This window comes from Marmota monax, unplaced genomic scaffold (assembly GCF_021218885.2).
Source record: "Marmota monax isolate L192 unplaced genomic scaffold, Marmota_monax_Labrador192_F-V1.1 WCK01_AAM20220418_F8-fsc00002, whole genome shotgun sequence".
Lineage (NCBI taxonomy): Eukaryota > Metazoa > Chordata > Mammalia > Rodentia > Sciuridae > Marmota > Marmota monax.
Window position 1 is genome coordinate 34,619,475 of NW_026693571.1, and position 144,179 is coordinate 34,763,653.

At 35.1% G+C, this 144,179-nt stretch overlaps 1 pseudogene; it reads left to right on the top strand.

Annotated features, from left to right (window-relative positions):
• Positions 1–9,563: 9,563 nt before the first annotated feature.
• Positions 9,564–114,067, top strand: LOC124102722 (large ribosomal subunit protein eL32-like; annotated as a pseudogene).
• Positions 114,068–144,179: the final 30,112 nt, after the last annotated feature.

A 144,179-nucleotide genomic window follows, 5' to 3' on the forward strand; every position in this document is an offset into this window, starting at 1 on the left:
GTGGAAAGACAGAAGGATCTTTTAGACTATTTTGATTGAAACTGTACTTTTTGCCTGTCCAATTTTGCCTTCAGTAGCCCACACTTCAGGGTTTATATTACATTCTAATAAAGGCAAATATAATGGTCCTCGTGGTCCCAAATTCATTGTAATGGATGTCTGAAGTTTTGAAAGTAAGTTTCTTCCCAATAAAGGGGTAGTGTTGAGAGCCACAGCCTGAGGGGCCCCAGCAAACTTCCAGCTGCCAGCAAACTTCCAGCTGCCGGCTGATGATTGGCTCACAGCAGCCCCAGCAACATCTAGCTGATTGGCTCCTCGGCCCCAGCAACATCTAGCTGATTGGCTCCTCTGCGGTGATGCTCATTGGACTGTTTCCCTGCCCTTTCAGACCACGGAGCTGCTCATTGGGGGACTTTTTTGGCTCCGCCCACGTGACCCAGCCAATCGGCCTCTAGAGCAGGAGGATTGTGGGAGGTGGGGAGAAGCTTGGGTGGGGGAGAGAGAGGCTTGTGGAAAGCCGGTGGTGGCAGTTGAGGCTCTGAGGGTTTTTCCTGAGAGACTATTTTGTTTGTCGTGTGTGGTTCTAAAAATAAAGTTAGTTTCTTTTGACAAGTGGCTCCTGATTGTGCCCAGCCAGACTGCGGCATTTGGTGGCTCGCACGGGGAGCGACTGAGGGTAAGTGAAACTGCTCGCCCCTGAGGGCAGGGCGAGAGGATGGGTAGCCATTTTAAGATTCTTCTTTTGTTATTTTGTTTCACTTTTGTTTTAAGTTGCCTGTCCCTGGAGATGAGTGAGACGGAAGAAAAACCGCTCACATCTGAGGAAAAACTATTTACGTCTGAGGAACAGATAGGGAGAAAGGACGGATGCCCATGTCAGGAGCATAGAAAGGCTATAATGACTTTTTGTTGTTCCCTTTTTATTTCATTCTGTCTCGGTTTTGTTTGGCGTCATCTTGTTGGGTTGTATTATAGTAGAAATACGGGATCAGAAATTAGTAAAAAACAAACTGAAAGAGTGTTAAGTAAATTGTTAGAGGAAGGAGGCATCTCAGTAAAATCAAGAACAATCAGGGCATACGTTGATACAATACAAAAATGTAGCCCATGGCTTTTTAAGGAGGAGTTGTTAAATATATCACAATGGAACCATCATGGTGAAGATTTAAAAAGAATAGAAAAGAAAAGCCCAGGGACTCTGCCAGTTGGCACATTGCCATTGTGGACATTCGTATCTTGTTTGCTTAGTCCAAAGCCTTCAGTTCAGACAATGGTAGAGGAAGGAGAAGACATAATGATTCAAGTAAAAGAGAAGGTCTCTCAAGTTAGTCAGACAGAGGAAAAGATTCAAGTAAAAGAGAAGGCCTCTCAAGCTAGTCAGACAGAGAAAGAAAGTGTAAAACAGAAAAAGCCATCAGGGGGAAAGTTACAACAGGAGACTGCTACTAACACCTTTCTATCACCAGAGGGTGTAAGTGTCCAACCAACAGCACCACCTCTACAGGAGACTGCTACTAACACCTTTCTATCACCAGAGGGCGTAAGTGTCCAACCAACAGCGCCACCTCCATATGCTGGGAGGCCCCCAACCCCCGCAGTTGATAGTTGGGATCCTGAGACAAGGTCTCAAATATTAACATGCCCTGTATTTGAGGCAGGAGGGCAGCGATTTTACCAAGTTTTAAATTTCAAAACAGTGAAGCAGCTAAAAGAGGCTGTAACAACCTATGGTCCTCAAGCACCCTTCACTGTAAGCTTGGTCGAATCCATTAACAACTTGAACATGACGCCAGCAGATTGGGCTAATATGTGTAAAGCTGTGCTAAATGGAGGACAATACCTGTTATGGAAGGTTGCCAATGAGGAATTTTGCAAGGAGACGGCTAGGCGAAATGCAGCAGCTGGTTATCCTCAGAGAAATCTAGATATGTTGTTAGGAAAGGGACCTTATGAGGATCAGCAGCAACAAATTGCATATGATCCTGGCGTATACGCACAAATTGCTGCAGATGCAATTAAGGCATGGAAGACTTTACAAGGACATGGAGGTTTACAAGGTCAATTATCTAAGGTAATACAAGGAGCTAATGAACCTTATGCTGAATTTGTAGATAGGCTTATTCAAACAGCTACCAGAGTTTTTGGGAATACAGAACAAGCAATGCCATTACTAAAACACCTGGCTTATGAGCAAGCGAATCGTTGGTGCAGAGATATCATTAGACCATGGAAACATGAAGATTTAAACACATATATTAAATTATGTAGAGACATTAATGAACAAGAGCAAGTCGTGGCAGCTGCAGTAAAACAGGCTTTAGATGCCAGAGACATTAATGAACAAGGGCAAATTGTGGCAGCTGCAGTAAAACAGGCTTTAGATGCCAGGCCAAGAACATGCTACAATTGTGAACAAACAGGACATTTTAAAAGGAATTGCCCCATTGGAGGAGGGTTTAACAAAACTAGGTATCAAAGGAGTAGAATACCAGGTATTTGCCCACGATGCCGTAGAGGGAGACATTGGGCTAATGAATGCCGTTCTCAAACCACCATAGAGGGTACTCCATTATCAAAAAACGAACAAGGACCAGGTGTTTATCCACAATATCGTGGAGAAAGGCATCGGGCTCCATTGCCAAAAAACGGACAGGGGGGCCCAATGCTCCGGGGCCCAAAACCACAAATATACGGAGCACTGGAGGAACCCAGCAACCCCATCAGGGTAGTGCCCAGGACACATTGTCCATCAGATCCCTCATCAGACAAACCAGAGGGAGCGCAGGGTTGGACATCTGCGCCTCCGCCAGAGCAGTACTAACTCCAGAGATGGGAGTTCAAATCATTCCCACAGGGGTGAAAGGACCTCTTCCCAAAGGAACAGTAGGCTTATTATTGGGACGCAGCTCTTCTACTCTAAAAGGACTTATGATAAGTCCTGGGGTAATTGATCCCGATTATGAAGGTGAAATAAAAATTATAGCCAGTTCTCCAAAGGGTATATCAGTAATTTCACCAGGAGATAGAATAGCACAGTTACTAATAATACCCAGCCTACATGATAAATTTTCCAGTCGTACTGTAGAAAGAGGTTCCAAGGGATTAGGCTCCACAGGTGTAGATTGGGCTATGCTTTCTTTAAATTTAGATTCTCGCCCCATGCTAAAACTAAATATTCAAGGACATGAATTTAATGGGCTACTGGATACAGGTGCAGACCTTAGCATCATCTCTCGTCAAGAATGGCCAAAACATTGGCCATTACAACAAGCCACTCAAACGCTTCGAGGCCTAGGAGTGGCGACTAATCCCCATAGAAGTGCAATGGTATTAGATTGGAAGGATCCTGAAGGATGTGAAGGAACTATACAGCCATATGTATTGGATCATCTTCCCGTAAATTTATGGGGACGAGATGTCCTAGATCAATTAGGTTTGACATTAACAAATAACATCAACCAAAATGCACCCACTATTATGACTAGACAAGGTTTTAGGAAAGGAAAAAGATTAGAAAAACAAGAACAAGGTATAGCAGCACCAATACAAATAGATCAAGGAACAGACAGACATGGGTTGGATTTTCAGAAAGGGCCACTGAGACAATAAAAATTACTTGGAAATCAGAAAGACCAGTATGGGTTCCTCAGTGGCCCCTGACTAAAGAAAAGATACAAGCAGCCCATGACCTGGTCAAACAACAATTAGCAGAAGGACATATACAACCTTCTGTATCTCCCCATAATACTCCCATTTTTGTCATCAAAAAGAAATCTGGTAAATGGAGATTATTGCAAGATTTAAGAGCCATTAATAATGAGATGGTTATTATGGGACCTGCTCAATCAGGGATTCCTCAGTTGTCTGCTTTGCCAAAAACCTGGTATGTTTTAGTTATAGATATTAAAGATTGTTTTTTTTCAATTCCAATTCATCCTGAGGATAGTCCACGTTTTGCATTTACTATCCCTGCACTGAATCATGAAGGTCCTGATCAGAGATATGAATGGAAAGTACTCCCTCAAGGGATGGCTAACAGCCCAACTATGTGTCAAATTTATGTTAACAAAGTAATCCAGCCACTTAGAAATCAAAATCCTGAACTACAAATATTTCACTATATGGATGATGTATTATTAGCACACAAAGATAAAAACACATTGCTAGAATGTTATGCCACACTTACAAACTTATTAAAAAATTATAATCTAGAGATAGCAATAGATAAAGTACAATTAAATTTTCCAATTAATTATTTAGGAGTTCTATTATCCTCAACCATGGTCCGTCCACCAAAAATTCAAATACGAGTAGATCAACTCAAATCACTTAATGACTTTCAAAAGTTATTAGGAGACATAAATTGGATAAGGCCTTATTTAGGTATACCAACAGGAGAGTTGGGACCTTTATTTGATATCCTAAAAGGTCCATCAGATCCAAATTCACCCCGAATGTTAACGCCTGAAGCAAGAAAGGCATTAAAAATCATTGAAACATATATGGAAAATATGCATTTGGATAGAATTGATATAAGTTTGCCTTTATTATTTATTGTACTACCAACAAAAAATATTCCTACAGGAGTATTTTGGCAAGAAGGTCCATTATTATGGATACATTTATCTTATTCTCCTAACACTATTCTTACTAGGTATCCTGAGGCTGTAGGACAATTAATACTCAAAGGAATAAAAGCAGCAAAGGGAGTGTTTGGAATTTCTCCCAATAAAATTATTACTCCATATACTATGAATCAAATTGATGAGTTAGCTAATGAGTTAAATACTTGGGCAATAATCATGTGCAAATCTAATGTTTCATTTGATAACCACTTACCATCTAATCCTTTATTGTCTTTTTGGTCATTGCATCCTGTAATTTTTCCAAAAATGACAAGAAAAACACCTATCATGAATGCTCCAAATATATTCACTGATGGGTCAAATAATGGTACAGCAGCAGTAGTTACCCCTGATCAAACTTTTACATTTTTAGTACCCAAACAATCAGCTCAAAAGGTAGAGCTTAATGCAGTTTTACAAGCTTTTGTGATGTTTAAAGATTCTGTATTTAATTTATTTTCTGATAGTCAGTATGTAGTTAATGCTATAGTATCTCTTGAAGATGCTGGTAGGATTTCCCCTTCTTCTACTGTTTTCTCTTTGCTTTCCACTATACAAAGTCTAATCTGGGACAGAAAAGATCCATTCTTTATAGGACATATCAGGGCACATACAGGATTGCCTGGAGCCCTTAGTTTGGGCAATGATTTAGCAGATAAAACTACACATGACATACATATTTTCTCTACACTAGAAGAAGCTATAAATTTTCATAAAAAGTTCCATGTCAATGCTAATACTTTACAAAAGCGTTTTAAAATAACTAAGGAACAAGCTAGACAAATAATAAAACAATGTCAAAATTGTGTGACCTTTTTACCACAAGTTAATCTTGGAGTCAATCCTAAAGGATTGATACCTAACCATATTTGGCAGATGGACGTCACACACTTGCCAGAATTTGGAAAATTAAAATATTTGCATGTTACAGTTGATACTTCTTCTGGATTTTTGATGGGCTCCCTTCATGCCGGAGAAAAAACTAAAGATGTTATAGCTCATTGCTTACAAAATTTTGCCACTGTGGGTGTTCCAAAACAGTTAAAAACAGATAATGCCCCTGGTTATACTTCTACCTCTTTTAAACAATTTTGCTCAACATTTGGCATTACTCATATAACAGGAATCCCATACAATCCACAGGGACAAGGCATAGTTGAAAGAGCTCATCAAACTATTAAAATGTACTTATTAAAGCAAAAAGAAGGAATTGGGAAGGGGTATATATTCCCCAAAGATAAACTTAAAATAACCCTTTTTACTCTAAACTTTTTAAATTTGGATTCATCAGGACTTAGTGCTGCGGAAAGGCATATGTGTCCAAAAAATGTACATAAGCCCAAGGTACTTTGGAAGGATATTCTAACAGGACAATGGAAAGGTCCTGACCCAGTAATTGTCTGGAGTCGAGGGTCTGTTTGTGTGTTTCCACAGGGAGAACAGCAGCCGATTTGGATTCCAGAGAGATTAACCAAGGTCCTGACCCAGTGATTGTCTGGAGTCGGGGGTCTGTTTATGTGTTTCCACAGGGAGAACAGCAGCCGATTTGGATTCCAGAAAGATTAACTAAAGCGATTTCTACAGACCAAAAAGAAGATGATTTGGCTCAAATCCATAACAACTGATATCCAAAACTCCAGTTTGGCTATTCTTACATCTGCAACAGAACCAGGATGCTTTTTTCAATATCTATTTTATTATTGCCCTTTGCCATATCATGAAGTTCTATTTTGTTTTTTGAGCTCATACAGACCTAGGTTAATGTTTTGCTGATCAGTTCTATTTTTTGACTATAGAGTTTTTAAACATTGCAATGGAGATTTCACCTGTAAAAAGTTATAAGGCCTTTACTATAATGTTATGTGTTGTATGTATTATATTATGTGTGCACACTTGTGTTTTGTGTTATATGTTTGAATGTACGTATGTCCATATATCATATATGATGAGCGCTCATGATAAAATGGATCCAAATATTTTTTTTTCACGTGATTTATATGGTTTAATTTAAATTGGGTAAACAACTGTTGAGGATTGTTTTAATATGTAAACAAAAAAGAAGGTTAACAGATCTGTTTGTTTACTTTCACCTTTCCTTTTCATTATATTTAATAATTCTCTTAAAGACAATGTAAATTGTTAAGAAAATTGTTTTCTTTTAGTGCCTTCTGTAGTGTTACATAATTTTTTCTTTAGCCATTATTGCCAGAATTCCTATCTTCATCCCAGTGCCGGTGAAGACAATGTAAATTGTTAAGAAAATTGTTTTCTTTTAGTGCCTTCTGGAATGTTACATAATTTTTTCTTTAGCCATTATTGCCAGAATTCCTATCTTCATCCCAGTGCTGGTGAAGTGAAAGATAAAACCAATCTACAGCTTCTACAATAGCCATCACTGAACTGCTTGCAGAACTTGCCTGGACACATTGTGAGCTCACCTGTATGCATTGTGAACTATCTGTTGGTACAGCGAATTGTGGTAGTGCTGGAGTATTTTTGCTGATGGTGTCACCGGTGGTACAATTTAGGAGCCCTCAATTGGCTTAATGTCATGGCATTTTGCATCCTCAACAGAGGTGAGGCAAAGAACCTCACCCCCCCACAGGTGCAAAGGCCTATCCACAAGTATGGCTGTATGCTGGACCGGTAGTCAGTGACGGGTATGATCCAATTGCAGTGGTACCAACCTAAGACAGGAGGCTGACGCCTAGAGGTCAGTTCATCCGATGACGGGTAAGGACCATATGTTGAATTGGACTGCCTAACAGGCACGGTCCCTAAGCCACATGCTTGTTGTTTAAACAGAGAGGGGGAGATGTTGAGAGCCACAGCCTAAGGGGCCCCAGCAAACTTCCAGCTGCCAGCAAACTTCCAGCTGCCGGCTGATGATTGGCTCACAGCAGCCCCAGCAACATCTAGCTGATTGGCTCCTCGGCCCCAGCAACATCTAGCTGATTGGCTCCTCTGCGGTGATGCTCATTGGACTGTTTCCCTGCCCTTTCAGACCACGGAGCTGCTCATTGGGGGACTTTTTTGGCTCCGCCCACGTGACCCAGCCAATCGGCCTCTAGAGCAGGAGGATTGTGGGAGGTGGGGAGAAGCTTGGGTGGGGGAGAGAGAGGCTTGTGGAAAGCCGGTGGTGGCAGTTGAGGCTCTGAGGGTTTTTCCTGAGAGACTATTTTGTTTGTCGTGTGTGGTTCTAAAAATAAAGTTAGTTTCTTTTGACAAGTGGCTCCTGATTGTGCCCAGCCAGACTGCGGCAGGGTAGGACATTCTGGGACTATCAGAAATGCATGAGAAAACATCATCCTGTCCCACTCACAACTTAGTGGGGGGAGTAAACTTTCTGGTAATAGGCCATCCAGACACTCCTTGTACCATTATAGTATTAGAGGAAAGAGGTCTAGGGTAGGAAGTAAGCACAGAATAACTGGCACCAGTATTTAAGAGGAAGTTGACCTCTTGGCTCCCTGCAGAGAAGCATCTGGAGAAGCATACCCAGGGCTCACGTGTGTTGATAGGAGTTATGGTAGCCAGAATTGAGCCAGGGCCAAGTCAGGCCTGTGTGGAGGAGTCTGGCTTCAAGGACCTATGCCCCTGAGGACAGTCACTCTTCCAGTGATTGCCTTGACATTTAGGGCAGGGCCTTTGGTTTGGTCACTTGGCTATTGGGCAATCCTGTTTGAAATGCCCTTCCTCTCTGCAATGGAAACAAGTCCCTTTTGTGGATTGAAGAGCACTTCGTCTTCCTCCTTTTTCACCCTGGGAGCTGACTCCTCTAAGAGCAAATACCAGCGCTTCAGTTCTTTTTCTGTCTCTGAGCTCTTTTTCCTTCTTTTACTCTTGATCTGTATTATAAAAAATGGAAGTAGCAAGTCAGAGGATGTTATCTAAAGATTGATCAGGGCCATATGCCAATTTTTGTAGCTTCTTCCAAATGTCTTGGGCTGACTGATAAATTTGTCCTTTAAAAGTAGTTGGCCCTCTGTGGATTCAGGATCCATGGTGGTGTGTTTTCTCATTGCCTCCCTGAGTTTCTCCATGAAAATAGCAGGGCTTTCCTGGGGTCTCTGAATAATTTCTGAAACCTTAGAATAGTTAATGGGCTTTTGCTTGATTCTCCTGAGGGCCTCAAGGACCAACAATTTGAAATGTCTAATTTTCCAAGCATCTTGCTCATCACTTGGGTCCCACTCAGGATCATTTCGGGGAATTGCCTGTGCTCCAGATGGATAATTGGGTTTGCTCCTAGTCTGTTCTCCTGGGGCAAGAGCAAGGTCATCCCCAAACTGTTCAGCTGCTCTTAGGGCTGCTTCATCTCATTGAATGTCAAAGTATGGTTGATTAATAACATAATATCTTTCCAAGTGAGGTCAAACACCTGGCATATGTTTTGAAATACCTCAATATATTTATTTGGGTCCTGCAAAAATCTTCCCAAGTCTGTTTTTATCTGCCTTAGGTCTTGAAGGGAGAAGGGGGTATATACTTTGATTGGTCCAAATTCTCCTCCTGGCATCACCTGGAGAGGTCTATTGGGGCAGAGGCAGAGAGGCCAGGGTATGGAGGACAGGAGGGCTGCTATTTCACACCATAGCATATGGAGATTTTGTGGGTCCTCCTGATTCTTTCTCCTCAGTAGGTGAGTCCCCAAGATTTATCATAGCGGATATCATAGCTAAGTCTATTTACATTGTTGACAAAATTTGGGGTTTTTCCCTTAGGGCAAAGAAAATCTGGACATATGGCACCTCACACCATTTCCCTTCCCTTTTGCAAAATTTATCAAGCTGTAAAATTGTATTAAAATTGATACTTCCCTCTGGTGGCCAGGTTTCTCCATCAGGGAGTTTGTATTGAGGCCAGGCCTGGCGGCAGAAGAAAATAAGGCACTTTTTCTTGACCGTCTGTGGGTCAAATTTATCCCAATTTTTCAATATGCAGGTAAGTGGTGTGCCTAGCATATTGGAGAGAGAAGCTCCCATCTGAGTGAGAAGAGAAAAAAATAGGACTCAGGTGCCCACGCCAGAGATAACTGTTCTCATTAGGGACGTCTCCCTAAGCTTGAGCTTCCTTATGGTACAGAAAACCCATCTCTCACCTTGCTTTGCCAAGGGTGTTTCTGGTACCCTTTGGCAAAGAGCTAGGGTCTCAGTTTATCCTGTGCCAGAGACCCTGGGAGGATTCAGACTTAAGGGCTTTACTGCTTTCCTCCCTGCCACTAAAAACCAACAGCAAAAGAGAATCGTGCACTCTTGTTGCCTTTTTGCTCCATAGACTAAAGGAATCTGAGGGTAAGGGATATCACTTGTTGTAAGGAATAATAGTGCTAGTGCTTTCTATTGGAGAGAATTCCAGAAGCTTGATTCTAAAAATGCCTCCCTCTAGCAGTTTAAAGAGAACACAGCACGTTCTAAACTTCAGAGCAATAATGGGAAATTTTAAAACAGACTAGTGAAAGTTACCTATGCACCTTAGGGAACCTGGGAAGCTTTTACTAATTATCCCATGCCTTTCTCTCAGTCCTACAACCTGAATTGCTAACATTTCTGACCAGCGAAGGAAAGGGAGCATCCAGGAGGGAATGGATGCGGGGTTGGGAGTGTTGCATAGCCCACATGGAGGCAAATGTGATTGGGGATTTCCCTCAGTGCCATTCATCTACCAAGCACCCTAGTATACCCCTTAGGGCTGTGGGGGGGGATTCAAGAGAAAGGAACCTTAGGAATACATCTGAGTGTAGCCCAGACCAGAATTCCGCAGTTGTTCCAAACTCCTTCCTCCACCTCCACGCATCCGGGGCAGATCAGGATTAGGGACACTGTGTACTCATGCCAATTGCTCTCCCAGCCCAGACAGAATAGTGAGAAGTGGCTTTGGCAGAACCCAACATGCCTGCTCTGTATGGAACAGGTGATTGAGAGCTGCCTAGGCCGGGAAACCTCTCACCTGAGTCTTGAAGAGTGGAGGCCGCACTTAAGTAGCCATCAGGTGCACACATCACCCTCCAGAAAGAAAGAGAGAGAAAGATGCACCTGCAGATGTGGGGTGTGTGGAGAGGCACTTACCTTGGTGTAGATCTCGGTGGGGAACCTCTAATTACTGTTACCGTTGTTTACCGGTGAGGAGTCCTTGCTTCCCCAATGCTGAAGTATAACACCAGAGAAGCACGCTGAGGCAAGGTCAGAGTGGAAAGTTGAAGCTTTATTGAAGGACAGCAGAAAACACTTCTCCCCAGAGGAGGAAGGGGACCAAAGAGGTAGAATCCCTCATAGAGATTTTAAATTTTTATTTCAAAAGAAAAATTTGGAATGTTTTATTAGAGTAAAAATACAAAATTTAGCATCTTAACCAGTATTAAGAGTAAAGTATGATGTTGTTAACTATAAACATTTTTATGTACCAACTCTCTGGAAACTCCCATTTTGTGTGAAATTCTGTGCCCATCAACATACAATCGAAGGGGAGTTCCCCTCTCCCTCTTGCACCCCATTCCTAGTAAACACCGTTCAATTTTCTGTTTCTAAAAATTTGACTAATTTAGATACCTCATATAAGTAAAATAATTAAATATTTGTCCCTTTGTGATTGTTTTTTTTCACTTAACACAATGTCCTTAAATTTCATTAGTGTAGCATAAGACAGATTTCCCTTTGTAAATTTGAGTAGTGTTCCATTGTGTGTACATAGCATATTTTCTTCATGCACTCATCTGTTAGTAGACATTTAGGTTGCTTCTCCCTCTTCGCCAATGTGAATGTTACAGTGAAAATAGGTATGTAAATATCTCTTTGAGATTCTATTTCATTTCTTTTGGATATATATACCTATAAGTAGGATTTCTTGGATGTATTGTAATTGAATTTTAGTGCTTCGAGGTAAATTCATACTGCTTTCTATAGAGGCTGCTCTTTACTCAGTTTCTTTAACAGTGTATAAAGGTTATGATTTTTCTGTATCCTGTGCAATGCTTTATGTTTTGTTTTGTTTTTTAAATGTGTAGTTGCCATCTTGATAGGCATGAGATGACATCTCATGATTTTGATCTAGAATTCCCTGGTGAGTAGAACTGTTAAGCATCTTTTAATGATACTCCTTAGTTATTTGTGTACCTTTGGAGAAATGAGTTTTAAGCCCTTTGTCCATTTTTTAAATACGTTTTTTGTGTGTGGTTAAGTTGTCGGTGTATTTTGTATATACTGGATATAAGCTCCTCATCAGATATATGACTTGCGAATATTTTCTCACATTCTAATGGTTTCCTTTTTATTCTATTGGTTGTGTCCTTTGCTGGACAGCAGTTTTTGATTTTGATGTTTTACCACTTGACTATTTTTGCTTTTGTTGTCTTATTCAAGAAACCATTACCAAATCAAGCAGGAAATTTTTCTTTTGTATTCTTCTAGGAATTTTATTGTTTCAGATTTCCATTGAAGTCTTTAATCTATTTTGAATTAATTTTTTTATGTAGTGTTAAAGTGAGGATCTTATTTCATTCCTTCACATGTGTATATTCAACTTTTCCAGTGTAGTCCCACTTGTATACCTGGTGCTTTTGTTTAAATCACTTGACTATATGTTAGATTTTATTTCTGGACTCTCTATTCTGTTTCATTGGTCGATATACTTTTTTGTTTGCCAGCACCATGCTGTCTTAATTATAATAATCTTTCTTTTACATATGGAAATCATAAAGTGTAAGGCCTTCAACTTTGTTTTGGCTCTTTGAGATCTTTTGAGATTTTGTGTGAATTTTAGGATTTTTTCTATTTCTGAAAGAAATTTCCTGGGAATGTGATAGGGATTGAATTGACTATAGATTGCTCTGAGATGAATGGGATTTTAACACTATGTTAATTAACACTACATTAATTAACCTACTAATCAATTAACTTTTACTACATTGGTTATGTTTATTCCTAAATATTCTATTCCTTTTGATGTTATTGTAAATGATATTATTACCCTGAATTTTCTTCTCAAAGTGTTCATTATTAGTGTATAGAAACACAACTGACATTTGTTGATTTTCTGTGCCTCAACTTTGAATTTGTTTATTCCTCTAACAGTTTTTTTGTGTGTGTATGTGTATGGAATCTCCAGAATTTTCTACAAAATCATGTCATCTGTGAATAATAATTTTACTTCTTCCTTTCAAAAAAGCATGGCTTTTATTTCATTTTCTTGCCTAATTACTCTGGCTAGGACTTCTAGTACAACTGGAACTTTTAAAGGATAGATAAGAATGTTCTTTGTTACAGAATAATTACCTTCCCTTCACTGGTTGGTAGCTATGAAATTTAATTCCTTTTCTAATTTCATAGATTCATAGTTAGTGATAAATTAACCTTGTTCTTTTGGTATTAATGATAATAATATTATTGATTTATTGTTTGTGTGTTACAGATTACAATTCCTTATATAATTTCACTTTACTCAGTATCATAAATTCAATTAGTGATATTATTACTGTCTTCATCCTTAAAACTAATTGCTCTAATTGTAATCAATGAGGCCTTTTCTCTCATTAAAAATAGACTATAAACATATTATTATTATTATGAACATATTTTCTATGAAAATAAAACAAAAATATGTGAGATTGACTGCACTTGGCCTTGGAATTATTTATAAGAAGTCCAGTTCTGAAGAAACTTTTTGTAGTCATATTTTAGTTCAACTATAAATATAAAGCCTCTTAGCATCCCTCATAGTCAATGTTAGTCTGTCATCCAATGATAAATTTCAGGTTTTTTTTTTTTTTTGGACAATACAATGACCCTATTAGAAAATAAGCAGCAGAGAGAAGCATTGCTTTATTACTGGAAATTTTTCTGGTTTTTCATCATAACTCATCAGATTTGCTTAAGAGTTAGTTTCTTTTCAGATCTGGATTTTTTTTCCCCTCCATGTAGATTTGATATAGTTTAGAAGATATAGGGCTAGGGGTATAGCTCAGTCTCAGTAGTGGAGCACTTGCCTAGAGTACATGAGGCCCTGGGTTTAATCCCCAATACAAAACAAAAAACAGCAACAACAACACAAAAACATTTTTTAAAAACCCACATTGTGCATAATACCATACAAGTTAAATCAAATTATCCTTATTAATTATGTTTGTAAGTTTCATCTTCATATACTTTATTGCCAAATATAGTCTTGTTATTGACTAATAAATAAAATGAGATTATTTTAAAACTTTGGGTGATGAGTACTGGGTTAGGTACTAAAATTTAAAATATTAATAAATGTGAACATTATAAAAATACATACAAGAGACTGGAATTCTCCATCACTGTCTTCACCCATCCTCTTTCAGCTCTGAAATTCTCTAAACCATAATTTATCATTATAACCATTCCAAGATCCTTTGAAACTGCTCAGATGAAAACTCCATTAGGCAACTTTATTCTCAGGAGGGGGAGGACTCCCACCTTCATGTTGCAAATCAGAGCACTGATCAAATTAATTAATTTAATCAAATTGATTTTATTATGTGTTCAGTTTCCCTCCATACTGATGTTACCAAACTTAAGTGTTACTAAAAGTTACGAAGCTTTTAAAAAAGATTCCTTTGTGTATTTCCAACTAAACCTGAAGTTAGAAAGTGGATGTGATGGTTAGGTATCTACATGAAACAGTTCTTGGGAATGCACAAGTGAAGAGTTATCCCACCTATAGTGCAGGTGGGATGAACAGTACTTGGCAAAGCTTCCTAGAAGTGAAGATTTTCATATTATATTTTTCTGAGAAGGAAGAAAAAAGGAAAAGGCATATCTGGGGGAAAAAGAGCATTTGGAGAAATCATACAAATGTTAAATTAAAGCATTTTAGAAATCTTTCTTTTTGTTTGATAACCATGTTCTCTTATTAAACTTCTCTCTGAATTTGTATTTTTGGATGCATTTACTTACTGCATTTTCTAAATCCTTTTTGTAATTTGACTCAAAATCCTTCTTTTCTTTCCAGCTCACTGTGTGTTCACAGTGAAAAGGAATTTATAACAACTTTGACAAAATCATTTGGTACACTTGTAAATGACCTGGAGGTAGTTACCAAAGACTGGGAAGAGTAGGAGGAAAGGAGGGATTGGGCAAAGTTTATTAATGGATACTGAGTTATAATCAGATACAAGCAAGGTTCTGATGTGCTATTTCTCAATGTGGTGACTATAGTTAATTATGTACCATATATCTCAAGAAGCTAGAAGAAACAATTTTAAATGTATATTTGAGGAGATATGTTCAATCTCATTTAAACATTACACAATGTTTACATGAATTGAAACCACATAGTACTACTTCTTTAATTGGCTTAATTTTTTGTTTTAATAAAGTATTATCTGAAATAAACTTAAATTAAAAAGTGAAGTATGCCAGAAAATTATTCAATGTTAGAAGCTATTCTGTACTAGGAAAATTTCATAGTGGAATGATGGCTTCCTCCTTTCCTGACTGACAACTTGTATCCTATGTGTATTTCACATTTATTGGGATATCATGGGAATAACTTTTAGTATGCAACTTCAAAAAATAATGAGTTGGTTTGGTTGAGTCCCATTCTAATCACTGATACATGCATGGCATTCATCAGAATTACTTGCAGGAGCTAGAACTGTAATGCTTTTCCCTTCTTGAATTGAATCTTTGTAGTTCTAGGAGAATGTGGTCCTACAATAGAGTAGTTAGAAGGAATATACTCAGTGATCTTTGAAAAGTGGAAGGAGTTTTGAGGTCAATAGTACAGTTACTGCCATGGGCTTCTCCATAAAACCCTTTACTTCATATGAAAGGTTTTGATTCCTCATTGCTATAGGAAAGGGAAGCCACTCACCTGTTGAGACTGGAACCCTTTATTCTCTGTATATCTCCATTTATTTTACTATAGTGTTTTAAAAATATTTTTTAAATTTTATGAGACATATAGTGCTTATCCCCAAATAAAAGCTATCTATAAATTTTCTGTAACAATTTAATATATTTATGTTATAATTAATACAGAGAAGGATGAGAAAAGGAAAAATAGTTGCATTTGAAATTTTTACCTACTTTAGAAAAGTATGCTAATAATAAAGTCAGTTGGCTGGTAGATTTTACATAATGAATGGACTGATTCTTTCCTTAGTTGATTTTTGGTATTGTTTGTTATTTATCATGTGAGGATTACTTGAGGATTCTATCTAACAGTTCATTTCTTTTGTTGAGTAGTAATTTTCCTTTGCAACAGTATTTTAACAGGATTGTATGTGATAATGAATGTGAAATACACTTCACAAATTATAAGGTGCTGCTAGAAATATTTATAAATTGTAAGGCATGAATATTTTAAGAAAATGATTAATTTTGTTTTATTTCCTAAAGTCTTACAAAAACTCATCTAAGAAAGAAAAAGATGTTATAAAATAAAATCTAGTTATACTTTGATTGGGGTTGTAAATGCATACACATTATTTTGAAGAGTGCTGATATTTTTGCAAAATTGATTTTCCTCCAGAAACAAGATAAACTATCTCAATTATTTACATATTATGTTACATTTCACAATAAATTTCAAGATAATATTTCTTATGTGAGTCATATTCCTCCAAACTATATATGTTGAAGTTCTAATACCCAATGTGACCATTTGGAAAAAGGGCATTTAAGGGAGGTAGTTGAGATTAAAGGAGGTCATCATCAGGGTGGCATGCTATTCTGATAGAACTGCTCTCTTCATTAGAAGAAATCTCTCTCTCTCTCTCTCTCTCTCTCTCTCTCTCTCTCTCTCTCTCTCTCTCTCTCCACTTCCCTTGCATGTGCACACACAGAGGATAAAGGAAAGGAGAGAGAGTGCAGGGCACTCTACAACCCAGGAATGGAATCCTCACAAGAAACCGATTGGCTGAACCCTGCTGTTGGATTTTTAACCTGCAAAATTGTAAGAATATAAATCTCAATGTTTTAAGCCACAGCTCTATGGTGTTTTGTTATGGAAGCCTGAGCAAATAAATCTAATGATTTTGAATTTTTTGTGCATTTCCTATAAATTTCCAGATTATTTTTGAAAACTTATCCTGCAAGTCATGATGAATTTTTTTCATTTCCTTAATATCTCTTTTTCTTATTTAATTTTCTCTGCTTTTTCCACTGTAAACAACTTTTTGAACAATGTTAAATAATAGTAGTGATAAGTTCTTATCATAGGGATGAATTATATATTATTCCATCAATGTGCTTAATAGAATGATAGGTGGTGTTCTTTATCATTTTAGTGAAGTATCAATTATATATAAGTATATATATATATATATAATTAAGTATCATATCTATCTATATATATATAGATAGATAGATAGACATATATTATTGCTTCTGCATAATTTATGGACAGAGGAATTAAGATCTCAAATGTTCCTCCTCTCTTCACTTTCCAACACACTTTAATAAAATTGCTTCTTGATATTTCCACTTAGATATCTACAAACATCTCATTCACTTTGTCTTTCAGGTATCTTAAAACCAACATAATGTAATATGTCATCCTCCCTAATCCAACCCCTACTTTGAATCTATGTTAACTGTTTCAGTCAAAGCATTTATGCAGTAGCTTAAATAACCTGGATATCATCTTTGACTTCTCCTTTTCCTTCAAATCACATAATTTATTTCCATGCATTCTTGATTATAGCCTGAAACTATCTGGAGGAATATCATAGAATAGGGAACGAGGGAAATAATCTGAGGAGCTGGTAAATGTGTCCTGGATTTTTAAAAACATTAAGGGAAGAAAAATCAACAAGCTCACTGTAAGGCACTTGCTTAGCATCTGGATGGCCATCTTAAGAAAAAGTTTTGCTTTCCCACCCAAGAGCCTTTCTGAGAAAGGCTCACAACTCCCTTAATACTAACCCAACACTTAACCTCCTGCATTATGACCCACCTGTCTCTAATCCCTGAGCCTTCCCCCACAAAAGTCGTGGAATATAAGCCTGTATTGCCTCCCTCCATCTATGGAGAGATGGCCCTTGTTTGTCAGTTCTGACAAATAAACTCTCTGTGTGTATCTCTACCTGGTCTCCGACTTTCATTTCTCGCTCGCCTGTCTGTCAGTTCCTCACTTTCCTTTCACTCATGACTTTCTCACAGACAACAAATCAGAATCCAATTTGTTAAAGCCTGAAGACCATGTGCAGTTCAGGTTATGCTAGGCTTGCTGTCTTTGGGTCCCCTCCACTTTTTTTTTTCCTTAATGATCCTTAGTATGGTACCCCAGTAGTAGAGGGGCCAGAACGTCAAAAGTAAGGACAGGAACAATGAACCACAGTTACTTGTGCCAGCATGGAGCAACTTCCCTGAAGTATCCTCTGAGGGACTGATAATTTAAAACGTCTTTCCATCTAATTAGCTGGATTCTTCCACTATACATTTGAAATCACTAGTAGAGTTCAGAGGATTTGGTTGGTTATCTTCAAATGCCAAGTAAAATTTGCCAAATATAATATTTGCCTTTTAGCTATGCTTACACAGTACTTTCCCCTTTTGTATCAATTGTATCAACAAAATTGATTTTGTATCAATTTATTACAACAAACACTTTTTTCTATTCCTTTGTCTTTTTTTCCCTTCGCTTTCTGTCACTGCCTTTATTTGATCTTCTTTCTTTTTTTCATATTCTGTTTTGTCTACATTTCAAAGTAAAATGTTAGCATAGTTAATAAGGACAAGAATATTGTTAATAATATACTTGCATCAGAAATGGAAGCAGTGCGTTTTAAATGAAATTTGGGCATTCATTAAACACACACACACACACACACATGTGGGTTATAATACCATAATGCTTGGTTATCTAACTGGAAATTATCCACCAACAATGAACTCTTGTTTATCAAAAAGATATAGCTTCATGCTTAGTTGTTTTTGGTTCACATTATTACCACTATATTCATGCCCTTTACTCTATTTATGTTCACTAATATTCTTTGTAGGTATCTGTATTTCTATACCAGATCAACCAACTACTCTTTTCTTATCCTTTGTTGCTTCATTCTCCCATCTTCTCTAGGAAGTTATGCTAGTCAGCTTTCATCATTATGACAAAAATAGCATGATGAAGACAACTCAAAGAAAGAAAAGTTTATTTTGTCTTATAGTTTCAGAGGTTTAGTCCATGATTTGCAGAGTACATTGCTCTGGGCCTAAGGTAAAACAGCATATTATGGTGGAAAAGCACAGTGGAGAAGTGCTATTTTGGTCATGGTGGCCAGAAAGCAGAGATAGAGAGACAAAAAGAGGAGAGTAGAGAAAAGGAAATGGACTACAGAGAAGATGAACCATTCCAGGGCACACAACCCAGTGACTCACCTCTTCTAATCACACCCCACCTGCCTACAGTTACCACTGAGACCATTCAAAGTAGGCTGGATTGATTAGGTTACAGCTATTATAATTTAATGGCCTCATCGCCGTATATTTTGCATCAACAGAAGCTTTTTGTGGGGGGACACCTCATATCCAAACCATGATATTCCACCCTGGCCCCCAAAACTTCATGGTCATCTCACAATCCAAAATGCATTTAGTCCACTATCTCCAAGAGTCCCATAATATTAATAGTCCCAGCATTGCCCAGAAGTCCAAGTCCAATGTCTCCTCTGAGACTCAAGGTAACTCTTGGCTGTAAGATCTAGATAGGGCAGAGGGGTTGGAGGGGAAGGGAGGGAGCATGGGGTTAGAAATGATGGTGAAATGTGATGATCATTATTATTTAAAGTACACGTATGAAGACACAAATTGGTGTGAATATACTTTGTATACAACCAGAGATATGAAAAATTGTGCTCTATTTGTGTAATAAGAATTGTAATGCATTCTGCTGTCATATTTAAATTTAAAAAAATGATTAATTTTCAAAAAAAGATGCTGGCGACAATAAAATGTGAAGCATTAAAAAAATCAAAAGCAGATTACATATTTAAAATATACTATGACACCAAGTTAACATACCCACTCTGAAAGGGAGAAGAAGAATCACATGGGGCATAGGAGAAGGACATAGGAATAGGGAATAAGAGAAGGAATTGGGTCAAACAAGACCTAAACTCAGCTGGGCAATCAGCTCTCATAACTCTGCATGCAGCATACAGGACACATGGTAGAAAGATGTTCTCTCCAAAAGGCTTGGGCAGCACCACTCCTTTGACAGTTACAGTGCACTTGGGCTCTCTTAAACTGAGGCTCTCTACTGCCAGCAGCTTTCCTTGGCATCTCTTAATTTCTAGGGTCTTCATTCCAAGTTTGGCTTCACCTTCACAGTTTCACGTGTTGTCCTCTTCAGAGAACCCTCAAGAATCCCAGCCTGCTACACTTTGCCTGACCTCCAACACTTTCCTTTGAATTCTTGGTGGAAGCCTCTATGACCCCTTTACTTCACCATCCTGCATTCCTACAGAACCTGCAAGCTGTGGATGACATCCTGGATACACTGTGTCAGTGGACTTTGAGTGTCTAGGCAGCTAGCTGGGTGAAATGACTTTCTAGGCTCTCCGGTGCAAGCAGAGTGTGCCCAGATTTTTTCTCAAAGAAAATTTTCCTTCTGCTTCTTTGAGCCTTTAAAAGGTGTGATCTTGAAAATTCCTGAGATGCCCTCAAGCCACATTTCTTATTGTCTTCGTACAAAGTACTTAGCATCTCTTTGGTTGCTATAATCTTTTCAACAAGCACAATTTTCTTGGCCCCGGTTTTATATGTACTTTTCTAGTGAAACTGCAAGTCTTTAAAATCTTTTACTTCTGCTTTCTGATCCTGATTCTCACAGTAAACCTGACTAAAAGTTGCCAGCAAAATTCAAACCACTCACTGAATGCTGTATTGCCTTGAAATCTCACCCACAGATTAGTTAGACTATTGAATTCAGTCTCATACAAAGTCTCAAGACATGGGTAAAACATAAACAAGCCTTGAATAGATTAGGTGCTGCTTTTCTGCCCTCATGCACATGTATTTATCAAAGTGCATCATGATCAATTTGTGTGCCCCTGTCCCAAACCATACTGTGAGAGACTTGAGGGATAGGGTTTGCATTTTACCCTTACTGTTGTGAGCAGTATAGAAATCATTGCTTTGAACTATGTAAACCCTGGACATTGAGGCACTGCTTCTGGGAACCCTGTGGTGGGAAAGTACCAGTGGAACATCCATTTACAAAATGGCTCCTGTTGATAGAGAGGATTCCTGCTTGTCATGGAATTCATTAGTTCAAAAAACTTGATTTCAAATCCCAGCTTCCAGGAGGTAGAAGAGATGGGAATAATCTGCTAATCCCCAGTTTGTTTTTTCTCAACTTCATCCTGTTTACCTCAAGAAGTTTGTCACACTGAAATCCTTTAATGCTCATATGTATATAAATAGATGAGTGGATTTTCATTGTTAGATCCATTCTCCATGAGAATTGGATCACCCACTGAATCCCTGCTGCTCTATTTTCATGTTTTTTTGTCTTTATTTCTTAATATTTCTCTTGAATTTTAATTTTTTCAAGCCAGTTTACAGCCTGCATTTGTTTAACTGTTCACCTGCTGCATGGGTTTAGCAAGCACTTACGTTGACATTTTCAGAATTTTAATAGATCCTGGCATATACTAGTAGAAGTAAATTATAATATTTATTTTTTTTGTTTGTTTTGGTTCTGGTGATTGAACTCAGGAGTGCCCTATTATTGAGCCACATCCCCAGCCATTATTATTATTATTATTATTATTATTATTATTATTAGTAGTAGTAGTAGTAGTATTTTGACACAGGGTCTAATTCCATTGCTTAGGACCTTGATAAATTACTGAAGCTGGCCTTGATCTTGGAATCCACTTGCCTCAGCCTCCTAAGTCAGTGGGACTACAAGAGTGTGCCACCATGCCTTGCATAGGAATAGTTTATAATATTTTAGTACTAACTTGGGGATAGATCCTATTCATTTTATATATTGACATGTTCCATTCTCACAAAACAGTCACAAGGTAAGTCCTATTACTCACCTAATTTTACAAAGAACCTAGAAAGTTTGTATAACCTGGCAAAGTCATATAGATTATAAGCAGCAGAACTAGGATTCCAATTCTGATAATCTGACTATACAGCCTATTTTCTGAAACTCTACTTTGTATTTCCTCAATATAGATGATTGGCCCTGCTATTTTATGATGCCTTCAATGTTATTAGACTTCATGGTACTAAATTGTGATAGTAGTTAATTTTATTGCTATAGTAATACAGATGATTTATTGAAATACTTTTGTGGAGTCAGAGAAATCCATTCATCTTTTAAAATATTGCTATTATGAGGAACTATTACATTTGACACAGTTAATTTTTATAATAGAGCTTGTCTTTAAGGCACTGAGCAATTAAAATAGTGTGGTATAATAATATATGTAACATAAATAAAAATAAATCCTCTAAAGTGGAATGACCCATCATTCAAGGATGTTAGCTACATGGCATATTAGAGTTCAACAGATAATATACCTGTCAGATAGGAAAAAAATTAGAATCCTATATTAATTAATAAGTAGAATTTATTAAGTGTTTACTAAGTGGATGTTAGTTCCAAGCCCATTAAGAATATATCATTTCCCCCATTTTACATTTAAGGAAGTTGAGGCTAACAGGAGTTTAAAAAACTTGCCCAAGACCATAGAATTAAATGCAACAACTCTTTATTCAATTAAAAATGCCTTGGACAGTTGACAAATTAAAATACTATATGGTCAGTCCTTGCTTAGCATCTGGACAGCCATCTTAAGTGACAGCTTTTATTTTAAGGAAAAAGTTTTGTTTTCCCACCCAAGGGTCTTTCTGAGAAAGTCTCATCCCTCCCTCATACCAACCCAACCCTTAACCACCTGCATTAGGACCCGCCCGGCTCTGATTCCTGAGCCTCCCCCATAGAAGTCCCAGAACCCAAGCCTGTTTTGCCTCTCTCTCCTATAGAGAGATGGCCTTTATTTGTCAGCTGTGATGAATAAACTCTCATGTGGATCTCTGCCTTCTCTCCTTCATTCATGTCTTGCTTACCCGTCTCTTGTTCCTTGCTTTCCCTTCATTTTGGTACTAAAACTGTGGATCAGGTTCCTGGTATGCCCAATCCCCTCTTTGAGGGTCACTGATCATTCCTGGGCCCCTGATTCAGAATCCATAATGGGACCAGCCCCTCCATTCTGCTGAATACCCTCTCTGCACCCACCACTGGAAATTTAGGGTAAGACCCCTGTCTTCAGTCAACCTAAAAGACCTACAGGTCCCAGGTAGTGACTATTGACCATCCAGCACTCCCAAGGTTACCATGTGGTCGGGGGCACCCCCAGCCACAGCTTTCACAGCTATGGCTAATCCCTACTGTTGACCGAATCTATAGGTGATCTTTTATTGGGTCCTGGGTTTTGAGAAAAAAAAACACTGAAGATGATTGGGAGATGTTCCTGGTGAGACTACCTCTCAGCCTTGGGTTAATCTCTGTGGGTTTGTGTCTGTTCTATGGGCTTCTGCCCCTTGTATGGGCTTCTTCCCCTACTACATAGTCACAGACAAGTGCTCAAGTGCCTCTATGGGATTCTTCCCTGATGCTTACCCAGCAGTGGTAATGACCCCCTAAGCAAAAACTATCCCCTTGATTAGGTGATACTAGAGACTGGGGGATGCCCCACCTCTAAACTCACCTCCTATGTCTCACTATGGGTGGCTCCTTATCCATTCTCTCCCATAGTCCTCTAGGCTGCCTACCTAGGGTCTCTCTCTGTCACCCCAGACCTAAATCCCCCAAAGTTATCCTCTTGTGCAATCAGATCTGGCCTCAAAATCCTTTGGACTCTAGATGGCTGCTTAACGGCACTCTAGATCCCAATATTATCAGGAATCTTCTCAACTATTGTGAGTGTTCAGGAAAATGGAAAGAGGTATCATACATTCAGGCTTTCTCTTCTCTATGTTCTAAGACTTCTCTCTGCAACTCTTGCTCTATCACAAAAGTCCTCTTAGCTCTCACCTCCCCTACTCCTTCTTCCAAAGGGACAGAAGATCCTATTCAAAACTCCTCCTCCTTCAACTCAGCAGATGAGCCCCTGACATACCACAATTCTATTTCTAATGAAACCTCTGCAGCACTGTCCCCTTGGCCCCTCCACTCTTCTCCTGCCACACGCTCACAGGCTGCCACTGCTCAACCTGCATCTCTGTGTCCTCTATGGGAGTTGGCTATGGTAGATGGTTTAATCTAGTTTTATGTGCCTTTCTCTTTGTCAGATCTTTCACAGATAAAAAAGCTTGTTGATTCCTATACTTCAAGTCCCATCACATATATCAAAGAGTTTCAATATCTGACCCAATCATATAATTTGACCTTCCACTATGTCCATATGATCTTGTCTAACACCCTCCTGCCCAAGGAGCACAGGTGAGTCTTTGAGCAAGCTATAAATTATGGTGATGAGGTACATCAGATCTCTCTTGCCCATCTGATTGGCATTAAAGCCGTCCCTGATTGAGACCCCAATTGGGATTATAATTCGCCAAGGGAAGTAACTAGTAGAAACCAATACATTACTTGCTTTATGGAAGGACTTAGAAAGGCAGTCCAAAAACTATCTATTATGAAAGCCTCCAAGAAATCTTCCAAGATAAGAATAAAAACCCTTCAACATTTTTAGACTGCTTGACCAAGGCTTTATTACAATATACTTATCTGGATCCTGAAACTCTAGATGGGAGACAACTACTAATGACCTATTTTTCTCACAGAGTTTCCCCAATATTAAGGCCAAACTAAGGTGTCTTGAGAGGAGGTCCCTAACTTCCCATGCTGAGGTTCTGGAAGTGGCCTTTACTGTGTATAACAAGAGAGATGAGAAGGCCTGGAAGCAGAAATATCAAATGCTTGCTCAAGCCATCCATCTGGCTTAAGTATCTGTTGCCAGTTTCACTGGCCCATGGAAGTGTTCCTGGGAACCACCCAGACCCTGTTTTAAATGTGGTCAGATGGGTCACTGGGCTTGTACATGTCCTAAGCCTGCAAGCCTCTGGGCCTTTGTCCTAATGCTGTCAGAAGGGACACTGGGCTGTTGACTGTCCCAAGCCTATAGTGGCCCCCAGTCATCCAGCCCTTCTGGTTCCCATTTCCAACTCTTAGAACTGGCTGAAGAGAACTGACGAGGCCCAGGTCCCCATTACGTGACCACTACCATCACTCTGTGATAACCCAGAGTAAATGTATTTCAGGAGGCTTGTCTCCTTCTCTTAGATACTGGGCTATATATTCAGTCCTCAAAGAGTTCTGGGGGCCTTCTACTCATTCTATAACCTCTATTGTTGGGAAAAAGTGTAAATATTACCAACACTTACAGACATGTAGTCTTGTTGGTGCTTTTGGCTCTCCAATTTTTACTCACTCCTTTGTGGTCATTCCAGAGTGCCCAGTTCCCCTTATGGGAAGGGATATCCTCACAAAATTGGGGGCTATGCTTCTCTTCTCCCCTCATATATGCTTCCATTCAGAATCACCTGCTACTCCCCTGATACTCACTCTTTCCTTAGGGCCATCCCCTATTCCATCTGCCAGTGCCTTCCCATTACCTCCTTTTGAGGTATACCTTACTGTCTGGGATGTTTCAAATCCTTCCACAAGCCCATTCACATTCTTTGCAAAGACCCCCTCCATTTTCTGGCTCAATCACAATACCTGTTCTCCCTACAAAAACTCCTAGGCTTACAGCCTATCATTCAAGACCTCTTGAGAAAGTGATTCCTTAGACCTACTCATTCCCTTTATAACACCCTCCTCTTGGCAGTAAAAAAAGGCCTAATAATTCCTACAGCTTTGTTCAAGACCTTTGTTCCATCAGCTCTGTAGTCATCCCAATCCTGCCCTTCTCTCCCCCATTCCTTCTGGGACCTCTTATTTCTCAGTACTAGACCTGAAAGATGTCTTCTTTTTTATTCTTCATTTTGACTGTCAAGACATTTTCCTTTACATGGAGATACCCTGAGTCTTATAACTCCACTCAGCTGACATGGACACTTCTCCCCCAAGTGTTCTGTGATAACCCTCATATCTTTGGACAGGCCTAGCATCCATACATCTCACTTAGTCTATGGTGCTACAGTAGGTTGATAACCTCTTTCTTTGAAGTCCCTCCTTTGAGGTCAGTCATCAGGACACGTGCAAACTTCTTAACTTCCTTTCTGCCTGTGGCTATAGGGTTTCTCCATCCAAGCTTCAGCTTTCCTTGGCAATGGTAACATAGCTGGGCCTCCTCCTGACCCTTCCACAGAAAGCAATTACGGTTGATAGAAAGGGCCTTATCACTAATATACTAATGCCCCCTACTAAGGAAGAAATTCTCTCCTTTCTAGGTATGGCAGGTTTCCTCAGAGCTTGGATTCCTAACTGCTATATATTGGCTAAGCCTCTATATGATGTAGCCTGGGCCCACTCTCTGAACCCCTATTGCACTCTGTTACAAAGCTCTTCACCAGGCTCCAGCGAACATCTTCTAGGCCCCTGCTCTCCATCTCCCTGATCTCACCTGCTCATTTCACCTTTATGAGGCTGAAAAGCAGGGATTTGCTCTAGGGATCCTTGGACACATGCTGGGGCCAACCTTTACCCCATGGCTTATCTATCAAAGGGTCTTAACCCTACTGTTCAGGGATGGACCCCTTGCCTATGAGCATTGGTCGCAGCCTCTCTACTCATTAACAAGTCAAAGAAACTAACCTTTGGAGCCCCTGGCTCCATCCTGGCTCCCAATCACCTAAAGGAACTCCTTACCCCCAAGGACATACCCACTTTGTTACCCCCCTGTCACCTTTTATCTCTACAGGTTTCCCTGGTGGAAGATCCCAGTCTTACTTTCCACAACTGCTCATCTTTAAACCTGCTCTTCTCCTCCCTGCTCCTCAGGACTCTTCCACCTCTTCTCCTCTTACCCATTCATGCACTGAAACACTGGAGAAGCTTCTTCCACATCCCTCCCACATACAGGAAGGCCCCTTGCTCCAGGCAACATACTCGTGGTTCACAGATGGCTCCTCCTTCCTTCAGGAGGGAGTTTGTCAGGCAGGATATTCTATAGTCTCTCTAACCTCAGTTGTGGAAGTGGATCCTCTCCCCAGTAATACATCCAATCAGCAGGGTTAAATTGTTGCTCTCACCAGAAAATTCACTTTGGCAAAGGGAGCCTCCCTCAAAGTCTACAAAGATTCTAAATAACGCTTTCTACATACTTCTCTCCCACTCTGCTATTTGGAAGGAGTATGGATTCCTTACCACCAAGGTAATTTTAATTACTAATGCCCCCTTTATCTCTGATCTCCTTTAGGCCACAAAGTTTCCCACTTCCATTGGAATCTCACATTGTAAACCCATCAGACAGACACCTTTGTGACAATGGGCAACACAAGGCAGACTCTGAGGTGAGGGCCGCCACCCTGGAGAGCCTACTCCACCTGAGGTCCTCTGCTTTACTAGTCCCCTGATGGACTCTTCCCCACCTGACACTCAATAGATGCTTACCTTCCTTCACAACCTCTTTCACTCTAACACCATATCTTTAAAATAATTTTTCAATTCCCATCTTAAACTCTCTCCAGAGGACCTACAGTTTCTCTTTATCCTCTCTGTCTCCTGTGAAATCTGCCAAAAAAACAATCCCACCTCCAATCTCCACCTACCTCCCTTCCCTTTACACCAGGCAAGAGGACATCCCCCTTGCTCTGATTGGCAGCTGGATTTCACCCATATGCCACTGGTCAAGCAGTACAAATTTCTCTTGGTACTTGTTGACACTTCTGTTATTGTTCTAATGACATCTTGTACCCCTAATGAGGGATTCAAATGCCGCCACTTTACAGCAATAAACAGTTATAGAAGATTGACCTAAGGGGGGAGGCCAATTTTAAAAAAGGTGAAATATAAGGTTCTTGCTTAGCATCTGATGGCCATCTTAAGTGACAGCTGCCATTTTAAGTAAAAAGTTTCGCTTTCCCACCCAAGGGCCTTTCTGAGAAAGGCTCACCACTCCCTCATATCAATCCAACCCTTCAGCTCCCACATTAGGACACACCCCCACCTTTTCTAATTCCTGAGCTTCCCCCATAAAACTCCCAGAACCCAAGCCTGTTTTGCCTGTCTCTCCTAAAGAAAGATGGCCTTCATTTGTCAGCTCTGACAAACCATCTCTCATGTGGATCTCTGCCTGGTCTCCGTCTTTCATTTCTTGCTTACCGGTCTCTTGTTCCTTGCTTTCCTTTCAAATACCTCTAAAATAATTACTGATTCTTAGGCTCCACCCTCTATTGATAATTATCATATTCAGAACTATTCATAGGCTATTTAAAATGACTTTTCTATTTTTAGAACACACTGATACTTTATTTGAATAAAGTCTCCACAGAGAGACATCACTCATTTTTACATGGCTCATTCCAGTTTATGCAATATTCTACACTAAATTTTTCCAAATGAGGTTTGAATTTTAAAATGAACAATGCACAGTGCTTCCTTTCCTATTGGCATTGAGCAGCAGGCATGATTGAATTCCAGGGGTGACAGGTCAAGTTCCTGGTACAGAAGAGGTAATGGTCCTGGCAGTTACAATATAGTCAAGGTTTTAGCATGAAGCAGTTCAGCGACACCAGTGTCCTTCTTGTCATCACGTCAGTTCTGGGCCTGGTTTGGGTGTTGCTCCTGGAAGCTAAACCTTAACTCCATCACTGTGTCCCTTTGCAAGATTCTGTGAGTTACCTAATACATTCTGAGAAATCCTTATTTCACTTAAAGTCCTTGGTTATTTCCAACTCAAAATCTGCCCAATATAAATATTGTAAAAATAGACTTAGTTTCTCTGAGCAGAAGAGGGTGTGTTATTATATTTGAACATTACAAGTATTTTGTTTTGATTTAATGGATATAGGGATTAGATTTTTCTTTACTTTTTAAGATCAAATTTACAATTACTGGTTATTGTTAGAAAGTAGCCCTCCCATCCCATTGATGATTTTAGTTTTCCTTTTCTGGAAAGAAAAAAGAAAATTCTCCATTTTGTAGATGCAGATAGACATATCTCATGCAGGGATAAAGCAATGTCTGCTGGTATTTGCTTCTATTTCTAAATGTAATTTCCAAATACATGTTCATTTCTGTACTTGTGACTATGGCTACAATGTTTGTCTCCTTTAAAACTCATGTTAAATTGCCAGAACAAAGGTCCTCAGGCACTTCTTACTCCATATGAGGACAAGTTTGAAAAAGGCGAGGGTGCTTTGAGATGCCACTTATGAATGGGAACTAACACTGGTATTAAAGTTTATGGGGGTCATTGTCTTAGACTAGCCTCCTGCACTAGAGTCCAATAGATCAGACCAACCACACATGGAGTCTTTTGTGATGTGAATGTTTATGTCCCTTCCAAAATGCATGTGTTGAAATTTTATCACCAATGTGACAGTATTAAGTGATGAGGCATTTAGGAGGTAATCAAGTCAAGAGGACACAACCTAATGAATGAGATCAAGGCCTTCATAAAGAAGACACACAAAATTTGGCCACTTGCCCTTCCACAAAAGCAGCAATGGATGCCATCTTAGAAGCAGAGAGCAGCCTTCACAAATAGCAATCATTGCACCTTGATCTTAGACTGCCTAGTCTCTAGATTGTGAGAAATAAATTTCTGTTCTTTGTAAATTTCCCAATTGTGATAACTTGATGTAGCAACACAGACTAAGACAATGTCTTTCATAATAATTTGTCAGGGGCTAGAAGGAAATTCTCCTTCAAAGAATAGCCTGACATTTACAAGAAACAGCCCCCTGGGAGACATCCTGCCTGGGAGACATCCTGCAGCTACCTATCTCCCTGGAACATCCTGCGGTTATCAGGATGATCAGACATCTTTAGGCTGGCAGTTTTACCACCCACATCCAGCAATTGCTGATTAGAGAGCTTCCCCATCCCCAGCATATAAATACCCCTGTGTGAACAATAAAAGTTTGCAGCTTGATCAGAACTCCTGTCTTGCTGTCATCCCTTCATTCCTCCCCACCTAGGTTCACGTCCCTGTTGATGTGTCCTGCCAGTCGGGACAATAATTGCTCTGTAATCAAACTGAATCCCCCAAATGTACCAGTTAAGAAGAAAAAAACAGAAGATTCACAGAAACTCAACAAAAGGAGCCCAGTTTACCTGAGCTGGCATAAGACAGTTTCGTTTCCCTTAGTCTTATAAGGAAAAAACTTTCAAATGACAATCCATGTTTCATTTCTCATGGAATAAACAGTGCTCATGAAGGCAAATCACCCCTTTTCTGCAGAGCAGAGGGCCAACCCCCTGCTCAGCTCACCTAAGCATTCATTCTGCCTAATATGAGATCCTGTTCAATTCTAGAAGATTCTAGAATCTCAAATAGAATCCAGTTAGATATTTCAACTAACAAATAAATAAATGAATAAATTGTCACTGACTCTTAAGAAATGATTAGGATTTGAATATTATGCCATCATGTATAGATTAATAACATTATCATGTGAGTATGTTATTAAGGATGCTAACTCCTGGGAAAAGGTGAAGTTTGGCCCCATTTTTTTTTCTTTCTTATATATGCTCATGTACTCCTCCACCACATTATCATGCAACACAAAGGACCTTTACCTGATGACTATGTCATGTTTTTGGACTTCTTATACTACAGAAAAGTAAGCCAAATAAACTTCTATTTAATAAACTACTCAGCCTGTGATATTCTTTTATAGCAGCAAAAATTTGACTAAGGCACTTGTTTTTGTAAAATTATTGAGAATTTCTCCCAGTTCAATGAATAAGAATTAATATTACCTACTGCAAAATGGCAAAACAGGGATCTTATGATAACGTTTCAGTTACAGAGTACCAAGCCCTTGAAGATAATAGATGATATAACAGGACTGCAATCCATCTTCTCCTGCTTCCTTAAATATGCCTTGGCAACACCACCAATTAATCTATGAATTTGGGTTCTCAATTATGGAAGAAAGATGGTCTAAAATATTAAACTAAAGTTTTAGGACTTATTAGAAACTATAGTTCTACGGACCCTTCTTGAAGTATAAAAACAAAGTTTAAATTCAAAACCTAAAATAATAATGATACATTTGTCCAGTAATTCTTTCTTTATTTTCTCCTGGGTAGGAAGAAACAGGATAGCATAATTTCTTAATTCGTTAGTGATGCTACAATAAAATAAAAAAACTGAGTAGTTTATAAAACCAGAGACTTATTTCTTGTGGTTATAGAGCCCAATAATCCCAAGATCAAGGTCCTGGCAGGGATGGTGTCTGAGGAAGGTCCAGGCTCCTCCTTGAGGGTGATGCCTTGTTGTTTGTGTCCTTTGGAAAAGCCAGACAATATTTCTTTACATGGTAGAAGTCAGACAGAAAAGAGCTCAACTCAAACTGGAACCCTTTTATAAGGGTATTAATCCCAATTCTGAAGAGACCGCATGTCTTTATTTCTTCCCAATTTCCATGCATTTTAATATTGTTTCATTGGGGATTAAATTAGTTCAACATGAACTTTGGAGGGTTCACCATCAATCAAATCATAGCATACATAGCAATTGAAGAAGTAACTATCACAATTTCTCTGACATTGGGAAAATAAGTTGCTTTAATTACAAAAACTTACCCAATAAAACTTGAAATTTACTGCATTTTGCATGTTCCATTTGACAACACTGGTAATAATGAGAAGTGATTTTTATAAAATTTATGCTAGTTGTGTGGGAATTTCAGAAATAAAATGGTTTTATCTTGAGAAAAAATACTTTGTAACAATTACATGTATAAGATACTTTAGAAACAAATTTGAAGAAATGCTGTGAGGTGTCTGTGGTTTTATTATTGCATCTTATCCATGGTAAATAAAATGAAATATTGTGAAGTGAAAGAGTAAAAACAAATGTTAGGAATTTAGCATAGGCTGAAAATAATTATCTTGGGAAAGGGCTCTCTTAAATGTATTTTGAAAGATTTGATTTAGATTCTTTATAGAAATGAAGTGGAGAAAATCATAAAACTCATAAGAATGTCATGTAGTATGTTCTGTTAAGAAATTGAAAAATATTTTTGAGAAGAACACTGGAAGACAACATAATCCTCAAATGAATGCACTGAGACAACTTAGTGGGAGGAACCAATAAGTCCACTCTTCTTTGAGATCATATTTCCTCAGGCCGATTTTATTATACAATGTGTGGCTTAAAACAACAGGAGTTTGTTTTTCTTACAATTCTGGATGCCAGAAGGCCAAAGCTAAGGTGCTGCCAAGGCCAATCCTCTTCCAGGCTTTCAGTACCAAGCAGTTGCAGTTCAGTACCAGCCTCTGGCAGTAGCAGCTGTCCGTGGACTTCCTTGTCTTATAGTGGGATCTCTCCAATTTCTGCCTCCGTCATCGTTCACTTCTCATTGTGTGACTTTATTCTTACACGGTGTTTCCCTCTTCTTACAAGGTTATCAAAAGGACACCTTTTGTGATGGTTAATGTTGGCTGCCAACTTGACTGGATTGAAGTTTGATCAGAAAATTGGTAAAACATACATCTGGGTCTATGAGGGTATTTGTGGAGGATTGTCATATGAATCAGTGAACTGAGTGGGGAAGACCCACCCAGAATGCAGAGAGCACCACCAATAGGCCAGAGACCCAGATGAAATGAAGAAGCAGAAGAAGAGGAAGCTCACACTCTCACTTGCTCCTACATAGGCTGGGCCTTTCTTGAACAGGTGTTTTTTTTTTTTTTTTTCCATCTCTAACTCATGGATATCAGACTCCAGTTTCTTCAGTATTTCTTTTTGTTTTGTTTTTGGTATCAGAGATTGAACCCAAGGGACTTAACCATTGAGACACATTCCCAGCCCTTTTGTATTTTTTTTATTTTTTTGAGACAAGGCCTCACTAAGTTGCTGAAGCTGGCCACAAACTTGGGATTCTCCTACCTCGGCTCCTGAGCCACTGGGATTATAGGCCTGTGCCATTGTCAACATCTGAATATAGAATTCTATCAGCAACTTTCCAGGGGACGCTCAGTCTTTCGGGTTCAGACTGGGGCTGCATCATTTGTCCCTTTAGTTTTGAGGCTTCTGGTTTCTTGAACTAAACAGCACTATTTTACCCAGTTCTCTTTCTTACAGATGATGATTGTAGGGCTATCCAGTCTCTGCTAGTGTACACCAGTCTAATATATCCCCTCATAATTATGGGTAGATTGTATTTGCTCATTCTTCTAGAGAATACTGACAACTACAACTTTTTTTAACTTGATAAAATTGACAAAAGTCTTATTTCCAAAGAAAATCACATTCACATATATCAAGGATTAGCACTTCAACACCTTTGGGGGAATGAAATTCAATTCATAATAGCATCGCAAAATAAAACAGTCATTTTCTTCCTGGAATATTAGCATATTAAACCTTAAAGACACTTTATGAAATAGCTATGCCAATCTCCATGAAATTTACAGATAGAGAAATTCTGTGCCATGGGAGAGAAATGACTGGGTTAATATAACATGGAAAAGTAATGGCAGACTTAGGATTACCCTCAGGTTTATATTTATTTGATCAGTTAATTCTACTTTGAAACACAGTTAGTACTTTGTTTGAGGAAAGGTAAACATATAGCTTTAATAATTTAGAAGTGTTCCATAAAAAGCAGTAAGAGTACATACTGATGTGCTAAGTGTTTTTCTCAACTCTGACAATAACCCCCAAAGATAGTTATTGCTCTCCTTTAAAGGATAGTGAAGTTAAATCTCAAAATATTTAAGTAAATGGCCTAAAATAGCTAATAAATGACTACCCGGGATCATAAGCCTTGTCTACCTATTGCCAAAGCTCTTGCTATTTTCAGTAAAACATGAAGCCCCTCAATAAAATACGAATTTAAAAAAAGCCTTGGGAACACTTAACGCTATAAACTTTAATTATTAAGACAATAAATTTATATGGAAAATTTCTTTTCTCAGCAATGCTGCTGTTGGATGCTAGGTAAATCTCTTTAATATTCTTTGAGTAGTTTTGTACTGCATCAATAAACTTAAGTAAATGAAATGCAATTTCTGAAATATTTTTATTTGAATAATACTAAAAATATATTACACATATAATTCTCAAAGATGTTTACTCACCCAGAATAGTTTATTTCCTACCTATGATAAATAAGAACAAATAATTTTCTTTATATTATTTATTTATTTGTTATTTTATTTTATATCATTGTGGTTCTGGGCCTTTTGCATACTAGCCAAATCTATAGCACTGAGTTACACCCTTAGCACAGCTATTTTTTCTCTTAAATTAATTATCAAAAATTATATAAACCTATTACCGGATACATATTATACTCAGAAATGTTTTTTTTTTTTTTTTTTTTTTTTTACACGAAGGGTACCAGGGATTGAACGCAAGGGCACTTGACCACTGAGCCACATTCCCAGCCCTTTTTATCTTTTGTTTAGAGACAGGGTCTCACTGAGTTGCTTAGCACCTTGCTGTTTCTGAGTCTGGCTTTGAACTTATGATTCTCTGCCTCAGCCTCTAGATCTGCTGGGATTACAGGTATACACCACTAACCCTGGCCAGGAAAAACAAACAAATAGACGACGAATAAGAAACAATAAAACAAAGGAAGAAGATATTACTCACTGAGGAATGCAGCAAAGAACCCAGGAGAAAAAGAATGGAAAACTCTGGGGAAATGGAGAAGGCAATGTTTGATAGAAAGACTAATGAAGGTATTTTTGAAAGGTGACAGTTGAATTGAAATATGAATGAGAAGAAGGATCCAGCCATGTAAAAATCAGGCTGGAGAGGTATCTATGAAGAGTGGAGAAAATGTGCAGGGGCGGGTACCCAGCTCTGAAGAAAGCTAACTTTAGCCAAAACAAGAGAGAGAGAAAAAAACAAAAAAAGAATCAAATAATATGAGGTCAGTGTGGGTACATTCTAAGTGCAATGTGAAGTGCTTAGACTGAACATTCATGTCCCCACAGATTTCTGGGCTAAATCCTGTCCCAGCTAATGGTATTTGGAGGTGGGAACTTGGGGAGGTCATTGAGTCATGAGGGTTTCAATCTTATGAATGGGGTCAGTGTCCTTATAAAAGCCATCACAGAGGACTCCTGTGACCCTCTAGACATGTGAGGACACAGGAAAAAAAAATCCATCTCTGAACCAGGAAATGGCCTCTCCTCAGACACTGAATCTACTGATTCCTTGATCTTGGAATTCCAAGCCTTCAGAAGTATGGCAAATGAATTTCTGTGGTATATAAGTTATAAAATTTGTGGTACACATTTAATATCCCTTATTTGAAATGTGTAGGATGAGAAATGGATCAAATTTTGATTTTTTTTCAAATTTTTCAATACTTTCACATAATGAGATATCTTGGAGATGGGACCAGAGACTAAATACAAAATTCATTTACATTTATATATCTTCCACAGCACAAAGGTAATTTAATACAATATTTTTAGTGCCTCTCAATTTTTTTATTGCAATCTATCACATGAGGTTAGATGTGAAAATTTTCCATTTTCCGATCATGTCAGTGCTCAAAAGATTCTGAATTTTCAGTGCAGGGATGTTCATTCTGTATTTTATTATAATAGCCTGAATGGATTTAGATAAGAAGACAGTATAATACAATGACAACCATTAAATGTAAATGATTGGACTATCTTAAATAATGAAGTGGCGTGTTCTGATTAAATTTTATTTGTTTATTTGTTTATTTTTGGTACCAGGTACTGAACCCAGGGGTGTTTAACCACTGAGCCACTTCTCTAATCCTTTTTTTTAAAAAAATATTTTATTTTGAGACAGGATCTAAATTGCTGAGGCTGGCTTTGAACTTGTGATCATCCTGCCTCAGCCTCCTGAGCCCCTGATTAAATTTTAAAAAGGTTATTTTGGCTTATATTTGAAAGATGAAGTTACAAGGATCTGCTGTTGTATCAATTAACAGAGGAAGTGAGAAAAAAAAGAGATATAGGCTGATTCCTCTGTTTGGAGATCTTAGGGCCAAATAATAGGATTCCTAAAATAGCAGGAAAATCAATCGCTGAGAACATATAGAATTATGAATATTATTTTGGACATACTAGGTTCGAGGTGCCTGTCAATTGTTAAAATGTGGATGTCAAATCATAGTTTTAATGACTAACATTATTAATACTTCTACAAGCCAGATATTCAAGGTTTTCAAAATTTATGTAAATATATGTAATGAATACAGCATCAGTATTCATATATTATTCAGTGAGGTATATATAATTAATTATCTCCAATACAGATGAAAAGACAGGTAGAGGTTTGAATAATTTGATCAGGTTCACACCTTGAGAATTGTTTGAGAAAAGATGAACATTTAGATTATCTGGCTTCCAAGACGTTGTTTATGATAAAATTTGGTGTGAGCATGCAATTCAATAGAATAGATGGAAAATGAACTTGAAGTTATAAATGGGCTCTGGGAACAAGAGCTTGATCATAGTGGGAAAGTGGAATATGTGTTTCTGGGAGAGTGACTAGAAAATGTTTGAAAAGTTTGGTTCTTTAGGGATATAAATAAGTGATGCTGCCTATTGGGAGTAGGAAGTAGACATGTATTACATCTCTAAGGCTAGCAGAGGAAATTTCCACAAACTTTTGGATTCTAGAAGTCTTAAATGGAGGTGTTTACCATCCTCCCTCCAAAAGGTTTCAGGGAGAACCCCCCTTTGCCTCTTCCTGCTTCTGATGGTTCTAGGCATCCTTGGCTTATGGTTACATAATAGGTTTCCATCTGGACTTTTATATGTCTTTACAGAATGAAAACTATAGTTAATAATATTGTATTATAAAGTAGAGATTTGCTAAAGAGTTGATTTATGGTGCTTTCATTACAAAAATGAAAAGGAAAAGGAGGCTGATTCATAGTGGGATAGGGAAAGGGAGCATGGGAGGAATAGATGAACTTTTGGGCAGAAGGGTTGGAGGGGAAGGGAGGGGACATGGGGTTAGAAATGATGGTGGAATGTGATGATCATTATTATCCAAAGTACATGTATGAAGACATGAATTGGTGTGAATATACTTTGTATACAACCAGATATATGAAAAATTGTGCTCTACATGTGTAGTAAGAATTGTAATGCATTCCGCTGTCATATACAAATAATAAAAAAATTTGAAAAAAAGAAAGGTAACTGAATAAGGATATACTACGGAAAAATATGATTATAGTTTGCAGCAGGCATGCTGAGTTGGCATGAAGATCAGAGCTGTGCTTGCACCATAAGGGGCTCAAAGCCTGAGTTGCAGGAGTAGCTGCAGCAAGTTAATATAGCAATTGTTCTGGTTGTGGTGGTTCACACCTGTAATCCCAGCATCTCAGGAGGCTGAGGCAGGAGGATAGCAAGTTCAATGCCAGCCTTAGCAATAGTGAGGTGATAAGCAATTCAGTGAGACCCTGTCTCTAAATAAAATACAAAATAGGGCTGGGGATATGGCTCAGATACCAAGCGCCCCTGAGTTCAATCCCTGGCAACCACATCCCACCACTGCCAACAGCAATTGATTTAGGAAAGTCATTAAATTTGAGATATAGGAATTAAAAGTTAGAGTTTAAATAAAACATCTATAACGGAGACCTGGTAGAATAGCCTTAGTTTACTTTGTAACCATATACACAGTGAATAAGGTGACAGAGTTTAGTTATTTTACTCTTTGTGGAGAAAAAAAGCAATTTTTCATATGCTTAATATAAACGCAAAGATTCTGACATACTTTCAGACTGGACAGTGTAAGCATCAGTGAAAAGGTTACTTGTTAGGGTGCTGACAATATATAGGAGAGTTTCATTAGTTTTATAGACTAAAGCTACATAGACACTATGTTCTGTTCTCTTATTCAGCTCATGTATGCGTGTGTGTTCATTGTTATAGTACCAATTACTTATAATAAAATCATACATTTGCTTATATAGATGTAAAATCAAATTCTCTACAAAATAAGGCTGTCAACACTTCTGTATTGTTTTCATTGCCATTGTTTTTAAAGTAGAGTGATTATCAGATTTTGAATATAATTTAACCAAAAAGCAACCCATTGCTACCTCTGCACACACACCCACATGGCAACAACAGGCTTACGCCTGGCAGAGAAACAGCTCTTGTCTTTAAAGGGCTATGTCAATATCACTCCTTCCCACCTTAATGGGGTAGGTTTCCTGTTTCTTGCCTAGATCATGGTAGATCTTTGAATATGCCAACCCTCCTCCAACATTTTCACCTTAAGTGACCTTGGATGACAGTATAAGCAAAAAAGCCAAGAGAGAAAGTCATTTTGGATGTGATCATGTACTGCAAAGGAAAAGGTGGAGGAAAGAAAGAAAATATAATTTGTTTGGAGCCTGTTTATTTGAGGACAAATATAAGGGAGAGAAATCACAGCTATACTTGAGAAAGAAATTTGGACTTGAGATATCATGCCTGACAGGCATTCAAGTAACGGGGGGAAAATCAATGCATTGGGAATGAGTTATTTCTCTGAGAAAGTTGTATAGAGAAGGAAGAAAAGCCTGGAGTGGAACCTTGGAAATCCCCATGGCTTGGTGCTGACAGGTTGAGTGGCTAGCTTAAATGGCTAGGCAGAGAAGGAATGAGTCAATTTTCTAGGAAGAGAAGGAAAATGCATTGTAACTGTCATTTTCTTCACAAGTGCTATTTGACGCAAATGTTGAGAAGCAATTGCATGTATTTTAAATGATTTGTTATTTTAAAAAGTCAAGCTGGTTTTGCCAAAATGGCTAATGGAATTATACTGATTTCTTAATTGATAGGTAATTCATAAATGTAAAATTCTGCACCTGCATTATTTACTACCATAAAGTTTTGATACAGAAGTACCAGTCAATGTGCTTTATTTAATTATTGTTTCAGAAAAAAAACATGGCATTTTTAGGGGGATTTCTAAGAGTCTGGCACATGATTTTTATTTGATGAAGAATAATCAGCTTTCAATCAAATTATGCACACACTGAATGATAAATCGGGGTGAATTAGTCTAACCTCACTTAAAATGAACTGTTATTTACAGGCAATATATGGATTGATTCTCCATATTAAACAAAAAGAACTTTACAAGAAATGCAAACATCTCTTTGATCATAATTCTAATCTTGATCACCTCCCTCTTCCCTAAACACTTTTTATCAGTTATCAGTATATTTTACTAGAATTTTTGTATCATTTACATATTTGCTCCTGTTGAGGTCATTTCTATATTTCATAAAATGGAGCAATATCTAAAAATCCATTATTGAGCAAATAAAAAAATTACATAATAGTATATCTATTTATCTAATCTATTATGATATAGTTTATATAAAATCATATACAAATAAAACTATACTACATATATTCTGCTAGTTCCCATTGCAATTTTCTCCTTTCTTCCTCCTCTTCTTTTTCTTCTTAATGATCATTTTAGTGATATCCTTAACCAGACATCATGTTTAAATATTATTTTTGCATTCTCGACCCATAGTTCTAGCTGCTTTACAGATGTCTTAATATAATGTTCCTCAGATATCTTAAATGAAATATAAAAGCTGAAGTTATGATCTTCCTTATTTCCTTCCTGTCTTCTGCTAATGGAATTCAATGTACACAAGACTTCCCAGATGTCTCATTCCTCAGCCTCCCATTCCTCCACTGTCTTATATTCCTAACTCACTTAGCCTGAAAGCCAATCAAATCTACTTCAGTCCATATATACTTATTACCAGTTGTCTTATTTGAAGCTCTTGCACTTTTCATTTGGACTATTGCAGTATCTTTGCCCTAGTCTTTCTTCTTTTATTCTAGTGGTTTGAAAACCTTGTAGGGCACAAGAGTTACCTGGAGAAACGTTCATATTTTAGATACTGTCTATATTTTTTTCTACTGGGAAAGCTAAGGTGTAGGAAGGGAACCATTTTACTCAGGGTAATAATATACTAGAGTTTATTAAAATGTTTCATTCTCCTTAATTCAAACCTTCACCATACTAGACCACTTTTGTCCTGTGAATATAGATCAGTTTAGAGTTTTATTCTCTGTAACACTGAAATTAGAATCACAAGTATTTGAAAAACGCTTCCTTTGTTGTCCTTGAAGAGTTAAAAAGTTTATAGAATGATATTTCCAAGAATATACAATATCTATAGCAACATTTGTAATTACTATTATATCATATTTCTGAGATATAAAAATTTTAATACTATATTATGTTAAGAATAACTTCTAAAATCTAGCTAATTTGTGGGAGAATTTATGATGAAAAATATGCTACTGCCAGTAGAAAAGAAACATTATTGGTGTGGAAAATTTAGGGGAGATTTCAATATCTGTAACACTCTGTAAGGACTTTGGATAGATGAATATTTAGGAACAGACTTTTCTTCATAGGCATACTTAAGCTAATAAAGAAATTTATTTCTTAAATAAGACTACTTATTCTAAAGTGGTGCTAACTCTCCTGAGAAGTCTCTATAAAATTTTTTCAAAGATTATTAGTTATAAATAAAAAAATTGATCTGATTAGTTGTGGTAGTAGGGTATTATCCTTTCTTTTATCAAGACTATATCTAGTCTTTTCCAATTCACCTAGCAAACAATCCTTCCTATACCATTCATTCTTACAGTTTCATGACACCTGAGGGTCTCCAGAAATAAACTATCTAGGGTATGTGGTATAGTCCCCCAAAAACTGAGGATTAGGAGGCCAATGATGAGCTCAACAAAAACAAACCTGCTTGTTTTAAGTCTCTGTAAAAATTTCTTTATTGTATATTGCAAATTGATCATATGTGTCACCATGATAATTATGAAATTAAATTTGAAAATCAACATTAATTAGGATAGTACAGATAAATTGAGCCAATATCCATATCTCTAACCCTATTTACCAGTCTATCTGTTTACTTATCTATCTATTCATCCATCTATCTACATACCCACTTACCTATACCTATCTGGCATGAGTAGAAGAAAGACAGCAAGACTCTAAGAAATTAGCACTAGAGACAATCCAAAATCTCTATGGCAGGTGAGAAATTAAAAGGAAACCCCAGTCTCCCTATCATCCTCTTCTCCTTTTCTCTTGCTCTCTCTCCTTTCTGTCTTTTCTCCCATACCTCTCTTTTCTCTCTCCTTTCACTACTTCCTCTTTTTTCTTCCCTAATTTCTTTTTTAATGAACTAATGTATTGTCCATTCAGAACGTAAAAGTTGGATAACTTTAGTTCCCACTGTGGTTCATTTTCTCTAGTTATCAAATCTAATGCTATGATTTTTAAATCATTGGAAATGATTATTGGGAATGATGGCTGAAAATGTATTTGATAGTATAAAATTTATATTTTTGCTCTTGTTTGTTGTTGTACTTTTGTATTTAAATTCAATCCAGTATTATCAATGGTGGTGGGAAATTACAAATAAAACAAATTTAATGTTAAAACAATACAATGAGATAGGTAAAATTGCATTTTTCCTGGTCTTAAATATACCATTCCCAGATATTTGTGAATACACAAGAATAAATTATATTAAACATAGAATTTTTTTAAATGTAGAGAAGAGTGCCTGATATTACTTCTGATTTATTACTAGTACAGTAATTGGTAGTTTGCAGTGCTTTAATCTACAAGTCAAACTGCACATTTCAGGACTAAAGAGAAACCATGATTACACCCTCCTAGAAAATGCTACTTTTTGTTGAGTAGTGTAAGATTCATGAGTTAAAAAATGGTAAAATTGCAAATTAGGTTAGAGACTTTGAAAACCAAACTTTCTTTAGGTTTATAATATAGATTGATTATAAAATTTTGTGTCTTTAGTAACACAAATGTCAAAAACTGAAGATAAAAAGCAGCTTATGCATGAGAGAAATTTTTGCATCAAAACTGCAATAACATAACATGCACATAAAAATAAGATATATTGCCAAATTGCAAGTAAAATGAAATGATTGATGTATAATTATTATAACTGAAGAAAAATTTTTAAAACTTTCTGTATTGCACAAACTCAATTGTAGGAACTTAGCATTGAAAATCACATTGACTTATGCTTTCTGCATATCCCAGACTTTTTAAATTGCCTTCCCTCTGGATTGAAAAAAAATCCATTTTTATAGCTATATGTAAGGTAGTTTGTGTTGCCAAAAAGAGATTTGTGAAAGATTTTTATGAAGTTCCCAAACATTTTAATTGCCATTTTTATCAGAACATCAATCAAACAAATGACCTGAAGCCTGTCTGTATATATTAACTATTCTGAAGGCTTTAAAAGTTACTCTAGAAAAATCCAAAAATTTCACTTGACATCTGACTACATGTTATACTTACTGTTTAATGCTCCATTGTAAAATCATACAGCACATCCCTAAGAGTACTTCTATCTCTTCTCCAAACCTAGAACTTTATGCCTGTCAAGCTCATTACATTTCAATTCCCCAATCCAATAGTGGCAAATCAGCATTCCTTGCTTGTTAGTTACACATAACAATCTGGATACTGGTCATTTTTATGTTAATAAGTGTGGAATAAAATAAAATTCTGACACTGTTGAGAAATGCATGAAAAATCTTGTGTCACCACAGCAATATTTTTCCTACACTTTATAATTTGATATTTCTAACACAAATCGAAAGTTTTAGGTAGAAAAAAATAACTACAGTGCACTTTTTTTTTGCAAAAATAACAGTAGGAAATAAAATATTTCTTCATGATTACTGAAGTGTAAACACAAACATGTTAAGTGAGGAAGTATATTTTAAAACACATTACATTTACCCAGGTGCAGTGGCACAGTCCCATCCCATAATCCCAGCCACTTAGAAAGCTGAAGTAGGGAGATCCTGTCTTCAAATAAAACATAATAAAGGCTGGGGATGTAGCTCAGTGCTGGAATGCTCCTGGGTTCAATCCCCAGAAAAGAGAGAGGGGGGGGTGGAGGGGAAAAGAGGGAGGGAGGGCGGAAGGAAGGAAGGGAGGGAAAGAAAGAAAAACATTTCAACCTAATGAAGTCCATTTATGTATGACCACAATATCTCTTATTTAATGGCTTATAAATAGCTAATTTATAGAAAAATTATTAGTATATGTGGAATTTAGTCTTTCCAGTCTGAAGTTTTAAGAAAGAAAAAAGAGCTGGGTGCAGTGGTGCATGCCTATAATTCCAGCAGCTCAGGAGGCTGAGGCGGGAGGATTGCTAGTTCAAAGCCAGCCTCAGCCAAGGTGAGGTGCTAAGCAAGTTAGTGAGGCCCTGTCTCTAAAAATATAAGAAAGGTCTGGGGAGGTGGCTCAGTGCCCCTGGGTTCAATCCCTAGTAAATACAACAACAACAAAAAAATACCTAGCTAATTATACACACACACACACACACACACATGAACTTTACATGCATGTTACTATTTTAATCAAATTTTCTATGCCTTGAATGCATATAGAACTGGATTTTCATGCTAAATAAAACAACAATAACAAAAATTATAAACGTGTCAAGTTTCCCTATTCAAACATAATAAAGGAATAGATGCAAAATTTGTACACTATTGAGGTACACAAAAATAACTAAATTGTGATTTGGTTCCACATGGGTGCAGATGCCTCAGCTTAAATAGAGAATTCAAAACTTGAGTTATTTGAGGGCAGGAAGCACAGAAAAGCCTTACATGTAAATCAGACACAGTGATGTCACAGGTTAAATCAACTACCTTCTTATTTTCTCTTCCAATATGTTAGTTGTCTCCATATGATTGGAGATTATAGGTCAATTGTAGTAGTGATCTGTATCAGATAGGTAAGAGAGTATATTAATCACTTTTTAAAATCACTATAGCAAAGTATATGAGACAATTAGTTTTAAAAGAAAGGAGTATTATTTTGATTCAGTGTTATAGAGTGAGGTTATGATCTGAGTGAGTGTTGCTAATCAGGCCTCTAAGGGGATGCTGGGTAACAGTGCCTAGGACTACATGCTTTGGCAAATTACTCACCCTTGTTCCAGGAAGCAAAGAAAGAAGAGGAAAGATCTGGTTGCCACAGGATGCCACAACTCCAAAGAGCTAAGGACCTATCAGGCCCCACTTCCGGTAGGTTCTGCCACCTCCTTATAGTGCCATCCTGAGGATTGAGCCTTTAACACATGGACCTGTGGGAAATATTCAAAAGCTAAACCTTAGTGGTTGGAGTTGGTGTAGGTGGTCAAGAATATGTTATCGCTGATGTTTAGAATTGCAGCTATGTAGTGATGGTAAAAAGCAAAGTGAATTTTTAACTTTGTTAGTATTTTCAAATATTCAACACCAGTGCATTCTCTTTATTTCTTGCACAGAAGTGGATCAGTTTCATAGACTAATCCAGGGTACACCATTGTGTAACCAGTTTTATTAGCATCAATAATAATATCATGATAATGATTGGAGATAATTCTAGGGGTAGTTGTAGCAATAATAGTAGCAGCACCATCAGCAATAGCATCAATTTATATGTATAGAAGGAAATAAACTGTTAGTAATCAGTACTTGCACCTTCTCCCCTTCCCTCTTCTTTTGAAAAGGAGAAATCCATTTGGGCAGCTTGAACAACCTGGATTTCTTATGATATGGCAGAGTAATGCTTGGGATTGTGAAAGTATGGAAATGAGAAACCATAGAAGGATTTCCCCTTTAGTAAAAGAGGATACTATAGTCACAAACTGCAAGCTGCTGTGGTTGAATTTAAAGAATAAAAGGGGTAGATTGGAGAGAATGTAAGGGTTTTTTAAAAAGAAATTTTACATAATATTTTACAGAATCTCCTTTTGACCTTGTTAGATGAACCTTAATAAAAATTGCAATTACTTTTTACCTTATTTTGGTTCCCATATTTTTAAACATAGCTACAGTGGTTTGTAGGAAAGAGTAAATTAAGTGATTTTAAGTGGTTATGTATTATATATGTATGTAACATTATGTATTTTCTAATAATTATTTAATATTTCATCTAGTGTTATAAATTAGTTAAAAACATGTATTAGTTTCCTATTACTGCTGTAAAAAACTATGCAATTTTTTCTTTATCTTAAAGCAGCAGAAGTCAGACGTCATGATGACTAAAATTAGTAAGAACTATATACCTTCTAGAAGCTGCAGAGAATCTTCAGAACCTTCTGGAGGCTGCAGAGAAGAAGAAGTTTTCCTGCTTTGTTCAGATTCAAAAGGCTGCCTGCATTCTTTGGCTTGTGGCCTCTTTCTCTGACTTTAAAGACAATCATTCCAGCAAGTGGCTTCTGCATCAACCATCACTTCTTCTCTCTGACTTTGACTTTCTTGCTTCCTTCCTATAAGACCCTATGTGATTACATTTGAGCAACCTAGATAATTTAAGATGATCTCTCCACCTTAAAATCCTTAATCACATCTGCAAAGTCTCTGTGGCATAAAGGAGAATTATTCATAGGTTCTAGGGATTAGAACTTGAAACTTTTTTGGGGGGTAGAGATATTCTTTTAATTTCTTCCAGGATAACACAATGCAATATATATTTATTCATTTGTTCATATCAGTTATTTTGAAATTCCAATTTCCTATTCTTGAATTCTTTATTGTATGTTACTTTTCAGTGGGCTTTGATATTCTACATGTAAATCTTTAAGCTACAAAATCATCTTTTTTTGACTCAGGAAAGATTTCTTGTATTTTTCTCCCCCTTCTCTCTCTCTCTCTCTCTCTCTCTCTCTCTCTCTCTCTCTCTCTCTCTCTCTGTGTCTTTTACTGTCTATTCTACTTGTTTTACATTGAAGTCTCATTGCTTTTAGATTGGATCATAACCATTATCTATATTTCACATAATTATTTATCACTTGCATTATTTTTAGTTTTCCTCTAGGCTTTTAGAAAACATTTTTTACCTTATCTATGGGTGGTATTTTCTGGTGCCCCCACCCACTCCCTTTCTACAATCTCACTTTACCTGGTGAGCTGAAGAGTAAGAAGTCCATCCATGGGTTCTTCTGTCTGGATTCAGGAGAATGGATCCAGGTGAGAGCAGGGTATATATTGCTCTGTCTCCCTCCTTGCCTGTACCCAGAGGCTGCTATGAAGTTTCCCTTCTCCCAAATCAAACACTTGTCCTTTGAAGTTCAGAAGGAGTGATGTTGTTTATAAACTCCAGGTTAATTTAATACTCTATACTTTGGCTTCCTCTATCTCCCACTTTTGCAAATAGTGCTTTGGAAAATACACCCTTCTTGAATTATTTAAGGAATGCAATTTTTTCCCCTCAATTTTATAATTTGTTAGTATAAATTTCTCTAGCATCCAGTTTTCTTTAACTGCACATGTAATTTATCAATCTTTTCCATTTTTTCTATAGTCTTATATTTTTAAATCTTAGATTTCATAATCTCACATTATAGTTTTACTGGCATGCTAACCTTTTTTAAACAATATTTTTTAGTTATAGATGGACACAATACCTTTATTTTATTTATTTATTTTTTATGTGGTGCTAAGGATCAAACTCAGTGCCTCACACAGGCTAGGTAAGCACTCTACCACTGAGCTATATCCCCAGCCCCATGCTAAACTCTTAGGTCAAGAAAATGCATTAAATTTTGTTTTCAAAACCTTGTTTTCTTAAGCCATAGATATTGTTCTAATGTCCCCCAAATAAATTATCCTTTGAAAACAATCTGTCTTTTCAACTTTCTGATGATTTTTCAGTGTTTTTTTTTTTTTTTGTTTTTTGTTTTTTTGTTTTTTAGCTCTGAGAAGTATATGCTTTCCTCATAGTGGATGTTGAAATGGATTCTTACCAAATTTCCAAATCTGTCAGACCAGGATAAAGTTCTTATTGAAGAAGTTTAAATTTAGCATGAATGATTCTATTTAATAGTTTCAGGGGAATTCCTTATGAGGAAGCCACATTTGTAGTTAGTAACTTCTCCCCTTTGCAAAGGAGAATAATAAAAAAGTGTTTCTTAGGATAGCCAAAAAACTGTCACAGAAGTGCCCCCACGTTTTACCCGAAAGTGACCTTTATTACAACAATGAATTGAGAATAACTACTCCCCCTGCATTTCTCCTACGTGGTACAGATGCTGTCACAGGAACACTTTCCAGGGCTATTGCCAGGATGTGTTGTTCCTTCCTTGGCTTTCATGGACCACACCAGTCTCTAGACCTAATTTGCTGGCCTTAGGAGGCTTCAGGACTCAATTGGAAAATATTTGTTAATTTTAACACTTAGGTTTGATTTTCTTATTAATTCCCAGTGTTATTGCATTGTGTTTATGTAATGTGATCATGATTAATTTGTTTGAAATTTACTTGTGGAACTGTTACACTGGACAAACAGATGTCCTGTATAATGGGAATAGAACATTTCATTGTATGATTTTCTCTAACTTCTACTTTTTCTGTCTCCCTGTATAAAGTATAGGGTAAGTCCCATGGAATTTTCTGTTCATTTTCAGGAAATGATTTTTCCATGGTCTTTGGTCTTCTCATTAGAATGTTGAGTGCTATATATTAATCCAAATTTCCAAATTCATATAGAGGGTCTTCCCAATCTACCCTTGGAGATATCCACACATATGTATAGCATTTTCATTGTCTTTATTTGCCTAGGGGCACATCATACTAGTTGAAGCAACTTCCCTGATAGGTACAGTGTGCTGTTTCAGGACTGCAGGGTTCTCTCAGCATCATCAACAGTAATGATTTGAGCATCTAAATGTATTTCAAAAAAATTCTTCATATCTTACACTCAGAGTCTTTAAATTCTCTCTCTCTCTTTTAATTTGGAGAAATATACATTTTTAACAAATCAGGCAGTACATGTTGTTTGTTGAAATACATATTTTTGCTGACATTCCCTTAAGTTTGTTAGGAAAATCTTGTTCACATTGTTATGCACAGAGACGCTTATTTCCCTGGTGAGTCCTTTGGTTTTTTTCCTTACATTTTGCCTCAATTCATTGTTCTCTTGGTTTCCTCCTGAACCTTTCATCTTTAACTTGTCTCCACATGTCTGCACTCAGTTCTTCCATTCTCTCCATGCTTTCAGTCTTTGCTTTAAGATCATTTTTAAGATATTTTCCTTGAAGACAAAAAAATAGAATAAAGAGATAATAATATAATAAACAGAACATTACATATGTTCATAATATATATTTAGTAAGTTATATATGTATATGATTAACTCATAATGTCAAAGATGTATATGTACATATATATCTGTTGATGTTCATACTTATACATAAACATATGTATAAGTCTTATGTATACTTATAAATTTATATTCTTTATATATTTTATTTATGTCATATAATAAATGTCTAAGCTCATTTATAATATATAGGTATTTATTATAGAAATATAAATTTCATTTTCAATCTCTTTTTTCCTGACCCATTCTATATATACTATCCTTTGAGGTTCATTGTGCTTGTTTAAACAACAGCAATAAAGCCTAAAAATCAGTGCAGAAGTATACATTTCCATAAGGAGGAAGATTTAAGAAAGTCATGTAAAATGTACCCAGCTACCAGAATCTTCTCCCAGCTACAGAATCACTTCTTGTTTCACAGGGTATGATGCTGTTTCCTTAACTCAAGACTCTTGAGATTGCTTGTAATTTGATTTGCCTATTGGGGGCAATGCAATATTTAATCAGCCTCTGCTTCCTGATCTTTTCCCTCCCTTCCTTCTGAAGCTTCCCAGATGGATGCACAGCAGGTTCTCACATTCTGTTACAGACATTAATACATTTCACCCTTGCAAGTTGTCCTTTATGACTGTTCTATTCTGTTTTACAGAGTTCTCTATTATGCTGTAACCTTGGCTACTGTAAATTTATGTTAGTTCAAATCATGTCTTTTTTTAGACAAAGTGCATGTACCTTGTCTTCAGCTTTCAAGGAGGCTGTCATATAACACCAAAGGAAGCTGGCAACTTTATGTGAAACACATGGTGAGTCCCCAACGTTCACCAATTAGTGGCTGGAATACAAAGCAATTTAAAGAAGGAGGGAAGTATGCTTTAGTGTCTTAAGGAAAGCAAAACAAATAAACAGTAGGGATAAAATTAGGAGAACTGAAGTCCAAAAGGCTCACTCTTCAAAGCTTAAACACATGATTGCAAAGAATAATTTCACTTTCCATGAAAGTAAGAACCTCTGAAAGCTGAAACCAAGAAACTTGGAAGTTGATTTCTGACTGCAGGGCAAAAAGGTCATGCAATTGAGAGCATTCATTAGGCACCAAAATTTCTAGCTCCTTCTTTTTCTATGGAAGCTAACTTGGAGAGATTATTTGTGCAAAGGTGCATTTGAGGGTAGATTATGGTTTTAGATAAATAATATCTTTGAATCATGATTTCTTGTAACTGATAGAATATAGAGGTCATCCCGACAAAATTCAGAGGAGAAAATTTAGCTTGGTGTAGTGGTGTACCTGAAATCCCAGTGGCTTGAGAGGCTGAGGCATGATGATTGCAAGTTCAGTGCCAGCCTCAGCAACTTCTTAGTGAGTCCCTAAGAAACTTAGAAAGACCCTGTTTCAAAAAAAAAAAAAAAAAAAAAAAAGGACTGGGGATGAGGCTCAGTGGTAAAGTGTCCCTGGGTTCAATCCCTACTACCAAAAAAAAAGAAAGAAAGAAAAAGAAAAGGAAAGTTTACAGAAGAGAAAACTAAAATATTCATTATTGTTTATATTAAAAGAGTATTCTTAGACTATCTCTAAATTCCACCTATTTTTTTTTCTTAATCTTTACCTCTTGTTCTTGGCACAAAAATGTGACATACATTTTTCTATTCTAGAATATTTTAACTATGTCTACAGAGAATAAGTCCTATAGGGAATAGAAAAAATACTTTTTCTTTTCAAAATATCTGCCTCCCTTCCACACTTACTTTCCACCATAAAATTTTCTTAAATTGAGGAGTATTTTTTTCTGTTAAAAAAATTCTTTAAATTTGTTTTAATTAGCTATACATGATAGTAGAATGCACTTATATACTTTGATATATCATACATAGATGGGATATAATTTTCCATTTTTCTGAGAATACATATTGTAGAATCACATTGGTCATACAGTCACATATATACATAAGGTAATAATGTCTGTTTCATTCTACTATCTTTCTTATCCCCACATCCCCTGCCTTCTCCTCCTTTCACTTCCCTCCACCTAATCTAAGGTATCACTATTTTTTTTTGCATTACAATTCTTAATACACATATATACCACAATTTTTGCATCTCTGTTTGTATAAAAAGTATGTTGACACCCAATTCAAGTCTTCATACATGTACTTTGTATAATGATGTCCATCACATTCCTCCATCCTTGCTCTTTCCTGCTCTTTCCCTTTCCCTCCCACCTCTCTTCCCTATCTAGAGTTCGTCTATTCCTCCCATTCCCTCCCTCCTAACCCCACTATGAATCAGCATCCTTTTATCAGAGAAAATATTTGGCATTTGCTTTTTTGGGTTTGGCTAAATTCACTTAGCATTATCTTCTCCAATGCCATCCATTTACCTGCAAATGCCATGGTTTTGTTCTTTTTTAATGAGGAATAATATTTCATTGTGTATATATGCCACAATATTTTTATCCATTCATCTACTGAAGGGCATCTAGGTTAGCTCCACAGTTTAGCTATTGTGAATTGTGCTGCTATAAACATTGATGTAGCTGTGTCCCTGTAGTAATCTGTTAAGTCTTTTGGGTATAGATGAAGGAGAGGGATAGCTGGGTCAAATGGTGGCTCCATTCCAGTTATCCAAGAAATCTCCATATTGCTTTCTAAATTGGCTGCACCAATTTGCAGTCCCACCAGCAATGTACAAGAGTACACTTTTCCCCACATCCTCGACAACACTTATTGTTGTTTGTCTTCATAATAGCTGCCATTCTGATTGGAGTGAGATGATATCTTAGAGTGGTTTTGATTTGCATTTCTCTGATTGCTAGAGATGATGAGCATTTTTTCATATATTTGTTGATTGATTGTATATCCTCTTCTTAGATGTGTCTGTTCAGGTCCTTAGCCTGTTTGTTGATTGGGTTATTTGTTTTTTTGGTGTTTATCTTTTTGAGCTCTTTATATACCCTAGGTATTAGTGCTGTATCTGATGTGTAAGGGGTAAAAATTTGTTCGAAGGATGTAGGCTCTCTGTTCACCTCACAGATTGTTCTTTTGCTGAGAAGAAACTTTTTAGTTTAATTCCATCCCATTTATTGATTTTTGGCTTTAATTCTTGAGCTGTAGGAGTCTTATTAAGGAAGATGGGGCTAATTCCACATGATAAAGATTAGGATGTACTTTTTCTTCTATTAGACACAGAGTCTCTGGTTTAATTCCTAGGTCCTTGATCCATTTTGAGTTGAGTTTTATGCATGGTGAGAGATAGGGGTTTAATTTCATTTGTTGCATATGGATTTCCACCTTTCCCAGCACCATTTGTTGAAGATGCTATATTTTCTCCAGTGCCGCAGTCCGGCTGCAGCAAAATAACCGGGGGGTGACGAACAACTTGTGTAGATTGATACAGCAGGAGTGGAAGCCGTTTACTGCAGTACAGGAGCAGTATTTATACATTCCACACAGCTTATCTAATTAGCATAAACTAGATACAGCAGTCAACCAATCAGGAATCTCCACACTTAATGGCTCGCTTTTGTTACTTCTCAAACCACTCCCTCTGGCATTTTGCCAGGCACCATCCAGACTTGTTTACGAACTCTAACATTTCTCTGGCAAAATGCCAGGCGCCATCCTGACCTGTTTACAGACTCTAACACTCCAGTGCATGTTTTTGGCAACTTTGTCTAATGTAAGATAATTGTAATCTTGTGGGTTAGTCTCTGTGTCCTCTATTCTGTACCATTGGTCTACCAGCCTGTTTTAGTGACAATACCATGCTGTTTTTGTTACTATTGCTCTATAGTATAGTTTCAGGTCTGGTATAGCAATACCACCTGCTTCCTGCTTAGGATTGCTTTAGCTATTCTGGGTCTTTTATTTTTCCAGATGAATTTCATGATTGCTTTTTCTGTTTCTATGAGAAATGCCATTGGGATTTTGATTGGAATTGCATTAAATCTGTATAGTCCTTTTTGTAGTATGGTCATTTTGATAATATTAATTCGGCCTATCCAAGAGCAAGGTAGAATCTTACATCTTCTAAGGTCTTCTTTCATTTCTTTCTTTGGGGTTCTGTAGTTTTCATTGTATGGATCTTTCACTTCTATTGTTAAGTTGATTCTCAAGTATGTATGTATGTATGTATGTATTTATTTATTTATTTTGAGGATATTGTGAATGGGGCAGTTTTTCTCTTTTCCTTCTCAGAGGATTTTTCACAGATATACAGAAATCCCTTTGACTTATGGGTGTTGATTTTATATCCTGCTACTTTGCTGAATTTATTTACTAGTTCTATAAGTTTTCTGGTAGGGTTTTTTGAGTCTTCTAGTTATAGAATCATATCATCAGCAAATAGAGCTAATTTAAGTTCTTCTTTTCCTACGTGCATCCCTTTAATTTCTTTCATCTGTCTAACTGCTCTGGCCAGTGTTTCAAGAACTATGTTGAATAGAAGTGGTGAAAGAGTGCATCCCTGTCTTGTTCCAGATTTTAGAGGGAATGCCTTCAATTTTTCTCCATTTAGAATGATATTGGCCTGAGGCTTAGCATAGATAGTCTTTACAATGTTGAGATATGTTCCTGTTATCCCTAGTTTTTCTAGTGCTTTGAACATAAAGGGGTGCTGTAGTTTGTGGAATGCTTTTCTGCATCTATGGAGATGATCATATGATTCTCATCTTTAAGTCTATTGATGTAATGAATTACATTTATTGATTTCTGAATGTTGAACCAACCTTGCATCCCTGGGGTGAATCCCACTTGATCATGGTGCACAATATTTTTGATATGTTTTGTATTCTATTTGCCAGAATTTTATTGATGATTTTTGCATAAACTTTGTTCATTAGAGATATTGGTCTGTAGTTTTCTTTCTTCGAAGTGTCTTTGTCTGGTTTTGGAATCGGGTAATATTGGCCTCATAGGATGAGTTTCAAAGTGCTCCCTCTTTTTCTATTTCCTGAAATAAATTGAAGAGTATTGGTATTAGTTCTTCCTTAAAGGTCTTGTAGAACTTGGCTGTGTATCCATCCAGCCCTAGGCTTTTCTTGGTTGGTAATCTTTTGATGGCTTCTTCTATTTCCTCACTTGATATTGGTCTGTTTAAGTTGTGCATATCTTCTGACTCAATCTGGGCATATCATATGACTTAAGAAATTTGTCGATGCCTTCAATATCTTGTATTTTATTGGAATATAAGTTTTCAAAATAATTTCTAATAATCTTCTGTATTTCTGTAATTTCTGTTGTGATATTGCTTTTTTCATCAAATATTCTGGTAATTTGAGTTCTGTCTCTCCTCTTCATTAGCATGGCTAAGGGTCTGTCAATTTTATTTAGTTTTTCAAAGAACCAAATTTTAGTTTTGTCAATTTTTTAAATTGGTTCTTTTGTTTCTATTTCATTGATTTCAGCTCTAATTTTAGTTATTTCTTGCCTTCTACTGCTGAATTGTTCTTCTTTTTCTAGGGCTTTGAGATGTAGTGTGAGGTCATTTATTTGTTGACTTTTTCTTCTTTTAAGGAATGAACTCCATGCAATGAATTTTCCTCTTAGTACTGCTTACATAGTGTCCCAGAGATTTCAATATGTTGTGTCTGTGTTCTCATTTATCTCTAAGAATACTTAATTTCCTTCTTGATGTCTTCTGCAATCAATTGTTCATTCAGTAGCATATTGTTCAGTCTCCTGTGATACATAAATTTTTATTTTTTATTTTGTCATTGATTTCCAATTTCATTTCATTATGATTTGATAAAATACATGGTAGTATCTCTACTTTTTTGTATTTGTTAATAGTTACTTTATGGCATAGTATATAGTTTATTTTAGAGAAGGTTCCATGTGCTGCTGAGAAGAAAGTGTATCTTCTTGATGCCGGTTAAAATATTCTATATATGTCAGTTAAGTCTGTTATTAATTGTGTTATTGAGCTCTATAGTTTCCTTATTAAACTTTTGTTTGGAAGATCTATACAGTGGTGAGAGAGGTGTGTTATTGTGATTATTGTGTTGTGGTCAATTCAACTCTTGAACTTGAGAAGAGTTTTTTTTTTTTTTTTTTTTTTTATGAACATAACTGCACCATTGTTTGGGGCATATATATTTATGATTGTTATGTCTTGTTGGTGTATGGTAACCTTGAGCAGTATGTAATGTCCATCTTTATCCTTTTTGATTAACTTTGGCATGAAGTCTACTTTATTTGATATGAGTATGGACACCCCTGCTTGCTTCTGTAGTCCATGTGAGTGGTATGATTTTTCCCAACTTTTCACCTTTAGTCTGTGTATGTCTTTTCCTAACAGATGAGTCTCCTGTAGGCAGCATATTGTTGGATCTTATTTTTTAATCAAATTTGCTAGCCTATGTCTTTTGATTGGTGAGTTTAAGCCATTAATATTTAGGATTACTATTGAGACATGGTTTGTATTTCCAGCCATGTTTGTTTATTTTTGTTATTTAACTTGACTTGGTTTTCCTCTTTGATTAGTTTTTTCTTTAGTGTGCTACTCTGCTGGTTTTCATTGTTGTTTTTTTGTTTTCTTCTTCAATAAATATTTTGCCAAGAATGTTTTGTAATGCCAGTTTTCTAGCTATAAATTATTTAAACTTTTGTTTATCATGGAAAGTTTTTATTTCATCTTCAAATTTGAAGCTTAATTTTGCTGGATACAAGATTCTTGGTTGGCACCCATTATCTTTCAGAGCATGAAATATGTTGTTCCAGGATCTTCTAGCTTTCAGGGTCTTTGTTGAAAACTCTGCCATTATTCTAATTGGTTTAACCCTATATGTAATCTGATTCCTTTTTCTTGTGGTTTTTAAAATTCTCTCCTTATTCTGTATGTTGGGCATTTTCATTATAATGTGTCTTGTGATTTTGCACATTTGGCGTCCTGTAGGCTTCTTGGATTTGGATTTCCATTTCATTTTTCATGTCTGAAAAGTTTTCTGATATTATTTCATTAAACATATTGCTCATTCCTTTGGTTTGGACGTCTATGCCTTCCTCTATCCAATTAACTCTTAAAATTGGCCTTTTTATGCTATCCTAATTTCTTGGATGTTCTGCTCGTGGTTTCTTATCATTTTTGCTATGCTGTCTAGGTTCTTTTCAAGATGATATACTTTATCTTCATTGTCTGATGTCCTATCTTCTAAGTACTCTGTTGGTAATGTGCTCGCTTGAGTTTTCTAATTTAGTTTATTGTTTCTTTCATTTCAAGGATTTCTTTTTTTTTTTTTTTTGTAAAACCTCTAACTCCCTGATAGAGATAGTTAATCTTTTGCTTCTTGGATTTATTTATGTAGCTCATTGTCAAAGTGATCTTTCACTGCCTGTATTTGTTGTTTATGTCTTTTTTTGAGATCTCATAACATTTTATTCATGTATATCCTGAAATATTTATCTGTCCTCTTTTCTGCTGTAGCTGTCAATTCTTCTAATGATGTGTTGTCTTGAATTGTCTGTGGTACTTTCTTTCCTGGTCTTTCCATGTTGCTCCTGTTTCTTTTTTCCAGCTCTGTGGAACTGGTGTGTTATTGTTTTTACCCTGTAGATTTGTAGTGCTCTTGTGTGGTTCCAAGATCCCTCCTTTGTGGGGAAGGACGATGTTAACAGATGTTAATATCAACAGTAGGTCTTCTCAAATATGGCAGCGGGCGCAGAGAGATCAAGTCTCTGACCTCTTCAGCTGCACGGGCATAGGGAATCTTAAACTGTCAAAATGCTGTTTGCTCAGGATCACTAGGCAATGCTGAGCTGACTTGGATCTGGGGTGAACAATCTGCGCCTCTCAGAACACACACCGAGCCTGGAGCGGCTGAATTCAGGCTCCCGTTCGCCTGTGTCTTGCAGACAAACTGCTGTGACTCAGCACTAAACGATCCCGATCCCACTGAGACAACTTGTCGGCTTTTCCTAATCCTGTGGAGGCTAATACCAACCGAACCTCCATAGGCAGTGGCCACAGGATTGAGACGGGGCTTGGGAGAGCCAGTCAGGACCCACCTATTGCATCGGTCACCTGGCAAAGGGAACGAACTGTCGCCATTCACATGGGATATCACCATGGCAGAGAACTAACATCACTAGAATGCAGCAGAGGAGATAACTTCATTGAAACCAGAGGCGGCAGGTGTGTAACCCCCTAGCCCCCCCCTCCACACAGCGGGAAACCTCAAGGGCCACTCCCAGATCTCCCGTGAGCGCTATAGTCAGACCAAGGGAACAGTGGCGTGGGACCTGCAGCGCGAGACCCCTGGCTACTGCTCCCACCAGTGCTGACAACTGAGGTCTCTTGCACCAGATACCGGGGGCGTGGTTACCGGAGGGCAAGGAAAATACACTGAGGATTCTCAGCCCCAAGCTCCACAACCTTAGGGTCTGAGGGACTGGCAAACAGGGAGAGTGTGCCCAGTCGTTCAAGAAAATAGGGCTCCCGGGAGCAGCAGACCTGGCGTGTAGCCAGTATTGTGGTGAGCGTCACCGATGAGCGGGGCCTGGCTGGAGGAAAAGTGGGGAAGTGTCTAGACACAAGAAAGGGCCCTAGGCACTCAGGATTGGAGACCCGCCCAGTCGGGGAGGAGGAGCTGCTGCACAATGATTGGTTCCTGCGTATTGAGAGGAGAAGCTTGGCCCGGTGGGCACAGCTCCACCTACTGGAAGAGAAGTTAATTGAACTCTAAGACTGCACTTTTTAAATTTTTTTTTTTGGTTTTCTTTTAATTGTTTTTTATTTCTATTTTTATTTTTTTTTAATTTTTAATTTTTATTTTTTTGATTATTTTTAAAAATTCTTTCTTTTTTTATTTTCTATTTTTTTCTTTTGTCTTTTCATTTCTTTTCAATTTCCTTATTCCCCTTTCCTTGAATTCTACCTGTTTACTCTCATTCTCTTTAGTGACTTCTTCCCTTCCCTACTAATACCTTTCCTCCCAAGCATCACGATGCTGTTTATGTGTAACTTACTAAATATGTATAGGTAAATGTTCTGAGGCATTATATAGTGCTACCAAGTCCCTAGCTACCCCAAATACTCCAGACCATTCTCCTGTTAATATCCCTCCTCAGTAGAGCAACCTTCCAAGGTTGCCAAGAGATACCAACCTAAATACCATCACATCATTCGACCTAAATATAAGTCCCTAGACCAAATCGTAGACTGCTATATGCCATCAGAATCCATACACAGTTTAGGAAACGAAGGAATCTGCATTAAAGTGCAACAAAACTCATCATCTCTAGTCATAGTCTCCCATCACAAAAGAGAGACTCCAGAGACACACAAAACCAAATAAATTTATAAGAGTAAACAGTAACTCAGCAGTCAAACAGAACAAGAAGTAACATGAGCAGCATGAAAAAGCAAGGAAGAAAAGGAGTACAAACAATGCAGGACAACCTAAATATACAGGAGGACCTAGAGGCATCAGAAAAATGGTCAAATAAAGAACTCAAGGAATACCATAGACAGAAGGAATGGAATCTTAAAGAGGACATGAGACAGCAAATTCAAACAATGAAAGAACACATTGAAAATGAATTACATAAACAGATAAAAGAAGCAAATAAGCATCTTTATCAGGAGATAGAGATTATTAAAAAATCAATCAATAATTCTAGAAATGAAGAAAACTATAAACCAAATTAAAAACTCAAATGAGAGTATCACTAACAGAGTGGAGCAAGTAGAAGCCAGAACGTCAGATAATGAAGACAAAATATATCATCTTGAAAAGAGTCTAGCCAACTCAGAAAGGCTGGTAAAAAATCACGAGAAAAACATCCAAGAGATATGGGATAACATAAAATAACCAAACTTAAGAGTCATTGGGATAGAGGAAGATATAGAGGTTCAAACCAAGGGAATGAGCAACCTGTTGAATGAAATAATTATAGAAAACTTTCCAGATACAAAAAAGGAAATGGATGTACAAATTGTAGATGCATATAGGACACCGAGCATACAAAATCATAGTAGACCAACACCAAGACACATTGTTATGAAGATATCCAATATACAGAACAAAGAAAAAATATTAAAAGCTACAAGAGAAAGGAGGCAGATTACATTCAGGGGTAAAACAATAAGGTTAACAATGGATTTTTCATCACAGACACAGAAAGCAAGAAGATCCTGGAACAACATATTTCAAACACTGAAAGACAACTGATGCCAACTAAGAATTTTGTATCCAGCAAAATTAAGCTTCAGGTATGACAACGAAATAAAAATCTTTCATGATAACCAAAAGTTAAAAGAATTTGCAACCAGAAAACCAGCATTGCAAAAATTCTTGAGCAAAACACTACACGAGGAAGAAATGAAAAACAATAACCAAAACCAACAGTGGGAAGTACCTCAGTAAAGCCAGAGGGAGGGAGGAAAGCTAATCATGGAGAAACAAACCAAATTAAAATAAAAAAAAAGATAAATAATCAAACATGGATGGAAGTACAAACCATATATCAATAGTAACTCTAAACGTTAATGGCTTAAACTCACCAATAAAGCGACATAGGCTAGTAACACTGATTCAAAAAACAAATCCAACAATATGCTGCCTCCAGGAGACACATCTGATTGGAAAAGACATACACAGGCCGAAGGTAAAAGGTTGGGAAAAAACATACCACGCACACGGTCCTCATAAGCAAGCAGGGGTGACCATCCTCATATCGAATAAAATCGACTTCAAGACTAAGTTAATCAAAAGGGATAAGGAATATATACTGTTAAAAGGAACCATTAACCAACAAGACATAACAATTATCAATATTTATGCACCAAATAATGGTGCTTCGATGTTCATAAAACAAAGTCTCCTCAAGTTCAAGAATCAAATAGACCACAACACAATAATTATGGGTGACTTCAACACACCTCTCTCACCATTGGACAGATCCTCCAAACAAAAGTTGAATAAAGAAACTATAGAACTCAACAACACAATCAATAACCTAGACTTAACTGACATATATAGAATATATCAACCATCATCAAGTGGATATACTTTTTTTCTCAGCAGCACATGGATCCTTCTCAAAAATAGACCATATATTATGCCATAGGGCAACCCTTAGTAAATATAAAGGGGTGGAGATAATACCATGCATTTTATCTGATCATAGTGGAATGAAACTGGAAATCAATGATAAAAGAAGGAAGGAAAAATCCTACATCACATGGAATATAAACAATATGTTACTGAATGATCAATGGGTTACAGAAGACATAAAGGAGGAAATCAAAAAATTCTTAGAGATAAATGAAAATACAGACACAACATATGGGAATCTATGGGACACAATGAAAGCAGTTTTAAGAGGGAATTTCATTGCCTGGAGGTCATTCTTCAAAAAAAGAAAAAAACAACAAATAAATGAGCTCACACTTCATCTCAAAGCCCTAGAAAAGGAAGAGCGAAACAACAGCAAATGTAGCAGAAGGCAAGAAATAATTAAAATCAGAGCGGAAGTCAACAAAATTAAAACAAAAGAAACTATTGAAAAAATTGACAAAACTAAAAGTTGGTTCTTCGAAAATATAAATAAGATCGACAGACCCTTAGCCATGCTAACGAAGAGAAGAAGAGAGAGAACTCAAATTACTGAGATACAGGATGAAAAAGGCAATATCACAACAGATGCTACAGAAATACAGAAGACAATAAGAAATTATTTTGAAACCCTATATTCCAATAAAATAGAAGATAGTGAAGACATTGATAAATTTCTTAAGTCATATGATTTGCCCAGACTGAGTCAGGAGGATACGCACAATTTGAACAGACCAATATCAATGGATGAAATAGAAGAAGCAATCAAAAGACTACCAACCAAGAAAAGACCAGGACCGGATGGGTATACAGCGGAGTTTTACAAAACCTTTAAAGAATTAATACCAATACTTTTCAAGTTATTTCAGGAAATAGAAAAAGAGGGAGCTCTTCCAAATTCATTCTATGAGGCCAACATCACCCTGATTCCGAAACCAAAGACACTTCAAAGAAAGAAAACTACAGAACAATATCTCTAATGAACCTAGATGCAAAAATCCTCAATAAAATTCTGGCGAATTGGATAAAAAAACACATCAAAAAAATTATGCACCATGATCAAGTAGGATTCATTCCTGGGATGCAAGGATGGTTCAATATACAGAAATCAATAAATGTTATTCACCACATCAATAGACTTAAAGATAAGAACCATATGATTATCTCGATAGAGAAAAAGCATTCGACAAAGTACAGCATCCTTTTATGTTCAAAACACTAGAAAAACTAGGGATAACAGGAACTTACCTCGACATTGTAAAAGCTATCTATGCTAAGCCTCAGGCTAGCATCATTTTGAATGGAGAAAAATTGAAGGCATTCCCTCTAAAATCTGGAACAAGACATGGATGCCCTCTATCACCACTTCTATTCAATATAGTTCTCGAAATACTGACCAGAGTAATTAGACAGACAAAAGAAATTAAAGGCATAAAAATAGGAAAAGAAGAAATTAAATTATCACTATTTGCGGATGATATGATTCTATACCTAGAAGACCAAAAAGGGTCTACAAAGAAACTACTAGAACTAATAAATGAATTCAGCAAAGTGGCAAGATATAAAATCAACATGCATAAATCAAAGGCATTCCTATTTATCAGCGACAAATCTTCTGAAATGGAAATGAGGAAAAACACTCCATTCACAATATCCTCAAAAAAAATAAAATACTTGGAAATCAACCTAACAAAAGAGGTGAAAGATTTATACAATAAAAACTACAGAACCCTAAAGAGAGAAATAGAAGAAGATCTTAGAAGATGGAAAAATATACCCTGTTCATGGATAGGCAGAACTAACATCATCAAAATGGCGATATTACCAAAAGTACTCTATAGGTTTAATGCAATGCCAATCAAAATCCCAATGGCATTTCTTGTAGAAATAGATAAAGCAATCATGAAATTCATATGGAAAAATAAAAGACGCAGAATAGCAAAAGAAACACTAAGCAGGAAGTGTGAATCAGGCAGTATAATGATACCAGATTTCAAACTATACTACAGAGCAATAGTAACAAAAACAGCATGGTACTGGTACCAAAACAGGCAGGTGGACCAATGGTACAGAATAGAGGACACAGAGACTAATCCACAAAGTTACAACTATCTTATATTTGATAAAGGGGCTAAAAGCATGCAATGGAGGAAGGATAGCATCTTCAACAAATGGTGCTGGGAAAACTGGAAATCCATATGCAACAAAATGAAACTGAATCCCCTTCTCTCGCCATGCACAAAAGTTAACTCAAAATGGATCAAGGAGCTTGATATCAAATCAGAGACTCTGCATCTGATAGAAGAAAAAGTTGGCTCTGATCTACATATTGTGGGGTCAGGCTCCAAATACCTTAATAGGATACCCATAGCACAAGAGTTAACAACAAGAATCAACAAATGAGACTTACTTAAATTAAAAAGTTTTTTCTCAGCAAGAGAAACAATAAGAGAGGTAAATAGGGAGCCTACATCCTGGGAACAAATTTTTACTCCTCACACTTCAAATAGAGCCCTAATATCCAGAGTATACAAAGAACTCAAAAAATTAGACAATAAGAGAACAAACAACCCAATCAACAAATGGGCCAAGGACCTGAACAGACACTTCTCAGAGGAGGACATACAATCAATCAACAAATACATGAAAAAATGCTCACCATCTCTAGCAGTCAGAGAAATGCAAATCAAAACCACCCTAAGATACCATCTCACTCTAGTAAGATTGGCAGCCATTATGAAGTCAAACAACAACAAGTGCTGGCGAGGATGTGGGGAAAAGGGTACTCTTGTACATTGCTGGTGGGGCTGCAAATTGGTGTGGCCAATTTGGAAAGCAGTATGGAGATTCCTTGGAAAGCTGGGAATGGAACCACCATTTGACCCAGCTATTCCCCTTCTTGGACTATTCCCTAAAGACCTTAAAAGAGAGTATCATAGGGATACTGCTACAACGATGTTCATAGCAGCACAATTCACAATAGCAAGACTGTGGAACCAACCTAGATGCCCTTCAATAGATGAATGGATAAAAAATGTGTCATTTATGCACAATGGAGAATTACTCTGCAATAAAAAAATGACAAAATCATGGAATTTGCAGGGAAATGGATGGCACTAGAGCAGATTATGCTAAGTGAAGCTAGCCAATCCCTAAAAAACAAATGCCAAATGTCATCTTTGATATAAGGAGAGCAACTAAGAACAGAATAGTGAGGAAAAGCATGAGAAGAAGATCACCATTAAACAGGGACGAGACCGGGCAGGGAAAGAGAGAGAGAAGGGAAATTGCATGGTAAAGGAAGGAGGCCCTCATTGTTATACAAAAATTACATACAAGAGGTAGTGAGGGGAAAGGGGAAAAAAAACAAGAGCAAGAAATGAATTACAGTAGATGGGTTAGAGAGAGAAGATGGGAGTGGAGGGGAGGGGAGGGGAGGGGGGATAGTAGAAGATAGGAAAGGCAGCAGAACACAACATACACTGGTACAGCAGTATGTAAAAAAGTGGATGTGTAACAGATGTGAATCTGCAATATGTATACGTGGTAAAAATGGGAGTTCATAATCCGTTTGAATCAAATGTATGAAATATGATATGTCAAGAGCTTTGTAATGTTTTGAACAACTAATAAAAAAAAGAAAAAAATCAACAGTACATCACCTATGAACAAATTATTGCTATTAAGACATTTATAGTTAGTCTCAATGTCCAAAAATGCTGGATTCAATTATTATTTAAAATATAATCAGTAGTTTCATAAAGGGTATACAGTTTCCGGTGGTGGACAGTGAACTGGGGGTGGGGCGTAGGACGATATGCTAAAGGGAAAAGATGTGAATGTAAGGGATTAATATAACTTAGGAAATTTGAAGGAGAATTCTAATGAAGAGGGTTAGAAGCAGGAGAATAGACAAGAGGTAATTTAGGGTAGACAAGTAGAGGACATAAAAACAAACACACATATGTATTTAGAAAATTACAGGATGTTAAAATAGTAAAACTTGGAGGGTGAAAGAAGAAGAAAGAAGAAAAAAGGAAAAGAGAATGAAAGAGAGAAAAGAAAGAAGAAAGAAAAAAGAGAGAATAAAAAATGGGAGGACTTATGCAATTCCTCTATATTATATGATTCAAGTGACTCAGTTCTCAAAGTTCTATTTCATGTAAAATTCTTGGTTTCACATATGTTGAGATTGTGAGGACCACAGGATAGATGGGTAGAGGAGGAAGAAGATGAATAAGAAGGCAAAAACAAACAAATAAACAAATAAACAAACAACAACAACCACAACAAAACTCTTAGAATTCCATTTTCTTTCTGCCTCTTTCTCTTCCCTGTAGGTAAAGTTGTCTATTTTAAGCTGGAGTTTCTGTCCTCAGGGTGGTGTAGTTAACCAGGGTGAGAAGACTTGAGCCCCCCGGTGTTGTCTCTCTGTCCTGCCTGGAGGTTCCCAATCCTGGTCTTTCTGATTTGCTTCAGGTTTTTTAGACCCCTCCCCTCCTTTGCTTATCAGGTCCCAACAGCAGGACCTCTCTCCCGCAGGCTCATGCCAGTTGGGCAGTGCCCTTGTTGCACTGCACTCCCATTCGGCTGAGAGTGGTTTTTGTGCTGGGTAGTCACTGTGCCAAGTAATTGCAGCTGGGGAGCAGGGGAGGGGAAGGAAGTTGGAAACCAAGTACCTGTTCAAACCGAGGTCCTCGCTGATAGCCACGCCCCTCAAAAAACTGGTGAGAGAGGTTTTCCAAGATGGAGTTGGTCTGCTTCCAGCGCTGGGGTGTCTGGTGAGGTAGGGGGAGCTGGGATGGCCTTGTGCTATGGCTAGATTGCAGCCGTGTGTCCTGCATGGGAGTGAAGCACAGTTGATTAGGTGGTTCTGCTAAGCCACTTGAGAGCAGTGTGTTTCTAGAACTTCAGGCTTTGGGTCCAGAGTCTGGAGTCTCACTGGAACACAGAGGCTCTGATTTCTGTGTCAGTGGTTACATCTCTGATGGTTTCTGCAAAAATCCATTGTATAGGGGTCCTGTCATTTGCTCTGAGATGTTGTATTCCTTCTAGGTGAGACCTTGTGGAGACGTGGCCTGTTTTCTTGGTTTAATTCCACAGAGCAGCCAGAAACAGGACCTCCACTATTCGCCATCTTGGATCCCCCTCAAATTGAAGAATATTTACAACCTTAAAAAATCTAATTATCCATTTAGTAAAGCTATTTTAGACTATTTTATAAAATACCTTAAAACCTTTTACTCATTCCTAACTAAAAAACATTATATATCTATAAAATATAGAAAAAATTAAATTGTATAAAGAGTGAAAAACCCCTCTTTCATCATCCCTCTTTCAAAAATATATTTTTATGTAGTTTCTCCCACTTAAATTTATTGAAATCATTTTGTATATACAGATTTATAGCATATTCTTAACATCCTAACAATATTTTAGAGCATTTTTTCTATGTCTTTAAAAGTTCATTTATTTCAATAATTGCATATTTTCATAATATGGATGTAGCATCAAGTATGTGAGTGTGTGATGACCATCCCCATCATTTAATGCCAGGAATTTATTATATGGCATATAAGTCATTGGTTTTAGAGGTTTTTATATGGACATTTTTCTTAATTTAAAAATAAAAGTTTCTTAGGAGAGGTTTCTATAAAAGTTGAAATGTTCTAAGTTAAATTCAATTATTTTCCATAAGCTTTTTGCTATTTTATACTCTCACTAGTGTATGAAACTGCCTGCCTCATTCAGTTTTGCCAGCAATGACTTATACAGGCCATCCTATTAGACAAGATCAGGCCAACATAGGTCTTACTTAATTCAGAAAGGGAGTTAAGATGGAAAACATAAAAAAGTACATACACATGTATTCTATAAATTTCATTAAAACTCAAACTGTTTGTCTATAAATGAATCTGCCTTCCTTTTGATTTATAGGTTTTTCTTTGATTTATCTGTTTGGTGTCACATTTTTTTTCTGTGAGTCACACCCACCTTGCATCATTATCACTTTTAGTTTTTGAATTTTTAAATGAGGCAAGAATCAAGGACACTTGTGAAACAATCTTAGTGTAGAATTCTTATGACTAAATTTAGAGAAAATGTTTATTCTCTCTTTTATTGTTTTCTCCTCCAAATCTAATTTGATATTAATGTTATGGGAAGTTGGTATTTATTCTTTTCAAAGGACAAAACTGAATTTTGGTGGGAATAGTAACTTTCTCATTTCATTTTCCATTTTTTGGGGGATACCAAGATAGATCACAGGGGCACTTGACCACTGAGCCAAATCATCAGTCATATTTTGTATTTTATTTAGAGACAGGGTCTCACTGGGTTGCTTAGTGCCTTGCTGCTGCTGAAGCTGGTTTTGAGTTTGTGGTCCTCCTGCCTCAGCCTCCTGAGTTGCTGGGATTGCAGGCAGGCACCACACCTGGCTTCAATTTATTGTTCTGGGTATTATTAAGTTAATATACAAAAGCAAAAAAAAGGGGGGGATATTGTCACTTTTGGGGTGGAAAAATAAATGAAAAGAACAATACACAAAGCCTATCATGTGCTGGAAATAGTTATATATGCTTCATATTTATACATTGTTGTATTGTTTTATTGTATTTATTATACCTTTGAAGGGTGTATTATTCCCATTTATACAAACATTTTATAGAAATCTTAAAATCTGAGAGTTTAGAAAACTTTGCCCAGAGAAAAAATACTGGAAATAATCTGGATTGAGGTTTAAATATAGATGGAATTTATTTCAAAGTATAGGACATGCATTTCAATGACACCTTAATGTCAATATATTTTTAAATGTTCATCAGTGGATTCTAACTGACTTTATAAACTTTCTCCAGTGATACAGACAACATTTTGAAGAAGACAATCTTTTAAGTAAAGATTGTGAAAATTTTTCTAGTTTAAAAAAGTGCATTTTTTAAAACTTTTGGAAATAATTTTTAATTTAAAATCATTGCAAATTTTAATTTGTACAAGGGACACCTGTACACCCTTTATAGTAATTCACCTCTTATTTAACTTCTTTACTCTTTACTCTTCTTTGATTTTTATCATAAGTGTTCTTTTATCAGTGGATTCATATAATGAAAATATTTACCAACCGTTTGAAGGTAAGTTATTTTATGGCTTTTACACAAATCATCTCTATGTTTATAAGAATAGGCATATTTTCTTATATAATAACAATACAGTTTCAACATCATAAATTTACATTAATATAAAAATACTCTTAAGTGATCTACTGTTCCCATTTCAATTTCATCAGCTGATCTAATAAGTCCTTAACATGTTCTTCCTCCAGTGTGTAGTCCAGTAGAGGATCAGCAGTCAGATATTACATTTAGTTTCTGTGCCTTTTCAGTTTCCATTAATCTGGAACATTTCCATAATTTTTTGTCTTTGACAACATTGACATTTTTGAAGAAGATTATTGTCCCAATCTTTTATTTTTAGACAGAATGTTTATCATCATTTTGATTCCAATGCCTTTTCATGATTAGGATGAGATTGCTCTTGATTGTATCCCTAAAGTATCAAATAGCTATTGTTCATTTTCTATACCTGGTCAAGGTGTTGCCTGATTTGTCTACTGTATAAATTCTGATACTTTTCTTTCCCAGACATTACAGTTTATAGTTTTCAAGCCACATTATCAGTTCTCAGCAAAAATTTTACCTAAACTTCTCATGCTTTGATATGATTCCCAAATCCAATCTGACCATAGCAATTGCAAAATGATGATTAATCTGTCTTGGCACCCCTTCTACATTGACCATTTGCCCCTTGGCATTTGACTATAAACAAGAGATGTCATTTGACTATTTGGCTATTATCTATCTATCTATCTATCTATCTAACAACTGTCTATCTTCTATCCATCTATCATTCTTTTAATTCTTTTATTCATTTATTTTTATGTGAGGCAATATAAGATTCCAGGTTTTAGTGATTTCTAATTTATTATTTTTATAAATGTTTTCATGTTCAAAATTCATAAATATTTCATGAATTTTTTGTGGATCTTTGAAAATTTAAAAGTAAAATCAAACTCTTATTAAAAATCATACAAAAATGATAGCATATGTGTGCATAATAAATTGCTATGTGTATTACAAATAGATTAAATGTAAAACTAATAGGAGAGTAAAAATATTTTTATAAAGACATACTGTAGTTAAACAATACCTTTATTTATCTATTATAAGATTGATAAAGGTATCATCTACCTATTTTAATGATATCAACACAGTTACCTAAGTATTTCCAAAACACCATAATGCCTCTCTACCATGTCTGACCATTGTGATTTGTGATTTCTTTGTTTCCTCACTGGTATAATGACCCTGTTGTTCTTCATAAAGCAGTTCTTGGGCACCTCTAGTGGATCATTGGTAATTTTAAGTCAAAACATAAAATAGATTTTTCTCTCTTTTTTTGGTGAACTTACAAGGCTATTTTTATGTTTTTTTTTAAATTTTTAAATAAATTTTCAAGAGGTTATTATTGCTGTTGAAGAGACTTGTTGAGATTAAGTACTGCAGCAATGGTAGAGGAAATAACTGCCAATGAATAACTGGAGTGTTTTTTGTCTGAAAAAAAATAATTTCATATCTTGGTCCATATTAGTAAGTGGAAAATTATGTGATGATAAAAGACCATGCAAAATTCCTTTTGATACATTTACATTGTTCAGTTAATGTAGCAAACCATACAAATGTTTTAGCCTGGATTGTATATAAATTTAGATTTAAATATCATTTGTATTTACTATATTCTAGTTTCCTAGATAGTTGGGGATAAATGCAAAATAAGTTTTTTTTTTTAGTGTTCCTTCAGTCCACATGGCACATTCTATTAAATTTATATATTAAACAAAACCTCCCATAAAGCCTGTAATAGAAGATACAGCAGGATCCCAGAACTTCTCACCAGATCACAATGCTATAAAAGGCACAAAGTCCTTTCTCATTATCTTAACACAAAGGAAATGCAAAAATCTCTAGCAGAAATAATTGAAAACAACTGACAGTATGTGTTAGTGATAAAACGAGATAGGATAATGATGTCCATCTCATTCCACCATCTTTCATGTCCCCATACCTTTTCTCTACCTCTCCAACCCCTTTTCCCAATCAAAGGTCCTGCATTTTTTTCTATGCCTCCCCACCCCCCATTGTGGAACAGCATCCATTTATCAGAGAAAACATTCTGCCTTTGGTTTTTTCAGATTGACTTACTTTGCTTAGCATGATATGCTCCAACTCCATTTATTTACCTGCAAACACCATAATTTTATTCTCTTTTAATGATGAGTGAGTACAAGCAGAGAAATGAAAAGTTATGCTGCAATTGTGTACAATGAATCAAAATGCATTCTCTGTCATATATACCTAGTTAAAATAAATAAATTACTTACTCTAAAAAAAATGAGACAGAAAGGAGCTCACCTTACTTTGAGTGTTTGTGCTTAAGAAAACAAATGACACACATGACAAGGAAGGGGACCAATAACCCATCATAAAGAAGGAATTTCAACCTAAAGTAAGCTAGAACATTATGAGTTGTACCATTCAATCAAACCAAACCTGGTTTGTAATCTTGATTTTTTTTCCTCACAGGGCATAAAATACATTTGCTAACTACTTCTCATTTCACTTTCTTCTTCGTGTTTTCCAAACCCTATTTTTTTGGTAAGGCTAACTAGAGAAAATTGTGCATATATATTATTATATGATACAAATTTTTCAAACTGGTTAGATTAAATTATTAACTATTAATTATTAAAAATCCTTCATTCTAGTTTTTTTTTAAAAATGAATGGTTCATAAATGTTTGAGGAGATAAAAATATTTAACCTGATCTAAATATTACACAGTGTCTGCATAGATGGAAACATGACCATGGTACCCCATGGATATGTACATTTTTGTGCTTCTATATATATTAAAAATAATTTAAGTAAAAATAATTATTTTATAATAGTAGTGAGACAAATGATGAAATGTTTTTTCCTCTACTACTTACTTATTGAAAATTCTTTATATGCCATTGTGAATGCTGTGCTGAGTGATAAAAAAAAAAAATGTTGTTCCCACTTTGCAAGACTAGTGGTGATGGATGATTAGTAAATGGATATTTAAAATCCAGAGTGCTCAGTGCTTCAGTATTGACTTACATGCCCCCAGTGAAGGACCCTGGGGTAGGACCTAAGGCATGTATCAGATATTAAGGGATTCATCTCAGAAGCTGTGTGGTCTCAGTGGGAGTTAAGTGGAGTAGAGCTTGGAGCAGGGGAAAGGTGGTAAGAATAAACCTAAAGGAAAGAAGGCAAAAGATGATAGTGTCCGAAGCACAGATGATATAACATTTTATAAAACATAAGTGAGAATCATTCCTTCATTTCAACAGGAGGTAAAGCTTTCTAATGGTAATTAATTAATCAAAATATTTTAAACAGTTTAATTTGATGTATACAAATCTAATGGCATATCAGCATATCCATATTCATCATCTTAGACAATAATTCATCAAAATCAAGATACCTAACTTAAAGTGTGTGGCATATGGTGACCCTTGAGGGGATTTAAGTTGTAATCCTTAGATTATTTGCTCTAAATTATCTTGGTGGGGTACAAAATGAGTTCCATTGGTAGAACAGTCCTCAAGGGAGCATGTTAAAGTGAAAATTCCCAGGTAGTACTTCAACCCAATAAATGAAAATCTCCAAGACTTGAGAACATTTTCTTTTCTACATTTTGATCCTTTTTTCAAATATTGATTTATATTTGATTTTGCCCCTGGTTTCATATGGATTGATTGATCAGTTTTCCATGTCTACACACACACACACACACACACACACACACACAATTTAGTGTTGAACCTGGATAATTTGTTTGTCATTTCTCTCCCTCCACTGGAATAGCTATTTTTAGTCTCAAGTTTGGGTTTACTTATAATTTGTTTTGGTAAATAGGTTTTACCAGAAGTCATACAAGAAATCATGTATACTTGTAGACTAAATGCTTTGTATGTGTTAGGCACTGTTCTAGGAACTAGGCGAGTCAATACTTAAAAGTAACACATATTTATTTCCATTAATTTTACAACAGAGTTGGTGAATAGACAACAGTTTTTTAAAATAACAAATATCCATTTGGATAAAATGGAGCAGGAGTAAACTTTAGGAATCTTGTAATACATGAGGCCTTTGTTGGGGTGAGCCTCCTTTGGAGATCTTTCCACTGAATCATCCTTCCCCTAAATGCCTTTGAGGAGTTTTGAAGAGTCATTAAAATCTTAGCTCAAATGTCAATTTCTGAATGACTTCCATTCACCCCACCTACATCAATCCATACCCTCATTTTTTATTTCAGTTTTTTCTATAATTCTTAACACTTTCTAGCATATTATAGTATATATTTACTTAATTAGTTATGCTTATTTTACCCACTATAATATAAACTCTAGGTGAGTAGAGATAGCTATTTTAAATCATTGATATAGCCACACCACCTAGAGTAGTGCACACAAAGCATAGATGGTAAATAAATATTTTACTGAATGAATGGGTAATCGAGACAGATGATTTGTTTGGTTTTCCTCATCTTTTCTATTTTATTCTGAACATTCCCTATTTCCTACTAATTTTAGAGAAGAAAATAATAAAGTACAGTCTAAGAATATTTCTGGTAAATATTCTTTATATTATTATTCACGTAACAAAAATTCTTATTGGGTATAACATCTGGTTTAATATATTTGGGTTTGCACATACTGTAGAAAGATTTCTCTTACTTTACTTCTAAATGTACAAAAAGATAACATAATATGTACAAATGCTAATATTTTTTGAAAATATTTTGATAAGAAATTCTATGTTTTAAACCTCTAATCTCCACCTATAATCCAGTACATGAGTATTATAAAAGAGATTAGGAATTTCATATATTTACCAGTAATCAATTTACTTATTCCTGATATATAACCAATATTCAAGAGAATTAAGTTTTCAATTAAATATTAAGTATATCTCTGTAAAAACAGAGAAATAATTCCAAAATTATGAGAGAGAAGGTCAATTAATGCCATGAAAATGAAACTCAATCTCAAACATGTATTGCCTATAATCAGTAATTTTAGACATTAACTGAAAGGCTGAAGCAATTCACTTTTTAAAAAAATCATAGTTTTAAATGGTCAAATTACATCTTAGTGAAAAGGATCTGAGATAAAGAGAAACATAATTTTTCCTGTTATATGGGGTTATTGGAGATTTTATATATTAACTTGACTGGGCCACTGGGTGCCCAGATATTTGTTCAATATTTATTCAGAGTGTTTTTGTGAAGGTATTTCTGGATGAAATTAATATTTGAATTAGTAGTCTGGGTAAAGCAAATTCTCCTCTCTACTGTGGGTAGGCTCATTCAATAAATTGAAGATCTGAATACAATAAAAAGAATGAGAGAAAGAAATTTCCTTCCTGGCTGATTGACCTGTAACATTGGTCTTGCATTTGCATTTGCACTAAAACACTGACTTTTCTTCTGTCTTAAGTTGATCAGGTATTTTGTACTTAGGCCTACAGACTCAGACTGGAACTAGCACCATCTACTCTCTTGGATCTCAGGCCTTTGAACCTCTATCAGAACTCCACCTTTGACTTTTCTAGTTGTCTAGCTTGCTGACTGAAAACTGTGGGACTTTTCAGTCTCCATAACTGCAGAACAGTTAACAAATATTTAACAAATATCTATTTCTCTCTCTCTCTCTCCTCCACACACACACATTAATTATGTTTTTCTTTAGATATCTAACACATTAATTTTAAATCTTAATTTTATGGATTGAATTTTCCCACTCATCATTATCTGTACTGAAGCTCAAATGCTGATTGAGTAATAGAAATGTTATATCCTCAGCAAGATCTTCTTTTATATAATTTTAGTAATTCATTTAACAATAAAAGAAACAAAGAAAATCAAGCGAATTAGTCACTAATAAATTATAATAATTTTCAGAATCAAATATATGGTCATTCCTTAATATCCATGCAGGATATCTTCCAGGATCCACATAGATACCAAAAGCTGCAGATACTGAAGTCCATGATATAAAATGGCATAGGATTTGCATATCACCAATGCACATTCTTACATATTCTTTAAATCAACTCTTGATTATTTATAACACATAAAACAATGCAAATGCTATACAAATAGTTGCTATACTGTATAGTTGCTTATAAAACAATAACAAAAAAATATGTATATACAGCATTTCCCAAGTATTTTATATAAGAAGCTATTTGGATTCATGGATGTAAAACTAACATTTTGAGGGTTAACTTACCAACATCTTTCAGAATCTGAAGTTTTGATCACTTTCCCTCTGCTAGTTTCATGCCTACCTCCTTTTTCTTTCTATATGGAATAATATAGTATCTTACTTCTTTCCATGTACCCTGTGGTATTTATCGCCTTCTGTTCCTGCTATGTAGGTGTTAAATGTAAATATCTAGGCAGAATGGGGGAAAAGATCTTACTCCTGAGCTATAATCAGAACATCTGGATATTCTCCTAGAAGATATTCTCATATTCCGAAAGAGAACATAATTGCCAAAGGGCCAAGGTAATAGAAACCAGCTGGAATGATATGCTTTGAAGGCAGGAGGAACCATAATCCCATGAATGTAGGTGGCCTCTAGAAGATGGAAAATGCAAGGGAGTGGATTCTTCTCAGCAGGAACACATTCCTGACAACAACCGTGCTAATTAGTTAACATGCATTATCTCATCTAATCAGCACAGTAGTCTATATAAGTGATTACAAATAAAGCATTTTTAACTTGTTGATGAAGAATTGAAGACACATTTACTCAAATTTACACAGACATTGATAAAGAGATGAGCAGTTTTGGGGCACCATTAAATACATGTGTATAAATGGAGAAACTGAGGTTTGCTGCCTTTTGTTTATGTGTCCAGTGTCATTGATCTGTCAGCAGCAGAGTTAAGCTTATATTTAAGACATTTGTATTTCTGCCTTACACCCCCTCTTCATTTAGATATTTTTCTCTGAGAACTAGTGACAAAAATGACTTGTAATATTTCCAACTGCTTGAAGTTTTTTTTTTTCTTAATAGGAAAATAAGCAAAGATTTGACCTTACTATAGGATACTGATAAAGGAGCATTTCTTCAAATATATGCGGGAAAAAGCATGCAGGTATCCTTAATTTTTGATGTAATTATTTACATTAACAAGGTTGATCCCACCTTAAAAATTGAGCTACATAATTGAAACTTTAAAATTCTTCCCGCCATACCATTTTAGCCAGGCAATTTTATGGTGAGAGTTGTATGGGGAGGATTCTCTTTTGTGATTTTTTTTCCTACAAATTTGAATTTGTAATGTAAATATATCCCAATGGATGCATTTGCTCATGCATTACCAACATCATTTATCTCTTTATGATCTCCAGGGGGAATATATCAGAAAAGAAGCAAGGCAAAATCTAGAGTCTTTCATGGATTAGACCACTTTAGAAAAATTGGCAATCATTTTAAGCAATGTTTCTAGCTACATGGCTTGGTGGTGTTAATCACCACTGTAATTTTGTACTTAATGATATGAAATTTTACATGAGGTGTGATATGGAGAGAAGTTCCATATTTTGATTTATGCCTATTTCCTGGAATTTTACTTTAAATCAGCTTTGAAAACAACCCGAAAACTTATGAAAGATGTAGCAACTTCTGTCATATGTGATTCACTTATCTATGGTCCAAGGACAATATAGTTGTAATTGATTCTTCACCCTCTCTCTTTTTTTCCTTTATTGTCTTTATTAAGTATCTTTCTCAGACATTTTCATTAAAATATAATATTAAGGATGTTTTATATTCCAACTGAGAAGAATGTACCCAGAAAATCTTTCTTTTAGAAATGAGAGAGAAGGAGGGAGGGAGGGAGGGAGAGAGAGAATGAGCAATTCCCACACAATGAGTAAGAAGAAAATATCAGAAAACACAAAATTTATTAATAACAGTAATTATACAGGTAAATTCAGGATGCTTTAGTATTATAAATATGGCATGTAATCTAGTCATATATTTAACAGGAATACTAGAGAAACTAACATTACTGCATTAATATGTTAAGAGAAGGGTAATGTAAAAAATATGTACAGTGGGATATCAAAAATTCAAAATGTAGAAAGGAATGGAAGACAAATGTAAAGCTAGTCATTAGTATATTTTGTTTATTTTTATTTCCTTTCTTGATATAATCACAAGATATTTTTGCAAGCAACATGATTAAAAAAAAGAGGTAAAACTATGTAAGAGAAAAAACAAAAATAATAAGCAAGGAATCAAAACCTATTATGACAGTAACCCATATAACTACAAAACAAGGCTGTAAGAGAGTGGGGGAAGAAAAGAAACTGCAATAAAACTAGAAAACAAGTTAAAAAATGGCTTGAGCAGTCATACATAGCTAAAACAGAATTTTAGTCCAAATAAGTAAAAGTAGACAAGGAAGATTGTTATAAAATGATAAAGAAGTCAATTCACCAAGAAAAAGTAACAACTTTAAATATATATGTAAACAATATTGGAACAACCAAATATTAAAGCAAATATTAGTAGACTTAAATGAAGAAAAAAAAGCCCAATGTAATAATTGTAGAGAATTTTAACACCCTACTTTCACCAATAGGTAGAACCCAGACAGAAAACCAACAAACAGCAGAGTTAAATTTCATACTAGACCAAATGGACCTAACAGACATCTACAGAAGAACATTGTATCCAACATCTGCAAAATACACATTCTTTTCATAAGCACATGGAACATTCTCCAGGATAGATCTCATGATAGACCACAAAATAAGTCATCTGAACAAATTCAAAAGTATTGAAGTGATATCAAGTATCCTTTCTGACCACAATACAGTAAAACTAGAAATAAATAAAAAATAATCTGGGAAGCTATGCAAGTTCATGAAAAATGAACAACTTAGTTATCAAGGAAGAAATCAAGAGGAAAGTTTAAAAAATTCTTGAGGCAAAAGAAAGTGGAGAAACAACATACCAAAACAAATGGGACACACCCAAAGCAGTCATAACAGGGAAGCTCACAGCAATAAATGCCTATATCAAAAAAACAAAAGGATTGCAAACAGACAACTTCATGCTGCATCTTAAGGCACTAGAAACACGAACAAACCAAACTGAAAGTAAGTAGAAGGAAAGAAACAGTAAAGACCAGAGCAGATAAATTAAATGGAGATACAAGAGCAATACAAAAAATCAACAAAACAAAGAATTCATTCTTTTAAAAAATAAATAAATTTATAAACCCTTAATCATATTAGCTAAGAAATAGGGGACTCAAATAAATGAAGTCAGAAATGAGAAGGGAGGCATTGTGACTGATACAACAGAAATACAATGGATTATTTGAATAGCCATATGCCAACAAATTTGATAACCCAACCAAAATAGATAAATTTCTAGACACAAACACCTTACTAATATTGAATCATAAAAAAGTTAAAAGGCTGAGCAGACCAATAATGCATAATGAGATTAAATAAGTAATATAAATTATCTGATGAAGAAAAAGCCATCTCAGGTGGCATCTCTGCTGGTTCCAATGAATATTTAAAGAGAACAAATGCCAATTTTTTTTTAAATTAGTACAAAATGTAGTGGAAGAAATTCTTCTAGACACACTTCATGAAGCCAAGATGATCCTGATAATAAAACTAGAAACAGAACAAAAATGAAAGGTACAGACCAATATCTTCAATAAAAATGGTTGCAAAAATTCTCAACAAAACATTAGCAAATGAATTCAATAGATTAAGTACCAAAATCAAGTAAGATTTCCCTGTTATTGCAAAGATGGTAAAAATATTCAAATCAATAAATATGATATAACATATTAAGAGAAAAGCCATTTTGTCATCTTTGTAGATGCAGAAAAGGCATTTGAGTGTGTGGCTCATGGACTGAGCACTTGCCTGTAGTATTTTATGAGGCCCTGTATTTAATCCCCAGTCACACACATACACACACACACACACACACTTTGGAGAAATTTCAATATCCCTTAATAAATAATAATACAAATTTTAAACAAATTAGTTTAAAAAGGAATATACCTTAACATAATAAAGACCATTTATTATAGGGCAATTGCCAACATTATACTGAATGGGGAAAAGCTATAAGTTTCTCTTTAAGATCTGGAAAAAAGAAAAGGATGTTCACTTCCATCTCTTTTACTCAGCATTGCACTGGAAATCCTAGATAGAGCAATCATGCAAGAGAAAAAATAAGAATCACCCAAATTGCAAAGAGAAAGACAAATCTTCACTATTTGCAGATGGCATGATTTAATATTTAGAAAACCCCAAAGACTCCACCAAAAAACTAATAGAATTAAATGAATTCAGCAAAGTTGCAAGTTATAAAATTAGTATACAAAAATCAATAGTGTTTCTGAATGCTAATAGCAAATATCTGAAATAGATACCAAGAAATCAATCCTGTTTTCACTACACACACACACACACACACACACACACACATACACACACACCTAGGAATAAATTTAACCAAAGAGGAGAAAGGTCTCTACAATGAAAACTAGTAAACTAATGAACAAAATTAAAGAGAGCACACACACACTCACATACACACAAAGGTAAGACATCCCATGTTCACGGATTAGAAGAATTAATATATCAAAATATCCATACCCTACAATGTGATCTACAGACTCAGTGTAATTCCTACCTTCCACCGCTCACCAATGGCATTCTTCGTAGAACTAGGAAAATAATCCTACAATTTGTGTGGAAGCACAAAAATAAAAATCCTGAATGACCAAAGCAATCTTGAGCAAGAAGACCAAAGCAGGAGACAATACACCATCTGACTTCAATATATATTATATAGTTGTGGTAGTAAAGATAATATGGTATTAGAATAAATACAGACACATTGGCCAATGAAACAAGATAACCTAGAAATTAGACACATGCATCCACAAGTCAAATTATTTTTTGACAAAGGCATTAAGCACATACATCTGAGAAAGGACAGTGTTTCAAAAATTGGTGCTGGGAAAATTGGATATCCACATGCAGAACCATTAAATTAAACCCCCTTTCATTCTCACCAGTTACAAAGATAACTCAAAATGGATTAAAGACTTAAATAAAATACTTCATACCTGCTAGAATTGCTATTATAAAAAAAGGCAAATGCAATAATTGTGGGTGAAGATATGGAGAAAATGGAACCTATGCACACTGCATGAATTGGTGAAAAAGCAAATTAATACAGCCATTATGGCAAATTACTTGGAGATTGCCCATAAAAAATAAACATCAAACTACCATACCATCACCATATCATCCAGCAATCCCACTACTGGAAAGGAAATGAAATCTGTATGCCAAAGTGATACATGTACTCCTACATCCATTCATATTACCAATATATGGAGACTAACTTAATGTCTGTCAAAAGGTGAATGAATAAAGAAATATTGTGTATAAACTGCTTTATACATCAGTTTTGGATTCTTTCTGCTTATTGTGTTTTCTACTAGATTGCTAATATAAGAAATCTTACAGAGGGGCCGAATGAAGGAAAAGCCACTTTGATAAGGTCTGCTTTACTAAAACCAAATCTTTCATTTCTCATTGTCATTTTAATTATAGTGATGTAGTGTTATAATACACCTGATCTAAAAAAAAACATATATTCTCTCAGAATTCAGAGTTAAATAGCATTTACACATTAATGATAATATTCCAATGTCATAGCTTTGAATATTTTGTCACATTTGAGCTGATTTTATAATATTTTTGAATACTTTAAATTTCTTTTTATATTCTAAAGTTTCAATACAAAAATTATTTATCCTTCTCTCAATAATATCTTTTTCAAGTAATTCCTGTTTTCACACATCCAAGTTTTCTGCTTTACAGCTCACAGTACAAGAGGTGTTTTTTTTTTTTTTTTTTGACTATTTTGCTGTGGGAATTTCTATCTATATGAAAAGGAATTGTTACCACCTCACTTCTGCTGTCTCTTTAACACTCACAGGGTTGAAGCAAACATTAAATCAACTTAGAAGAAGTATGGAAAATATGGATGCAAGGAGTTCTTCACCCTAGTTTATTTTCTGCCACATAAATGTGGAGATATTAAAATAACATTTATAAGAAGGAAATTATTGCTTAGTTTTCAGAAAATATGTTTATTTTTTACTATGTGAATTAGAGATTCTATTGTTCTTACTGTCCATCAACCAGTTGCTTACTAAATCATGGAACTAGAACTCATTTTCCTTGAGACTTGCTAAACTCCTATGTAGTCATGTGCTTCAGGAAGCCTGAAGTAGCAAGAAAAGATCTTTCTTGCTGTGTTCTCTCTTTGCCTGTAAACTGCTTATTTGTGACATTTATTTTTCTTAAAAATCTGCCAAATTTAGTGACAGATTCTTGATTCCTATTGATAATACTTTGCATACTCTCCACACTGACACATATAGGTGAAAATCAAACAATATTTTTTTTTATATCTCAGGGAAAACAATTCTTCTTTTGGTTCTAGTTCATTCATTTGTTATCAGTAATCCACAAAAAGAAATCCTTGGCCATTTGTATCCATAGACATCAGAAAACAGCACCAATAGCACAGCTTCCAAGGTAAAGATTTGTCTTCAAGAAGAATTTATTGAATACATCAATATTTTAAGGTCACTGAATATTGCCTCCAAATGCTGATCTTTGTTCTTGTTTTTAAAGAATATAATCTCAAGTAATTTTTCAGTGTATTTGTCAAGTAATAAACAATCTCAAATTTTCAGCTGAATTAAAAATTATAGGTTTAATTCTCATAGTTGTCATATAATGGGTAAAGGTTTCCTGTCACCCCACTTTTTCCCCTTAAAATTTCAGGCTAATGAGCAGTCTCTACCTTGAATAATCTTTTCTGTGGCACATTAAAAACAGAAATGTGAGAACAACTTGATATCTAAAACCTCTTATCTGAAATATCACATGTGGTTTCTAATATTTCTTGTTCACACAATGATCTTTGGACAAGCTGAGCATCTTGTAAGGATGAAGGTGACATAAGAGAGAATGCTTTGACAATAACACCATCTACCACAGTTGCCCTCTGCTTCAGCGTGTATCTGAAATGTCTCTTAAAGGCCCATGTCTTAAAGACTTGTCTAGACTTCAAGGCATGCTCTTTCCTGAAGGGGATGGTGGGAATTGGACACTTTCTCTCTTCCCAACTACCACAAGTTTGGAAGCTTGCTTGACCATGTGCTTCCTGTCAATGTATGATGCTTCACTACAGGCCTAAAAGCATTGGAGCCAACTGATGATGGGTTGACACTGTGAGCCAAAATTCACCTTTAGGCTTTTAAATTTAATTTGTATATTTTTAAATATAGTAATGGAAAGCTTACATATTCTCTATCAATCTTTTTTTCTTTTTTGCTGGGTTTGATTCCAGGACCTTATGGAAGCTAAGCAAGGGCTCTACTCCTAAGTTATATTCTCAATCCCCAATATGCCCAAATGCCCTCTTAATAAAATATTTTCTTTTGTTCCTATGTACATAAAATATAAAACTCACTCCCTGACCAATGGACTGAACCCCAACTTCCAGTTCCAAGATATTGTGATGATCTCAACATTGTCACTACATGGACTTTCTTTATGTAGACCTTTGAACTATAAATACAAATTATTTGCTCCCCCCCTTCAGATACAAAAATAAGGCTTGAAAAAATCCAGATAATGACAATAAGCTATGTTTTTCAGAAAAGAGAAGAGTGAAGGCACAGAACCATGGCTGGCTAGCATGTAGCCCATCTGTAATTACTTTGGAGAAGATAAGAGACTCCTGTGCTATGGGCTGGTGATTGTTCCTTATTAAAGTCTCCATCTGCTCCTTAGGAATGGCTCCCAAATCAGTAGTTCTCTATGGTCTTCCCTGTACCTTCTGAAAAATATTATTCTGCTGTTGAAGGTGGTATCCTAAAGTCCATTTTAAATTGTGGACAGTTTTAATTCAGACGTGAATTCTTTTGAGCATGATACCTTCTTAAAAACTAAAAGTTGAATTTTTTATCCATGCAATTTCAGTAACTTCTGTGTGCCTCTATGACCCACGATAAATCATAATTCTTTGTAGGACATATCTCAATTGTGGTTCTATTACGTGTTCCAAGTGCTAGACAGTCTCGTTCATTGATTTTCCAATTCTGGGCGATGATGTTTCATTTCTCTTTCATATTTCCATTTGAAGTACAAATAACAGAAGCACTGAATTATAGGGTTCAGCACTTATTGTGCATCTTCTATTAAAGTGTGAAGAAATAGCAAGTAGAGAAAAAAATGACACATAAATAAATACACACTAGAGCAAAGAGGGAAGGCCTGTATCTTCCATAATTCTCATGTGTACGACTGAGCACATGTTCACAACTGGAATTTATAGCTTCTTTCCTCCACTATCCATTTCATGCACTCCCTAGCTTCAGCCATAGTGTCTCTTAGCAAAATAGTCTGATCTTCTTGACCTAGTCTGGTGGTCCAAACTGTCAGTCATCAGGTGCTGGATAATTATTGGTCTTGGTTTCTTTGCTTTTCTATATTTCACTACTAAATTTTACCACTGAATTTGTAAATATTACTAGGAGCCATGAGAATTCCATCAGTTCTAGAAACCAGTCATTATAGTAACTCACTATCCTACATATTGAAAAGCCATTAACTGAGGTTAACTCTGTGTGATGATATTGTGGTTGAAATACTTCACGTATATACATGCTTTTGTGTCTGTTTTTTTTCGCTGAGCTCATAATGACAATATAACTAGAAAAAAAAAACAGTGGTTAAAAATAATATAATACTAGGGAACAATTCAGGAACCAAAAGTGAATATTCTGTATTTTCAATATAGTTAGTAGTTTATCACCCCAACTCATTGTCAATGCCATTGCTCTGTCAATACCAGCTTCAGTACAACTTTGTCTTTTTAGCACTGCTCTGTTCCATCGGTAGATAGCACTACAACACCAGCCCCTCCTGTCTCATCTCTACTCAGCCCCAGGTCCATTCCAGACCCTCTTGGCCTCCCCGTACCAAGTAACATCTTTCTTTTATTTTTTATTAAAAAACAGTATTAGCATGATTATAAGAAGTTACTTTACCATGAATACAAGTTTGAACACATGTCAAAGGAAAGTTTTTAAAGAAATTTATTTAAATGTACACATGCATTTTTATTTCATAAATGGTAGACAAAAATACCAAACTTATAGAGTTAGAAAGTATAACAAAAGAAAATTCACTGTAATCTACAGGTTGCTGGTCATGTATATTAGACTGGATCCATATCTTGGCTTCTATACTAAATGACCCAGAGAAAGTTGACTAATATATTTGCCTTGATTTATTTTTCATGGAAATGGAGTAATAATTAAATCAATTTAATAGAATTTTTTAAAAATGCATACATGAGATAATTTACTTACAAAAGGAAGAACTTAGAAAAGTGATTGCTCATAGTAATTTCTTATAAATGTTAGCTATTTTGGGTTTGATGATCAAAGTCACAAACCTGAGTCTTTTTTAGGGATTTAAATTGGTTTGTTCAAGGCTTATTAGTACTCTCTTAGCCACAAAAGCATACTCTGGATAAGACAACTGAACATGTTAAAAGAGGAACAATATATGAATTATTGTTAAAACTAGTGCATGGTGAAATATTTTAGAAGTGGGATAAAGTGTTCTGAAAATGGATTTAGAGTATATAATAGCTTAAGAGCATAATACAATGCCTTCTTTCTTCTCTTTAGTGCTTGCTGTTGTCTTTCTCAAGATGTGATGAGCTGGTCCACTAAGCTGCCTAGGCTCAAGGGCAATTGATCAGCTGATGACCTTAGCTGTGACTTCGTGAAGTCACCATCTCTGGGGTTGGAATGAAGCTTTATCTTGTGAGTCTGAAGCACTGTGTAGACATGGACTAGTTAGTGTGCAATTCATTTGCTATTTGAACTGTGCAGATGATGGATTAGTGTTATGTAAAGGTTAAGGATTGGGCCAAGGTTTAATGTTGACTCAGTTTATTGGGCTATTGAACTTTATCAGAGAGATTACAACCTACATTTTTCCTATCATGTGTTCACAGTAAAATGACAGCCCAGAATGATTAGTTTTAAAAATATTTTTTCTCCCTTGAGATGAGCTGTGATTATTGCAAAGCTATCATGTAATACACATCCTTATATCTTCTTCAGACTAAATAAAATTAATTTATATGTCCTTTTATTTTTTAATTGAAATAGTTCTTCATCTGTTCCTCTCCTTTCATCCTCAGTAATCATCCAGCCATTCATCTTTATGGCCTTCCCTGCCTTGCCTTGCACTGGCTTGTGGAATTCCTAAGTGACACATCCCAGTCTCCCTAGAACATTCACTCCATGGCCAGAGGGCTGCCTCTCCTTTTGTTCTAACAATGTCAGAAACATTTATTTCAAGTTCCAGTTAAAATTCTTTTCTTTTAAAACCCCTTTAGGGAACAGTTACTTTCTGTTCAGAACTTGTTTGTGTAATTCCTTTCCTACTAATCCTTTGCTTTATTTGACTTTTGTTTTCAACCTGTCTTTCTAGGGGCTGTTGATAGCAAAGAGAACTACATCATTAATACATCTAGCCATATCAAGCAGTCTTTTTTTCACACTCATAATGCATCAATTTTTCTGGCCCAGAAAATTAAACCAAATATAATACTATTTTCCTGCTTCTGTGGATGTTTATATTTCTCTAAAAGTTATCACATTCAAAGCCTTTTATAGTATAATCTTCACCATGAGGGAGATAAGGGAGAGAGAGGAAGAAGTGGAAATTAAAGGGGAAATACGGTTAAAAAATAAAAATATTTAGGGGAGAAGAAAAAGATGTAGGGAGAAGCTGAAATATTCTTAATACTCCTTAACAAAGTAGCTTCATGACAAATGAAGCATGGTAACTCTGTCAAGAGTGGTCTCAAAGCAGAGAGGAAATAGCACTGCAAACTGAAGGTTATTTCAAAGTAAATTAATAATTGATTTTAAAATATATACAATAGAATAGAAAATAGAATCCAGAGAATTTTTTACTAATTATTATTATTTTCAATTAATATATGAAGCATAAGATGAAATAGAAAATCAGTTTGGGCATAGAGCATATTCATAAACTTTTCAGGAAAGAACCATGAATGGCTATCCACATTTGTGAATATAATGCATGAATATAATGCAAAAGAAGATATTTCCATAATATCAAAGTATCTCCCCACAAGCATAATTTTAAAGGACCAAATACATTGTAATTCTGCAGACAAGAAAACTGTAAGGTATCATTTGAATCAAGTTTTCTGTTAATGTTTACCCCAGCGAAGACATAAATATCATGTAATTTTTAACAAGAAATATGCTGAGAATAATACAGAAATAGTTCTGTGGTGTGTTTACCAAAAATATATAACTTGAACTTAAATGTGAGGAAATACTATACTAATCCAAAGTGAAGAACAATATAGAAAATTACTGGCCAATATTCTTCCAGAGTGCCAAGGTCATGAAAGACACAAGAAGCCTAGATACTGTCATAGATACTGATTATTATACTGTATCTGAAGTATACTAATGAAACCTGATAATTAAATGCTATATGTGATTTTGAATGAATCTTGGACAGATAAAGAACATTAGTGGGATAAAGGGTAAAATTTGAATAGGGCATATAGATTTGTTATAAACATCACTGTTAACTACTTGAGTCTTGGCAAATATACCATGGTTTTATAAGATATTATGGAAGGAATCAGGGTAAATGATTTAAGTTTTAATACTGTTTAAGAATTTTGTAATTCTGAGATTATTAAGAAAAACTTGTTAAAAAACAGAAAAAGAGACAGCCTTTTTAAGCATACATGGTCTCTACTCAGGAATTTCAAGGTTGAAAGATAACTTCAGGATCTCCAAATAAACCTTCAGAAAAGGCTCCTTTCTTGTTTTATTACTTACAAAGCAAATAGATGTCCAGTCAGCAAAGAATGAGCTTTTTGGTTGTGTACTTACTGAGAGAAGATTATATAGTTGATGAAGTGTTTGTGGAGCTATAATAGTCTCAGATGGCACTTGGTAAGACTTCTGTGTTTATTCTGAGGTTATTTTGTTTTCTGCATTTAACACCAAATTAGCTGCTTAAACTTTTATTTTCATCCCTCAAAAAAGAAAATGTATAATTTTTAAGATAATTAACAGCAAACCAAGCCAAGATCACTTATCTGTCTCTTTAACCTAACCCCTTCCTAAAGTAGAAAGCACACAAACAAACGCACATAACCCAAACATACAGTTGCTTGGTATTCAAACTATATATAAAGACTATGGCACTAGTATTTTGTATTCACTCTGATTTAGAATGATGATACCAAGATATATTTAATGGTTAAAAACAATAAAAATTGGCAATTAGTGCCAGAACATAAAATTTTAATTTTATGTCAGTGAAGTTCTGACCATAATGTAGTTCTTCATAAGTAATCTGTTTCTGGGAAATTTCTCAGGGATATTTATTTTTTCCTTTTTCAAAAGAGCATGTTATTTATTTCATTCATTATATTTATTTGTGATTGGTTGATGCCCCCTTCACCTATCTTTTCAAAAATTTTATTATAGTGTTATGGTTTAGATATGAGCTGTTCCCCTAAAGTTCACATGAGAAAATGCAGAAATGGTCAGAGTCAAAATGATTAGATCATGCAAGCTATAATCTAATCAGTGAATTAATCTATTTGATGGCTCCATAATTTGAATGAACTATTATACCAGGTGGTACTTGGAGGCAGGTAAGGTGTGGCTGGAGGAAATAGGTCTTTGGGGTATGATATGGGGATTTGTACTTTGTCTCTGTCTCCTGTCACTCTCTCCCTGATTCTTGACTTCCATGTGCAGAGCAACTTTTCTCCTCTATCCCCTTCTGCCATATTGTTCTGCTTTACTTTGGACCCAGACTCTGGAGTTCATCAGCCATATACAGGACCTCTGAAACCATGAGCCCAAAATAAACTTTTCTTTCTCTAAATTGTTCTTTTCAGGTATTTTGCTCAAGGGGATTAAAAGCTGATTAAGAAGTGTGGAAATTATATTTTTATTTAAATTAAATGTATTCAAAACTGAGATATAAAACCTGCACATATTAGTGGGTATACCATGTAATGCATACATTGTATAATATTTAATATAGGGTAAATATGTCTATCTCTTCAAATATTGATTATTTCTTCATGTTTCAAACATTCAAAATCCTTTCTTCTAGCTTTTTGAAATATATAGTACATTGTGGGTAGTTATCTATAGTCCTCCCACAGTACAAAAGCACACCAGCATTTCTTGTTCTTATGTAACTATAACTCAGTACCCATTGATCAAACTTTCTTCATCACTCCCTGTCCCCTATTCATACCAGCTCTGGAAACCACCATTCTACTCTCAACTCTTTTGAGATCAATGTTTTTAGATCCCACATGTGAGTGAGATCATGTAATACTAGTCTTTCTGAGGTAGCTATTAAACCTAATTTTTTTACAGTTTCAACAAAGATTACAATTTACAAAAGTAACTGAAATAACCCTGAAAAATTGTTATGTGGAGTGACATATTTTAAATGGTCATTTGCTATTTGACTTTCCTCTTTCATCATGAAGTCATAGTTCTATCACTCTCTTATATCTGAACATAGGCAGGTGAAGTTCAAGGCCTCAGCCTTAAAAGCCTGAATACTTCCACTTCCTTTCTTACAGAGCATTCACTTTTAAAGTCTAAGTTATCAAGGAAGAAAGCCACTACTCCCTGGATAGATAACATAGAGGATCCATGAGAATACATAAAAGAAGGGGATGGATCGACACATCACCACCTTTGATTTATGAACCCCAAAATGTCAGAAATGTGAATATTGTACATCCTTTTCAGACATTTCACACTAGACCAGTGCCCAGTGAATATTACTATGTGACCCCAGTTCACCCCTGGAGCAAAAGATTCACTCCACTGAACCCTCATCAAAATCCTGACCCACAGATCTTGAGTATGAAGGATTATTGCCTAATTTCATTGAATTTGGGGTGACATTGTGCAGAATTACCATAACCACGAACAGTCCTATTTTGTGGGTGAAACAGAAACTGAAGTTATCTATTCCATTTTCATCTCACCTATAAAATCTGAATCACTAATAAAAATGCATTGGGGCAATATGTCTGGCTTAATGGCTCTAATTTTTCCCAGAATCCTCTGAAGCACTTTGTGGTCAAGTGACTAAAAGTGGCCCAGAGTTATAAGTTGAAATATTGATTGCACATTCTGGAAAATGTCCCTAATCATTTTCTCCCTCTTTCTCCTAACAGGAGTGTGACTGTAATTATTTTTGTGTAGGAACAATTTTAGACTCTGTGGAGGAGGACGTCCCTTTCAGACTATTGGAATTTAGTGCTGTAAGAATTATGAAACTTTGAGACTTCAAGAAGCTAGTTAACTTATTTTTGTAGAACAAAAACTTTCACATATCAAAGTGTTTGATATATGAAGACTAATGCAGTGCTAAGGTAAAGAAGGAAAATGTGGAAGACATTTTATTTCAAGGAAACTTAACAAGACAGAAATATCATATTGGCTGGGCTTATGTTTCTAATATTCAATTACTAAGCAAGGAAATCCTGTATTTGTATACCTCTACAACTGAACAAGATACAGAAGTTGAATTACATGTCCCCACTATATACTTGCCAATTCTTGACCATTTATATGATTGTGGTTGAATATCTAATTTTCTTAAAGATTTCATTATATAAAAAGGTAAAATAATATAACAAATAATAATATATTCAACTCAATCACAGAAATAAATGTCACAAATGCAGTTGAAATGGTTATCTATACCTGTCTCCAATAGTATTATATCTTCCCTGTAACAAGTATTATAATTTGGTGTTTGCCATTTCTATTTATTTAAGTATAACTAACTACATGAATCATTCTTAATCAACATGCTCATGTGTGTGTGTGTGTGTGTGTGTGTGTGTTGCTGGGGATTGAACCTAGAGTACATGCAAGGCAAGAACTCTACCAACTGAGCTATATTCCCAGCCCCTTAACAGGTATTTTTATTGCTATATTTTCAAATTTCACAAAAATAACTCATGATTTGTATATCCTTCTGTAACTTTCTATAACAGATTTTTGAGATTTATCCAGAAATACTTGTAGATGTAGTTTGTTTCATTGTTCTATAATATTTCATTGCACAAATATCTGAAAGTATATTTTCCATTTTAGTCCCAATGACAATTTAGCTTCTTTACAAATTTTTACTACTTCAGACAAATCAGTATGCTTCCATGAATTTCCTGTACTCTATTCATTTACTACTAAATCAATCTTGTCAATTCTCCAACTCTAAAGATTCTGTACATTTCTGTTATGGTTTATTCATGAGATAGCCCCTGAAAAGCTCATGTGGCAATAAAGGAAAAGTTCATGGTGAAATGATTAGATTACATGAACTGTGAACTAATCAATGGATGAATATATCTGATGGATTAATAATGTGAAAGAAATTCTGGGTAAAAACTGTGGCTATGTGGGGTGTGGCTGGAGGAAGTCGATTACTGCAAGTGTGCCCTTGGGGATTATATTTTGTCCCTGGCTCTCTCTCTCCCTCTGCTTTCTGACTGCCATGAGCTGAGATTTGCTCCACCACCCTTCTGTCATGATACTCTAGAGTTCAAAGCAATTGAAACTAAACATGGACCTGAACCTCTAAAATTGTAAACCCAAAATAACTCTTCCTCCTCTTAAGTTTTTCATGTCAGGTATTTTGGTTACAGTGATGAAAAAGTGCACTAACACAATTTCCCTGTATATTTTTATTTCTCCATGTCTTAGAAGCCAATTTAGGAGATGGTAGGAATGGGAGGAAAAGGTAATTTTAGGATTTCTGTCTTGTAATGCTAAATTTGGCACAAATGGAAAATATAATTCAGGACAAAGCCCAGGAAATTTGATACCTGGAATAAAAATCTTAAACCTGGATCTGCATGGAGAATTTAAAACATCATTTTACCTTATCTTAGTTTAGATTCTCATAATATCAAAATTAAGAAAAGAGGGAAGCAGCAGGCAGTAGATTACCCTAATGATTGTAAATTACTTCTTCAGAAAATTATGTCTTCTGACTGCTCAATTATGTGGAATCAATATAATTTTCCCTAATCACTTTTATGAAATGGTCTTTTCTGTTTTTACTGTTAGTGTTTTTGAAAAACTAAATAATAACCAAAAATTTCAATGTAATATTTAGGAAACTTTGAATACAGAAATGTATCTTTTCAACCCCATCTGACTGGAAATGTAGACCTCTGATGTGTGTGGATTGTCCATAGAGGTCAACCTGATACATATACATTTAATTTAGATGCTAAAATCCATCAAATCTGTTTATGCAGATTTTACTTTTCCATAGCCATACACTTGGACATCTAATTGCTTTATGTCTGCTCATTCTGAACTACATTGTGAACATTCAGCATTTGTTCTTTATACCAGCTTTCCTTGGCACACTATGGACTGTACCATCAGTAAACGTTGAAGACCTAAAGATCCAGAAAAATGAAATGATAGGGAGAATGTTACGAATCTCTGTTAAGTGCCATTTTCTGAATATAAGACTTAATTTATTTTAAAATTCAAAATTTTATTGACACCTGAAGGTACTAGATGAACATGTCCTCAAAGGAAGAGGGGGGAACCATCTTAGAAGAACTGGATTAGCCTTAGGGCTGCAACTTTGTCTTAAGGATAAAGAAGAAATAAGTAAGCTTGTAGGAGCTTCCTCACTTGATTATCAGTTCAGAGTTCGTTCTTAAGATTCTTTGAATATTGCAATTGTAATTTCTTTTCCTTTGTTTCTTAAGTTTATTACTGGCGATGGAACATATGGTGAATAGAGAAGACAATTTTCTCATGTCTGATTCATACTTCCCTCAGTCACCCTAACTCATTCAAGATTGATACTTTACACCTCCACAATAGTCTTAAATTCTTTATAAAGTCAGTAATGCCCTGCTTTTTAAAAATTGAATAAGAACATCTTAAGATGAAGGTATTTATCATGTAAGAAGTATTTTTTCTGTGTAGTTACAGACTTTTGAACTACTTATTCCTAAGAGGTATAGCCTATAAGTAGAAAAAATCAAACAAACAATAAACAGCCTTAGCACAATCCTCCATACAAAGAGCCTGAAGAGTTTACTGTGTACCCACAGAACTGAATATGAACCTCTCACTCATATTCTGATAAAAGAGCCATCAAAACTACGGTTCTTTGTATATAAAATGATTCTCAATGTATTTGATTTGCACCATTTTCTCAATCTACGTTGTATTCTTAGCATCCAAAATCATTGATTTAAGTAAAAATTAGTACTTTGAATATGAATTTTCAAATGACATGCATTTCTCTTGTGTTGAATCATATTTTGAGGATCAGGTGGGTAGAGTTTGATATATAAAGTTGTCTTAATAAATCACTGGTGTCAACTTTTAGAATTGAATAACAATATATCTCAAGTACTTGTGTTTTGAAGGATAAGGGGAAATGGAAGGTGTCAATGGAGCCCATAGGATACAGGTCTGAGCAGACATCCAGAATGGCTGACTTGTCATGCTCACAGATCATTCTAGACACATTTCTTTCAACCTCCTGCAGTGTAATTATATTTCCATTACATCTTGAGGTTAATAATCAGGAAAATATGGTGTAATTCATATCTATAAATTATTGGTATTGTATTAAGTCCATGAAAGTGTTTGTAAAGCAGTGCCCACTAAACAGTAAACTGTATGTTATTGTTTACAAATAATATAATCAAATTACATCATCAAATGCAGTTTTTAGCTTCATCTGAGGACATAAGAGTTTTTTTCCATGTAGCCCGTTATTTCAAGTACTTTGCACATAATTTTATAATTTCTAGAATTTGCGTGGCATTTCTATTAGTTTATTTAGAGCAGGGGATATATATAGCTTATCTGTTCCTAGATTCTGGTAGAATTCAGCAATATAGTCAGTGCTCAATAAAAATATTCTTATATGTTACAATTTTATTTTCTTAGTATATTATAATTACATATGATGAAGGGGTTCATTGTAACATTCATGCATGAACATAACATTGTTTTCCCCATTTCATTCCCCATGTCTTTCTTCTTCCACCCCCCTTCCCTCCTCCTGATTCCCTTCCTCTACTGTTCTCCCTTCTATTTATTTGTTTTAATTGGTGCATTATAATTATACACATGCTATATTCACACATGCACTTAGCATAATTTTGTCACAATTTTAAAGCAGAATTGGAAACCTGCAAGTAGATTATAGTTTAAATTGTAATAATCGTGTATTTCTAGAACTAAATTGAGCTGATAGTAATTTCTCTTACTAATTTTAAAAAGTGCCCACTTTCTTTGGTATATAATGAGTTCCTTGGTCAGAAACATGGTTATGTGGAATAATATGGTGGAGTATGATTCCTATAAATCAATGGATGTTAGTTTAAGCAGAAGCACAGTGGGCAGGAAAGACAATTTCACATTCAGAATAAGTATCTATTCCAATGAAAACAAAGTACATTCCTTTTCATGGCGTAAGTGGTTGTATATAATCAGGTACTACCCAGTTTTTCCTGGGAAACTGTGGGCACCTCATAATTTCATGGTCTATAATCAAGCATTTGATCTCTACTAAGACCCAGTAGCAAGCCAAAAGTTACTTGTTAAAATGAGAATAGTCTATTTATAGAAGATGAAAAAGCATCATTAGACAATTTTCATTTCTTTGCTATGATTTGCCTGCTAATGACTCCATCCTTCACTGTCTATCCCATACTCTTCAAATGTGATTGGATATGTTGATGCATATTATCCAAATGGCAGAGGAAATTTTATGGTAGCCTGAAACTAATGCAGAACCTTGAGGATCCCTCTTAAAACTGGTGGCTTTGGAAATTACTTGGTCAATAGGTTGGAGAAATGCCTGAATGAATTATGTGTTGTTTTCAAAATGCAAAGAGTTTTACCAGATATTATTCTTCTATATCTTTGAGAGGAAGCACCTCATCCTTCACTTATGATATTTCCACTTGCCTCAGATTACCAAAACCTTAACTAGTTCACCAAGGTTATAGACCCTAAAAAAAAGTGTGTGTGTGTGTGTGTGTGTGTGTGTGTGTGTGTGAGTGTTTTATCATTCTGCCTTGCCTGGGTCTTAACAATTTGTCAAAGTATTTGCTACTTTCTAACCACCAAGTCCAATTATCATGCCATCTTCAATAATAATTAATTGTGTTGTGCTATGGATTGAAGGGTAAATATCCCTGAAGAATAGATTATAATAAAGGAGTAGAGAATTGAGGAAGTTCTGAGATAAGACATTGAATGTATATTGATGCACTTGTCAGCTGAAAGCAAACTATATCCAATGGTCTTTATGATGAAGGACAGAGTGAAATAAAATGCTCACTAGACAAGGGTTTAATCAACCTTAGCACTATTGGCATTTTGAGAGATAATTCTTCTTTTTACCTTTTTAAATTAAAATTATTATTTAATATTTAATATTTTAGGTCAACAAATAAAAATGTGTATGTTTGTAGTCTGTGTGCAACACATTGTTTTAAAAGATTTATACTTTATGAAATGGCTAAACCAAGCTAGTTATCATATTCAATATCAATTATTTGTTGGTCAATGCATACAAAGGTAGGAGGAATACAAAGTTAGGAGGAATAAGTTCAAGGCATCTGTTGCATAACATGGTGGCTATATTTAATGGTAGTGTATTATATTCTTGAATGTTGTTTAGAGAGTAAATTTTTAGTGTTCATACCAGATGAATTTTTGTGGTGGGGCTGCCTTGTGCATTGTAGTATTTTGGCAACATCTCCGTCTTCTAACAGTAGACTCCCATCTTAGTCAATGACCACCAAAAACATCTCCAGGCACTGCCCAACTTTGCCCATTATCTTCTAATGGGAACATCTTACAAAATCATGTTACATTTGTCTCAAGTGAAAAAATAAACAATGATGTAAAACTATTAAATAAAATGTAGACTTTATTCAGATTTCATCATTCTTTCCACTCATGCCATTTTATCTGTTTCAGAGTCTAAACCAGAATCCCATGTTGTGTTTATTTAGTTGCCATGTATTAGTTTTCTCCAAACTGTGAACATATTTTTCTTTTTCTTTTTCATCATGACTGATAGTTTTGAAGAATGAGGGATACACACTTTTTGTAGAATGGCTCTCTGACCAGAGTTTGAGGGAAAAAAAGCCCAAGAGATGAAGTGCTCATTCCATTGCATCATGCCAGGAGGTGGGTAAATTCAACATGATGTATTTCTGGTTATGCTAATCTTGAGTCACTGATTAACATAACTTACTGTACTTAACTAATTTTCTTTATCATACTCTCTTCTTTAAAAGCAAGAACCCTGGGAAGGCAATTTAATCTCCACCTACTGTAAGCAAGATTATTAAAGAATTCGTGAATTTGTGTTAAAAATTACCACAGAAACTAACAAAAAAATTGGAGGGAGGTATTTTGCAGATAAGGAAATGTCCTCTTCTCAATATTATGCCCATGATATTTACTGTGAATTTTGCTGATAGGTATTACTGTGGTTCTCTAACGGTTATTTTCTATTTTCTTCATTTCTTCTATGTGTATTATTTTAATTCCTTCTATAAGGAAAATTTCTGTTTATTTATATTTAGTCATGTATTTATTGGTATAAATATGTATTTATTGATTATATTGGTATATAAGCTGGTGAACATACTTTTATTCTTTGGGTTTTAGTCCAATACTATACTTGTTTATTTTGTTGCTCAAATTTTTCTAACTTTGGTCATTGGGAAGTCTTTCTGGTTGTCTCCAGTGTTCTTCTGCCATATTCTTTTCCTAATGGTATGTATGGAAGGTTAGCATTTTCTTGCTTTATGGTACAGCAAGGTTATTCAAGTGTGCACCACCTATTTTCTTGCTTCACCTACAAATCAGCTATTTTCTCAAGGAGGCCTAAAACCTTCAATTAGAGAACAGTATTTACAAAACAAAACTGGTTTTGCTTATTATTGCTATGCTATCTTTGCTTTTAGACTTCTCAGGAGACAGCGCTGCTCAACCAAGATAAACTTTTTTCCTTAATCACCTTTATTAAGATCATGCCTCAATCGTCAATATAACTTGCCAAAATCTCTATTATATCCATAAATTTTCCAACATTTTATATGATCATTGTTTAATTTGCATATAACAGTTTAATCTTTTTTTATTTATAACATGGATTTTAGCTAGTTGTACATTTATTACCAACAGTACCACACAGAATATTTTTATTACCCTGAACAACTGCTTATGTGGGTCCCTGTTGTAGTCAAACCCTATCTCAGCCTCCAGAAAATGATTTTTTCTTTTACTCTATACTACACTGTAGTTGTGTTTTTCAGAATGTCTATACTTCGAATCATATATTGTATAGTTTTTATGTATGATTTCTTTCATTTACCTACGTGCAGTTAATAATAACCCATATTATTGTGTGAATCACTACTTTGCTTCTCTTCATTATTAAGAAGTACTTCAATGCAGGTATATACCACAATGTTTATCAACTCATCTGTTGATGTGCCTCATGTGAGGCTCAATTGTTTGCTAATTATGAACAAAATTGTTGCAAAATTTCCTGTACAAATTTTTTATGAGCATGCATTTTTTAATTCAGCTGGTAAATAACAAGGTGTGGGATTTCTAGGCTATAGGATATATGTCCACCTTACTCTGTCATTGCTGTCTCATTTTGTATTCTTACCAAAAATAAAATTTCCTTCTGTTGTTCATGTTCCTTAGTAGTTGGTGCTGCACATTCATTCACTGTTGCTGTTTTGAGGGGTTTTGTTTTTTAGACATTCTAATATAAATAAAGTGCTATTTAATTGTGGTTGGTTGTAATTTGCATGTAATGACTAATTATGTCATATGTGTTTTCATATGCTGATTTGCTTTCCATATAATATTTTTGGAAAGAATCTGCTCATATCTTTTGCTCACTTTTTAGTTGGATTCTTTATTTCTTTTAATCTATAAATTAAACATGTATACATGTTCTTTATCTGGCATGTGATTTGCAGTTTCACACTTCTATTTTCTACAGTTCTGCAGCTTACTCTTGATTTTCTTAATAGTACCTTTCACAGTGAGCAAACATATTTTACCTTTATGAAGTCCAGATTATTAATTTTTTTATATATTTTGCTTTTAATGTCATATTTAAAAACTCCTCATGAGACAATGAACCATGCAGATTTTCTGCTGTTTTCTTTTAGAAACTTGAGAGTTTTATAATTTGATCTCTGACCCCTTGAGGTTGGTTTTTTTTGTTTGTTTGTTTGTTTTTTGTTTTTAAATATGAGCAGAAACAGTTTGTTTGGATTGAGGAGACAGTTTTAAAAGTCTGGGGCACTAGGGAAACCAGAATTTATAGGACAGAATATTAGAAAAAATACACAGAAAACAAACTCAAGTTTGGTATTAACTTTATTAAGTCTTTTTGTATATGTTGAATTATTTTCCTCTAACTCCTTTCCATATTCTCTCATTGTCTTTGGAAAATTTTACAATGACACGTCAGCATGATTATCTTTGAGTTTATTCTTCTTACAATTAGTTGAGCTTACTAGATGCATAGAACAATATTTGTCAACACATTTTGGAAGTGTTCTGCCATTATTTCTTTATTCTTTCTACCTCTTTCTCTCTGTTCTTTCCTTTTGAGATTTTCACCATATCTACATTGGCACACTTGATGGAGTGACACAGGTTTCTTAAAGTCAATTTCATTCATTTTTCTGCCAGCTCAAATACAGGAGAGTTACTCTAATGATGTTTTCATATCAGTTATTAAACTTTTCAACATCACAAGGTTTATTTCATCCTTTCTTGTAGCTTCTATTTTTTGATTGATATTATTACTTTGGTGAGACATCATTTTCATACTTTCTATTATTTGAACAGAGTTTAATTTTATTCTTTGAATGAATTTATGATTTTGATTTTTGTCTAATATGTCTAATGCTTAGTCCTATCAGGTACAATCAATATTAATTTTTTATTTGTTTTAATTAGTTATGCATGACACTATAATGCATTTATGCACTTTGAAATACCATACATAGATAGTATATAATTTCTCATTTTTCTGAGTGTACATGTTGTAGAATCATATTGGTCATTAGTCACATATATACATACAGAAATAATGTATGTTTCATTCTACTATTGTTCCTATTCCACATCCCATCCCCTACCTTCCCAACATTTCCCTCTATCTAATGTAAGATAGCACTATTCTTCCCTAGTGCCCCACACCTTGTTGTGAATTAGCATCCACATATAAGAAAAAACATTTGGCTTTTGGTTTTGTTGGATTGGCTTATTTTGCTTTAGCATGATATTCTCCAACTCCAACCATTTACTAGCAAATGCCATAATTTCACTCTTCTTTAAAGCTGAATAATATTCCATTGAGTATATGTACCACATTTTCTTTATCCATTCATCTATTGAGGGACACCTAGGTTGATACCATACTCTAGTTATTGTGAATTGAGCTTCTATAAACATTGATGTGGCTGTGTCACTATAGTATGCTGATTTTATGGCCGTTGGGTATAAACCAAGGAGTGGGGTAGTTGTGTCAAATGGGGGTTCCATCCCCACTTTTCTGAGGAATCTCCATACTGATTTCCATAGTGACTGCAGCAATTTGCAGTCTCACCCGCAATGTATGAGTGCGCCTTTTCCACCACATCTTTACTAACATTTATTGTTGCCAGTATTCTTGATGATTGCCACTCTCACAGGAGTGAAATGAAATCTTAGAGTACTTTTGATTTGCATTTCTCTAATTGCTAGAGATGTTGACCACTTTTTCATAAATTTGTTGATCAATTGTATTTCTTCTTCTGTGAAATGTCTGTTCAGTTCCTTAGCCCATTTATTGACTGGGTTATTTGTATTTTTTGGTGTTAAGTTTTTTGAGTCCTTTATATATCCTATGGATTAATGCTTTATCAGAGATGCATGTGGTAAAGATTCTCCCCAAATATGTAGGCTGTCTCCTCACTTTATTGTTTCCTTTGCTGAGAAGAAGCTTTTTAATTTGAATCCATCCCAGTTATGGATTCTTGATTTTACTTCTTGTGCTTCAGGAGTCTTGTTAAGGAAGTCAGATCCTAACCCAATGTGGTGAAGATTTGGGCCTATTTTTTTCTTCTATTGGTCTCTGTTCTAGTGCCTAAGTCTTTGATCCACTTTGAGTTGATTTTTCTGCAGGGTGAGAGGTAGAGGTTTTAATTTCATTTTGCTAAATATGAATTTCCAGTTTTGCCAGCACCATTTATTGAATAAGCTATATTTTCTCCATTGAATGTTTTTGGCACCCTTGTCTAGTATGAGATAACTGTATTTATGTGGGTTTGTCTCTGTGTCCTCTATTCTGTATCATTGGTCTACAAGTCTATTTTGGTGCCAATACCACACCATTTTTGTTACTATAGCTTTGTAGTATAGTATAGTTTGTATTGTGATGCCTCCTGCTTCATTATTTTTACTAAAACTTGCATTAGCTATTCTGGGTCTTTTATTTTTCCAAATGAATTTCTTGATTGCTTTTTTTATATCTATGAAGAATGTCATTGATATTTTAGTAGAAATTGCAATAAATCTGTATAATGCTTTTGGTAGTATGACCATTTTGACAATATTAATTCTGCCTATCCGGGAGCATGGGAGATCTTTCCATTTTCTGGGGTTCTCTTCAACTTCTTTAGTGTTCTGAAGTTTTCATTATAGAGGTCTTTCACCTCTTTTGTTAGATTGATTCACAGGTATTTTATTTTATTTTTTCGAGGCTATTGTGAATGGAATAGATTTCCCAGTTTCTCTTTCAGTACATTCATCACTGATGTGTAGGAATGCATTTGATTTATGGGTGTTGATATTATATCCTGCTACTTTGCTGAACTCATTCATTAGTTCTAGAAGTTTTCTGGTGGAATTTTTTGGATCTTCTATGTATAGAATCATATCATCACCAGATAGTGGTAGTATGAGTTCTTGTTTATTTATTTTGTATCCCTTTAATTTCTTTCTTTTGTCTAATTGCTCTGGCTAGAGTTTCAAGGATGATGTTGAATAGAAGTGATGAAAGAGGACATCCTTGTCTTGTTCCAATTTTAGCAGGAATGCTTTCAATTTCTCTCCATTTAGAATGATGCTGACCTTGGGTTTAGCATATATATAGCTTTTACAATGATGAAGTTTCCTACTATCCATAGTTTTTCTAGTGTTTTGAACATGAAGGTGTGCTTTAATTTGTCAAATGCTTTTTCTGCATCTATTAAGATAATCATGATTCTTACTAATAAGTCTATTTATATGATGAATTATGTATATTGATTACCATATATTGAACCAACCCTGCATGCCTGGGATGAATCCCACTTGATCGTAATGCATATCTTTTTAATATGTTTTTGTATTCAATTTACCAGAATTTTAGTGAGAATTTTTGCATCTATGTTTATGCAGGATATTGGTCTGAAGTTTTCTTTCCTTAATGTGTCTTTTTCTGGTTTTATTATCAGGTTGATATTAGCCTCATAGAATGAGTTTGAAAGGGTTCCCTCCTTTTCAATTTCATGGAATACTTTGAAAAATATTGGTGTTAATTCTTCTTTGAAGGTCTTGTAGAACTCTGCTGATAATCCATCTGATTCTTGGCTTTTCTTGTTTGGTAGGCTTTTGATGGCATTTTTTATTTCATTACTTGAAATTGATCTGTTTAAATCATGTATGACCTCCTCCTTGTTCAGTTTGGGTAGGTCATATGTCTCTATAAATTTGTTGATGTCTTTGATACTTTCTATTTTATTAGAGTATAAATTTTCAAAATAGTTTCTAGTTATTTTTTTGTATTTTAGATGTGTCCATTGTGATATTTCCTTCTTCATCTTGCATTTTTGTAATTTGAGTTTTCTCTCTTTTTCTCTTTTTTAGCATGGCCAGAGAATTATCTATTTTATTTAATTTTTTCAAAGAACCAAATTTTTGTTTACTCAATTTTTTAAGTGATTCTTTTGTTTTGATTTTATTGATTTAAGCTCTGATCTTAATTATTTCCTGTCTTCTTTTTCTAGGGAATATCTATATCTATATCTCTTTGAGATATAGTGTTAGTTCATTCACTTGTTGATTTTTTATTTTTTTAATGAATGCACTCAATGCAATAAACTTTCCTCTTAATATTGCCTACATAGTGTCACAGAGATTTTGATACGTTGTATCAGTGTTCTCATTTACCTCCAAGGATTTTTTTAATTTCATCCTTGATTTCTTCTACTATCCATTCATCATTCAATTGTGTATTATTTAGTCTCCATTTGTTACAGTAGCTTCTATTTTTATTTTATCAATGATTACTAATTTCTTTTCATTGTGGTCTGATAGAATGCAGGGTATTATCTCTGGTTTTTTTTTTTTTTTTTTTTTTGTACTTACTAAGAGTTTCCTTGTGGCATAAGATATAGTCTATTTTAGAGAAGGAGCTATGTGCTGCTGAGAAGAAAGTATATTTACTTGTTGATGGATGAAATATTCTATATATGCCTGATAAATCTAAAATTTTGATTGTATTATTTACTTCTATAGTTTTCTTATTTAGTTATTGTTTGGAAGATCTGTCCAGTAGTGAGAGAGCTGTGTTAAAGTCATTCAGTATTATTGTATTGTGGTCTATTTGACTCTTGACATTAAGAGGATGCTCCATTGTTTGTAGCATAAATATTTATAATTGTTATGTCCTGCTTACATATACTTCCCTTATGAAGTATGAAATGTCCTTCTTTGTATCTTCTGATTAATTCTGAAATCTACTTAATCTGAAATGAGAATGGAGAACCCCTGCTTGTTTATGCAATCCATGTGAACAATAAGTATTTTTTTCCTTCCTTTCATCTTCAGCCTGTGGATGTCTTTTTCCATGTGATGAGTCTCTTGAAGACAGCATATTTTTGGGTCTTGCTTTTTAATCCAATTTCCCAGTCTATGTCTTTTGATTGATGAGTTTAGGTCATTAATATTCAAGCTTCTTACTGAGATATGATTTATATTCCCTATCATTTTGTTTATTTCTGGGTTTTGATGTGTCTTTAGTTTCTCATTTGTTTGAATGTCCCTTTAGTGTAGACACTTCCTTTGCTGTTTTCAAGTTGTTTTTTTTTCCACTTTATCCTTGTGGAATATTTTGTTGAGAATGCTCTGTAGTGTAGGCTTCCTAGTTGTGAATTGTTTTAATTTTCGTTTATCATAAAATGTTTTAATTTCATCTTCAAATCTGAAACTTAATTTTGCTGGTTATAAAATTCTGGGTTGGCATCCATTTTCTTTCACAGCCTGAAATATATTATTCTATGACCTCCTAGCTTTAAGGACCTGGTTTGAGAAATCAGTTGAGATCCAAATTGTTTTCCCCCTATATGAAATTTGATTTTTTTCTCTCATAGCCTTTAAGGTTTTATCTTTATTCTCTGTGTTAGTCATTCTCATTATAATGCGTCTTGGTGTCGATCTGCTGTAATTTTGTAATTCCGGGGTCCCATAAGCCTCTTGAATTTGATTTTCCATCCCATTCTTTAGGTTTGGGAAATTTTCTCCTATTATAACATTGAAAATATTTTGCATTCCTTTGGCTTGTATCTCTGCTCCTTCATCTATTCTGATAACTCTTAAATTTGGTCTTTTCATGTTATCCCATAATTCTTAAATGTTCTCTTCATGTTTTTTTTCTTTTTTTTTATTTTAAATTTCTCTCCATGTTCAACTCTACTTTCAATGTTATATATTTTGTCTTAATTATCTGAGGTTCTGTCTTCCAAGTGGTCTAGTCTGTTGGTGATGCTTTCTATTGAATTTATAATTGAGTTTACTGATTCTTTCATTTTGAGGCTTTCTGCTTGTTTTTTTTTTTTTACAATCTGTAATTCTTTATTTAAGTGGTCTTTCACTTCCTGTATTTTTTTTCTTTGATTCCACTCCTTATACTATCCTTTACTTCACATATCAGTTTAACTATATACAATCTGAACTCCTTGTTGGACATTTCTTATACTGTGTCATCGTCAGCTTCTGTTGTTGAAGCATCTTGATTTGCAGATTGGCCGCACCAGTTTGCAGTCCCACCAGCAATGTACAAGAGTACCCTTTTCCCCACATCCTCTCCAGCACTTGTTGTTGTTTGACTTCATAATGGCTGCCAATCTTACTGGAGTGAGATGGTATCTTAGGGTGGTTTTGATTTGCATTTCTCTGACTGCTAGAGATGGTGAGCATTTTTTCATGTACTTGTTGATTGATTGTATGTCCTCCTCTGAGAAGTGTCTGTTCAGGTCTTTGGCCCATTTGTTGATTGGGTTATTTGTTTTCTTATTGTTTAATTTTTTGAGTTCTTTGTATACTCTGGATATTAGGGCTCTATCTGAAGTGTGAGGAGTAAAAATTTGTTCCCATGATGTAGGCTCCCTATTTACCTCTTTTATTGTTTCTCTTGCTGAGAGAAAACTTTTCAGTTTAAGTAAGTCCCATTTGTTGATTTTTGTTATCAACTTTTGTGCTATGGGTGTCCTAATCTGGAAAACAGTATGGAGACTCCTGGGAAAGCTGGGAATGGAACCACCATTTGACCCAGCTATTGCCCTTCTTGGACTTTTCCCTGAAGACCTTAAAAGAGCGTACTACAGGGATACTGCTACATCGATGTTCATAGCAGCACAATTCACAATTGCTAGACTGTGGAACCAACCCAGATGCCCTTCAATAGATGAATGGATAAAAAAAATGTGGCATTTAGACACCATGGAGTATTACGCAGCACTAAAAAATGACAAAATCATAGAATTTGCAGGGAAATGGATGGCACTAGAGCAGATTATGCTTAGTGAAGCTAGCCAATCCCTAAAAAACAAATACCAAATGTCTTCTTTGATATAATGAGAGCAACTAAGAACAGAGCAGGGAGGAAGAGCAGGAAGAAAAGATTAACATTAAACAGATACATGAGGTGGGATGGAAAGGGAGAGAAAAGGGAAATTGCATGGTAATGGAGGGAGACCCTCATTGTTATACAAAATTACATATAAGAGGTTGTGAGGGGAATGGGAAAATAAACAAGGAGAGATATGAATTACAGTGGATGGGGTAGAGAGAGAAGATGGGAGGGGAGGGAGGGGGGATGGTAGAGGATAGGAAAGGTAGCAGAATACAACAGTTACTAATAGGGCATTATGTAAAAATGTGGATGTGTAACCGATGTGATTCTGCAATCTGTATTTGGGGTAAAATTGGGAGTTCATAACCCACTTGAATCTAATGTATGAAATATGATATGTCAAGAGCTTTATAATGTTTTGAACAACCAATAAAAAAAATTAAAAAAAAAAAAAAAGAAGCATCTTGATTTGTTTGGGGTGCTTTATTCCCATGTTTTTTCATGTTGTCAGTGTGTTTTCCCATCTAAAATTATGGATTTAAGCCAGAATAAATTCTTCCCTGTAGATGTATTGTGTTCCTGAAGTTTTCCAGCACTTTGCCTTATTGGTGAAACCAATACCAATAGAACTCAGTGTACACAATATATAGCCTTAAACGTAATAGCTCCCACTAAGGTGTCTACTGCTTTCTCTCATTAAACCAAAATGATGAGTTCAATAACTATCTATAGTACAAACAGAATATTTGTTAAAACAATTTACAATTTCAAATAGTGGATGAGAGAATAGAGATAGTGTAGTATGCAATATTTGTGAGGGAGGAAGAGAGAAGCTAGAAGTAAAAATTTACTGGAAGAGTGGAAGAGGACCTGACAGAGATTGGCTGTTAGTTGAAGAAAACTTGGAAAGAAAAATCCAAGAAAAAAGACAAGAGAGAGAAAGAATATGAACAAAGAGAAAAAATTAAAAGCATAAGAGTACAACAAAAATGCGAGACACCATTCATTGAACATTGTCCTCCCCACACTGATGCATTACAAAAAATCCAGTTCCAAATATGGTAGAGAGATTAGTGAATCAACAAATAAAATAAAATAAATTTGCTGGAAAGTTGAACTATCTCTCTCAGTGTTCAACTGTTTCTCAGCCCTGTCTGATATCTCTGAGGATCACCAAACCCAGATCAGACCTCACAAATACAGTCTATCCCACCCATCTGGGCTTCAGACACCCACTTCTATCCCACCCATCTGGGCTTCAGGCTTGGATGCTGCAGTCCCAAAATCTCAATGCTTCTCCTACTTGTAGAGAGACCACCAGGGGGATACACTCATTCAAAGGAGTAATCCCAAGTTTCAGCAGCAAGACAAGGACTACCAGCATTCTCAGCAGGAAGACCCCAGGCTCCTCCAAACCTACAGGTATCCCCACACTGGACCTGCAGGTCTCAACTCCAGTCCCCAGCAGAGGTTCTTGTGGTGGTAAACCTGCTGGCACCCAAGCCCAGGCCCTAGCTGATGTCCTAAAATGTGTGCATCCACGTGCAACTAAACCTGGAGTCTCCCCCAAAGCAATCCTCTAGGCTGTGTGTTGTACCAGTGGTACTGGTGGTGGTTGTTGGCAGCAGGCAGCGGGTCAGCAGTAGCAGCTACAACTGCAGCTTATGGGGGCACCATCACCAGGCGACCTTTGGGAATCAACAACAGTATTGGCTTCAGTTGCATCTGGGGCAGCGGTTTCTTCTGTGGCAGCAGCACCCAGAAAGAAGACATCCAGGTGATCTCAGACTGGCAGCAGTGGAATCAGAGGCAGCAGCAATGGTGGTAGCCGTGCAGATGGCTACAATAGATCTTCATTGATTTTTTTCCCTTAAATATGTTCCAGACATTTTTTCTTTTGCATACTTTATGCTTTTCATGTGTTGGTAATTTTTTGGGAAAGTGAAGCATTTTAGATATTATAATGTGACAACTGAGGAAATCAGATTCTCCTTTTCTCTCTGAATTAGTTGTTTTTTGTTGTTGTTGTTTCTATGGTCTCTACTACTTCTACTGCTTTTTGTTTGCTAGTGAAAATTCTGGGGTAATTCTGTATTTATTTTCTCTTACTGTGAAGCCACTGAAGTCTCTGCCTGGTTTTCTCAGAGGTCAGTTCTTTAAGTGAATTATATAGAGATATTTCCTTACATCACCATGCCTACCACCCTTGGGTAAAAGCCTGTGAATATGCATGTGCCTGTGAGTGTGTAGGGCATAAATATTGTATTCTGGTAGTTCACAACTCTGCCTTAGCTTTAACTTCTTCATTAAGCAGTACCTCTAGGTCACCTGAAGGTGAAAGGTTGGAGATGTTTCAGGTGCTTCTGAATATGCACACAGCTCTGTCTATACAGTGTCTTTCTATTTTTTCAAGTATATGCCACAGCTTTCATGTTCACTATGAACCTCTCATTTTCCAGAATGACAAGGCTTTTGCTTTCCCCAATTGGTATCTGAGCCTCAGGCAGAGGCCATGTTAGAAATGGTTGTTGATTATTTTTTGAAAAATGCCCTCAGGATGGCACTTTCTTATTCAGCAAGCTGTAAGTAAGTTTAAATATTGCCAAAGTCTGCAAATGGAAATTTCACAGAGATCTGCAAGGAAGATCAAATAGTGAAGCTAGGACAGATGGAAAATTTTGAAGAGTTCCAATCTCATTCTCCCCCCTTTGTTGGTGGCTAAGCTGCTGATTTCTACAGCTACCATGGTGATTAATCTACTGTTTTTCCAGGCTACTATGAACCTGGAGAGTGGGATATGGGAATAGGTTAAGTTAAAAAGGTACAAACTCTGCAGTTTATGCTGAGGTTTGGCAGTTTCTCTTGAGTAAAGTCTCTTATGATTTTTTTGTCCAGTGCTTTGGTTATTTTCCAGAATTCAAAAAACGTATTTTGAAAATTTTGACTTATGAGTGCTTTATTAAGGAAAAGATTTACAGAGGTCCTTAACTCTTATGCTTTCAGTTTTTCTTTTCCTACCAGTAGCTCAATTCTAACTTACTTTTCAGGGCTTTATTATAATTGCTGGAGCATTGTATTTTCCAAAGATGTTAGCTGTAACCAGTAGACAAGATGGAGTAGAATTACACTCACTCTTTCTTAACCACAACTAGAAGCTTTATTACATACTTCTTATTCAAATTAAAATGGAGACATTGCATAACAGATTTATTCTGTTGATCATTGACTCATAAACATTAGAGATTGTATTTGCAATATTATCATGTTTCAGTATGTTTTCTTTTGCTATAATAGAATACCTGAGAGTGAGTAACTTGTAAAGGAAGACAGTTATTTTGTTCCATGGTTCTAAAGGCTTAGGAGTCCAAGAGCCCAGTGCTAGCAAGTCACACTGCTGGCAGAAAGTGGAAGGGTAAGAGGATACAAATGAAAGAGACCAAGCGCAAGGAGCTGATGTTCAAAACAATGGATACAGTAAGATGAGGAAGACACTAAGTATAGTGTCTTAACTATCTAATCACTTAGCTCTTAACTATCCAATCACTTCTTAAGATGTTATCACCTCCCAATACAGAAAATAAAATTTCAACATGAGTTGTAAAAGGGACAAACCATATTCAAACCATCTCAGTAAGTATGCTTATACATTAAATGTAGTTACATTGAAAGAATGTCTTCTCTTTATCATACTTCATATTTGATACCATACATTATTTCAAAGTTCAATATCCAAATAATATATTAATTCTAAAAAATCTTTGACTTCATTATTAACAAAAATGTGGAGTGATGTACTTCCATCTAACAAAATAATATTCTGATATACTATATAAATGGTTAACATTGGTTTAAGGTCGCTGATACTATATTGCTTCTTTCTTTCTTTCTTTTTTTTGTTTTTTGAGAGACAGAGAGAGAAAATTTTTAATATTTATTTTTTAGTTTGGGGTGGACACAACATCTTTATTTTATTTTTATGTGGTGCGGAGGATCGAACCCAGTGCCCCGCACATGCCAATCCCCAGCCCAATTCTGCTTCTTTCTATTAAGCAAAAACAAAGAAGCAAGCGAAAACTAGTTTTAAAAAAACAATTGTTAAATGATTAAACGATTTATAATTACTGGGCATGGTGGTGCACACCTGTAATCAGGCTGCTTGGGGGGCTGAGGCAGGAGGATCACAAGTTCAAAGCTAGCTTCAGCAAAAGTGAGGCCCTAAGTAACTCAGTGAGACCCTGTCTCTAAATGAAATACAAAATATGACTGGGGATGTAGCTCAGTGATTGAGCTACATATCTCTATATGGAGAGAGAGAGAGAGAGAAATATATATATATATATATATATATTCCCCCACCTTTGGTCCTTGGTAATAGCTATTTAGATACAAAGGACATATTTCTGATTTAAAGACTTTGAAATCCAGGGTATATAAAGCACAAAAGTAGAATACAATAGTGAAGAGCCTAGCTGAGAAAACATGTTTTATATTCTACAATGCAAGACATTAATAAATTAATCTATTTTTTAATAATTTTTTTGTACTTGGGATTGAACTCAGGGGCACTGTACCACTGAACCATCCCCAGCCCTATTTTGTATTTTATTTAAAGACAGGGTCTCACTGAGTTGCTTAATGCCTTGCTTTTGCTGAGGCTGGCTTTGAACTCACAATCCTCTGCCTCAGCTTCTCGAGCCGCTGGGATTACAAGCATGGGCCACAATGTCCAGCTATTTTTTAATAATTTAACATGACTTCTCTGCAGTCTTTCAAAGCCAAACAATAGTATACTTAATTCAAAAGCTGTTTATCAATAAGAGAGTATCATCAATAATATTCTGGGAATATTATTTTCATCCATATCCCAAATTGTTTGTTTTAAGAGAAAGAGTAAATGCAGGATTTATAGGAGACTGTGCTTCCATATTATCTTTTTATTCACTTTTTCTTGTATTACAGTATAATCTACCTTAACTGAGACAAACACATTATTGTCATATTGTTTGCATTATTATCAAATTAAAACACTCTAAACAGCGAAATGAGGAGTGTTCTGTCTTGATAAAAGAATTGGAATTTATATATTGAAGCCATTTGAAACTTACTATGTCTAATTTTATGACAGAAACAAAACTATAACCAAGAGTTATCCTGAAAACTTTAAAAATATCACAAAGTATTTTTGCCTTTACTGTCAAATAGTTGAGTTTGTTCTTTATTGTACAATATTTTCACTAGACACAAACTTCATCCTACATTTGTAACCACATTGAAATCTTAAAAACTGTTTCTTAGAATACTCCTTTTAGTTTTTTATTATACCTTTTGGTTCCATTTTAGAGGGTGAATGCTTTAATTGTCATCTCTTTGCAGTCGAGGGGCCAAATTAAAGAAAATGTAGGTGAAAGAGCCATTGGATGCACATCAAAGAAAGACAGCTGTGTTTTATCCCCTATGATTTTCTTCAGACTTTGAGAAACAGCAAATATCATCTCAGAACAAACTTGCAGTTTAAAACTAACAAGAGGGAGGAAAAATGTTTCACTACCTTCTGAAAAGTCTTGAAGTTATTCTTAAGGAAGGTGGTACATTTTGAAAGGGGTTTTATTTTTTTATTTTTTTTTTAATTTTTTTTATTGGTTGTTCAAAACATTATAAAGCTCTTGACATATCATATTTCATACATTAGATTCAAGTTGGTTATGAACTCCCAATTTTACCCCAAATACAGATTGCAGAATCACATCGGTTACACATCCACATTTTTACATAATGCCCTATTAGTAACTGTTGTATTCTGCTACCTTTCCTATCCTCTACCATCCCCCCTCCCTCCCCTCCCATCTTCTCTCTCTACCCCATCCACTGTAATTCATATCTCTCCTTGTTTATTTTCCCATTCTTGAAAGGGGTTTTAAAAAACATTATGTACCCCAAAATAACTCTAAGTGGAACAAAATGCTTTAATCTCACAGAATTGTCTGCGATTATATGAATGCAATGTTTACAGACAGAATTCAAGACAAAAATCATTCTACTTTGTGTAGTTTCAATAGAACAATTCTGCAAATGAGAAACTGCACCTAACCTCAAGGAACTCATGAACAAGTAGATGAGTGAAGACAAACACAATTACCTCCAATTTTAGGTGCTCCTTTCTGCCTGAAAGGGTGCTCTATGGTAACCAATAGGGAATAAATTGAGGAATCCTCAGTTTCACATTTTAGTTTTTAGTGTTCATTTGCTCCCAGTCTGGCACAGTCATTGCTGCTATCAATAAGTTACTAATTACTAAAGACAACTGTGGTTGTCTTTAGTAATTCAAGAACACTCATGTCTCTGAGGATTTGCATAGGATGATTGAGGATAATTACTGGCTCTTCTCCAAAGGCTTCTAGTCTCTCTGACATGGCTGACAACAATATAATTATATAAAAATTTTCAAAGAAGGCCACATGGATCTGAAAATATCCATACATAAAGGAGATATAAGGATGGATTGTGATTATTAACAGTCACTCACATGGGTCCATGTTCATTTGTATTGTTGCAGTAATTTCATTTCATATACAAAAGCCTTTGGAGGGATTTCTTTCCCAATGAATGTTCTGCCAGATTGAGTGTAATTTCTAAGTCTTTACAGGTAATCTGTATACCTATTAAAGATATTCTTTCATTTAAGATAGTTTTATCCCTCCTGCTGAGGAAATCTAATGTTCTACTCAGTGGAGATATTTAAAATAGTCAACATGTATAGTCGTATATACCAATGAGAAATAAAAATGCCGTCCAGCCAATCATGATGTTCAATGACCACAAAATGCAAGCAAAGCCATATCCATCCTAGAGAATGTTAATGGGATATCAGCCCTTATCCTCTGAGATATCTGTGAGTACCCAAAGGTTCATATTTTAAATGACCAGCTCTATCTCATTTCTGCCTTTGCCCAATTACCTTTCTCTACACTATCTTGTGACTTTTCATTTGTTTCTACCAAAGCTGTATTAATAAAAAAAATTATGAGATGGACATTATTTAATAGGATCTCTGAATAGCCTTAAATCCAGGAGCCAAGAGAGAAAAATAGGAGCAAGAACCAGAGCAACTAATCAATGAATGTTGGTACCACCATGAGACCATGAAGAAATTTTGACAAGTCCCTTTGTCTTTCCATTGCTTGCTGAAGATTCAAAGCCCATGTAGGAACATTTCCTCTGCAGAACCTTGGTTGCATCTCAGTAACCAAGCCTATGAAGACTATCCCTTTGCTTTTGCTAGGGACACTAAAGTCATATATTTCAAAGATTCATAGGATAGTAATATCCTAAATAAGAAAAAATATTTTTCACAAAATGTGTATAATTATATCCATTTCCTCATTTGTAAAATAAGTAAGATAAATCTATCTACCTCATGGGCTACAGTAGAATTAAATACTCTAATGCATATATAGCATTGAAGATAATGCTTGATATATATAGTAACCACTTAAATAGTAAATACTCAAATTATTACATGGCATTACACCACCATGACATAGCAGTATAAATATTATCATCATTATTAAGCCCACAACTGTATATTTTAATAAAAAATTCTATAAAGTAGTCTTTTCCAAACTATGGAACCAATCTAGATGCCCTTCAACAGATGAATGAATAAAGACAATATGGTATATGTACACAATGGAATATTATTCAGCCTTAAAGAATAATGTAATTATGGCATTTCCAGGTAAATGGATGGAGCAGGAGACTCTCATGCTAATTGAAATAAGCCAATCCCAAATCACCAAAGGTCAAATGTCTTCTCTGATATGAGGATGCTAATTCACAAGAAAGGGGATGGGTACTTTGCATTAGGCAGAGGGGACTGAAGTGAGGGGGGGTTATGGGGTAGGAAGAATAGTAGAATGTATATATATGATTACACAACTGGTGTGATTTTACATAATGTAGAATGAGAAGTTATAGTATTTTTACGTATGATGTGTCAAAATGCATTCTACTGACATGTGTAACTATGACAAATAATTAAAAAAATAGAACTTTTTTCAGAGTTCAAGTTAATAATATTAAAGCTTATACCATAATACCAGAAATGTGCATTATTATTAATATTAAATTATCCTGTTTTTAAAAGTCCTCAGACAAATTTGTCATTTCTGGCTCTATAGTTATGCTACATTGTTATGATCTTATCTCTGATAACTTCTCTTGCATTGAAAATTCTTAACCACTAATTAACATTTTCTGCCTACTCTTCATTTATGAGTTCAAAATTTTCAAATAACTTCCCTAGAAATGCATATATGCTGTTAAGCACATCTAAGGAAATAAAGGATTTTTTTCTTTTTGCAAAGAAGAACTCAGTTCCTTGTTATATAATGTTACTTCTCAGTATTATATGATGAGATGATTTTTTTTACTTATAGTTAAATGTCATGTTCCCACATTTTGGACCTATGCTAAGTTTAAAAATAGATTGCTTTCAGTGGGAATTAGCTGGAAGTTTTTATTAAACTGTTTGTGTCCAGATATCTTCAAGCAAAGGTTAAACTATATTTAAACATTTAAAATAATTTTACAACTGTAAGCATTTGGGAAATTTGAGACATAAATTTGAAATGACAAAATTTTCAAATATCTATTATTAATATTACATTCAAAATACCATATAATAGAAACACATTTATTAATTGCCTATCCATGTATGGTATGAGACTAGGAGAAATCTATGGACATTTTAGCAAATATGGTCTGGGCCCAGTTAATCTATGAGTGATTAACTTGTTTTGAGCATGATGCTCAGATCACAGGTTTGCTCCCTTTGTGGGATGATTAACTTGACTCTTTGCCACTGCCACATATTTCACTTCTAACTTTCATGGTTAACTTTTATACATGTATCACTGGTCACAAAGAGAAACAGGACCCAGAGTACAAACCTTCATTTACAAATCCGTCAACTAAACTGGAAAAAAATAAATGTATCCTACTAAGGGGAAGTCAATAATCTTTATATAATAGTGATATTCCTTCTTCCATTATCAAAAATGAGGAAAGAGAGCACTTGTAAAATGCTTGACAGATGGAATCTGTCTTCACCTATATTATAACATCTTATGTCTTAAAAGATATTTAAACTCAGATATATCATTTCCACCTCATTTAAGCAATAGATAGGGTGCTGAAAAGTACAAAAAAATGCATATAAAAGTTTATCTTATTAGAAATAAAGAGAAAGGAGAAGGGGGAAAAGTCTGTTATTAATGTGAACATAAAATATTTTATGGATAAAGTTATTAAAAATATTTTGTAAGTCAAAAAATAATCACCAGCAATGGCTCTAGGCCAATTGATAGTATTTTTTCTAAGAGTACTGGCTATGAAATAAACCTCAATGTTGAAAAAAATTTGCATTTGAAACCTAGTCATGTTTATATCTCACCTTGAATCCTTTATTTTTGTGGTAATTTCAAACATTTTTGTGACTGAGGCTTCACTAAGGCAAAGTATTCTACTAATATTGCTCCTGTTTATTTAAAACATTGAGCCAAGAAATTAATAAGTGAATTAAGAGAAGAAGTATTTCAAAAATTAAGAAGTAATTCTTTCTAAATGTCTAACTCTGTCAAATGATTGTTTCCCAAATGTGGTGAACAATTCTCCTAAATTCTTTATATTCTTGAATATCTTGACAAATTATGTGGTTCTTTAAAAAGTCTTATAAAGATTAGTATGTTATTGCACACGTGATGGTGCACACATATAATCCCAGAAGCTTGGGAGGGTCAGGCAGGTGGATGGTGAGTCTTAGAAACTTAGCAAGGGCCTAGGCAATTCAGTGAGACTCTGACTCTAAATAAAATATTTTTTTTTAAAAAAGGGCTGGGGATGTATCTCAGTGGCTAAGCAATTCCTGGTAAAAAAAAAAAGGTTAATATGTTATTGCCTAAAATATATTTTGGACATTGCATTATGATCTTTAAAACTTATGGAAAACAAGCATATTTCCAAAAGAGTCCAATTGAAAATGTATATAGTTTTTAAGCTAAAAATTTTCTCAGGGTTTTGAGACATTGTGCTAAATTTTTTGTTTAAATCTCTAAAACCTAAAAATATTGCTAATATTCTAAAACTTCAATTTGTACATTGGCTATATTTGGAAAATAATAGAAAGCTGTAAAATTTTTATTAGCTGGGAATTCTCCATAGAATTTTGCTCAATAGAATTCCATCTTTACAAGGTTTACTCAGCTTGACTAAATACTATTTTGCTGGATTGGAAGTAATTCAAGAAATCCATGCTTTACATGGATGAGATATTTTTAATGATTTCTTTCAATGTAACTTTCATCAGAACATGAGTATTTTGCTTCTTGAAAAGTTACCCTATTTTAAAAGAAAACATATAGGCCATATGCTTTAAGTACAATAAGAAAAGAGAGTAAGTAATCTAAGAAATAAATGTGACATATAAGATCAAAATTTCTGATTTTTACATTTATGTGTATTTTTGATCATCAGGGGGAAATTATGGTGTTGAGGATGCTGGTGGGTAGTCCATATAGGACTAAGCATATCTGAGTGCCCAGTTTTAGATATAGAGTATTAAAAAATGGTAGAGTGAAGGTATGGAAAATGAAGGGGTTCAACTTCTCCTCTGATTTCAACTTTCATTTTGAAAACGAAATAGGTTATAGGTTACAGTGGCAGGAATAAGAATTATGTAAGATCCTGGTACCAGCAATTATTAAGCAATCCAAAGTGAGTAGCATTAAATTGGATAATGAACAACAGATATTTTATCTTTAAGGATGAAGGCATTTGACACATTTTTGAGATTATAGGGTTCTAACTGTGGGCAATAACTCTTTTCCTATTTTTACTTTGAGATTTGAGAGTAGTTCTTGGCACATTTATCAGAATATTTTTGTTCTTGTTTCTTACCTGCTTTAGTTTTAAAAAGCAAGTCTTAAAATTTAGGGCCTCAACCAAAATAATATATGAGGGGACTATTAACTTGGTGAAAAAACTATTTCTTTCTTATGTTTTGAAATTGAAAATGCATGGTAATGAGGATCCTGGATTTCATCTAAGGTGCATGTACATTCGACTGCACCTACTAGATCCAGTCTACTGAAATAAGCACTTTTATAGTAATGAGCTCAAATAGCAAAATTGCAAGTATAAGACCAATTTATGTACTGAATTTGCAGTTCTCAAGGAAGTGAAGGATGAACATGTATCCTACAAAATATTAGTTAATATTTAACACCCTTCATCAGGGTCATGTCTCTGACCACAGGTAAAACCAAAGTCAAGACTTTTCTGATGTATTCTGCTACCTTTCCTATCCTCTACCATCCCCCCTCCCTCCCCTCCCATCTTCTCTCTCTACCCCATCCACTGTAATTCATATCTCTCCTTGTTTATTTTCCCATTCCCCTCACAACCTCTTATATGTAATTTTGTATAACAATGAGGGTCTCCCTCCATTACCATGCAATTTCCCTTTTCTCTCCCTTTCCATCCCACCTCATGTATCTGTTTAATGTTAATCTTTTCTTCCTGCTCTTCCTCCCTGCTCTGTTCTTAGTTGCTCTCATTATATCAAAGAAGACATTTGGTATTTGTTTTTTAGGGATTGGCTAGCTTCACTAAGCATAATCTGCTCTAGTGCCATCCATTTCCCTGCAAATTCTATGATTTTGTCATTTTTAGTGCTGCGTAATACTCCATGGTGTATAAATGCCACATTTTTTTTATCCATTCATCTATTGAAGGGCATCTGGGTTGGTTCCACAGTCTAGCAATTGTGAATTGTGCTGCTATGAACATCGATGTAGCAGTATCCCTGTAGTACGCTCTTTTAAGGTCTTCAGGGAAAAGTCCAAGAAGGGCAATAGCTGGGTCAAATGGTGGTTCCACTCCCAGCTTTCCCAGGAGTCTCCATACTGTTTTCCAGATTGGCCGCACCAGTTTGCAGTCCCACCAGCAATGTACAAGAGTACCCTTTTCCCCACATCCTCTCCAGCACTTGTTGTTGTTTGACTTCATAATGGCTGCCAATCTTACTGGAGTGAGATGGTATCTTAGGGTGGTTTTGATTTGCATTTCTCTGGATGTGTAACCGATGTGATTCTGCAATCTGTATTTGGGGTAAAATTGGGAGTTCATAACCAACTTGAATCTAATGTATGAAATATGATATGTCAAGAGCTTTATAATGTTTTGAACAACCAATAAAAAAAATTAAAAAAAAAAAAAAAAGAAAAGAGCCATCTATTAACCAGAAAATGGAACTCATAAGCGGGTTCTGCCAGAACCTTGATCTTGGACTTCCCAGTCTCCTATCTAGAACTGGAAGACCTAAATTTCTGTTGTTTTAAGGACACTTGGGCTCTTCTTTGGTGCTGCCTACAGAGGTGGTAGCCATCTGTATTCACCATCACGGCTGCCCTCACACCTCTTGTGAAGCCCAAAATTGTCAAAATGAGGACCAAGGAGTTCATCTGGCACCAGTCAGACTGATATGTCAAAATTTAGCACAACTGGTGGAAACCCAGAGGTATTGACAACAAGGTGCAGAGAAGATTCAAGGGCCAGATCTTGATTGATGCCCAGCATTGGTTATGGGAGCAACAAGAAAAACAAAGCATATGCTGCCCAGTAGCTTCCAGAAGTTCCTGATCCATAATGTCTAGGAGCTGGAAGTGCTGCTCTTGTGCAACAAACCTTACTGTCCTGAGATTGCTCACAGTGTTTCCTCCGAGAACTGCAAAGCCATTGTGGAGAGAACAGCCCAACTGGCCATCAGAGTCACCAATCCCAATGCCAGGCTGTGCAGTGATGAAAACGAATAGACAGTTCACATGGCTTGTGTGTGGGTGTGTGTGTGTGTATGTGTGTGTGTGTGCGTGCGCGCACGTGCACGGTTAAATAAAACCGCAGAAACTAAAAATTAAGTAAGTAAATAAATAAAGACACTTAGTCTAGGATATAGAGTCAGAAGGGACTCTAGAAAGTGCTTTTGGTATCATAGCAGTAACTGGCTTTTCAGAATTTGGTAAACATTATAAACAGCTATTGAAATAACTAAATTAAAAGGATTATCTTAAGCCTGGACCTTATTTTAAGAACAGCATTTGTTTTGCATCTTCTATCATTATGGATTTGTTAACCAATATCCTGCTTTCTACAGGTTAATAAATATTTATTGAGTGGTTACTATGTGTGTGTGGCCATGTTATCACAAATTTTTATTTGTTCTTTCTAGATATATGTGACAGTTGAGTATATTTTAACATATTATACGCACATAGAATAACTTGTTCCAATTAGGATCCCATTATTGTGGTTGTAATATTATGAGGAGTTACATTGGTGGTGTATTCATATATAAGGATAGGAAAGATATGGCCAATTCATTCTACTTTCTTTTCTATTTCCACCCCCACTCCCTTCCCTTCATTCCCATTTGTCTAGTCCAATGAACTTCTAATCTTCCCCTCCCTTGTTATGGGCTAGGATCCATATATCAGAGAGAGCATTCTGCTTTTGGATTTTTGGGGAGTGGCTTATTTCACTTAACATGATATTCTCCAACTCCATCCATTTACCTGCAAATGCCATAATTAAATTTTTCTTTATGGATGAGTAATATTCCATTATGTATATATACCACATTTTCTTTCTCCATTCATCTGTTGCTGGGCATCTAGGTTGGTTCCATAGCTTGGCTATAGTGAACATTGAAGTGTCTGTGTCACTGCAGTATGCTAATTTTAAGTCCTTTGAACATAAAACAAGGAGTGAGATAACCAGGTCAAATGGGTGTTCCATTCCAAGTTTTCTGAGGAATCTGCCGGGAACTATTATATTAATCCTTTTTGTAAAGTCTCTTGCAGTCAAATCAGGGTAATACCAAAAAGGAAAACAGTAGCTATGAAGTGAGATGTGGCCACACTTGTCACTAGTGGCTTGAGAGCTCTGTGCCTGCAGAGACTGCTTTATCTTTAGTGACAGACACAGAACCTGGCACATTGTAGGTTTGTTGGGGATGCACATCAAGTCAAGATGGCGCCTGGCACTTTGCCAGGAGGAATGGTTTGTGAAGCAACGCCAGCGAGCCATTAAGATGATGAGGATTTCTTATTGGCTGACTGCTGTATCTAGATGATGTTAATTAAGTTAAGCTGTGTGTAATTAGTTGGGTATATATACCTCTGCTGTCCGGCAGAGAAGTGGCTCCTGCTACCTCGGGTGCCCGCTACTTTGAGTTCTCGCTCAGTTCCTGCTGAGTTTACTCGCAATAAAGTAGTTCAACCTTCAAAAAAAAAAAAAAAAAAAAAAAAAGAATTTTCTGAAAAAACATCAGCAACTTACTTTAAAAAATTTTTTGAATCTAATGTATGAAATATGATATGTCAAGAGCTTTGTAATGTTTTGAACAACCAATAAAAAAAGAAAAAAAAATTAGTAGTCATTTAGTAATACCTTGATGAAAAGTGAGACATCTGCATGTGAATATCATCATTCTATAAAATATAATGTGCCACTTAAAACAACTGTCTGTTTTAAATTAAACCTGCTCATATTTTATTTCATGTTTTCTTATGCATTTGTAAAAAAAAAAGTGCAAAGTTAGTGGAAAATAAGTTGTTTCCATTAATAAAAGAAGAGTTTTAAAAATGTGAATGATACCAATTTTATGTAATTATTATCAGATATTTAGGTTAAGAAAATAACTTCATTCCTATCATTGTTTTATGCTTTAAGTTGCTAAATTAAAACGTTGAAAATTTCAGCAGTTTTTTAACCTGAGTTAGATATTAAGTGTTGGATATTCAATTTTTACTTAAAATAGTAATAAGAATGCAAACTTCCTGGAAGTATAGCATTTTGAAACAAAAATTATTCTTGGAAGAATTAAGAGAGGCAGAAATAAGTACATGGTTATATGTGTGTGTTTTACCTCAGCCATAAGCAAGAATGAAATGATGCATTTGCTGATAAATAGATGGAACTGGGAAACATTATGCAGTGAAATAAGCCAGACTCAAAAAGTCAAAGATCAAAAGTTTCCTCTCATATCTAGAGCAAAAAAAAGGGAAAAAAGGGGGACATCACATAAAAAATGAGGGGAGATCAATGAAGTAAATAGAGGAAGGAGACTGAGGAGGAGAGAGGGAAAAGGGAGGAACTGAAGAATAAAATTGACCAAATTATGCTATGTACATATATGAATAGACCACAGTGAATTCCACCTTTCTGTTTATCTATGAAAAAAATTAAACAATGCTAAATAAATAAATAAATAAATAAAATGTAAACCAGTAGACTAGAGGAAGGAGGATAGGATAGGGAAGAGGGGAGGAAAGGAGGAAGCATAAGGACTGGGAGCAAATTCTATTTCATGACTCTGTGATCATGCTGAAATGAACTCCAGTCTTATGTATTAACTATACTGCACTGTTCTGCAACTGCTGTATCCCAGGCAGGTTGACTGGAGATTCAGGCAGCTAGAAGAAAATATTCAGGGCCATAGATATCTGACTTGCCTATATTCCTTGTGTGGGCAATCTGAGCATAACAGAAAGGCCTATTCAGTTTATATAAGAATTGCAACAAAGCCAGCAACATGCCAAATATGATATTACAGGTTATATAAGAGTACACATAAGGGGCTGGGGATGTGGCTTGAGCGGTAGCACACTTGTCTGGCATGTGCTGGGCGCTGGGTTCGATCCTCATCATTATAAAGATAAAATAAAGATGTTGTATCCACCGAAAAAAACTAAAAAATAAATATTAAAAATTTTCTCTCTCTCTCTCTAAAAAAAAAGAAAAAGAGTACACATATTGTTCCTGACTTACAAAAAATATCTTAGTCATTTGCTTCCCAGCCATCCTGATGAGGGAAACTGATTGACTCTATTTTCCATACATGTATATGTATGTGTGTGTGTAAATGTATATATATATATTATGCAGATTAATATATATATTATGTAGATTTTATATATGTAAAATATATATATATATAAAATCCATAATTGGAAAGACAAATACATGTCATTGCTCCTTTCGGAAAGCTAAACAAAACATGATCTCAAAAAAGATTTAAGGAGCTGTGTGTACGTCAATTTCAAAGCACTTGTGTATCATACACAAGGTCCTGGGATGGCTCCCAGTGCACCAACAGCTACACCCACACCCATAAACACTTGAAGAAGAGCCTACTTGTGATTATGAGAGACTAGGAAGGATGGGAGGATGGGGTGATCCAAGGAGGTTAGATAATGTTTACCAAAATATGTTTGGATGGAAGGAAGAAGATCTAATGTAGTTTATGGCAAACTATTATATATTATAAGAAGAACTGAAAGAGAGTTCAAATGTCCCAAACACAAAAAGAAATGATAAGTAGATGGAAAAATTAATTATGTTTACTTGACCAATGTACATTGTATACACATATTACACACCACTCTCTACACCATAAATATGTACAACTATTATATGTAAATTGAAAATAATAAAAACTTAGCTACAAGCTTAGAGAAAGAAAGCAATTATTGACAAAGACTTGAAATTGGTGGTGATGCACAACTAATAATTTTTTCCATAAATCTGCATATTTCTTGTCTATCCAGTTGTAAACTGCAGCAGTCTCTCTGGGCAAAATAACCAGGGGGTAACAAGCAATTTGTGAAGATTGATACAGCTGGAGCCGCTTCTCTACAGGACAGCAGAAGTATATATACTTAACTAATTACACACAGCTTGACTCAATTAAGATTATCTAGATACAGCAGTCAGCCAATAAGGAATCCTCATCATCTTAATAGCTCACTGGCGTTGCTTAACAAACCACTCCTCCTGGCAAAGTGCCAGATGCCATCTTGACTTGAATTCAGCCCTCAACAGTAAACAAAGAATAAATTAAAAAAATCAGAAAAGTATAAAATGTTAAAATCTATATGAGAATGAATAGAACAGCAGTAGACATTAATGTAATTGGGATAGACAATAGGAATATGCAATTATTGTTTGAATTAATAAATATAAAGTTTTATCAGTACATAAAATATGCATAATAATCAAGATCTTTGCCTTGTTCCTATTCTGAAATTTGTATCTTTTTGTCTCCCAGTAAAGTATGATGTTTTCTTTAATTTCTGGTATAAAGTCTACATCTGTTATTATAGTAATAGAAGACCTGGCATATAAGATAAGAAAAAGGAATTGAAGAATAATGATTGAAAAGAAATACAAATTCACTTGCAAATGACATATCATCCATAGAATCAAAAGTAAATGGAATAAAATAAACATTAGACAAATTTTTCAGTGCATAGAAAAATGGCATTCCCTATAAAATAAGAATTAAAATGAGAACAAAATACTTGTTTAATAGCAAAAAGAATTATATAGAGCATAATGTATAAGATGCTGATGGAGAAAAAATCAAATGCAATTAAAGAATGATAAAGTATGTTTTGAATAAAGAGAGAGAAAATGTGTAGTGCCATCCTTTATGAGGAGGTGGCCAGTGCCTTGTTAGGGGGGTTCTACTTCCTGCTCAGGAGGGTGTAAGCCACCTAAGAAATTAAAGTTTAGAATAATTGGTGAAGAACAAAAGACAAACTCAGAATTAGGTCTAAAGGATGGAACATCTGATACAGCCCACACAGGAGCTGGAATTGAACAATTAGAAAATGGCTCTTTTGGTTTATTTAAGGGAGTACATCAAAGGCAGGGATAAGGTTTCATGGGTGTAATCTTGTTTCATGATGTCTTGCAGTCAGTAGGTTGATTGGCATCTTGGCAGGTCACACCCATCTCAGAGGGCCTCTGGGGCTGCAGCAGGTCACCCCATCTCTGGTGCTATGTGGAACCAGGCAGAGCTGAATAGGGCTCACAATGTGTCTGGGAAGTCTTACACAGAGGAAATGTCCACTGGAAGTTCCCAGATACCAGATTCCCCTGTTCTTTAGGCTGTGATGTGAGTTAGTCCACACACAGATGGCTCTCCACAATCCTGAACCTCGACAATCCTGAGGCAATTAGTTCCTCTTCCTCCTCCCCATTATCATTATTATTTATTATCTGCATTTATCATTCATTGTGATTTAAAATGAAATCCTTAAAATTCTGCTCTCTTTAATCAGATTTCAATTTGTATGCCTTAAGTCATCTTGAAAATAAATTAAGACAGAGATTTTATACATAGTTTTAAAAATGACTTAAGTGTATTTTTATTTTCATTCATTTATATTTATATTTCTTATGCGTAGATTCATAAGTTAACTTTCACAACTTTTAGGGAAGCAAATATTGGACCACGCTTTTAAAATATTGATGGTTTTCAGTATCCTTTTCTAGAATATTTTAAGGTTTTTTTCCTTCTAGTGAGGGACGGGTTAATTAAAAGGGAAGAGGTCATTTGTTTCACAATTCATTGCTCCATACCTCCTTTTATTAGTTGTAGCAATACTGTTCTGATTTTCATTTATTCCATGGTCATTTCTAAATTGCTTTTAAAATTTAGGAAGTTTGTACAATAGCAAACATCCCATCTGATATTTGTGGTCTTATATTTTTCTTTCATTGATTTCCTTTTTTTTTCTTTTGTTCTTTCTTTGGGGTGTTGGGGATTGAATGGAGAGGTGCTTGACTACTGAGCCACATCCCCAGATCTTTTTATTTTCTATTTTGAGATAGGGTGTCACAAGTTGCCGAGGCTGGCCTGGAACTTGCAATCCTCCTGCCTCAGCCTTCTGAGTTGCTGAGATTATAGGTGTGCACCACTGGGCCCATTTTATACATGATTTTCTTGAAGTTAATCCTGTCATTATTTGCTTTCATTTCTAACAAGTATTCATGTAGAAATGTTAAACTCTTAAGGAAATGTCAAATTGGTCTTTAATGATAGCCCAATTATTTACCAGTCATATACAGGAAAAATGAACATTGTGTTAGAGGTTAATACTATTTTTGTCAAATGCAAATATCCTATTAGAATTTAATTTAACCCAAAAAAGTGGTCCAAGTGTGAAATTGTATGATACAGTTTTAAATATGTTCACATGTAAATGTGGTGTCTATACTCCTGGTTCTAATAATTATGTCAGTGATTACAATAAATAAACATGATATTTTTTTCTTTTCAATACTGATAACTAAACATAAAAGGAATTTGGAATATCATTTATAAACGTTAAATAAGCAGAATAGCCATAATTGAAAAAGATAAATAATAGAAAATAAGAAAAGAAACTGTTCTTCTGTGACATGCATTAATTCTACTTAAATAGCCCATGTTCCCATGAAATAAAATAGATGAAAACCAAATAATCTTATCCAGCAATAAGTTGATACTTGATCTATAATAAAAGACTCAGTGGCCTCCATTTTTCCTTTTGAAGTTTGTCTATATACTAATAACTTGAAATTCTCATCATAAATATTTTTCTAGTGTGGCTATAAAGAAAAGTTCTATATATATATTACTGTTCTAAACCCCACATATTTTTGACAGCATGTTTTCTGTGGGCCAGTTGTAGAAAGTGAAAGGTTGTAGGGGAGAGCCCCTACACCAAAGACCAAGCCCATTACTTTGCTTGGCCCATGTCAGCTATGTAAATAGATACCTTGTTAGTAAACCAACCTTAAACCATAAAATATATAATATTTCATTTAATTTGCTTTGAGTCTCTACATAGAAGTATTTCAGAGAATGAAATTAGGCACTCCCTAAACTGAAGCTGGTCTATTTTAGAGCAGGACATAGGGAGACCTATTATTAGATCCATCAATTCTAATTGTTATGTAAATCTTAGTTACCCCCAAATAAATAAATAACAGTAGAATGTGGGGCATCTTCATCTTTCTATTCATCCATGTGCTTAGAACTACAAACAGTAACGTGCACTGCAAAAGGAAACACTGTTGTATATTCTTTCAGAGGAGCAAAAGCTGCTTTTCCCATTCCTCTGTGATTTGCTTTGAACATCGTTTCCAATGAATGTGCCAATTTGGGAAATAGTATGAGTCCAGCCTTCCTGATTTCAAAGCCAGCTTGCATCACTATGAATATTTTATATATTTTTTTTTCATACAGGATCAAAATGATGAAAGCCGACTTATGATCTAGAGATGACTTAGTTTTCAGTTAAGGATCACTGACAACTTTACCATATTTTTTTATAATGTTTTATTTTCACTCACTCACTCACTCAGGAAGTTTGAATTTATTATCAGGCATAGCATTAACATAGCTCTGCTCAGTTGGAGGCTTTGGAGACCAGAAGCTGTGGTATAAGGATCAGGGAGTTGGCAAGAGCTATTTTGGGCTGCAGTTCAGGGCAGGTCTCCAGCCTTAGCAAAGAGTTCAAACCAGAAAACCAAGGCAAAAGCACAGTCAGAGGAATTGGGCAATGATTATGCAGAAAAGAAAGTATTCAAGAAAAAAACTGAAGCCCAAGTATATGGGAGCCATAAATTTGGACCAATTAAAAGTCATTGCCTGATGGGGGTCTGAGCCCACTGATATTTGAATGCCTCGTTATCACAGTGCTGGGCTTGGCCTTTATGAAATCCTTTCTAATGATTGACCCTCATGGAATCTTGGGGCACTCTGGATTACTGAATTTCTAATTAATCATCTGGATATTAAATCTACAATTCCCTTTAATGAATGATATTGTAGCATATTACCTTCACCAAGTAGAAGATTATTACTAAGCCCTTCAGAATGCAACTATCATACAAAAGAAATGAAGTAAATATCCAAATAATTCAGGCCATGCTTGTATCTTCCTGCAAAACCTCTCTGATTATAGAGGAAATATGCTCTTTGACTGAATTCCTCTGAATAACCAGAACATAGATATTTGTAAAACTTTTGAGTTGTGTTTTGCCTTAGCACTTAATCTACAGGTTGCTTTGTTTTTAACATAAAAATTGTTCCCTTAGCAAAGTACTGTTCTTAACCTTTCTGCTTTCCCTTACACTTTCTCCATTAAGGACATTCAGAGACCACAATTCTTTCCCATGAGGAAAATAATTCCTAAATTTCTCAACTCTTGACCTCTCAAACTCCAATTATTTGATCTGTCATCAGCTTCTATTATGTCACACCTCAAGTTGCCTAACAATGGCGGCTTATAATCAATCTATTTTTGACAAGCTTATTAGGCTAAAGTAATAAACACTTTTTCAAAAATATTCAAGTTTTTGCTGCGGTGCAAAAACTTTCCATGAAAACCTGTTTTCCTTGGTCACATATAGAAAATTACAGTAAGTATATGTGAGATAGAAAGTCACTTATACTATATGAATTCAGCTGTCTTTATTATGATTGATTTGATTGGTTTCTTTCTTTAAATTGTAGTTATTAACATAATAATCCAATTGCTTTGGGAACATACAATTAAGTGTTAATAATGCAAAAACTAATGAATTGAACAATTAACTAATTAATCCTCTAAAATTTTGTCCTCTCCACTTACTTTTAAACTGTGAATACATAAGAAAATTAGTTTTAGAAACAGCAGACTAAAGTTAAAGGAAAAAGATTCCTTATTTCAATGGTTCCTTACAATCTTTAGAATTGGAAGAGAAGCTGAACAGATGCCTGTAATCCCAGCAGTTTGGGAGGCTAAGGCAGGAGGAACTCAAGTTCAAAGCCAGCCTCCGCAACCTAGGCAGGCACTAAGGAAATTAGTGAAATGCTGTCTCAAAATAAAACATAAAAATAGACTGGGGATGTTGCTCAGTGATTAAGCACCCCTAGGTTAAATTCCCAGTAGCAAAAATAAATAAAAGAATTGTAAGAGAAACAGAAACCGCAGGTACTTTAAAAATGTTTACAGATAAGCAGATATGATCTTTGGTTTGCCAGGACATGGGTTACTGGTAACTATGTTTTAGGATTTCTTAACCTTGACACTACTGACATTTTGGTCCAAATAATTCCATAATGCTGTGAGCTGTGGGTTGTAAGGAGGTTTATCAATGTCCTTGATTTTACCCACCAGATGATAATAATACCCCAAAATTGTAACAGCTAAAAATATCTCCAGCTTTTGGCAAACACTCCAAGACGGGCAAAACTGTTCCCACATGAAAATCACTGTTTAATATGGAGCACATGATTGGGAATACTGAAACTTGAGTCAGGTAAATTGTTTGTCACTCCTGTTGGACATTGAGAGTCAACTGAAGTACTTTAAAAACTAATTGTGACTATCTACGGCCATACTTCTTTATGTAAGTTCTCTCTGTTGTAGCCTAGACGTAGGTAACAGGCATTTTAAAATATTTCATAAGTCTAAAGTAAAACCTGGGTTGAAAAAAGAATTTGGAAAAAAAAATCTGTAGCTCTAACATGAGCCTTCAGAGTAATTGAGAGATTTCTATATTTTGCAAACATTGATATTTCAAAGCATTATATCCATAGTCCATGTATCACACAAAATAAATCACTGAAATCTGTGAAAGTCTCTGAAATATGAAGTCATTTGGTTTAATTTGCATGGAAGGATATCTTAAATTCACAGATGCATTAAGTAGTTAAGTAAAATTGTCTGCATGGAATGAAATTTGCTTTATTCTTCAGAGCCTCACTTAACCTGGCGTTAAGATGTTAAATCAGTTTCTTCACACTTGGTTGGGTGAATGAAAAATGAATTTAAATATAATGAAACAGATAATGTGTAGTTAGTTGTTGTAGTCAAATGTTTTAAAAGATTCCACTCACATTTATTTACAGATACACTTTAAAAAGTAATTGCCCTATATGGTGGCCCATGCCTATAAAGTAGGATACTCCTGGGAGGCTCAGGAATTTTGGGGTCAATCTGGTAACTCAGGTAGAACATATCTGAAGAAAAAGAGGAGGAGAAGGAGCGTGTATTGGGGGGGACGGGGGCGGGGTGGGGAAGGCTCATTGGTACACACCTGTAATCCCAGAGACTGGAGACTGAGACAGGAGAATTTCAAATTTAAGACCAATCTTAAAAATTTAGTGAGAACCTCAGCAACTCAGTGAGACCCTGCCTCAAAAACATAAAGACTGGGGGTACTGAGTATGTGGGGATGTAGCTCAGTGAGAAAGCACCCTTGAGTTCAGTTTCTGAGATATATATATATATATATATATATATATATAAAATATATATAAAATATATATAAAATATATATATTTTATATATATATATAATATATTTCATATATATTATATATATATATAAAATCTTTGATATATAAACAAATATATATAAAAAAGAAAGAAAAATAGAAGCTAAAAAAGGGATTAAAAGATATAAAGTCTATAAATCTAATTATTTATATTCAGATATTTAAAAATTGTAATAACTTGATATTATTGGTCAACACTCTTAGTCAATTCAATTGTGGAAATAATTTCTTCATTTCACTAGATAAAATAGTTGTTTTTTTCTCTTTTTTCCATTAACAAGTGAGCCTAAATTTGGGGAGTTTTATATATTAATTGATACCCTATTTACTACTAGATTTTCAAACTGTGCTCTAAATTTTCCCTAGAGTGTTATTGTTCTTTTTTTTTTAAGAAAATCAATCTAAATTCATAAACAGGTGAAAGACTCAAACCACTATATTCTCTATTATAAAATAGAGAATTATTTTTTTTTGAAAAAGTGATATTTTACTATCATTTCAAATTATTGGAAGAATAGTTTAATAAGGATTTCCATAACAATACTTTTCCAGGGCTAAATAAATAAAATATGTATTTTATAAAATAAAATACGTATTTTAAAGTAAAATATTCACTTAGAAACTTTTATCATTCTCTTTCTGTAAAATATATAATATAGGCACAGTGGTGTACACCTGTAATCCCAGTAACTTGAAAAGCTGATACAGCAGAATCAAAAATTCGAAGCCAGCCTCAGCAAGTTAAGGAGACCCTCAGCCACTTTGACTCTGTCTCAAAATAAAAATTAAAGAGAACTTTGAGTGTAGCAGTAAAACACTCCTAGGTCCAATCCCTAGTTTCCAATAATAAACAAACAAACAAACAAACAAATTAAGCATATTATCAAAATTAATCATGTAAAAACCAAGTCTGGACTTTCAAACCCCAATTTGTAGTATTTTAGACAATTTTACTGATTTCATGCTTATGCTACTGCTACAGAAGAGATAAATTAATGGTGTTGAATTAGGTAATTGAAAAGAAAACATATACACATTTTTAATATTTGCACATTTGCAAAGTCTAGTTTGTTGAACACATTTGAGATTTTGTAGGAGATTTATAATTTGTAACAATTAGTATTGGTAGTGTTTATTTTAGAAAAACTAAAAATCACTTTTAAAGTGCACATTTAGTTGATTGATTCTACAGTGCATGGTTTTAAATATAAATCAAAGTATATCAATACCATAAAATATGAGTATAAAAATGGAAATTGTCAGTTATTACTGATAGTAAAATCTTAAATCTTTAAACTGAAAATCTTTTTTTAATAGTTTTATTTGTTCTAATTAGTTACACATGACAGTAGAATGCATTTTGACACATCAGACATAAATGGAGTATAATTTCTCATTCTTCTGGTTGTACATGATGTAGAGTTACACAGGTTGTGTAATCATATATGCACATAGGGTAATAATGTCCTATTCATTCTACTATCATTCCTACTCCCTCAACCCCTCCCCTCACTTCAGTCTCCTCTGTCTAGTCAAAAATACCTCTATTTTCTCCCTGCTTACCTTGAATTGGCATTCACATATCAGAGAAAACATCCAACCTTTGGTTCTTTGGAATTGGCTTATTTCACTTAGCATAGTATTCTCCAGTTCCATCCATTTACTGCCAAATGCCATAATTTCATTCTTCTTTAAATCTGAGTAATATGCCATTGTGTATATATACTACATTTTCTTTATCCATTCATCTATTGAAGGGCACCTATGTTGGTTCCATAGTTTAGCTATTATGAATTGAGCTGCTATAAACATTGATGTGGCGGAGTCACTAAAGTATCCTGATTTTAAGTCCTTTGTGTAAAACCTAGGAGTGGGATAGCTCGGTCCATTCACATTTTTCTGAGGAATCTCCATACTGATTTCCAGAGTGGTTGCAACAATTTGCAGTCCCACCAGCAAAGTATGAGTGTACCTTTTCCGCCACACCCTAATCAACATTAATTGTTGCTTATATTCTTGATGATTGACATTCTTGAGGATTCCATCTCAATGTAGTTTTGATTTTTCAATTCTCTAGTTGCTAGAGATGTTGAACATTTTTTCATATATTTGTTGATCAATTATATTTCCTCTTCTGTGAAATGTCTGTTCAGTTCCTTAACCCATTTATTGATTGGATTATTATTAATTTTTGGTGTTAATTTTTTGAGTTCTTTCTATATCTTGGAGACCAATGATCTATCAGAGGTACATGAGGTAAAGATTTTCTCCCATTCTGTAGGCTCTCTCTTCATGTTCTTGATAGTTTCCTTTGCTGTCAAGAAGCTTTTTAGTTTGAGTTCATCCCATTATTTTTTCTTATTTTTTTTATTTTTAAAATTTTTATTATTTATAATTATTTTTTCTTAATTTTACCTCTTCTGCTGTAGGAGTCTCATTAAGGAAATTATTTTCTAAGCTGACCTGGTGGGGATCTGGGCCTACTTTTTTTCTATTAGGCACAGGGTCTCTGTTCTAGTGCCTAAGTCCTTGAACCATTTTGAGTTGATTTTTGTGCAGGATGAGAGAAAGGGGTTTAATTTCATTCTGGTACATATGGATTTCCAGTCCAGCACCATTTGTTGAAGAGGCTATCTTTTTTTCAATGAATGTTTTTGACACTTTTTTCTGGTATGAGATAACTATATGTATGTGGGTTTGTCTCTGTGTCTTCTATTCTGTACCATTGGTCTACATATCTGTTTTGGTGCCAATACCATGACAATTTTTTTTTTTTACAATTGCTTTGTAGTATAATTTAAGGTCTGGTATTTTGATGCCTCTTGCTTCACTTTTCTTTCTAAGGATTTCTTTGTCTATTCTGAAAAAAAAAATTGAATCTTAAAACTAAACTTAAAAAATGCTAATCTTGGGCTGGGGATATAGCTCAGTTGTTAGAGTGCTTACCTCACATGCACAAAGCCCTGGGTTTAATCCCTGGCATCACACAAAAAAAAAAAAAAAGAAAAAAAAGAAAAAAAAAGGGTAATCTTAAAACTTTAATGATAATTCTTGATCAATTTGATCTCCCACTTCCTCAAATAATATATTTCAACTACACTACATAACTTTTCATATAATTTTTATTAGGTAATACAGTGAAGTGTTTCTATTATTTTATAGTTTCAGCTTGAAGTCCAACAGGAGGGAATGAAGATCCTGACTTCACAAATTTTAAGTAACACAGATTCAATTGTACCAAATAAAATAAAATAAAATAAAAGTATAAACAAATTAAAACCTTAAAAGGCTACTAAATAATAAGGAATAAAATTATATTGAGCTGGGCATGGTGGTTCATTCCTATAATCCCAGCAACTCAGAAGGCTCACATAAGAGGATTGAGAGTTCAAAGCCAGCCTCAGCAATGGCAGAGCACTAAGCAACTCGGTGAGAACCTTCTCTAAATGAATACAAAATAGACTTGTGGATGTGGCTCAGTGCTTGAGTGTCCCTGAGTTCAATTCCTGGTACCCTCCCCCACCAAAAAATAAGTATATTGAGACTTAAGTTTTCTGGCTATGCAATGTCACAAATGTTTTTTTCTTATTAAATCTATATAAACAAAGCAAGTGTGGTAAGATTTCAGTCATTTCAATTAACTTGAAACAGTTCATTATTGTATAAATTTGATAGTTAACAATAAAGAACAATTAATTCTCATTAACTTTTTTTTTCTTCTTATATGTAATAGAAATAAGCACACTGTGGTTTGGATTTTAAATGTCCCCCAAAGGCTCATATGTGAAACGCTTAGTCATCAACCTAAAGTACTACTGGGAGGTGGTGAAACTTTTGGGATGTAGAAACTATTAGAAGAAAGTTAGGTACTAGGTAGTAAGCCCTTGAAGAGGATATTGGGACCTGAAGCCCCACACTGTTTTTCTGTCTTTGCTTTCTTGATGACTCAGGTGAACACATCTTTTCTGCTGTGTGTTCTCACTGTGATATATACTGCCAACACAAGCCCAAAGCAACAGGGCCTGGATTGAAACCTCCCGTTCTTTGAGGCAAAATAAAACTTTCTTCCATATAAGTGCATTTTCTCAGGTATTTTGTCTGAGTTATTGGAGGGATGCTCAAAAACAGTATATTTCTCTTGAAAATATTTTGATTTTCTCAGATCTCTTTGGTTTACTCATAAAATTTTTTTTCCACAACAAAAGACATGACCCTCAATGATATTTTTCAGAATTTTATTTTTGGTGATGTGATTTTGGAATTTGGAGAATGGCTCACTCCTGTCCTTTTAATTTTTCTAAGAAACAATAAATTGTCACCTGTAGGAATCATTTTTTCCCACCCTGTTTTATGCAACTGGCTGTTTTTCTCTGGGGGGAATTTTCTCCTTGTGGAAAGCTGCTCTAAGTATGAAAATGAAAGCAAAATCACTGCGTGCTGCTTTAGGCATTTATTTGTTCTCTTGAGCATTAAAAAAGTGTTTTTTCCTGACTAAAGGAACATAGATATTCTAGGCTTTTAAATCAGTGACCCCAAACCATGGTTCTTGCTTCTGCAAATCTCACAGTTCAGTTCCACCTTTTGTAGCACCTCTACTTTTTTCTTGTTACTATTAGCAGCCCAAATTAACTTTCTATCATTGATTATGTGATATTACTTTCTTCATAAGTTTCGTATGAAAAAAAACATTATTGAGTAAATTATTATTTAGAGTTTATATCAGAATATGATTCTCCAAATACACGAATCATCTATTTGCCCTTGGAATCATTCTTCACACTTGGAAGTGTTAAGGATGGGTCCACATTTAGAGAGAACTGAGAAGTTGTTATTTTTGATCCTGTTTTAATAATTAATCACCCAAAATCCCATTCTTTAGAATTACCACTTCAACACTTTAAGCTGCTTTAAAAATGATAACATTAAACATATATTTGTCAAGTACAGGTTTATGTATTTAAAAATCAATTTAAATAATTTGGTAATTAAAAAGATGGTCATAATATTAATAGATAAATAAATCCATAGGGGATGAATCTATGAAAATTAGTTCAGATCTATAAGTTTACTTTCAGTTTTTCACTTAAATTCCTAATTCCTTTGAGACTAAAATAATTTGAATGTAAATGTAAGTTTAAAGGTATCTTCATAAATTTCCCTGGTGCTTTTTAACAAGTATAGAAAAAAAATTATTGACTTTTCCACTTTTAAGTGAATGTGAACAGTTTTTATAAATCAAAAAATTCAGCTTGAAACTAATAAAAGTATTTATACAAAATCATATTTTTCAGTATATTCCTTCATTTATTATAAATATGTTAAACAAAGGATATGAGATTGTCCTCCTTTACTGGTTCGTTTTTTTTCCTCTCTCAGCATAACTTTACATTACATGCTTTACTTATTTCATCATGTATGTTTTTTTAACTCCCTGGCAAGAACAAATCTTCCAACATGGCAGTAGGCTTTGTCTGTTTTGTTTCTCAGTCTCCTAGGCCACTGAATGTATTAGACTCTCAATATTTATTTTTAGAATGTAGAATGAAAGAAGAAAAGAAGGAAATAAGGAAGGGCAGCATAGAGATTCAAATTTGACCAGTGTCTTGCCTATATTTATGCAGTGTTGTGAACTGGTAGAATTCAGTTAAACAGTTTGAACATTTTACAGAAATAACAAAGAGTTCAGTGATCACCTTTTGAAGTTCAAGAGTTCAAGTCTCCATGATTAACAGATAGTCAATCATTACCTGCCTTCATTTCTAGAAGAGAATGGTGTACCACATGTCAGCAATTCTATGTAAGGCATGACAAGTCAAAGTCACACAACAAGAATTTTATTTGTAAGCAAATTTAAATTGCAAGGTATGTAAATACTTTATTTTAACTTTTAAATGAATAAATTAGAAAAAAAGAATAAATTAGAGAAGATTAAAGGAGAATCTCTGTAACATATACCACAGTCATTTTCAAGAGAGAAAGGAGAGCAAAACTGGGTTCTCCCACAAGGGGCCTTCACACATGAGCACTCTTTTCATATATGTTATTGTGGAAATAGAGAGCTGAGAACTACAGACATGTCTCCCTTTGTACCAGTCCATCTGCAACAAAGGTATTCCAGAGGGCAATTATTGGAGTTCCACAAGACTCCTGAACCATCTAGTTTATAATGGATATGAACAAGAGGGAAGGAAAGGGACCATGGTGAAGGAATTGGCCAGGGTCTGTAAAATATTTCTGTAACTTCATTCAGGCCTGAAATAAGAAGATAAAAATTTATTTGAATGGCAATTATTTAAGAATATAAGTAACAATAAATGTTGGTGAGACGCAGGGAAAAAAGTACACTCATAGTTTGCTGGAAGGACTGCAAATTGGTGCAAACACTATGGAAAGCAGTATGGTGATTCCTCAGAAAACTTGGGATGGAACCACCATTTGACTCAGTTATCCCACTCCTCAGCATATACTCAAAGGACTTAAAATTGGCATACTCAAGCAATGCAGCTACATCAATGTTTAGAATAGCTCAATTCACAATAGCTAACCCATAGAACCAACCTAGGTACCCTTCAATAGATGAATGAATACAGAAAATGTGTGCATATACACAATGAAATATTATTCAGCCATAAAGAGTGAAATTATGGCATTTGCCAGTCAATGGATAAAACTAGAGGCAATCATGCTAAGTGAAATAAGCCAGTCTCAAAAAACCAAAAGCCAAACGTTTTCTTTGAAATGCAGATGCTGACTCATAATGGGAGCAGGGGAAGTGTAGGTTCACTAGACTGGACAGGGAGAAGAGGGGGAAGGGAGGGAAATGGGAATGGAAAAGATAGTAGAATAAATCGAACATAACTTTTCTATGTTCATTTATAAATACACAAGTTAAACTCCACATCATGTACACCCACAAGAATGGGAGTTATATTTCATGTATGTATGATATGTCAAAATATATTCTACTGTCATATATAACTAAAAAGAACAATTGAAAAAAATGAGATTATTTGGGAAAAAAAGAAATTTATTTCTGAAATTTCTTTCCAAAATCTACGTAATATTTTAATATATAATTGTATCTAAGGCAAAGACAAAGCTGCCTGAAATATTGATAGACTCTATCTGAAACAATAAATGAAAATGAACTAGTTTCAAACCTAATTTACTGATTTATGATGCTTCTGATTTATACTGTGTATTCAAATTAATATTATCCTCATGTTATATATGAGAAACTATAGAAAGAAGTTGGGCAGGTATGCTTTGAACATTTGCTTTGTAATGTAAGTTATAGTCTCTGTGTATGAGGGAAATAGGGAAAGCATGTAGCATAGCTACTTAGCATATCACAATTAGAAGTTTCTTGATGGTCCATGGAACCAAGGATCTTTTTCCTATTTTATTTTTCTGCCGTATTTAATTTGTGGCTTGCACATGTTAACTGAATATACATTATTATTATTTTTTTGTGGGGGGGAGTACCAGGAAATGAACTCAGGGGCACTTGGCCACTAAGCCACATCCCCAGCCCTATTTTATATTGCTTTTGCTGAGCCTCGAGCCTCACTTTGAACTTGTGATCCACCTGCCTCAGCCTCCTGAACTGCCTAATATAGATTCTTGAGCTCCAGGAAAAACAGGCATTTCAATAAGCAAAAAGGAAGAAGGAACAATGAAGAGTGTATCTCTACTCTTAAGGGCAGTCAATCCCAGGTAGATTCAAGAATCTAGGCCATTTCTACTGCAAGGGAATTTGAAAAATGTAATCCTTATTCTGGGAATTGTTTTCCCAGCCTAACCTGAGGACACGGTTGCATGCAACACTGAACAGATAGTTGGGTACAACAGAAAACTTTGCTATTCAATCTAAATAGCCCTTCAGTCAACAAGTTTGAAGTGTAGTTTTATTTCCTGTCTCATAAACAACTTTAGGGTTCTTCATCATTATTCTTTGCATAGGAACATATTCATTTCCATACTGGAAATCTGAGTATACAGTTAAGTAAAAATTGTTATATGTGCATCAAAAACTATGAATTTATAGATTTTTCTAAAAATACATTATTTGAAATTTTAGGTTTATAAAATTATCCCAAAATTTATAAACCTAAATTATTAGGTTTATAAAAATATCCCAAAGTTAGTACACAAAATACCCATGTATCCCTCACCTAGTTTCCACTAATTTTATCATCTTACATGCCCATGACACATTTGTCACAACTGAAAACCAACGTTGATACTTCATTAAGTAACTGTGTACTTTATTTGTAGCTCCTTAATTTTCCTGAATATTCTTTTTTTTTTTTCTACCAGATCTAATCCAGGATACATGTTGCAATTTTATTAGCAATATTGTCTAGAATATTATAATTCCAAAGTGTTTTAAAAAGCTCATTATCATAAGTGGCATAGTTATTCTTATTGCAATCTTTAGTTCTATTAAAATGCTTAAAAAGAAACTTTTCAGAAATATTTAAACAAAATATTTAGTCAAAGAATATTCAAATCAATGTGTTCTATGTAAATGTGTTCAAATTAATGGCAGTATCCTTCTCCTTATCACTATATAACTCTCCTAAGGATACCTCCACAGATTAAGAGTTATCATGTAACAACTAGAAATTCAGACAGTCCCTTGTCAGTTGCTTTTTTGTTTGAATGGTTCCAGAAATATGTAAATCAATATGGTTATTACCATAGGTTTATCACTACTATTTCTAAAAATCAATAAAGAATAAAGGTTTCCCTTGATGTCTATTAATCAGGTAATTGTATGATGACACTCAGATATAAAATGAAATGTCTCAAGTGCCCAAAACTCAAGATACCCTTTATTAAGATTAATTATAAAAGTGAATATTTTTAAGTTATTTTAAGGTAGTATAATCCATATAACAATAGAAAAACTAAGATACTTAAAGTTTGATTCATAATGGTGCTTCATTAATCTAAAGTTTTTGTCTTCCTTGCTATTAATTCTTAATTAATAAGGAATTAAATTATTCATACAAAGAAGAAAATCATAGTGCTTGCTAAAATGTTCAAGCCTTTATCATCAATTAGCACATGATTGACACCTCTGTAGATGAAAATATGATATATCCTCATCCTCATGTTTTAAATTTCATTGAGAATTACATTGCTCATCTATTGTTGTATTTTTATCTCTAAATATCACTACAATAGCACATGATGCAAATAATTATAGCCATTTGGGAAATTTTAAAACACAGATTTGGGTGTTTTACTTGTAGAGTGACAATTTATCAGCACAGTACTATCTTCCATGTTTTTAAAAATATATGTATATTTCTTTTTTAGTTGTAATTGGACACAATACCTTTATTTTATTTATTAATTTATTTTTATATGGTGCTGAGGATCGAACCAAGGGCCTCGCACATGCTAGGTGAGCACTCTACCACTGAGCCACAGCCCTTCTGTCTTTTTTTTTAAATCATAGAATAAGAAAATTTTTGGATAGTCAACATCTTCTGATTTTATTAAACATAATACATGAAACTTCATATAGAGAGAGCTGCACATTTTTGGAAACTACTCTTTAAAAAGAGTAAGTTGTGTATTAAAATAATAAGGATAAGTACATGGCAAATGAGGTTCCATCATTTGCAAACACACAATTATTCCTCATCTGCTATTTGCAAACCATGCATATGTACTGTGCATATGAATGAGTATATAGCCAAGTTTTTCATGAAGATGAGCAGTTTCTGCAGTTTATGTAACTTCTAATTTTATTAGCAAATATAAAGTGAAGAAAATTAAACAATAGTGGCAGCCAGACTAAAAAACAGAAGTCTATTTATAGGGGTACATTATATCCATCTCTTCTCAAAGGCGTAGAATGCCATATAGTTGTCAGGTCAGCAAGGAGCAGACTGCCAGCTGGTGAGCCACAGTCTTAAGATCTCCACTTAATTTTATACTCTCCAACAGATGAGCTTAAGTTTACAGCTATGGTGGCTTGCTTTCAAATGCAGCATGAGAGAAAGAAGAAAAGATGCAATGTGCAATGTTAGAGTCTGTAAACAAGTCTGGATGGTGCCTGGCAAAATGCCAGAGGGAGTGGTTTGTGAAGTAACACCAGCAAGCCATTAAGTGTGGAGATTCCTTATTGGTTGACTGATGTATCTAGTTTATGCTAATTAGATAAGCTGTGTGGAATGTATAAATACTGCTCCTGTCCTGCAATAAACGGCTCCTACTCCTGCTGTATCAATCTACACAAGTTGTTCGTCACCCCCCTGATTATTCTGCTGCAGCCGGACTACGGCAGTGCAAGTATTTTCCAAGGCTCTGAACACATTATTCCTGTTCCATTGGATAAAACAACTCATGTGGCCATACCCAGATTCAAGGGGTAAAGAGATAAACTGTATCCCTTGATGGGATACATCACAAAGGGAACTTCACACAAGACCTGGAGGTTCACCACATATCTCTACCCTTATCTCAATAGGTCTTATTGCAACCTGTAATATCACTGTACTTTATTAAATGGTTGATATATGCTGGGCACGGTGGCACACACCTGTTGTCCCAGTGGCTTAGGAGGCTGAGGCAGGAGGATGGTAAGTTCAAAGCCTGCCTTAGCAAGGTGAGTTGCAAAGCAATTCAGTGAGAACTTTATCTAAATAAAATACAAAAAAAAAAAAAAAAATAGAGCCCGGAATGTGGTTCACTGGTTGAGTGCCCCTGAGTTAAATCCCTGGTGCCAAAAAATTTAAAAAAATAAAAAAAATTAAAGAGTTATATATAAATCATTGCATTTGTTGCAAACTACCATTTAAACTGGGCTCTAAATTAAATAAGGGGTGTATCAAGAAAAGTTTCATAACTCGAACTCTATGAGGAATTAATGTTCACTGCTCTATAAAGGAAGTTCATCTCTTCATATTTGGGTTCCCAATTGAAATTTATAAGTAGCTAAAATACTAAATAGTAATCTGTTTCTGTGCTTACTATATATAAAAACTAACATCACTTATTTATTCCACTAGGTCCTAAGTGCTATATCTGCAACTTATTTTAAATAACAGAGATGTTTTGAAGTTCAAGCTTTGATAAAGAGAGGAATCTTGCATAGCACAACCCACGTTTTCCAAAATTAGAAAAACTTCAAAGTTTCTGTAACTATGAATACCAAAGGCTAACCATGAGAACCACAGGAATTTCTGCAGTAATGACAACATGCTTGTTTCACAGTTTCAGATTTAGTAACTCAAATTTTAATTTTGTAAAATGTTTTGAAAATGCACTTTTCCATAGGGAAACAAATATCAAATATATCTTTCTTCTAAATAAATCTATGGTCTCCAAGAAGTAATTATTTCTAAAAGAATGTGACTTTCTTTCCTTAGAGCTATACAACTTTCAAACACATTGTGTCTTCTTTTAGTCTTTTAAAATAGAGTGTGCTAGAATTTAGTCTTAAGAAAATGAGTCAACATGTTTATGCTAGTACCAAGTATTTTAGGCAGCCTCACATGCATGTGGTGTGGTGTTAAAAATACTGAAGCTTCTATGCATTGCTTTATTTCCACAAATGGGCCACTAACATGGACTGAGAATAAGGTGAACAAGAATAAAGCAGCACTAAACTACAGATGTATTGTTAGGAATGCTCTATGGTCAATTCAATCTCTTTTGTACAAATGATTAGAAATCTATAAACAATTCTCCTGGATATGTAAATAGCCAGGCCTGTGGCAGTCATATTACTTTAATGTGGACTTAACTGCTAAAATATTGCAAATAACAAACCAAATTAATAAAAACAAATGAATAGATTGCTGAATGCTTACTGACTACCAGGCAGAGAGAGGTAGATGTTAATAAGATGGGTAGGAGACCAAATGAATTAAAATCTGGGGCTTTGAAGCCAAGAAAATTGTACATAAATCTTATTTCAGTCATTTTTAATCTATAGAAAAAATACATCTACTGCTGTCCTAAATTATCTAATTATTTTATTGATTTATTTAGCTACCTCCTCTGAAAGCATGAAAAATTCACTGAATCTTATTTTTTCAGTTTTTTTTAAATAAACAATAAAATGTTTCATGGAGTTTTTTTTTATTTTTTTAATTCTCTAATGGATTACATTTTACTTAAAAATTTGAATAAATTATATGAAGGAGAAATATTAATAATATTAATGCTGCAGTTATCAGTGTTCCATTTGTCATACAGTTAAAAAGTTTATTTGGCAGCTTCAGGAATGTCAAGGAAAAGAAAGCAATTTATGTACACTTTATTCCTCTTTGCAAAGAGCTGGATATTGCAAGTGGCCAAAATTAATATAATCTTGCCATTTTTCTCAAAAGTAAGGATGTTAGTGAAGGGACTTTGTTATGGTTTCCCATTTTCCACTCACACATCACACAATCTGAATTTCAGATGGTTGTCAAACTGATAGGCCCCTTTTTGGAAAGGGAGTCTGATATGTAGAATGAAGTGGAGATGATGTGGGAGAGAAAGGAAATGTAGGTAATGAACCTTGAGGTTAAGGTAGAGGTACAAGTGATACCAGTGATGACATCAGGGCCAAGTCCTGTTTCCCTGATAATGAAGATGGAACACGGGAGAATCAGAGCTGAGGTGAGCAATGTTGAGGCATGCACAGAGAGCAAGTTTTATTTAAAGGATAGAATGGAGATACAGTTCTCTGAATAGAAGGGGCCTCAGAGCTGGGTGTCTCAGGAAGTGGGGGTGTCCTGCCATATTATACATTTTAGATTTCCGTTGTTCTCATGCCATCTCCTCCTCCCTTCCTGTCTATAGAGTCCCAAGGGTTGGAACAAAGCCATCGGGGGTATGTGTACTGGCAGGAAGGGAATCATCCAGGGGGCATTCATTAACAACTCCTACAACTCCCTGCAGGGAGGAACAATTCCCTGGAGGCAGGTAACCTTGGAAACAGGTGGAAGAGGAGGAAGGGCTGGAGGTATTAATATTTTATTTCCTTTTCTTTCCCAGATCCCATCTGCCCAATTGGAACTGATCATTCATTACCTATATTGACTATCCTGTTACCCACGTCCCCTTGGCCTCATAAGTAGAGATGGAGACTAGAGACTGTCATGTTTTTTTTTTCTTCTTTAAACATGAAGCCTTTATTATTATTATTATTATTATTATTATTATTATTATTATTATTATTTTCTTCTTTGGTTCCCACATTTTTATGGTGCATTATATTTCTACATGCACACCATGGTAACAGTATAATTTGGCATGGGGCCACCTTATGACCCAGCTAAACCACTTCTCGGTATTTACCCTGAAGAATTAAAGTCTTCTTACTACAGTGATACATGACTACCCATGTTTATAGCAGCACAATTCACAATAACTGAACTATGAAACTGGCCTACGCGTCCATCAACAGATGAGTGGATAAAGAACACGTGGTATATATACACAATGGAGGTTTATTCAGCCATAAAGAAAAAAATGAATTATGGCACTTGCAGGAAAATGGATAAAACTAGAGACCATCAAGTTAAGCAAAATAAGTCAAATTCTGAAGGTTACGTGTCATGTTTTCTCTCATATGTGGAAGGTAGAGAGGAAAATGGAAAACAAAGGCCATCTTTGGTCAAATTTTCCTGAAGCAGCTGAAAGTTGGCTGACTCTATTTTGCTAATTTTGATAACATCCATGCCTTCTTTGTCCCAAGTTAGAAGATTCTTTCAGGATTGTTCTCATGTCCCACCCAGCCTTCTGTCTAAGGGCTTCTGAGTAACTGTGCTTTGCTTGATTTTCCTTCATGGTCTCTAATTACCTCTGCAATTTTACTGTATTAATTATCATACAGTCCTCTACTTATTTCACTTTATTTTGTTTTTAGTTGACAAATAATAATTGTACATATGTATGGAGTACACTGTGATATTTAGATATATGTAGAAGATTTGACCAAAGATGGCCTTTGAAGATGACTTTGTGGCTAAACATTCATTGTTAGGCAATTTGGTTTCAGTAAGAAAAGATGGAAAGTGCACTTCAGGGAGCTAAAATCACATGAGGACCACAGTAGAAGAGGTTCAGTTTATTAGGTTTGTCATTCTGAGAATCCTAGTTTATAACATGTTTATTTGTGTATGTAATATCTATTAAAATGTTTATGCCAGGCCCAGAGTGCCTGAAAGATAATAAACTCATTTATATGTGGAATCTAAAAAAAAATTCAAACAAATAGAAGTGAAGAGTAAGTGCTGGTTATGTGATAATTAAATCCAATTACCTAAGATACCAATCGCCTCACTACTTATAAATTTTTGTGGGGACAATATTTTCTTTTAGCAGTTTTGAAATATATATGAACTATAGTCACTATGAAATTCTATTTGTCCTTTAAAAAAGGAACTTTTGAAAATAACTCAAGTCAAAAATGGCCCCATTCGCATTAAGTTAGTGTATTAGAATTACAAATGAAATGTGCATAATGAATTGTCTTTAAGAAAAGAAAAGTAAATTTTGTTATTTTTGATAACATGGATGAATCTGGAGTACAGCATGATAAGTGATATAAACCTGGCCCAGAGAGCTCAGCATGGCACACATCTGTAATCCCAGCAGTTTGGGAGGCTGAGGCAGGAGAATCTCAAGTTCGAGGCCAATCTCAGTGGTTAAGTAAAACTCTCAAAAAAAATAAAACAATAAAGGGTTTAGTTCAGTGGTAAAATGCCCCATGGGTTAAATCCTCAGTACAAAAATAAAATAAATGAATGAAAGATGCTGAATGAACTCATTTATATGTGGAATCTAAAATTTTCAAACAAATAGAAGTGAAGAGTAGAGTAGTAGTTATGTTATTATTAACAATGTTCAATGTTTCTTATAAATAAAATGAGAACATGTCAGCTTTTTGTCTCACTGATATATCTTTCAATACTGACTTTTATTTTTTAGGGAACTTGTGTCTGCCACCATTATCAGTTTTTACATCTGATCTCCTTTACTCGCCTACTTCACCTTATAAACTATCCCATGACAATCTATTCATACCAGTGCTGATAAAATAAAAATAGAACAAATTCTTGGTTCAAGTACACAAAATCTCTAAAAATATTTTTTGAGTGGATGAATGATTTTATTCACTGAAGCACAAATGCATGAACTGTTTCGATTCCAAGTGGCCATGTAATATATCATTAAATAGTGTGGACATAAGGAGATACATGTGTGTTCTGTTGAAATACCTGTCATTGTGCATAAGTTGCTGGGAATGTCCGAGTTTCTGCAGCAAAGAAACAGATTGAATACATTTAACATGAAGAAATTACTTTGGGGATAATTAGAATGTCTAAGACTGCCATTACAGAAGAAAACCTTACTTTATGATTTATTCCCTGCACTGCCCTATCAAAATCCTTTGTAAAAGCCACAGACTGGGTTTTTATTGTCTAATATTTTCATGCTCTTTTGTATGAGTTATATATCTTTCTGTTGGAAGTAAAAGAAGGTCTTGGTCTATCTCAACCTTCTAGCACATGTTCACTCTCTCCTGGAGGTTCATGTGTAGATAATGCATATTGTAAATCCTTAAAGATTCAAAGAACAAAGGCAATAAGAGAGAGCCCTGGCCTGGCTCCCCGGCCCTCCCTTCCTCTCCCCAGTGCCTCCCTGTTTGCTCCACCCAAAGGAACAAACAGAAACCTTTGTCCTTACTGTAAAAATAATTGAGTCTTCTTTAAAAAAAAAAAATAACTTCAAAGCTGGGCCTCCTTGTTTTAATTTAATTCATCACTTCTTTGTTCTATTATCAATAAATCAAGTCATAATCCACTAAAAGCTTGTAAATGCTTTTGGTTTACTTTTCAGTGAACTTTCAAGTTTTATTCTGATTTGGAGAGAAAAAGCTTCATATTTACATTATAAGTGGGTAAACCATTCTTCTTTTCTCACAAAATATTTCATTTTATGTTAAGTAGAAATTTTCAAGGTAAGGAAAGATAAGCCAGAGAGAGCTACGTGATATGTCTGTACCATCTCACACAGCCAAAAACTGGTTTCAAAGGACTTGCTCATTTTTAATCCAAAGCACAACAGAACCAAACTATCTGAACTTTCATAAGAAGATATTTTTCCACCATAAACTAGAAGGTAGAGAGGGAATAAAAAAGCAAATGATTATAAAGGGAAACAGGCATATGACCCACAAAAAGTGATATTATAACAAATTTTAGGTGGCAAGCTGTTCAAACAGATATTTTAAATAGTTTTGTTTTCTGTTTATTTTCAAATGTGCTTGACATCACTTCATCTCTGCAGGCTGCTAGCAATACCATATAAAGGCTGCTTCAAAAGCAATTTTTTCCATAATAGGCCTTGGGTCCCAGAAAAAACATTCTGGAAAGACTCAACTAGAGGGAAAACAAATAGATTCCATAATATTGCACCATTAGTTTAAATCTTTCTGAAAATAATTTTAAAGAAATTTAAAAAGGACATTAATCCCTCTCTAGATGTCAGTTTTTAAATGTTTGTTGTTGCTTAGGCATAAAATTAGAGACTTTTAAGGACATTAGAAAAACAAATGAGAATACAGTTAAAGTTGATGGATCAAGTTTCTTTATAAATCTTATGTTCAGAATCACAAGTTTCCACATAGATTGATGAAAAGTTTTGAAATTCAAAAATTATTTATTATGTTAGGAAAATAAATAAAAATAGAAGCAAGCATTTGCTAGGTTATATACATAACTCTCTTTCTCTGGCTATAAATTCCTGGAAATGGATCGTAAGTTAATTGTGAGGCAATAATTACTGTATTAATTTCTCCAAGAAATGGTGAAGGGATAAGTACCAGCATACAGCCCAAAGATTTAGCCTTAGAAAAATGAAGGTCTTGCCTTCTACGATAGCTATGGGAAAGAAAGGATAAATGCAGTTAAGAATATACTGAGGTTCAGAATTTTGAGGAAAGTTGGGGAAATCTGTACCTGTGGCCATCAAAACCATAGAAAAAACTAACTAGGAGTAATGGACATATTAGTGGTCCTTGCTATTGTCAGTCAGTTAGAGACCCTGAAGTTATGGCAATACTATCAAAATTAGATGCAGAGAAATAAGATAATCTGACTCATCCTATATTGGAATTTTTCTAGGCAGTTCATCGGTAAGTTAGAGGACACATGGATTTGAAAATATTGTCAAGAGACAAAGTTTTGTACAATGGATCAAAATTAAATGAAAATGAAGTGAAAGCAAAAGGAAAGAGATAAAATAAAAAGCAAAAAGGTCATATCCAGGAGGTCCACAGGAGGTCAAATCTTAGATATGGTTAGTATAAATGAGAGAGCAATGTTCAGGATCAGAGTTTAGTAACTGAAGCTAGTATTTTAGAAAACAAATATTTCTGGGCGGTGACAAGATATATGGAACAGATGGCTCAAGTAGAGCAAAGGTGAAGATCATTAGAGAAAAGGTGGTCAAGAGACAGGAAGCAGACTGGCTTCTGGGTAGACTTGCCAAATCAAAGCTGAAGTTTGAAGGATGATAATTCAATTGGTGATAAAACTCAAACATGTTCAGTGAAATGGAAGAAGAAATGAGAAGAGCTCATACAAATGGTGAACTAGAGAGGGACAATTGTTGCTAATGTTGAAGACATAAGACAGACAAACAAATTAAATAAAATGCTTAAACAATGATAATCATCTCTTGTACTTTTACACACCTCAAAGCAAGTGCCCCTCCTTAGGATACCAACTCTGTTATATACTGGTAAATATGAGAATGACGCAAAATTTTAAAAAATCCAAAAAGAGCCAAGGATTTTTGAATGAAGAGAACAAATGCATGTAAAGAGAAACAAATAAATTATGGACAAAAGATTAAGTTTTTTTAATTTTATTTTTTTAATTGTAGATGTATACAATATCTTTGTGTTAGGTTGGTTTTGAGGTTGGCTGAGAAACAAAGCACCAAGAAAAAAACCCACCAATCAAATGCCAATAAAATTGCCTGTCAATCAGCGGGGTACCCTGACCAATCCTGGATTTTAGTAAGCTCTCCTGACCAACCCCAGTAGGACAAGGGACTCTAAAATCCCCCTTTCTCTGTTCTAAGCCCTCCCTTCCTGCTCTAAGACCAATAAAAATTCCAGTCGGGTCTAGCCCTGGGGGCTTCTCCCTGGACCTGCCCTGTTGGTCTGGAGGGTCTTCGCTGGGAGCAAAATCTCAATAAAGCCTCATTCCGCAGCCTTTTAATCTGCCTCCTTTTGGTGGCCACTGCCTGACCTTACATTTTGTTTTTATTTATTTAATTTTACATGGTGCTGAGGATCAAACCCAGTGCTATGGAAGTGCTTCACCACTGAGCTACAAACCCAGTCCCACGATTAAGTTGTTTTATAAAGAACTTGGCATTTAGTTGGAGGAGCTGGATGTATCCTCAATGAAAGTGGATACTGCTGAACAAGTGAATTCTCACTTTGATGGATCAGAGACTTAATAACATTTCCTGCAGGGATTTATCACTGCTTCACACTTGAAAATGTAACTATACAAAGACAATGGAGGCACTGCACATCCTTTTTATATAACCAATCAGTCATTCTGATGTTCAAGGAACATCATGTGTGATATTTGAGGTATAAAAAGGATAATGGCTAACATCTGCTTTTGAAGATCCCCCACGCAATATCTAAAAGAAAATTATTATTTGCACATGGCTTCTATATTATACACTTAAGTCTGGGTCATCTTTCTTTTTCAAAATTGTTTAATTTGATTTTATTTCTGAAAAAGGTGTAAAACCTGATCTTCATGTGAAAAGCCCTGAAAATTTATAATCAATAGGAAAAACAAACAAACAAACAAAAACCCCAAACCGTGTTACTCAGTTTCTTCAATGTAAGGAAGAGGAATGGTGCAGTAGAGTTGTGTTTCCACAGATTTCAAATTTATTTATTATTTATCTTTGCCATGCTGGAAATGGAACCCCTTGACTCATGGATGCCTGTCATTGAGCCTTTAGCTCTGTTGCTAAATATTTTCATCACTAACTTCAGTAAAAATATTACCTTCAAAAGTATAAAGATCTTTAAAAACTTTCAGGTAAAATATGTTTAGCTTTTACAAGACATATCACTATAAGAATATTTATCTATATCTATATACACATGCATATACATATATTTTGGTCTCTCATATTGAAGGCAGAATTACACAGGCAGTCTGTATAGATAGGTAAAACGAGTTAGGTCAGATTGAGTCAGGCCAATTTTGAGTGAGTCCTAGGAAGTTGGAGACTGTCCTCTGAGAGATTGAAATGTTAATTCCTTCAGAGCTCTTCCTCCACCCTTATAAAGAACCTGCCCCTGTTCCAAATTGTTGCTAAGGTAACCTGTCCCAGGAATTGCCCCTCCCATAGGGAGCTATAAAGTCATTAATTAATATGTCCTGGGCTGAACCATCCTGCCTTTCTCCCTTTAGCCCACCTCTTTCCCACCAAGCATTTCTGGGCCTAGTCTTGTACCAGGAAGAAGAAAGATAAGGGGGAAAAGGCAGGAGAACAAAGGAAGCTAGGACATATAAAAAGAGAAGAATACCTCGCTTCTTGGGATACCAGGATACCAGCTATCGCCGCCTTCTCCCTCCTGGGAGAAGTCTATGTTACCCCTTTTTGAATAAGCCATGCTTTATATGCTAGCCTCAGTGAGCTTCTCTAATGCTTAAACTTCAACACGTGAGGAAGCAGGAGTCGGCATGGATAACTGGTGGTAACAGTATC